The sequence below is a fragment of the Acomys russatus genome, chromosome 15, assembly GCF_903995435.1.
Source record: "Acomys russatus chromosome 15, mAcoRus1.1, whole genome shotgun sequence".
Taxonomy (NCBI): Eukaryota; Metazoa; Chordata; class Mammalia; order Rodentia; family Muridae; genus Acomys; species Acomys russatus.
Window position 1 is genome coordinate 39,153,502 of NC_067151.1, and position 144,179 is coordinate 39,297,680.

General features: G+C 40.5%; 1 protein-coding gene, 1 non-coding gene and 1 pseudogene across 2 annotated transcripts; all 3 read left to right on the forward strand.

Moving 5' to 3' along the window:
- Nucleotides 1-31,215: 31,215 nt before the first annotated feature.
- LOC127199012 (60S ribosomal protein L24-like) lies at nucleotides 31,216-34,384 on the forward strand (annotated as a pseudogene).
- Nucleotides 34,385-77,854: 43,470 nt separating this feature from the next.
- On the forward strand, nucleotides 77,855-77,986 carry LOC127199704 (small Cajal body-specific RNA 14). Its single transcript, XR_007831974.1, has one exon. It is a non-coding gene; the product is annotated as a small Cajal body-specific RNA 14 (non-coding RNA).
- A 53,939-nt stretch (nucleotides 77,987-131,925) lies between these two features.
- On the forward strand, nucleotides 131,926-134,242 carry LOC127199276 (ankyrin repeat domain-containing protein 6-like). Its single transcript, XM_051157242.1, is given in 2 exon segments — nucleotides 131,926-134,054; nucleotides 134,056-134,242. Coding segments are annotated over 2 exon segments (2,154 nt in total). The 5' UTR covers nucleotides 131,926-132,059; the 3' UTR covers nucleotides 134,215-134,242.
- The last annotated feature ends 9,937 nt before the right edge of the window (nucleotides 134,243-144,179 follow it).

Consider the following 144,179-nt stretch of genomic DNA (forward strand, 5'->3'; position numbering starts at 1 on the left):
ATACCCCTCCTGGGCATATACACAAAAATTGTTCCATCATATCACAAGGATCCTTGGTCAACTGTGTTCATAGCAGCCCTCAACTAAAGAATGGATAAAGATGTTGGACATTTACAGAATGGAATACTACTCAGCTTTTCTTTTTTAAAGGACAACTTGAAATTTTCAGGAAAATGGATGGGACTAGAAAAAAATCATCCTCAGTGAGGTAGCCTATACCCAAAAAAGTACTCACTTGTAAGTGGATATTAGCCGTAAAGTACATGACAGCCGTGCTGCAATCCACAGACCCAAGGAAGCTGTGATAAGGAGGGCCAAGGGAAGATGCTTGAATATCAGATTCAGAAAGGGAAATAAATAGGCATTGGAGGTGGAAGGGAGGAGGGAGCTGAATAGGAGAGGAGATAGAGAGGGGAGCAAGGGCGGGAAATAGGAGTAGGAAGGGTGGTGGAGAGAGGGCCAGGTAAGAGAATGGAAGTCTGATGTTGGGGGTCTCAGGAGTTTGCCAGAGATATGGGATAGGGGAGGCCCTGGAAAGTCTATGGTACTCACTTTAGGTGACACTTCTAACAGCAGGGTGTATGGAGCCTGAAGCAGCCACCTCCGGTAGCCAGGCAAGACTTCCAGTGGAGGGATAAGGACACCAACCCACCGACAGAACATTCAACCCAACATTTGTCCTGCCTACAAGATGTGCACGGACAAAGATGGATGAAAGATTGAGGGAACGGCTAACCAAAGATTGCAGAATGGACTTGAAATCCATTCCATGGGAGAGACCCAGTCCCTAATAGTATTAATGTTACTATGCTCAAAGCCTGGAACCTAGCACAACTCCTCTGAGAGGCTTCATCCAGCAGATGGAAACAAACCCAGAGATCCATAGCCAAGCCATAAACACAACTTGAGGAGTCCTGTAATGAAGTTGGGAGGAAGACTGAGGGAGCAGGAGGACTCAAGTACACTACAAGAAGATTTACAGAGTCAACTAACCCATGGGGACTCGTACAAACTGAGCCACCAGCCAAAAGGCATGCATGGACTGGTCCTAAGCCCCCTGCACATATGTAGCAGATGTGCAGCTTGTTTTTCATGTGGGTGCCCCAACTACCAGAAGGGGGCCCTCTCTGACTTTGATGCCTCACTTTGAATCCTGTTACCTTAACCAGGCTACCTTGTCTGGCCTCAGTGGGAGAGGATGAGCCGAGTTCTGCAGCAACTTAATGTGCCAGGGAGGGTTGGTACCCATGGGGAGAAAGAGAGGGAAGAATGGGGCAGGTATGTGCTAGGGAAGATGTCGGAGGAGAGGAGTGGGAGCTGTAATCAGGATGTAAAGTGAAAAAATAAATAAAATTTTAAAATAAATAGAAAGAAACCCACTACAGTATTCCCAAGGTGGGGAGCTTTCTTTATCCACAGCAACACTTCCTATACAATGCATAAGGCCAGAAATTACTTTCTATGAAAATACTATGAATTATTGAGGACTTATACATATAATCTAAGTAAATAAAATTGGATTATTAATAATCATGTAACTGGGTCCAAAATAGAAATATGCCACTTATTTTTCTTTTCCTGAAATACTGATTTTTTAAAATATCCTTTAGATATTACTTTTTACTTTCCATGCTTTACAACACCACATGTGTCTTTACATATGTAGTCAAGGGATAATGTACTACTTTGAACCGATTTAAGGAATAATGTTAACTGGTTTATAAAACTTAAATGAGATCTCCATGTCCAAATGAAATACAATGCACTGTACTTAGTCTCAAATTCATGTGTTTCTTCCACCAGTAAATACACTTCTTTGTTAAAAATAAATTGACCAAGAAATTTAAGTAAAGGATTCAGTCTAAGCCATTACGAACACTGAAAAAAATATCAGCATAAAATTTCAAGTATAATTCCTACAGACTTCAAACTAAGAGCGCTAGGATTCCAGGACAGTTGTCATATGCTGCAATGACAAATGGATTGTCACAGGGACTTTTGCCAGAACAATGTATAGGCTTAGCTAGGCTCATCATAACAGAGTAAGGCACTCTACTTTAGAAACAGTCTCTTATCAACTATGTTTGAGGATTAGGAACAGCACTGTATTCTTCTAACCTCACTATCTGGCTCAATGAAAAAATACTAAAAGCTCCAGTAAATCAGTTTGCAGAACCCATAGTTGTCAACAGCAATCATAAACAGAGGAAGAAAAGCATCCCCTACATGATTAAGCCAAGCAGAACTAAAGCATTGCAGTGATCCTTGGGATTCTTAGGGCAAAATAACAGCAGTATAGAGCATGTGCTGTCTTCCAGCAACAAAGAACTGGGAGTAAATGTCATTCACAGAGCAGGAGTAAGAGTGGGACTTCACTTCAGCCATGGAAGACAAGGAAATGCTATTTGCGTAGAAATATGACCAAGGACATATTCTAGGGATGTTTTACATTATACCCTGGGTTTCCCTTTGTGACATTTTCAGTTATTGAAAAATTAGGTCATGAAATGGGAGCTATACTAAGACTAAGCCTAGGACATAATAGATATGAGAAACGTTACTAATTTATATTTGAGTTTTAATTCTTAAGACTGTCACATACAGCAAGTTGCCAGTAACTGTGACTGCAGACTGATGATGAATCCTTTTTTGCAATTCTCAAGCTCAGGCTAGAGCAGTAGAAACAGTACCAGTGCTGTTAAAGCCATCACGAACACCTACGCAGTGCCTGGCATTGCTCTACACTCTCCACATGGATCCGCTCCCTTCATCCCTATTAATAATCCTATGAGGCTTCTTACTGTCCTAATCTTAGGAGGGATGCATAGAAAGAGATCCAATTATAAAACATGAGAGAGAAGGTCATGTTCACCCACACCTAACTCATATAAGGGAAGATCTGGCTGTTCTTTTACTGAGGCACATGAAGGGGGGATTCAGTGGCAGCCACCAGATAGGAAATTACAAGAGACCAAGACTAAAAAGTCTGGAATAAAAAGAGTTACCATTTCCAAACTTGTATAAGCGATCCTCCTGAGAGAGTGAGAAAATAACACAAGGCTGAGGGCCTGAGATGTCCCAGAGAAGCTGTGATGACACGACGGTGAAAATTTAGAAGTCTTGATTCTGTTTAGACTTAATCTTAAAGCCTTTGTTATATAACCTTTGAGACCCAAACACCACCTAAAGAAAAAGAAAAAAAAAGTGCTCAGTATCTTCTGCTGACTTTATTTCTGGGATTTGGTATCATAGCCACAGAAGAAAGATGAGTCAAACATTTCAAGGACAAAGCAGTCTAAACAAGAACTCACTGACTACTTAGTGCATTTAAATGTCTTCAAGTCATGTATGCAATCCAATTTGGAGTTCACAAGACTCGGACATTTATATATCAAAATCTCTGATATATTCAAATTCAGGCCAACACAGTTTGTTGCATTCAACATCCAATTTCCATGAACACCAGCTTGAGTCAATAAATCCCACCCTTCTGCCCCCTTTCCTTTTAGTTCGACCCCCCACTTTGGTTATTTAATAGTCTAGTCTGGCCTCTAATTCATGGCAATCTTCACGCCTCAGCTTGTGAGCACTAGGACCACAGGTGCGAGCCATTGTGGCTGGCTAGTAAATTTCTTTATATGGTGAAAAGACAGTAATTAAGAAAGCATCAGGCTTTCATGTTTCTAGTAATATATCTAGCAAAGAGTAGAGTACGTGGCTATGGGAGAAGGGCCTCTTTATTCTAATTAGCAAGAACAGCAAAAATTGTTTTAATTTAGTTAGTTTTCTAGGAACGTAATGGTATAGGAGGTAGGGAAAGGTTCAATGTAGTACATTACATGGAATCTGTGAATAGTCCAAATGGTTTGTGGTTTTTATCATGTAAATAACACATGTGACTTATTTTTTTTTTTTTTTTCATTCACAGAACTCTCAGGGACCCAGACAAGAATAAGGATACCAGGCTTTACAGCAATACATTAGAATTAAAGAAATTTCTGTGATTTCTTCCTCCTACTGAATATATAGTTACTATGATAGGCTCACGAGAGAGAGAGAGAGAGAGAGAGAGAGAGAGAGAGAGAGAGAGAGAGAGAGAGAGAGAGAGAGAACTTATTGTCTTGATTCATGCTTTTATCTAAATCTGTACCAAGAAGAAACGCAACATAGTCACTGGATGAGAGCCTCGAGTCCAAATTCTAGACCCACTTATTTCTAGATGCATAAGTGGTCAGGTCAGAAGTTACCCAGCATCCCTTGCTCAGTTTTATCAGCAGTAAGCACAGCATTCGCCTTCTGTTATAATGAAGACTATTAAAGTTCACTATTTACAGTGTCCTTATCAGAGCACTCAACAGACTGTAGGTGCTTGTGTAAGCCGTTGTGTTTATTATCGTATAATCATGAAGAATATTATGTTGTAAAATATATACTAACAAGTTTTTTTTTCCAGAGGTTCCTAGTAACTCAGCTGTCAATTACAAAGGCCTCACTCCAGCTTCGTTTGCTCATTGTCTTTTTGGCTGTGTTGTTAGAAACTCATGACCATATGTATTTTCCTAATTATGTTGCCCAGTTTTTACCAAGTTTTCTCAAATAGCAGTTATAATTTAATTTTAAGCAGAACTTGAAACTCTTGGCATCAACACTCTTAATACCTGGCAATATACAGCTTCCTATTCTTAAGACTCAAAGGGTGTCCTTAAGTTTCTAAAAGGCAACAGGGAACTGAATAAAAGGTCAGGTAATACAAAAGCATGTAATTGAATTTCTTTTAAAGCAAGCCATTCTTTCAGGTCTTTGCTTTTGAACAGAGGAGGAGAAGCAGTTTCTAAACACTGAACCAGTTCTTTGAACTTTTAAGGATAGGGTACCTTACGAAAAGAAACAGCTCTTTGAAAAATGGATTAAAATATTCACTCCAAATGTGATCCCTTTAAAAGTAAACTTCCATTTACCCTAGAGATTTATCTACAGAAAAAAGTGAAAGGATTTATCCATATCATAAGTTCATTCCTTCCTCATATCCTCATAAGCAGCTTCCCTTATAATTACTGCTCAGATATTGAGACAGAGAAAAGTCAGATAAAGATAGAGGTAGAGGGCAAAGTAGTAGCTCCGGGATAAGGTATTTGCCTAGTATTTATGAAGCCCTAGATTCAATCCCCATGATCACCAAAATGTGTGTGGTGGGGAGAGAAGAGGAACAAAGCTTTTTAAATTATTCTGATATTTTATTATATGTCTGCATGTTTTGCGTGCATGTATATCCATGCTTCGCATATACTTATACCTGGTGTCTGCAGAGTCCAGACGAGAACATTGGGCTCCCAGAACTGGATTTACAGGTGGTTGTGAGCCACCATGTAGTTTCTGGAGATTGAACCCCATGCTCTGGGAGAGTGGCAAGTGCTCTTAACTGTTGAGTCATCCCTCCAAGCCTATTGTTCGATTTTTGATGACTCATACTTATTTTGCTTGTCATTAACTAAGATTCACAAACACTTGGCACTTTTGTATCTTGCATCATGTTTCAAAAGTAAACTGAAGAGAAGTACATAAGAAGACACAATCATTGCACTATTGAGTCTTTTTCCTTTTCTTTAAGCCACTGACAGCATGTGAACAGTTAAATTTGTCTCATTAAGAGAGGTATTCAATGGAGAGAACAACAAATGCTCATGAAATCAAAATTAGCTCTATTCTACATACATAAAATAGCTTTAATTTCTGGGCATGGAAGTCTCCACATTGCTCCTTGATAAACCCCAGGTCCCCACAGGACTAGAGCCCATCACTATATGCAGTCTAGGCCACCACATGCTCTTAACCTGAAAACTTATACTAGGCATTAAACTTTATAAGTACTTTTAGGTATAATTTTTAGAGCCTTATTTAATAACATGTTGTAGAAAATTAAATAGACTGAAATAAACTACATTCCCCTTTTATCTTACCATCTGTTAAATGTGTTTATCATTTATTAACTATCTTTTTAAATGTTTTAGTCAATCATCTTAGTGTGTTCTCCAAGACTTTTCAATGCCCTCATCAAACTATTTATTGCTTTGAGTGAAATTGCCTCACTCATATAGACATATTTTCCACATCTAAATGATCGGTCATCTATCCTCTGATTAGATCCAAGTCCCCCGGAATGTGCGCCTCTAGCCTTAGACGGTCTATTTTTATTCCAAGAGAGGCCCAGAGGTCTGATCCCTGCTGGGCCTCTCATGGCTCTGTGCCCCCTGCTGTGTTTGTTCTGCTGCTGCTGTCCCTGACCCAAGCCAGGATAGGACAGAACAGGTCAGCAGGAAGCCCACGGCTGCCACCTCAGCTGTTCTTTCCTGGTGGCAGAGCCACTGCCCACCCTGCCCCACCACTCACAGCCTGCTACCATTTTAAAATTTGCCCGCTGTTCTCCGCACTTGCCACGTGGCTAGTCACTATCTTTGTTATGGGCGACCATATAGCTACCCTCTAAGGACAATTGTAATTAGCCACCATCTTTGTTAAGGGCAACCACATGCTCTGGCCCCACCCTCTTCCCAATACAGCTATGCTGACAATTCAGTAGATCACCTAGCCCACCCTGTGCTACACCTGGCTTTTGACCAAAAAAAAAAAAAAAAAAATCGTGTAATTGTTTATTGAGTATATAATTGTTCATTGTCTATGTTTTAATTTATGCTTCTAATTCCTAGACAAGTAAATAAATGCTTTTTCTCCTGTCACCAGCCAACCTGAATTCAACCACAGGCTTCCTGGCTAATGGGTTTGATACAGTTTTTTATGTTATTCTATAATGTTCTACTGCATTAACATTCACTTGTTTACAGTATTAGCTTTTCAATCATTGCCTTAAACCATGTTTAGCCAACAATTCTACATGTGATATTACTGGTCATACAAAAACTGTTCTGTTCTCTTTTATGGACTGTGTTTTTGGACTGTACTTGTGTTTTTAACATTCCAACTTGAGAGATAAACTATAAACAAAGTTGTCTATTTAAATATTCTTAAGATAGACAAGACTGTGGTCTCATTGCCATTTTAATTAAAAGGCTGAGTATGTGTCTTAAGGCCCAAATAAGAACTGGTAAAATCTTTAAAACCCAAAAGGAGCCTTCCCAACGGACTCTGTTATAACAAACTATACACCAGGCCTTAACCACCACCCCTGGGGGAAAAAAAAGAGGTCTGCAACACCCCTTCCCACCGGGTCCAGCAGGAGACCAAACTTTAACTATCAATTTCACCTATTGCTTAAAGCTTCCAATTAGGTGTTTTAAGAACGTGTTTTAAGTTGGTAAATATAAGTTATGAAGGTCAACATGTCTAAACAAATACTTTATTTCTTCCTCTTACTATACTATTGTATTAACTGTTCAAAGTATTGAGACTGATCAATGGAGCTCTGATTTATTAATCCAATTATGGTAAATCATTCCACTGTATGATCCTACCAGAGTTCCAAACTTTTAAATTTCCTTTTGTTACTGTTCCACAGAGGCCAAAAGGGCTCCTGCCTTCCCTAACCTCATCTCAGAGTATGTGTGCTCTTAACACAAAGTTCTTCGCCTAAGCCTGTACTATGCTATATATGTCTACTACCCTTTTCCTACAATGTGTTCATATCTAACAATGTGCATTTCACTACAGAGTTCAAACAGTGATGATGCTAAATTTATCTCCCTTTATAAACTTAGAAAGATTCTTGTAAACTATAGAAAATCCATCTCTCAGGTCAAATGAAGTCCAGATAAGTACTGTAATCCACAGCCTAAGTGTCTTACCTATCTCTATCTATAAGGGTGGGATTACTCTCCCTTTTCACTGGCTTGCTTTGGCACTCCCCTTTCCATAACTAACTGATTGCCACCTTTCTACACCCAACACCAGCTAAACTCTCCCTTAGTAGTCCCGCAAACGCACTTCCCTCTAGTTAGAGAGTTTGCTAGCCCTCTCTGATTGACTGGGCATGGAGGACACCCCGGTCCTCTTCACTGACCCTCAACTAGGCTCGTCCCCATTGGGTGAGTTTCCTGATGTGGCTTTCTCTGCTGTTCTGTGACAACCACTGAAAAATTCAAGTGCACTCATAGCTACATCCCTGTGGCTAACTCATCTATTGAGTTAGTCTGTGCCCAGCTCATCTGTTGAGCTAGGCTGTTGGTCCTTAGTTAGTGCTGATGAGCTACTAACTGGTCTACACCAGTCCTTTGGGTCACTAACCATTTTGGGGGACACCCTGATGGCTTACTGACCTCATCTCCCCATGGGAAATGACCAGTCATCCGTTCTTCCTGACACGCCTTTCTCCCCAAATTCTCAAAAAGTGTCAACATTGTGTTAAGCCTTTTTCTCTTTGCTCTCCCGACACTATGTTAAGCCTTTTTCTCTTTGCTCTCCCAAGAGTTTCAAAATACAGAAAAAATTTTTTCTCCCTGACCTACTAACTTTGTCTTCTGCCCACCTATATGTTCCAGTATCCTACCAGACTGCCTACATCTGGAACACCATCAATGAAGCTACCCACAAGTGCTCCTGTTCAACCTCAGAAATCATGCCAGCCGGATCTGCGTTGTTCCTCCTAGCTGGACCCACATTGCCCTTCCCAGCTGCAGATGTTCTCAGACCCTGGACAGCAAATGCAACAGCCTGTTCCTCCAGAATCTGACCAACATTTCAGCTTTTTAAATCCCCTATCGCTGCCCTACTGCCAGCAGGAAGTAGTTAAGATGATTACTTCGCCCCTTATCCATTTACAAAAGGTCGAAGTGGTGTGCTCCAGGTTCCCCCAGCACTCCTTGGTCCCTTATCTACTACAGGACATGACTGACATAACCTGCCCTCTACCTTAAATTTTCAGGACAGAACTTTTCCTTCTTCTTCATGGTATAATTTGGACATTTTATTGCTATTGCTTTTTTTTTCTATCTCTTTTCTTCATTACCTACATTTATATATTTTAACTTGTCTTATATAAAAACAATCCAAGGTTCCTCATTTTTAAATATAGGAAAAGGTAGGAATGTTAAGATTCTGCTGCAGCCTGCCTACCTGTGATGTCACTGTTTACCTGCCATGGGGGTGTGGCCATGCCCTGGGCCATATAGAAGAACAGACCCTAGTGAACTACATGTGCATATGGGGAAGTTCCAGATAGAGAGGAAAATAAGAGATGATAATAAGCAAAACACACGACATACGTGCATGAAATTCTCAAACAATTGTTGCAGAAAATTGGTTTTTAATACTTACTATTAATCTATATAATTATTATGGTAATTAGTATTCATCTCAATGTCAGTCAATAAAAGACACAGACACCTGTTATATTTTAATAAGCCTTATTTCACCTGGAGCTCAGCAGATATTAGCCCTCTAAGCTACCTACCTTGTTACCTACGAGCCCCATTTGCTTTATTCATTTCTATCTGGGCTACTTCCCAACCATAATTCTATAAATACTTGCGTATGCTTTCCACCTAGGCTGCTTCACTCCAGCAATGCTAATCCTCAGAGTTAATTCCTCCTGGCCACACAGTTCTCTGCTAACCCATTGAGGTCTCCTTTCCTTCTTCTCTTGTCCCTCTCTTGCCTTCCCATGATCCTTCTGTCCTCCGGACCTACAAACCTTGGCTATGTCTACCTTACATCTGCCCTGCCCAGGTGTGTAGGCATTTTATTGATCAAACAGAGATTATTTAGAGGCAAGGTTAGGCAGCAAGATTTGTAGGGCACATGGGGTCTGCTTGTAAAAGACAGCAAGCAGACCTTGGGGAGCAAAATAATTAACCATCAAATACAAAGCACTATTTGCTGTAGCAAACAATAAATAAATTTTACAAGTCTTTCTCAAATGTGTAATAAAATCAGTATTAATTAGCCGGCATCACAAAGAAGTGTGTGTGTGTGTGTGTGTGTGTGTGTGTGTGTGTGTGTGTGTAGTTCACAAGAATTTCCAACAAAGACTTCAGGTGTTGTGAGTATAAATGAAGACCAAAATATAAAATACTGAAATGTGGCTCAGTAGGACCAAAGCACAGAATGTTAGATGAATTATAACCATAAGAGGGAGGTGACTTTTTAAAGTCCTCTTGATTTTTTTGAACTCTTCAAATTGGAAAAAAAAACATGGCATTAAGAAAGTACCCCTTAACTGTATAGTATTTATATCTAGGCATTAAATCATATGTTAGCAATCAGTCATACATTCCTACTTTTAGTAATGAAGCAAAATCACAAAAGTTTAGCTTAGGCTTTGATTTTTACAAACCTACTTTATTTGGGGTTCTTTAATGCCTATACCTCCCTTCCAACCCACCTACCCTAGATAGGAGAGAAAAGAAAATGATGGGGACAGGAGAAGTAGGCCCTTTTAGGCTTGGTTCCGTGGACTGATTCCATTCTTCATCATCAGGATTTCAGCAGACTCCTTAAAAAACACAAACCAGTAATCCAACAAAGGTGACTGCAGCCAGAATCCAGAACAGCAGCCTGAACCTGGAACCTCAATATATTCTATGCAGCATTTCTCTCTAGGAGACAGTCAAAGTGATGAACAGCCAAGTGATGTGAAGTGATGCAAAAGCTAAAAAAAGAAAAATACCAAGGGTCTGGTTTGGGGCTCATATATATCTCCTCTTAGAGTCTGTACCAGGATTTTTATTAGCTGACAAAGACCATGACCCCACATGAGGTAGTTCCTCTTCTTGTGAACAAATATTACATGCCCTTACATAAGTCTGTTTTATATCCCACACTTGGAATCAAAACAAAAACATGTTTACATACACTGCAGTTTAGATTCAAATATCCCCATTCTGATAGACTTGCAGAAAATCCAAGTATTTGTTTTTAGATAGTATAAATGCATCTTTATTTTCCCATGTCTTGGTGTTTATTTTATTCAGTAATTTTAATCTTTTATTTCTCTTCTTGTACAAAATAAATTTTCCTGAAAATCATTGGACCCCTTTTTATTTCTGTGTCTATAGAACTCCTCAACCAGCAGTGCCATCCTGACATCTCTCTAGCATGACTATTCAAAAGGCTGATTGACTTGGATAGTCCAAGAACACTTCAAGCTCAATGAACACCAAGTTGAATGTGTGTGTATAAGTTTGGCTTGTGGTACCATGAAAATCAAAAACATTCAAATCATAGCATTGATAACATAAATTCTATAATGATCAGACTTAGATTAGAGACACTGCCCAACACCACTCTGATTATAACCAGGTCTTTATTCTTTATTCTTTATTTCTTCACTTTTCCTACTGTAGTAACCTCTTACTTCTTTTCCTCCTTTGACTATTTACCCCTTATTTGACACTTACACCTGCTTCTACCTTCCTAGCTCTACTTTCCTATAAATGTTTAATAAAAGACACTCTTATGAGATCATCTTACCTCAAACATGGGAGAAAAACACTTGATTTTCTTCTCTTCCTAAATTCTTCCAAAAACGTTCAGTCTGTGTTCTGATCATACAATGTGAATGAAACCTGCCCTATTCTCAAGGATTCTGTCCTTTCATCTCACTAGTATCCTAATTTACAGTTTGATTATGTCTCCTGTGCTTTTCAACCCCAAATACTTCTGTTCCACAACTTAATCTCCAGATACAATAACAGCAATTACATTACCTCAGCTCAGTGTCATCATATAGAGCACAATATCTAAAACTACCAGCTATAGGAAAGTAATCTGGTCAGAGATCACACTTTTTTATATCTTTCATAGCATTCTAATTCTTTTTAACTTGTATAATAATATTGGTATATGTGCATAAAAATTTATTTTTCTAAACAACAGAGTTGTAGCCATAAGAAAGTGTCCATCAATTTTTATTGAATAATAGAATGAATAAAGAGAATATTTCTGAAAAGGCCTCTGGAAGTCTTTTATATTTTTGATCCAGATGTTTGGCATCACAAAGACTTTTGAAAAGGAAGTAAATTAAAAAGTAGTAAGTGGCAGTAAGTGATATTTTCTTTTAGCTCCCATTCAAATTATTGTGAAGCAGCCACTGCATGTTTGTGCTTCCTCCATTTCCAAGCCAAACACCTGCAGCTCAGAAACCACACACCAAAATATTTTTAAGATGACTTAAATTGATTTGGGGAGTAGGCAACTTCTTACTATTCAGCTGGATGCTAAACTAAATGTCAGTATCTTCACAGACTATTAATAACACATGATTCTCCCTCCCCTTTCCCCTCTCAAGTTATGTACTGGCCTGAGAAACTTCTGCCCTAGCTCTTCAGTGGACAAATAACAGCATATCTATTGTAGATAAACAGAAAGTTCTAGAATGTTTTATTTTCAAATGTTGTACATTATGTGTTTTTAAAAAGTAGTTTCTTTTCTTATATATCTGGATTACAGTTTCCTCTCCCTCTACTTATCCCAATTCCTTCCCACCTCCCCACCCCTCAAGTTCCACTCCCTTTCTGTTTCTCAACAGAAAAGAACTGACTTCTATGAGATAACAACAAAACATGACAAAATAAAATATAATACTATGAAGCAAAACTATCATATCAAAGTTGGACAGGACAACTCAAGAAGAAAAAGGATCCAAAGAGAGGCACAAGAGTCAGAAATCCCATAAAAACACTAAGATAATAGTTATAATTTATATGTAGAGGACCTGGTTCAAACCCATGATGAGCCTATACTTGCTGTCTCAGTCTCTGTGAGCTCATTTGCACCTTAGTTAATTGATTCAATGGACCATGTCTTTCTGGTGTCATTCATCCCCTCTGACTCTTCAATCTTTTCACCCCCTCTTTTACAGGATTCCCTGAGCTCTAAGGGAGGGGTTAGATAGAGACCTACAAATTGGACTTTCCACATAATGTCTGGCTGTGGGTCTTTGTATCTATTCCCATAGGCTACTATAGAAAGCCTCTCTAATAATGACAGGATAAGTCATTGATCTACAAGTATAGTAAAATATCTTTAGGAATTATTTAATTGATTTATTTTTAGATCAGTAGTGTTTGACTTTACCATAGTTCTCTGAGGTATCTAATCTCTGGTTCTTGATTAACAAAAGCTACTTTGGGAGTGGGTTCCTTCACATGGCATAGGCCTTAGATCAAATCAGACATTGATTGGCTTTTCCCACCAGTTCTGCCTACCACTGCCCCAGCATATTTTGCCAGCAGGACAGATTATAGACCAAACATTTGATGAATGGGTTGGTGTCCACATTTCTCTTTCATTAGCCTACAGAGTACTTTCCTGAACTAAAGACCCTAGAAAATAGGGGTGGGGGCTCCATGTAAGCACCAGCTCCACTTCTCCATAATTAATGAGTTGTGTGAGTATTTTCCTCAGAAGTGAGGCCCCACTATCAGTTTGCTGAAGCAGACTTTTGTCTTAGCAACCATCTGGGTTGTTTGGGTATTTCCGTAGTACCCCCTTGGCCAACAACTCAACTGAATGTACCCTAGTCTCCTCACTGGAAGCCTCACCTGGCTGAAAGAGATGGTCAGTTGAAACTCCATATTCCCTATTATAAGGAGTCCTCGTTAGGATCATTTTCATAAATTCCAGGAAGTTTCCCTGCACTAGGTTTCCACATCATACCTCCAGCTCCCAGTTCCAGACATCTCTTCAATCTCTTTTTCCACCCCATCTCTCCGCACTTCTTTCCACACCAGCCCACAGTCTACCCATAAAATAAATTTTATATTGCTATCCCAGGGAGATACAATCATCCCCTCTAGACCCTTCTTCTTTACCTAACCTCTCTGGGTCTACAGATTGTAGCTTGCTTATCATTTACTTAATTGCTAGGTTAATATTTACTTTTAAGATACTATATACCATATGTAGTACCAGATGATTTTTTTCTAGTCAAACCATTTGCCTGCAAATTTCATGATATATTTTTTAATACCACATTAATTTTTACAGTGGCACTCACTCTTACTGTCTCAAGCCTGTGGACCAGATGTAACATCTCAGCTATTGCTCCAGCCTTTTCCCTGCCTGCCTCCTGCTCTGCTCCCCGTCATGATGAGCATGGACTCACCCTCTGAAATCATAAGCAAGCCCCCCCCCCCAATGAAATTCTTTCTTTTATAAGCTGTCTCGGTCATGCTGTCTCTTCAATGGCAGGAGAAAAGTAAGTAACTGTGTAAAAATAATGAGCATGTATTCTCCAAATGTTTTGTTGGTCACTTTTCCTTGGGATGTCCTTTAAAACCGAAGCAGTGCAAAATATAGAAGCATCCTCCCTTCTCTGGTCTAGGCATTATTTCCCTGGCCAGAATTTTTTTTTTAAGTTTCCTTTTGTAATTTCAAGTATTTGAGGCTGCTGCTTGTGTGGTATGTGTTCATGAAGCCTCGCATCTCTGCTCTAGGATCCATCAGTTCAAGATAAAAAAAAATTACCATCAATTTATGTTTAATTTGTGTGGTTTTTTGTATGTGTGTGTGAAAGAGAAGTGATATGTGTGAGAAAGAGATTGTGTCTGAGAGAGATTGATAATATGTGAAAGAGATTGTGTGTGTGTGTGTGTGTGTGTGTGTGTGTGTGTGCTCACACATGTGTGTGTGTGATATGTGGTGTGTGTGTGTGTGGTATGTGCAGGTGCCAACAGCGGAGAGAAGAGCATACCAGATCTAAAGCTGGAGACATAAGTGGCTGTGACCTGCCCAGCATGGTGTTGGGAACATAATCCAGGTCCTCTGGATGAATAGCACATGCCATCTCTCAAGCCCCCACTGCTATCATCTTTATTACTTTCTTAGGCTATGCTACTTTTGCTCCAAACTGAGACAAAAGGGGAAATTCCTAATAGCTCTGAGTTTATTTGAGATGATTTTCAAGCCTCTCAAATGATCCATTTCTTAGTTTTCACTTGTAGAAACTATATTTCTGAGTTTCCCTTAGTATATAAGGTTTCATTTTTATTTGACTTTTCAATTGAACTGCAAGGAAAAAAATGATATTATTTATTCTGCATAGGAATGGGATTCTAACGACTTTGAACCAATGTGAGAGGACAACGAGGTTACTTTGCCTAGAAATATTTTTGAACGCTGGGATTTCACCCAGGTTGACTCTCCCAAGACTCTACTCCTTCCAGTCACATTTCCTCATCCCAGCATGAAGCAGGCTGACCTTAGCCAGGCACATGAAAGTCATCTCTTAAATCTGAGTTTTTAAAAAGAAAAACAAAAAGATGGTACTCAGACAGACTGTTGCTATATTTCAGACTCATAATACCTAATTCAATCTGCACATATAAAAATGTGTGACACTCAGGCCATCTGAACACAGCCTCAAGGAATCCATTCCACCGTGAAAACAAGGCAGCATCTCAGAGGAACCAACGTGTCATGTGTATTCTTTTTGTCAATAGAAAAGAGTTAGGAAACCCACTTAACTTTGGTTTTGAAAGTTAGAAGAAATGTCTCCACAGGTTTTCATGGCCATGAGAAGAAATATAGAAGATAAAATCATGTTACAACAGTACACCTTTCATGTTATCAAAAGTAACAATTTTAGGGCTTTCACTATAGTCTTACTTGTTACATTTATTACTCTGTGCCATTGCTGTTACTTTTTACTGAGCAACTGGAAATAATATGGGTTTTGTTTCCTGTGTTGTTTTTCTTTGTTTTTTACCTTGTGAAAGTTGGAAACATGGAAAGACTAAAATGCATTTGGCCAGTTACCCAACAGCAGGCAGTGTACTAGGGATTACTGTGTATTTGTTGTTCTGGCTAGGAAATTGTGCAGGCTGGTATTGGCAGGAACCTAGAGAATGCTCTCATTCTTCCAGCTCCTCCCAAAGAAACGTCTTTGTCTCAGGCTAATTCCCAGAGCTTTAAGCCCACTCCTCTGGACACTCGCAGGTAAATGCTGATGAATTCTACAGTAAGGAGCTCAGGGATATTTACTGATTTTGATTATCTATGTTCCATGAAAACACATTAGAACACAAGGCTAAAGGAAAACACAAAGTGTAGTTCTTTATACATTTTACAATATATTCCTGCATAGCTTGAACAAAGTTGAAAAAAACTAATAAAATCTGGGGGGAAAAACAATGTATATACACATTGTCAACTCTTACAGACCCTCCTGGCACAGTTTAGAGGGCTGTGCTGGCTGAAAACCACAAGTTGATTAGAAACAACTGTTCACATTGCACAACAGTGAAAGGTCATAAAGCAAACAAGCAATAGCCTGGCTTTATTTGGGGATTTGTTGTTTGGTCGTCATGAATTTTAAGAATTAGTTGGTACTCTAAATTGCATTAGCATGTTATGAATTTTGAGGAAGCCCTTACATTTTTTCTGAGGTGAGTGATGCTAAGCCCAGCCCAGCCCTTACTATTTCTAAGCCTGAATTTAGTCTCGCTGCTTCTTTTCTGTGCAGCAGCTCAGTGAACCAAGCCTCTGATTCCCTTCTCTGGTACTGATGAGGTAAAGAGTGAGACAACGGACAAGACAGAAGTTTACAAAGTGAACACAGGCATTGCAACAGCAACAACAAAACCTTACAATGTAGCAACTGTTGGGAAGCTGAGTGCCGTTCCTGTAGAAGAAGGTTCCTTTTTAGTATTTTCAAATGTTTGAGTTTGTCTTCCACATTTGAAAAGTTGCTATTAGTGGCCATGGCATAACTCATATTTTCAGCACATTTTGTAGCCATCTTTCTGTTTAAAGCATATCGTATTTTAGATCGCTATTAAAGGTTTAGAAAATGAGACTAAAACAAAATTAAAGAGGGGTGGTTGTTAGAGCTCCTGCCCCAACTTCCTCTCATTTGTGTAGGCAGGGTTACTAGATCAGGGGACCTCTCTATCAAACCTGGAGAGGATTGTTAATATGTAAAATATATAGTATTGAACCTCTAGCCTTTGAGAGGTAAACCGCCATGGATTCCTGGTAGAGTGGGGCTTTCTGTCTGCCCTCTATCAGCCTACCCTTCGCCCTCCTCCCAGAGTTCTCATAACCCCTTGGTCTATTGCTGGAAGTTTGGTAGCCACTCTCCTTTACTCGGCTCTATGCCCTACCCTTGGAGTCTAGCCTTTCTTTCCTGGGCTTCTACTATTAATGGAGGTTCCCTTTCTCTCTTCACCCTGATAAATCTCTATCCCTAAGCACCTAAATTACAAGCTGAAAATTGCCAATCACTTGCTTATTAACTCTAAAGAACTGCTGGTAAAGAATGTCCTGTCCATTGGCTAGATCTGGGTAGGGGTTTGAAGTTTACGGCCTGTATTATCCTTGGCTGGTGCCATAGTTTGAGCAGAACCCCTGGGCCCAACTCTGCCTAGGACCCTCTGGATCCTTCTATTTCCCCATTCTCCCATGCTTCTCTCATCTAGAGTCCCAATAGGATGTCCTGCCCTCTGTCATTCTCCACAGTTGAGTGGAGAGTGGGGTATGACTTTCACACGAACTCTGGTGCCTCATATTTGACCACGACCCCTGGTGGCACTCAGAGGAAGGATAGCAGGCTACCAAGAAGAGACTTGATACCCTATGAGCATACAAAGGGGGAGGAAGTACCCCTCAGTCACAGTCATAGGGAAGGGGAGTAAGGGGAAAATGGGAGGGAGGGAGGAATGGGAGGATACAAGGGATGGGATAACCATTGAGATGTAATATGAATAAATTAATTAAAAAAAAACTGCTGGTGGTGACTCTTTCCTTGTGCGCAATAAACATTGGTGGCTTTTCCAGCCCATCTGCTAACATGGACATATTCAAAGGCATTTGGAAAAAAAGAGGCTAGCCAGCCATATCTCAAAAACTAGACAAGTATTAGAGTTGTGGCCAAACTTGGACCTGTTGTCATCCCCTAATTACCATTTGGTAATTGATTCAGGCCACACAAATTTACATGGATAGCAACCTCTCCAAGCACACTTCCTTTATACTGTGAAACTTGCAAAGGCGTAGAATCTGTCCAGATACTAAAGTTATGCACTATCCTTTGAGGTAATACAGTTGTTTGTCATATGTGCTCATGAATGTATTGTCCTACGTGTATGTAAAATGTCTCTATGTATCACAAGACCTACAGCCACTGTTAAGATACAGAATTGCTACTCATGATTTTCAAATGTGGGCATGTGTATAGATGCATATGCTGGGTGTGTGAGGTGTGTGCAAATGAACATTTTAAGGTGATTGATTTTTAAAGTGCACCTATAGTTCTCTTTTTTAGTTTATTTAAAATGATCTCCATGCTTTCCTTATACTCCTGATTACTAAATATTTGGAATATAACCTACATGTTTTCTGTGTTTCAAACAAAATTTGTTAATTTTTTACTTTAAATAAAAATCTCTTTGTTAATTAATTTATTTGTTTACTTTAATTCTGATCAGAGCTTCCCCTCCCTCCTCTCCTTCCATCCCTCTTTCTCACCTTCCCTCTGCCAATGCCCCCATCCTTTTCTTCTTAGAGAAGTGAGACCTCCCATGGATATCAATCAACACATAGCATATCAAGTTGGAAACAGATGCAGAATTTCACAAGCAAACATTAGGTAGAGCTCCAGAAATCTAGTGGAAGAGTGGGAGGAAGGATTGAAGGAACCAGGGAGGTCAAAGACATGGCAAGAAAACCTAAAACTCAAATAACCTGGCTCACAACCAACCAGCGAGCATGCATGGGATGGATCTAGCCCATCCCCACATATTAATAGATGTACAACTTGGTTCTCACGTGGGACCCCCCTAACAACAGGATGACAAAAGTAAAAAATTAAAATGTTTCAGACCCAAAGCCAAAATTATCTGGACTATCATAACCTTTTTAATAGCCAACCTTTTACCTTCCTGCGTATGTAACATTTTTTTGTGAACAAAACTCAAAATCTACTTCCCTAGATTGACTTTACAAGGATCCGAATGGGCCAATTGAGACCTATCTTTCCGCTCTGAGGCCTTCTCTACAACCTCCTCTAAGGTAAATTTAATTCAGATCCGAAGAACACTCACTTTTTCGTTAACTCTTCGTTTATCATCGACTCCCTCAGAGATGCTCAGGTCATACCTTTGCTCTAGCTAACCTCCTAGTCTGTTGGGAATCTTGTGGGCCTGCTGGACTTCTCGTTATTTGGGGGGTTCTGGTGGCCCCTCAGGGAGTTTGTTGTATGATCTGGATTCTGGTGGCCCTTCTTCTTTACTGGGATCTTTTCCCTTGTCTTAGTCACTGCTCTACTGCTGTGAAGAAACACCATGACCAAAGCAACTATTATAAGAGAAAGCATTTAACTGGGGCTTACGTAGAGTTTTAGAGGGTTAGTCCATTACCATCAAGATGGGAAGCAAGGCAACAGGCATGGCAGGCATGGTGGTGGCAAAGCAGCTGTGAGCTACATCCTGAACCATGGAGGGAGAAGGAGGGGGGAAGGAGGGAGAGAGGAACAGAGAGAGAGAGAGAGAGAGAGAGAGAGAGAGAGAGAGAGAGAGAGACTGAGCCTAGCATGTGCCCTTGAAACCTCAAAGCCCACCCACCAGTGACACAGTTTCTCCAATAAGACCACACCTCTTAATCCTGATCTTACTAGAATTTCCTCCCTGGTGACTATACATTCAAATGTTGGAGCCTACTCAGGCCATCTTACTCAAATCACCACACCCCTACTCCGGAATTCTGGCTTCTTCTTTTTGGAGTTTCTGCCATTATCAGAAATTCAGCTCCTCAGTCCGCTTATCCTGCTAAACTCCAGAGTCCCTTTGATTCTTGTTTATGTGTTTGAGTACACCTGTTTCTAAAACTGAGGCTCACGTAGACATTTGTAGCCTTTCTCTCCCTTCTGGACCAACTTGACTTACCAAACAAATGCTTTTTCTCCAGTAGGCACCACTCTATCTTGTTGCAGCATCCAAGGATTCCTCTCTGGGCTGTCAAATTCTACATGGATGTGAGATTTGTTTCAGGGCACCTTGTTTGAATTTTAAAAAGAAATAATTAATAATAAACCAATAGGCTAACTGAATTTTTCTAAACCCATTAGATAAAAGACCAAGCAGAAAACACATGTTATGTATTTGTTTCTCGTGACTCCTATAGATTCATAATTTGGGTCTGTTTTACTTTAAGTTTGAAACACTGCTTTTTAAGGTAAAAAGGTGCCAAGATTTTCTTTTGAATCAAGAGTGCTAAAACTTGACATTTTAACTTCCTTTTCTACTGCAAGCACTATTGCCGTTATAGGTTACCCCTTCCTGCTCCTCACTACCAAACAAGCCATTGGTTTTGGTTCTCCCTGGCATATATAATACAGCGTCAACTCTGTACCTCAGTACCATAATTAACATTTGGTTTTGCTCTCGTAAAGTTAGCTTTTTCCATTTTTCTAATTTTTTTCCCAAGAAGCCTAGGCTCCCTCTTCACCTTCACACACTTGGTGAGTCACTTTTAATACTGGCCATCCAAGAAAACATTTCAAGAATGTCTTTATTCCCTAGTGAATTACTGACAACTAGCATCAGAGCCAGACCTCATCTGAACTCCAAAGTCAACAAAAGGCCTAGTGACTCTAGCTCAGGAAACCACACCTCATCCCTGTCATCCTTTCTCAACAGCTTTAGGTTTAGCAGCGCTGATCTCAGAGTGGAATTGTGGGGACTGAAACAATAACACTGATCACATATGAACACTGACTGCCAAGAAAGGCAACCTATACAAAATGACAGAAATTAATCCAGAACTCCTGGTTTCCCACCTTTCTCCGGGAAAGGGACTAGCAGGAAGGGACCTTCGGAGCAATTGAGTTGCCCAGCAGAAATGCAGTGTCTCCTGCCGAGCCTATAGAACACCTGCAGGACATTCGCCTTTAAGTTTAGCCAACAGAAGCTGTTCTTCTGCTTTTATTGCCAGCTTCTGTTAGTGTGGGGAGAAAGGCAACTCAAAATTAGCTCTACTGTATATGGAAATTTCTTAGAGGAATATGAACTCATTCTTTTTTATCAGTGGCTTTTTTTCATTCTCTAAGTAGTAGTATTTGATGAAGTTTGCACTAATCCCCCCCACCCCCTTGGGACAACTCAATGTGAAATGTTAATATCTTTTTTTTTCATGTTTTTAAAAATTATTTTTAATTTCTTCATGTTACATCCAGATTGTAGCCCCCTCCATCCTCTCCACCCTGTCTTACCCTCCCATCCTTATCCTCTCTCCTCCCCTCCACTAGTCCTCAGAAAGGGGAACCCTCCTCCCCGATCATCTGACCCCAGCCTATCAAGTCTCATCTGAACTGGCTGCATCCTTTTCCTCTGGGGCCTGGCAAGGCTGCCCTATCAGGGAGAAATGATCAAGGAGTGGGCACCACAGTCCATGTCAGAAGTAGTCCCTACTTCCCATATTATGGGACCCACAAGGAGACTGTCCTGCCTATCGACTACATCTCAGCAGAGGGTCTAGGTCCTCACCATATACGGTCCTTGTCCATCACTCTTTGCGAAAGACACACACACACACACACACACACACACACACACACACACACACACACACACCAGCCCATATTTGTTGGCTCCGTTGGTCTACTTGTGGAGGCCAGGAACTCTCCGAGTTCTTCTATCCTTCAACTCTTCTGTAAGACTCCCTGAGCTCCACCCAAAGTTTAGTTGTGAGTCTTAGCATCTGCTTCAACCCCCCACTGGGTGGACTCTTTCAGAGGACCTCTATGGTAGGCTCCCATCCTGCTCCTTCTCTTCAACTGCTTCCTGTGTCTATTCTATTTGCCCTGCTAAATGGGAATTAAGCCTCCTCCCTTGGGTCATCCTTGTTACTTAGCTCCTTTAGGTTTGTGTGTTGTAGTGTGATTATTCTGTATTATGTGTGTAATATTCACTTATAAGTGAGTAATATACCAAGCATCCATTTTCGAAAAAAAAAAAAAAAACAAAAAAAAAACAAGACTAGACAATGGAAAAAAGATAGCATCTTCAACAAAGGGTGCAGGTCTAACTGGATGTCTACATGTAGAAAAATGCAAATAGATCCTTATTTGTCACCTTGCACAAAACTAAAATCCAAGTGGATTAAAGACCTCAACATAAAACCAGACATATTAAATCTTTCAGAAGAAAATGAGGGGAAGAGAAACTCATTGGCACAGGAGACAGCTTCCTGAACAAGAACACCAACAGCTCAGGCTCTAAGATCAGCAGTTAATAAATGGGACCTCATGAAACAGAAAAGCTTCTGTAAGGCAAAGAGCCTTGTCAACAGGAAAAAACAAAATTTCAATTTCTTAAGCAGTGAGTATTCTGTTAAGTGTCCATAACAAATTTTCATGACCCTTGATAAGAAAAGACATTTCAGAATAGACTGCAGAGACCAGAGGATGGTGTCACTTGCAAATGACAATATTTCTAAAAGGTAATTGACTAAAACACTGTCACATCACCAACTTTATCATGCCTAAGTTAACACTTCAAACAACATAGATATCTGGAAAAGTTTTATTTTTATTTCAGCTTCCACACAGCCTTTTTTTTTTTTTCCTGCAACAAAAACTGTCTTTCTTCTTCTTTACCTAGTCCCAGAAGAGCAAATCCCTACTCCGTTGCTGCAACCTTTCAGTTCTCAGCCTCAGGCAAAGCTCTGGTTGACATTAATGGGAGCTCTGAGTCCAGACCCCAAATGTAGAAAGAATATGTATGAATGAGAACGTAAACCAGGCCATGAAATTCAGTATCTTTAACCTGAAATTCACTGCCCATAATATTCAAGTAAAGGAAAAGAGATACCAACATTTCAGCAAAGTACTTACCATCCTTGTAAGATTTATTATTAATTTATTTAGAAAGACAGTTGGGAAGGATGGAGGAAAACAGACCATAGGAACTTGAACTAGGGTTACAGATCCATACCGGGTTTTGTTTCAATGATATTGCCTAACATTTTGCACATGTTTTATTTTCATGAATTGTTTTTCAATCCTTCATCAAGTTTCATTCTTGCATATGTCATGTCAGATCTCAAAGAATTATTTTAATACTCTGAAAATTGACCTTCTAAAGCATAGCAGAGCTGGCAGACTGCCGCTGAGATGAGTAAGCTATGTTAATTCTTATTACAAAACAAACAAACAAACCTTTAATCACAAGTAATCTGTTATTTAAGTCCCTATTCTTTTATGCCTGAAACTCAGAAATGATTGGTAATTATTACTATTTTAATTATCAAAATGTGTGTTCGTATTGGTTATATCTTGTTTAACTTTAATTGGACAAGATTTGTAGGATTATCCCTTTCAATATGTCACTAATAATTTTTCCTATGGCCTCTTAGAGGGGATTTCTAGCCACCCCAATATCAGCTATTATATTTGAATTAGAAGTGATGACTTTTCCCTCCTTTCTTTATGTATCTTTTTTCTCTGTGTTTTCTTAAGTTTACCTAATAAACATTATTAATTTAGAAATGTAAAGGTATTTTAATAAAAATAAAATAGAAACTAGATACTGTTTAGGATAATATTCTTCACAGTTTTATGAAATAGGTATTTGAACAAGATTCTGAATGAAGGCCATATTGTCAGTTGGAAAAAAAACTCAGAAAAGATTAATCTGAAAAACAAACCTAGATAACATGTTTGTCACAAGGAAGAGTTCTCAGGCCCAGCTTTGTGGCACACTAGAAAGTGTTTAGAACTGAGAGAAATCACATGCTCTGTAATTTAAAAGAAAGTTCATATAAAATCATGTTTTCATTTAGTTATAATTACATTAAAATTTGCACAAGCTAAATAGCTTATTGATATATATTCTGTTAAATTGAATGTTGATGACTGCTCTGCCAAGTTCCTTGGATCTCATATTACTTTGTCCATAATCTACAGTAAGAAATACAATTCATTAGGCAACTCAATACATACAAGCATAAACATGTGCACCCATACAAACACACATAAGCACTCACATCATTTATTAATACTTAGGTGTGCTGGCTACTTTTATAATAACTTGACACAATCTAGAGCAGGATAGATATTAATCTATTTGCAGTCTACTACATGCAGACATTCTTTTGACTAGCACAATTTGTTAAATATGCTGTCTTTTTTCTTCTTTCTTTCTTTTCTTTTCTTCTTAGATTTATTTATTATGTATACAATGTTCTGGCTGCATGTATGCCTGTCTACCAGAAGAGGGCAGCAGATCTCATCATAGATGATTATGAGCCACCATATGGTTGCTGGAAATTGAACTCAGGACCTATGGAAGAGCAGCCAGTGTTCTTAACCTTTGAGCCATCTATCCAGCTATCCTTTTTCCAGTGTGTATTTCTGACTTTAAACAAACAAACAAACAAACAAAAAAGCAAAGCAAAACAAAACAAAACAAAAGACAAAAACAAACAAACAAACAAAAAACCCACATGCCCATAAGTGTATGGTTGCTGATTCCTGTTATTTTGTTGTTGGTCATGGTGGTGGTGGTGGTGGTGGTGGTGGTAGTGGTGGTGGTGGTGGTAGTGGTAAGGTGTGTGTGTATGTGTGTGTGTGTGCCCAAATTCACAAGCATGTACACCTGTGTGTGTGTTCTTCCCTTCTTTTTAGTTTTGCTAGTGTGAAATTATTTATTGCATGTGTTTTCATGGGAGTAGTTAACCTCCTTAAGTTTGAGGTTTTTCTCCTAGCACCTCCTGTAGAGCTGAATTTGCAAAGATATGCTGTTTAGTTTTAACTTTATAGTGGAATACTTTATTTTTTCCATCTATGGTGATTAAAAGTTTTGGTATTGTAATCTGGGTTGGCATTTGTGGTCTCTTAGTGTCTTCAGTACATCTCTCACTGACCTTCTGGCTTTTAGAGTCTCCATTGAGAAGTCAGGTGTAATTCTAGTAGGTCGGCTATTATATGTTACGTGGTCTTTTTTTCCCTTGCAGTTTTTAATATTTTCTGTGTTCTGTACATTTACTGTTTTAATTTTTATGTCCCAAAGGGAATCTTTCCCCCTGGTCCAATTCATTCAGTGTCCTATATGCTTCTTGAACTTTTATAAGCATCTCCTTCTTTAGGTTAGAAAATCTTCCTTCTATGATTTTGTTGAAACATTTTCTGAGCCTTTGAGCTGGGTTTCTTCTCCTTCTTCTGTACCTATATTTTTGTTTGTTTGTTTGGGGTTTTTTTTGTTTTGTTTTGTTTTGTTTTGTTTTCGAGACAGGGTCTCTCTGTATTAGCCTTGGCTCTCCTAGACTTGCTTTGTAGACCAGGCTGGCCTCGAACTCACAGCGATCCACCTGCCTCTGCCTCCCAAGTGCTGGGATTAAAGGCATGCGCCACCATGCCCAGCTATGCCTATTATTTTTAAGTTTGTTCTTTTAATAGCCTCCCAGATTTTCTGGATGTTTTGTGTCAGAAGTTTTTTAGACTTAATATTTTCTTTAACATATGTATCCATTTCTTCCACCATGTCTTCAACATCCAAGATTCTCTATTCTCTCTCTCTCTCTCTCTCTCTCTCTCTCTCTCTCTCTCTCTCTCTCTCTCTCTCTCTCTGTTTTTTTGAGACAGCGTTTCTCTGTAGCCTTTGTTGGTCTGGACTCTCTTTGTAGACAAGGCTGGTCTTGAACTCACAGAGATCCCCCTACCCTTGCTGGGATTAAAGGTATGTGCCACCATGCCTGGCCCATCTCTTGTACTTTGTTGGTAAAACTTTCTTCTGAAGTTCCTGTTTTAATTTCTGATTTTTTTTATTTCAAGAATTTCCTTAGTTTGAGTTTTCTTTATTGATTGTATTTTCAGTTTCAGGTTTTTCTCAATTTTATTCATTTTGTTCCCTGTATTTTCCTGTATTTCTTTAAGGGCTTTATTGATTACCTATTTAAAGACCTCTATTCTATTTGTTAAGGGTGTTTTAAGGTCTTTTTCTTGTGCTTAAGCTATGTTGGACTATATAGAGTCTGTTGTGGTAGTATTGCTGGGCTCTAGTGGCTACATGTTGCCTTGGCTGTCATTAATTTGTTTTTACACTGCTCCGCAGGCATTTGGAATTGGGACGCTTGTCGGTCCAGGTGCAGATTTCTTAACTGGGTGGTTGTTTTGTTCCTTGGTTTATGTTTTCTGCTCTGATTTTCAGAGAATGTGATGCCTCTGTATTGCCTGGTAGGAAATTTTCTTTGCACCTGATAGTCATGGCCTCTAGGGGTTCCAGGGAAAAATGTGTTTCTGGGTATTGGAAGCTGACACTTAGAAATGTGGATAGGCTAGGAGTCTGAAGGGGTTCACAGTGGGGAGGAGAGCAGAGTGTTCCACCAGGATCTGCCTGTTTTTCTCCTTGGGATGGGAGGAAACAGAGAAAAATTGTTACCTCAGAGAGTCTGCCTTGGTGCTAGGGGATGAGGTTAGGATGTTACATCTGGGGGAACTGAAGGGAAGGGGAAGTGTGTTTCCAGGGAATACCTGATGATCTGGGAGGCTGGAATACTGGGATGGGTTACAGGAAGGAATGTTGGTAGAGAAGAGCTTTGTGATCCACTGGGGATGGAGTCATAGAAGAAAGGGTGATGGCAGCAGTTTTTCTGCTACAGAGCCAAGATGAGACTGGGGAAACTGGATCTGGAGGACCAGAAAGGAAGGGCGGATACAGTGTCTGTCTAGTTGTTTGGCCTGCTAGGAGTGGCCCTTGGGTTATCACGAGGTGCCTGCTGGCGTCGGGGGCTAGGACAAAGCAATGGGTTGATTGGAGGAGTGCGATTAGAAGGAGAAGGTCTGTGGAACCCAAAGGAGATAGCAGGGGTAGGGGGTGGGCAGGGAAGGATGCCACGTGTTTTCTGCTGTGGGACTGTAGTTTTGACTCGGCGACTTAGATCTTTGGGGAACAAAGGGAGAAGAGTCATGAACAGTTTTTAGATGGAGCAGAAACAAACATGAGATTAAAAATACAACACCATTTATTTCCACAGCCCCAAAATGAAATACATTCTTATAAATCTAATAAAATGTGTGCAAGAATTGTTATGAGGGATGCCTCAAGACTGACAACTTTTATAGGAGAAGAACTAAGTAAATGGAGAGGCGTTACAAGGTTCATAAATAGGACATCTCAATATTATTGTCATATCAATTCTTCCCAACTAGGTCTGTAGATTCAGTGCATACCCAACCAAAACGTTAACAGGCTATTTTGTGGATATTGTTAAGCACATTTTAAAGTTTATATTAGCAGGCTAATGAAGAAGAATGACAATGATAATATTGGAGTATTTGGTAAACAATACTCCCCGATGTTAAGACTTACATTATAGTCTCAGACATTAAGGCAATATAGTATTTATGGAAGAATAGAAAATTTATCTAGAGAATAGAATACAACTCAGAAATGGATCCATATAAGTCAAGCCACTTGACTGTTGACAAAAGCCATGCAATGACAAGCATTTCAACAAATGATGCAGCCTCAAGTATACATTCACACGCATGAAATAAATTTAAATAATTGAAAATCCCTCATACCTAAAGATAAAATTCAAATCTATGAAAGTTCCAGAGGATAACAGAGAAAAGCTAGATGGCTTCAGGTATGTCATTGCCTTTTGAAAACTCAGTTTACATTTTTCAGGGCTGATCATTTGGTTTTGGATAACCAGCTAGCGGGTTCTTCCCTGGAGAAGACTATTTCTTCTACTCCCAGCATTTCTTAGTTATCTGCACTTCTTTGCATAGGATAAGGTCTCCTGGGTTCCCTGTCATCTACTTTAGTGTGCTTATTGCTGTTGTCCTTGCTCAGCTTGTGTTTACATGGTTATGTTTGGAGAGACTTTATGAACATAGCTTCTGAGATACCGAAAAAACACAGTCTCGTACCAAATTTCCTGATCGTCTGGCCCTTTCAATCTTTCTTCTCTCTCTTCTGCAATGTTCGCTGAGCTTTAGGTATTGGAGTTGTAGTGCAGATGTATCTGTGGGACTAGGCTCCACAACTCGGTATTTTGACTGGTTGTTGTTGTTTTCTGTAATTGTCTCTATTGAAATGAATAGGTTGTACTTATTGTTTAGGAATATATGTATATGTATGTATGTATGTATGTATGCATACATGTATGTAACAACCATTGATCAAAAAATGGAGGCCATGGATTGAAAAGAGAGCAAGAAGGGGGTATGTGGGGGAGTTTTCATTATAATTTTATAGTTTCCTTATACTCTTTAAAAATCTTAAAACTTTAAAAATAAAATAAAGCTTAACTTTAATTCTAAATTGAATTGATTTGTTTTTATTTACTACCGATGTATAAATGCTCCTCCCTCAAATGCTGATGAAGAAGGTAGCAAGAGTAACAATACTGCAGTCTAGAAGTTTGTTAACACAAAGCATTGTTATAAAGTTACAATACCAGTTTTCAAAGTCTGGTACCTGATGGGGCAGCCTATGTAGAGCCACAAAGACACGTGAAAGTTATCTATTTTAGCTAATGCACAAATCAAGGTTCAGGTGATTTCTTATCAGTTCACCTCACCTGCTGAGACCAACAAGAAAAACTTAGACAATATCTTGATTTATACAAAGAAGAAAATTGAGTTTCCTCCTCAGCTTTAACAAAATCATTTATTCACTTTTCATCCTGATTTTAGCCCCCTCTTTCCTTTCTTCCCGGCCCCACTCTCTTTCCCTATTCCCCCTGCCCCCTTCCCCTTCTCCTCAGGAAAGGGGAACCCCCCCCAACCCTCCCCAGCACATCAAGTCACATCATGACAGAGTGTATCTTCTCCCTTGTGACCTGACAAGGCAGTCTTGCCAGGGGGGCACAATCAAATATCAGGCAATAGAGTCCTCAGCATTTCAGCCCACAAATTACAGTATAACTATAGGTAAGATATTCCTCCTGCTGTCTATATTCATGACGTGGGACTGAAACAAAATTAGGTCAATTTGAGTTTTATTTTGTTTTGTTTTGTTTTACATTAAAACCTTAAATTCAAAGAAGCACTCAAAGTTGATAGTCACTTCAGAAGCAACTCTCAACCGGTAACATTGGCCTTCCTTAGACAAAGAGACCAGGGCAGAACATCTAGACATAGCTCTAAGTCTTGTGAAAAGCAGTCCATGCCTTTAAGAATACACTGCTAAAATCAACATATGTTCTAGAAATTGATGATGAACTTCTTTAAAGTTTAAAAGTTGTGCACTGTGGAGAACGAAGATAAAGGATTAGACGACGAACCACAGACTTGGAGAAAGCGTTTGCATCTTTGTATTTCAGCCAAGACAGACAAAGAACTCTTACAACCAAATAATAAGAAAACTTATCATTTGCCTGAAGTATGGTAGACACCTCATTAAAAAGATATATAGATTTCAAATAAATAAATAAATAAATATTTTGCATCAGATGATATTGGGGAATTCCAAATTAAAGCAATAATGAAATAGCATCACACACCCATCAGAATGACTACTACAAAAAATTCAATGAATCATAAAAAACGGCATCCTGTTACACAGATATTTTATTTGTCTATGGATTTCCATGAATTAATGACATGCCACTTAGTCAGAAGTGGTCTGTACTAAAAAAAAATTTTTTTTTAAACTCTAGCTACCCTTTCTTAACAGCAAAAGTGGGCTACACTAGCACACTGACAAGGAGGCTAGTCCACAAAATTCTTTTTTTGGCTAGTTGAAAAGCAAATGGTATGAACACTGTAGGTTATAGTTTAGTGGTTTTTAACAAAGCTAAACACAGATTTTCATAGGATCTAATTCTTGATGTTCGCCCAAAGTACTTGACATTTGTGTCCATTCAAAAACCTATGCATGAATGTTCATAACAGTTTTGTGCATAATTGTCAAAAGTTCCAGTAACCAAGATGTTCTTCTGTTCTTAAATAGAATAATAAGTCTTAATACCTTCAGATGTTGGAATAGTATTTAATCCTAAAAAGGACAGAGCTATCATACACTGAAAAGAAATGGAAGAAACAAGCATATAACAGACTAAGGAGATGGCAGTCCAGAAAAGCTCTACGACATTTGAAAAACAGTAAAACTATGGAAACTAAAGCAGTTGCCTCCCTGTTCACCATGGGTTTCATCAAAAAAGAGATGGTTGGGAAAAGAATGGGGAGTTATATGGCAAAGAAAATAGTCTTTGTGGTACCATAGTGATTTGTGTTAAAGCTCTAAAATGTATAACACATGATCAAGATCTAATGTAACTATGTACAGTGGGTAATTATATTATGAAAATGTGGTCTCATTGATTATAATAAAAGTATTACTCTCTTGAGAATGATAAAAATAGAGAAACCTACTTATAGGACATGGGAATTTTTTACAGCCCACCTAATTTTTCTGCAACTTTAAATCTACTTCAAAAATATAGATGAGTTGATGTTAATCAATATTTTTAACATTTCTCCCAAGCCCAACCTAACTATTTATGATCATGAAGTTGGCATTGCTTACAGTCAGCCTCAATGTGTCAGAGCTTTACATTACTTAAAGGTGTTTAGTAGAGAAAGAAATTGCAAGGTGTTTTTAAACAAGTAATTGTTCAAACTTCTCTGATGTTAGATAAAGCTAGAAATATTGTCACAGCCACAATATATTGTGAAGTATCATCATTATTATAAGATACCAGTCTGGAAAAATCATACCTCTCCCAAGATTTCCAGAGCACACATGGGAAAATAATTCTCACTATAAGTATAAGACTCTTGGCATTACTTGGAGAAACCTAATGACTGGTCTAGGAGAAACACGACTTGTCAGGGATATTTTAAGAACAGGCTTGCCAGTCCTCCTCAAGACAAAGAAAAGGAATTTAAAAGGTCTAGGAACCAACAGGATACATTTAGCAATTTTTTAAAAGACATATTTTGAAGTATTTTGAGTTTACAAAAAAATTAAATGAATCAAAAAATTGGCATCCTGTTGCACAAACATTTGATATGTCTGTGGATTCCAATGAATTAGTGACGTGTCACTTAGTCAGAAGTGATCTGTACTACATAATCAAAAACAAACAAACAAACAAAGACTTTACCTACTCTTTATTAACAAAAGTGGGCTACTAAAAAAGTTTTGAGATGTTTTGATTGGCCAGCTATTATTGACAAAGTCATTTTTTAATGTTCAGATACAGATTGCCATCTTGGACTCCGGAAAGTATGGCTACATTTATAGTGAGCAGTTAAATAAAAATAAGGCAAAATATATATTATATGTAGTAACTCTAAACAAATCCTTTGCATGTCTAAATATGGCATTTGTAAAAGATTCTAAATTTGATGCTACCTTGAGAAGGGTTAACTTCCTCCCACTTCCTCCTTTGTTTCTAGCCTTCATTCCAGACAAACCTGGAGATAAAGGTCCACCACCCATTGCTGGTACGTTATGCTAATGCAAAACAAGGAAACAAAGAACATGTCATATTGTTACACTCAACTATTAACTATTAATCAGAGGGTATGGTGGTTTGAGTGAGAATGGTCCCTATAAGTGCATGTGTATGAATACTTGTTTCCCTGTTGGTGGAACTGTTTGGGAAGGATTATTAGGTGTGGCTTTCTTAGAGGAGGTGAGTCACTGGGAGGTAGGCTTTGAGGTTTCAAACAGCTGGTAAAATTCCAATGTGCCCTCCTACCTGCTGCCTGTGAATCCAGATGTGAGATCTCAGCTGATCCTGCTTCCATGCCATCAGAAACTGCATTAAACTTTAAATGCTTTCTTTTATGAGTTCTCTTTGCTGTGGTGTTTTGTAACAGCAGTAGAAAAGCAACTAAGTCACTTGTACTTTTTTTTCTTTTGATTTGATAAACATATTTTCAGTTTCTCATGTGAATTCCTACTGCCTCATAAAACTATATAGCTTCAATTGTCCAGTGCTGCTAGTTCAGTGGTTAGGCCTATGAATTATACCTTAAAGGACTTTAACTCTTGACTAAACGTGCAAAGACATAAAAATAAGTAGAAGTATTTAATTGTAAGTGTAGAGAGACTTTACCTAGCTCCTGCATTTTCCTGGTTCTATACTATTACCTTTTTATTCAGGAAAGCTATCCTGGTTCAGTCCATGATCAACCAGGTCATTTGTGGGCCTTAGGTGAGGCTTGAAACATCACGATACAAGGTCCTGACAGAGGAAAACTGCTTATTTCATGGTAGCCAGGAAGCAGAGAGCAAGAGAGAAAGTTATCCCATTCAAAGTAAGACCAATGACTCACTTCCTCCATCTAGGTCCCATCTAATAGCACACTCACCCATCTATCTACCCATGAATTTAGTATTGATAAAATTAGTGCTTTTACAATTGTATTACCCCTAACACATAGTCAGACCTCAATAAATGCACTCTTCTGGAAATACTTCATATCTAAGTTGTCACATTCCAACCCTAGTCCCCAACAGCTCTTCCATTTCAAAATGCAAAATGCATATAGTCCATCTCTGAAAGTCCTATTTAGTACCAAGATTTTTAAAAATTCAAGTTTCAGTCTCTGAGACTCTGACTGTGATTTCCCTTAAAGAATAAAATGTAAAAAGAAAACCAAGCAGAAAACAAATTACATGTTGGAAAGGCATGAGGAAAAGCACTCCACCTCAAAGGGGAGATATAGAAATTACTAGAAGATAATAGCACCAAATCAGGTAATAAAACCCAGAAGGTATCTCTGCATCTAGCATCTTGGGAACATGGGTGGATAATGTGAGCTCTGCATGCATTGGAAAGCTCCATGACCATTTCATCTGCAGCCAGCATAACCAGTCATTTGTACTGCTTCTCTTTTCTATCTGCAGATTTCCCTGGCACACATTCTACCTTTTTAGTGTCTCTCATTTTCTAGGTTCTCCTTTACGTCTTTGGTTTACCCTCATTGTTTCACGGGTGTCTCAGGAACTGTCTAGAGGGATCATGACTCTACGACACATAACACATGTCATGTCTAGCCTACCGGCATTCCTTTAAAATTTAAATCAAAGCCTATGTGGCCCTATGATGCTTAAGTTTGGTCTGCCTTGAAAATAAGTATCATATGGGTGATACCAAGATCTGTAGACAGTAGTTAGGCATGAGGAAGCAGAGCTATGATGGCCTCTCTAAGTGTCCTGATAATTAAAGTTGGAGAACAACTTTCTAGACAGCTTTGTGCAAGTAAGGCACCTGATGTCACTGTCCTTGAAAGAGAAAGTGTTTCAAATGAGTTTAAACATTTCTACCCTTTTGGTAGAATGGGTGAGATCATGTTGATTCCTAAAATGCCCTTTATTCACCTCACCTATTGACCCTTAGTACATCTTTTTAAATAGCACTAACCTCTTCAGTAACCAAAGTGCTGAACAACATCATTTCCTTGGAGACCAGAATACATGTTTTTCAAATATGTCTCCTCTGCCATTTGCTCCTAAATCTCAATGTAACTCCACCTAAAAACAGTTAGCTATACCCATGCCATAACCAATAGACTATGGTACCTTGAAATCTCCTCAACCTTTACTCAGCACATGACCTTTCAGTTTGACCTTACCTCAAAGTCTCAGAGTGGTACAAAATGTAAAGCATTTCTTTGACCTGGTGTTCCATAAACAGCCTCTAGTTCTATGCCCTCCAAAAGTATGTATTTCCATCTGAAACCTTAGCATCACTTTTCCTACCTAAATTTGTGTCATTATTCTTCTAAGCTTCTACCATAACTGAATATTACTGTAGTCTGCATCTTCAAACCTATTAAAAACTCTTTCTGCGAGCCAATTATAAGGCTTCTGACCTATATCATAAAGATTAATCACAACAACAGCTCCATTCCTGGACCCATTTATTCAGTACCAGCCCTCCCACCCCCGTCACTCTTTTTTTTTTTTTTTTTTTAAACTATGACAAAACACAACTTAAAAAGAGAACAATTTCCTCTTCGCCATCTTCCCTCCAGCAGGCAGGCAGTTATCACCACTGAAAGACAAGCTGTGCAGTTTCAGTGGGCCCGCAAGATCTACCCTAGACACAGGCGGCGCTGCGCCAGGACTGACAGGAAGGTTTTCTAGTTTCTTAATGCAAAATGTAAGTCGGCATTCCTTTCCAAAAGGAATCCTCGGCAGATAAACCGGACGGTCCTCTACAGATGAAAGCAAAAGAAGGAAGAGTCGGAAGAAATTGAAAAGAAAAGAACCCACCGTGCAGTGCAGTCAAATTACCGCAGGTCATTACAGGTGCGTCTCTAGCTGATATAATAATGGCCAAGAGGAATCAAAAACCACAAGTTAGGAAAGCTCAGCGAGAGCAGGCTATCAGGGCTGCCAAGGAAGCAAAAAAGGCGAAGCAGGCATCAAAGAAGACAGCAATGGCTGCTGCCAAGGTCCCCAGAAAGACAGCACCTAAACAAAAGACGGTGAAACCTGTGAAGGTCTCTGCTCCCCGTGTTGGAAACCGTTAACTTGGTAGATCAGAGTTTAAATATAAAGGTCTGTTTCTAATGAGAGGGAGAGGGCGAAGGGGATGGAGAGGGGAAGGGAGAACAATTTATCTAGGCTCATGATGTTGTGGTAAGCTTTTCTACAGTAAAGAAGAAAAAAATGTATGAATGCATTAAGTTCACTTTCCCCACAGTTATATAGTTCAGAATCTCTTACTGAAGGAATGGTATTACCAAGATGCCGGAACATGGTCCAAGAATGGAGTCATGTGATCATTCTGAGTGCTTCTGAGGAAACTCTAATTAAAACAAGGTAAAAGCCCTGTGACCTCAGTTTCTTCCAAACACAGAATTGTTCCTAGAATGTGTTTTTGTGCCTGACCCAGGTGTAGTGTTTAGGAATGCATTGACTCATATTGCTCATTATTACTTGCTTTAATTCAATTATGCCTTTATGAAGAAAAGCCATGTTTTTGCCACATGTGGCTTCTCTTTGTGATCATGTGCAGCTTGAACTCATAAGAACTTTACTCACGTGTTCCTTTTTAACCTTCAGAGTAGTAATTGTCTGATTCTCTGAGTAAAGTGAGCTATTGCTTGAGACTTTAGTCTGCCTCAATTTTTATGCTCACTTTTCCCAGATACCACTGCCTCTAAAGCAGTAAACACCAAGAGTAAGCAGGCCCTCCCAATTCAGGTAAGCTAATAAAGAGACTCCCCATAGACATACTCATAGGATCCATTTCCCATGAAGCTATTGGTTTTGTAAGTTGAGGATTGACACTGACCATCAGCAGAGCTGAAGTAAGAATGAAACATCATGACAAAGAACTTGGCAAAGAAAAGCTATTCCCCTCTCATAGGAAGTTGATAGAATAAGAGAGGAATGTCTAGGAACAAGATAATTTGTTCAAAGATGCCTGTGGCAATCCATTTTCCTACCACCAGATGCTGTCTTCTAGTAATCCCTTCAGCAAAAGCACTCTCAAGGACGAGATCAACTTGGATATAGCATTTATCAGATGAGTTCCCTTAAGAATATTTCAGATCTGAATCAGAATACGGTTTGGATAATATTAATTCATATATTTTCTGTTTAAATCTTAGTACTCAGGTTGCTTATGACTAAGTCAAGCATATGCATCTTAGGACCTAACCCATTGCCTGCCACATAGAAGCTTTTAATCAACGTATTTGAATGACGACATTAATCAAGTAGGTGTTGGTTATCATTAATGCCTGGGCAATGATCACCCGATATCATGGAAGGTCCTATGGAGACTGTCTGAAAGGATAACCAAGGAATTTGATTAACAAGTCATCTTCTCCCCTACTATAGTACTTTATACAGAACAGGTTCTTAATAACTTCTGAAGGAAAACATGATATCTTATCAAATATGTTTCCACTAGGGAAGTTTCATTAGTCCTTTTTTTGTGTACTCTCTATAGCTCCTGTATTTTTATCTCTCTCCCAAAAAATTCATGATTTGAAACATGATGTGTTAGTGTAAATGTGTAAGTGTTAAGATGTGAGTGTTTTCAGAACCTTGTTAAGTGATAAAGGCTCTATTTTCATTAATTATATAAGAATCCTTAGAAAAGAGGCCTGATTGAGTTTATTAGCAAAATGAGGACATAGAAACAAGGGACCATCTAGGTTCAGGATGTGCTTTCACCAGCCACTGTCTCTTTCCATGCCTTGATCTTGGCCTTCCTGCCTTCAGGAGCTGAAAAATAAATGTGTGTCCTTTAGAAAAATTAGTCTGAGTTTTTATAGCAACCCTAATGAAGTAAAATAAAAATTTAAGATTTGTTATACTACACAAGAAGAGTTCATGTGAAGGGAGATTTCAAATCCTGCCACAGTTGAGTGTCTCAGTCTCTCTTTTACTTTCGCTTTGCCATCGAGTACTATCACCATCCCCTGAGATTTGCAAGGCTAAGTTCCTCCTCAACTGGATCTGAAGGAAAAGGAAAAACACAGCTCTGTTTTCTTCTAGCACCAGGGCTAGGAACAGGAAACTCTGGCACAAATATCTATGAGGAAATGTTAATTTAACCCCTCTCCAAAGAGTGTTGACATTTGACAAGTTTGTGTTTTCCAAATCTGATACTAAGGGTAAACGATTTTTTTTTTTTTTTTTTTTTTTTTTTTTTAGTTAAAAACAAGGAATCTGGGGACTGGAAACATTTATTGGGGCTATGTAGATTTGGAATACATAGAACAACACATTTATATTTGTTTAGTCCATAAAATTCAAAGTTTTTGCTTCTGAGCCTAAAACAACACCTTTTTTCTTTTTTGATCTCAAAGTTGAAGGACTGAGAAAACTGTGCCTTTGTGGAAACTATAATAAAAAAAAGGCCAGAATGTTTTTATAGCTGCCTCTTTAGGACAGTGTAAATAGAAGAACTAGAGTCCTAACCTCAAACCCCAAATGCGTTTCATGAGTCTTCCTTTTCTACTGACACTTCTGGGTTTTAAAAGTATTAACAAATACCAAGTCGTCCAGAGAAGAGTTTTTAATTTTGAGATTCACATTAATGTAAATAAACTCAACTCCAATTTCTTGTCATTTGAGGCAAATCATATCCTAGAAAAATAGGCATTGCCCTGGTTTGGTTTCTCTGTTCTATTGCTGTGAAGAGACACCACGATGAAGAAAGCATTTAACTGGAAAGCCTGCTCTTCATTGCAGAAGGTGAGTCCTTGATCATCAGGAAAGGAAGCAAGGCAGCCGGCAGGCAGGGTGCTGGAGCAGTAGCTGTGATGTGATCTTACCTCCTGATCTGCAGGCAGAAGGCCGAAAGAACAAGACTGGGAATGGTGTGGCTTTTGCAACCTCCAACTGCACCCCACAGACATACTTCCCCCAACAAGGCCACACCTCTTAGCCTTTCTCAAACAGGTCCATCAACTCTGAATCAAGCTTTCAAATATATAAGCCTATAGAGGCTGTCCTCATTCAAACCACCACCCCAGGATAAAACACTAAATAAGGAGTATTTGGAAGAAGAAACCCTTTTTGCAGAGTCCATCATGAAGGAGAGCCAGGTTAGGAACTCTAGGCAGGATCCAAAGGCAGAAAATAAAACAGAAACCACCATGAAAATACTACTAATTATAGATTTGTTCCCAAGCATATGTTCACATCTTTTATGTTATGGTATAGCTCAGGCCCATCTTCCTAGAATAGGTATCACCTACAGTGGACTGGACTCCCCCACATTAATTAGCAATCAAGAAAATTGCCCATGGACATGACCATCGGACAATATGATAGAGGCAATTTCTCAACTTAGATTGTCTTTCCCTGTGTATTTCTAGGTTTATGTGAAGTTGACAAGAACTAACCAGCATAAATGCAGTTGCTGAGATGTCAGACTGTTTTAAGTTTAGGTCATTTATTCGACTGCTGTCTTGTGATCTTTGAACTTGGGTTCTCCAGTTGTAAATTTTAAAGGCTAATAGTGTTACAGTGGATTTTAACATTAGAATTTGAATGTTAGGGTTAAAACAGTGAGACTAAGAACAGAAAGGAAGGGGAATAAGAGGGCTTGCAGCTGGGTATAAGATGGTCCAAGCTGACCAATAAGAAACACAAGACTGTGGCACCAGCAAAATAGCCTCAGTAAGTTCTACTTGACTCTCAGGAAGCTCCAGGCCATCTCCCCAACACACACACACACACACACACACACACACACACACACACACACACACGGAGATGTTTCCTTTTCATATTCTCTTACCTATTACAACTAATTGCAATGATTACACTATGGATAAGGGTGGTGTTTTAGAAATCTCCCACCTGTTTCTGGAAGAAGGCTGTCTACACTACTCCATAGACCAGGAGCTAAAAATGAAGTAACCAAGAAAAACTGCAGCTACATCTGGGCAGCAATGATAAAATTCAGCTGCCTGTGGGCAGTAAAAAAAAAAAAAAAAAACAAGCAAACAAAAAAAAGATCTGCGGTACACTATAAACCAGCCAGGTAATTATGAGAACAAAGACATGATGCCTGGCTAGCAGAGCCAGTCAAGGTCAGTGACTAGAGGATTCCACCAAGGTCAAGGGCCAGAGACCTACCCAAGGCTAACAGCTGGTAAATCAAGCTAGCCAATACTGAGCAAGGTTACTGGAGTACATAACTGTTCTCAGTTCAATGAGTAGTACCTGATCACCTCCTAACCTTGGCTCAGAGAACAGGGGCCAATGGAGTAAGTCCCCTCCCCCAATTGGTTGAGCCCACAACACGCCCAGAGAATTAGCCATAGAATTCACACGAGCTTTTATTCACTTTTCTGCCATAAATCCTAGAAACATTCCTATGTAACACAGCTCTGTAACTTTCTCTCCCATTCTTGGGAGTTTCAGTTTTCTTTCCTTTTAAAGCTCAGAATTTTCTCTGTGTCTTTTTCTTTTTGGTAATTTATTCTTTGTTAATTAATTCCCTTTATATCTTGATTGTAGCCCCCCTGCTTCATCTCCTCTCAGTCCTACCCTCCTTTACTCTTCCCTCTAATCCCCCTCCCCTAGTCCTCAGCCCTTCTCACTTACTATTTAACACCCAGCCTATCAAGTGTCATCAGGACTGCCTGCATCCCCTTCCTCCCTGGCCTAGAAAGGCTTCCCCACCAGGAGGAAGTGATCAGCAAGCAAGTAACAGAGTCCACATCAGAGACAGGCTCTGTTCCCCATATTAGGTGACCCACTGGAAACTGAGCTACTGATTACATCTGAGCAGACAGTCTGGGTCCTCTACATGCATAGCCCTTAGTTGGTGTATCAGTCTCTGCAGCTACTGCTGGGCCCAGATTTACTGCCTCTGTTGGTCTTTTGGTAGAGCTCCTGCCCCTCCAGGCTCTTGTATTTCCCCATCCCAAGTCTTCCATAAGACTCCTTGCCTCTGCCCAAAGTTTGGCTATGAGTCTCAACATCTGCTTCTATCCCCTGCTGGGAGGACTCTTTCAGAGGACATGTTCCCTCTCTTTGATTAGTACTGAAAAAGACTTCTTCTCTCTCAAAAATGTGAATCGGTAGTCATTTTAAAATATACTTTTATAAAGATTAAATAGAAAAATGCACATGAATATATCTTGCCCAATGTTAGAAACTGTATGACAGTGATGATGACAACAAAGAGTGTCAGGAAAGATGATTACAGTGATAGTGATGACGAATCAAAAGCGTCAAAAGGAAAACCCCTTTTGAAGCTAAAATGCCTTTGCAAATACAGGAACTAAATTAGTCACACTAAGGTACTAAAAGAAGACCTACTAAGAGGACCTAGCATATTTGTTGGATATTTATATTGCACTTCTTGGTGTTGGAAGGACTTAACATATTTGAATTCCTACTCAAAGCTATGCAGATGTTGATAATGTGTGGGGAAAAAATGTCTACCATACCTTTATCAAACAAACAAAACAAAACAACAACAAATCAGAACCAAAACTTCTCCCTTTAGAATATTAACTTAGTTTTTATCAACTGCTTCTTTCCACTAAATAATCTCTTTGGGCCTCAGGGGAAGATGGTGCGATTAGTCCTGATGTGACTCGATATGTCTGGGTGGGTTGGTAGGTAAGGGGCTCCCCTTTTCAAGGGGCTCCCCTTTTCAGAAGAAAAGGAGAAAGAGGAAAGGGGAAAAGAGGGTGGGATGATAGCACCAAGAGAAGAGGAGGGAAGGGCTTCAAATGTAAAGTGAATAAATAAATAAATTTATTAATTAATTTAAAAATCTCAATTGATACCAATCTAACCTATGCTGTGGAATGGGGCTTTCTCAGAAAAGAAAATTTAATAAGGAAAAGAAAACAAGTTGTTACATGACAGACAGTCTTCAAGACCAGCTTTCTGATGGACCAATGAAAACCACCGTATATAAATAAGAACAGTAGAAGGTCAAAGAGACAGTGTTGTGTGTCTGCTTTCTCCAGATCGGGGCTGATTAATGCGAGAGTCAGAGAGTCTGTCACCAGTTACACAGGGCCCTCAGACTGGCTTTACTCACAGTTCATGAAGAGGCTGTGGGATGCTCACAAGGCCCCTTTCTCATTTGTAGTGCTTTGAAAAGAAATGCCTCTTATGGGCTCAAAATAAGCACTATTAGGAAATGTGGTCTTGTAGTAAGCAGACCTTTGATGGAGGAAGCATGTCTCTGGGGTGGTTTCTAAGGTCTCAGACGCTCAAGACAGGCCCATTTTTCCTGTGTCTGCCAGTCGGGATATAGAACTCTCACCTACCTCTCCAGCATTATGTCTGCCAGCGTGCTACCATGCTTCCTGCTATGACGTCAATGGACTAAACCTCTGTAATATGTCAGCCCCAATGAAATGCTTTGTAAGAGTTTCCAAGCTCATGCTGTCTCTTCCTAGCAACAGAAACCTGAACTAAGACAGCAACTGGTACCAGCAACTGGGGTATTGCTATGATAGGTGATAGGCTGAACATTGTTTCTGTTTGGAGGACTGTGGACTTTGGATTACAAAACAGTGGATGCTTTAAGTGGTGCTTAACCAACCAAACTAGTAGGAACACGGAAGGAAGACAGTGTTGCTGAGGGTGGTTTGAACAGAGTTCTAGTCTGTCACCTAGAGACTACTCTTGTGATATGTTGGTGAAGAATGTGGCTGCTTTCCACTCTTGTCCGATAAGATGTTTGATGCTAAGTTGAAGAGTTATTGATTAATTGCATTTACAGAGGAGATTTCAAACAGCCTGGTGTGGACTGTGTCCCGTGGTTATTGGTGGCCTTGCTTATTCACATCTGTAATAAACAGGAGCAAGCTGACAAGGAAATTACAAAATGTACAATTTGGGGAGAGAAGAAGGGGCACCTGAAGTGGGATGGAGCTAAGTCCTGTGTTCAAGGAGATAGACACACTAGAGAAAATCCCGATGTTAAGTGGAATAAAGGGAGTGGCAACCTAGGGCAACACCGCACCCAGCTAAGTTTCCAACTTGTGGAAAGGAATCAAAGAAAGCCTTCAAGTTTGGTGTGAGGGTACACACATTTAATCCCAGCACTTGTGGGGCAGAGGCAAGTGGCTCTTTGAGTTCAAGGACAGCCTGGTCTACAGAGTAAGTTTGAGGACAGCCATACCTAGGCAGTGAAAGAAAGAAACCCAAATCAGAAGGCTGGTGAAGATGTCCTTGAAAGAGCAGGCCACATTCCAGATACAGCAAGGAGCAGAGCTTGGCAGCGTCACTTTTCTTTAGAGTCGAGGATACAAGAAAGAGGTTAGGAAATCTCTCTGAGACTAAGGAAACTGCTGAGACCAGGCATGTGTCAGGGCTGTACCTGCGCAGAGGCCTAGAAAGGCCCTTGTGCGAAGCTGTGAAGGGGAAGCCTGGAGACCCCAAAATATTGGAGATGGCAAGAAAAACTACTAGCATGGAGGGGAACCACAGCAAGAGAAAAAAATGGATTGCAGCCAACAAAGTTGAAAGACGTTGGAGAGCTGAAGACCCCACTTTCACATCAGACATAGAGATCTAGAGTTTGGAATTTACCGGAGTGATATTCAGTCTTGCTTTGGTCCAGTATTTCACCACTACGCTTCCTTTCCTCCCTTTTGCACCATTATATTTTGGAAGTATGTGATCTGCTTTTTCATTCTGATTTAATAGGGGATTATACTTAAGAAATTACTCTGACTCTCAGAAGAGACTTTGGACTTTTACAGGGTTGAGACTGTTATAGACTATGGAGACTTTTAAAGTTGGACTTATTGCGTTTCTGTGCTATGAAATGTCTACCAGCCTATTGGGGCCATGGCTGAACAAGACAGCATACATGCCTTAAGTGTTTTCTAGACTAGGGCTGTCCCGAGGGTTATGGCTGACTGTAAACATCACCTGAGAGGCCTGAGACTGCCCAGATGGTGCATATGGCATGTTAATCCCAGTGAAATGGTTGATTTACCAAGATGGAGCAGGACTGAATCTTTCCTTTGGTTGGCTTTTTTTTTTTCTCTCTATCTAAGGTACATAGGACCCCAGAAAAGTCCCACAACAAATATGTTTGTAGCAGAAGACTTGCCCTGTAGGAAAAATGAATAAAAATTGAAAGAGTGCACATTAGAAGAAATGGGGTTTAAAGAAAAAAATGTTTTTCTATTTTAGAGATACAAGAGAAAATGTGCCAAAAATTCTATGTCTTTTAAAACTAAAGGCCAACAGAATCTTCTTCTATGACCTGGAATTCAATCTGGTTAGGGATGTTTTGCTTATGTGTATAAGTTAAGATACTTTAACCAAAAATATGTCAGTTAAATTTTTTTATTTAAAAAAAATTTTTTTAACACTTATGGGCTGGTGAAATGGCTGAAAAGGTAAGAGAACATAGTCATCAGAGGACCTTGCTCCTATTCCAGCACCCTTGTGGTGCCCAAAGCTGTCAATACCTCTAGCTCCAAAGGAACTGTCACCCTCTCCTGGCCTCTGTGGGCACTAAAAACACTCATGGTACACACATACATGTGCAAGCGAGACACCCATATATAGCTAATAAAATATTTCAATGTTTTGAGTAACTAGCATTAAAGTATGAAAGCTTGAAAGCAAGAATGACTTCTTTTCTTGGTCTTCATTCTGGCATTTATTCATATTTTATTTGTGTTCCTTGAATATATTTATAATTGCTATTTCCTGTTCCTTGTCTTATCCATGTTCTAAAGTTCTTTCTAGGGAACATTACTATGGGAGTGTTAATCTTGCAGGGTACACATTGTCTTTGTATTCTGTGTTGGCGTTTTGGTGATGTGACCTGGACACCTGGAATTAGGTCATTGGTTGTCTTGTGGAATGGATATCTATGTTACCTTTGTTGATGAGACATTTGGATTTCCATTTGCTGCTACCTAATCTTGGCAGGTTTGAGATCTGATTGATGTACTTCAGGTTCAGTCCTAGGTCCTCTCAACATTGACACAGAATTGGGGTATGAGAAGCAGTCGTAGCTGGTGAGGGCAAGAGTTCTGGAGGCAATCTTTGACAAAGTTCCAGTGCCCCAACAACCAGGTGTCCAGAAGGCACTGTTAGACAAATTTCCAGTGCTTGGACATCTTGAGTTGGCCCTTCACTCCCCTTGATAAAGATGTCTTACTGTTAAAGGCTCCCTCTGAAGGTTGAAGTGGGAATAATGTAACGAAAGCTGGTGTTAATAAAAAATAATAAAATAATGGAAGTTCCCTGGGAAAAACAGGTGTGCAGAAAATTGTCTTCCATAGAACCTATTTAGACTACTAATAAATTATATTAGTAAGCAGGAGATAGAGGATCTGAGAAAAATTTATTGAAAAGGAAATGTTTAGGGAAATTTTAAAAGCTGACAAATTGTAATCAAATCATTAAGCTTTCATGCTCTGCTTCAGAAATAAAAAACTAACATAGACAAGAAAAGATTTTGATCAGGCTGTTGTTGACAGACCCTGGTACCTTCCTGAAGGCAAAGTAAACAGCTTTAGGAACCTGATGTCTTTCTATCCTTTACAGGACGGTAATAAAGATGGAAATCGTATTGAAACAAGAGTTTATGACAAAGGCACAGAGGAAACCAGTGCACTGCTGCTTTCCTGAACAGACTTGTCAGACCAGGACTGTTCTGATATTTTAGGAAAACAAAGAGTAGACCATCTTTGCTTAAACAAGGGCTGCACAATACTTTAAGAATCAAAGAAAAAGAGTGCTGGCCTTATGTCAAATATAAAAGAAAAATAGAGGAAGGAGAGGAAGAATTAAACAAGGGTCAGAGAGATTGGACTTCTGTAGAAAGATAAATTTGATGCCACACGGAGTAGGAAATAACTTTTGATTCTATTAATTTGATGCCAAACCGAAAGAGGGTCAAGCCTGAAATGAGTAATCCTGTCTAGGATTTCTGTAACCTCAGGGCTTTATGACACCATTCTTAAGGAAGAAAACTTTGAGTTAAAAGAAAACTGATTTTTATCAGAATGTTAATTTTTAGTTTCCATGAAATTTGCTGTTTGTTTGCTTTATTTCTTTTGTCCCTATAGACTTAGGTAACCAAGGATGACTTAAAGCTTTGTAACCAATGATTAAACTTTCTGAGGAAATGATTGTGTGTATCAATAAAGCTTGCAAGAGACACAGGTTGCCAGAGTAGGTTAAGCCATTTTTAGATGTGCCTCCTCTCTGTCTCTCAAGAAATGAAATTGAATGGTGTCGACCATCTGATTCTTCCCTCATCGCTCTTTCATCCACCCTTCTTCAAGCCCTTCCCTCATCCCAGTACAAGACACGGGCACTTAGCCTAGCTAAGACAAGCTGTAGTTCTAGATCACACAAGTGAATCCTCTCTAGAATAAGCTGCATCTCACTGCGTATCCTCCTAAGTTAAGGTTGGAATGAAAGAGAGAGAGAGAGAGAGAGAGAGAGAGAGAGAGAGAGAGAGAGACAGACAGACAGACAGACAGACAGACAGACAGACAGACAGACAGAGAGACACAGAGAGAGAGAGAGAGAGAGAGACACACAGAGAGAGAGAGAGAGAGAGAGAGAGAGATATGAAGTTGAATCTTATGAATATGGCAAACAAATGATCATCACAAGTTTAGTTGACAGGGTTAGGGTCCCAGCGGTTAAGGGAAGGGGAGGGATTGCTTAGTCTGTGGCTCAGGTGAACATCTTCAGGTTGCAAGAGCTTGGGGTGTCAGGGGGCAAAGCAGTGTCACTAGCAGAAGGAAAATTAAGGTAGATGTCAAGGGAAGTACTTAGGGGGATAGCAGAATGCATGTGAAACGAAAAAAGGAGGAGACACTGGATGTTAATGTATTAAGTAGAAATAAAAAAGAGGTAACGGGGGAGAGGGAGTAAGGTAGGATGACCCAAAGGATGAAAAACACACTAGTTAGTAAGCTCTAATTCCAAAATATAACAAGGAAAGAACAGTTTGAGTCGAATTACCCTGTACAGGTATACAATGTCACTCCTAGATTACATGGGATATTAAATAAAATTCACAGTGCCGTGCAGAGAATACCTCTTTATGAGTTATTGTGCAGAGAGGCCGCAGACACCTCCAAAACAATGTCACTGCCGTCGGTTATGCTCCACAAGTACATGGTAAGATCTTATTGCTGAAGACACCTCATACTTTGCCTACAGGACATAGAGAAATCAATCTCAAACCTGTAAGTAAACCTCTCCACTGCTGTGAAGCTTTCAGTCTTAGAAAGCTGTATGTGAGCTTATGGGGAAGAAATTACACCAATGATCTTGCAGACAGATGAAACATGCATGCTATAATATTGACCTGCCAGAGTGGAGTGACTGCTATGGGGTATCTAACCACTGGCTGTATTTGAGGCCTGTTTCTTGAGGGGAAATTTTATGACTGATACCATAATCTTAATCAAAAGCCTATCTGGAGAAGTCATAGTCCATAAGATAGACCCTGCTTTTGTTATTTTTCTAAACACCCGTGCTGTCACAATGCATTCTAACTATTTATGTTGATACCCACAGACCTGAGCTGCCATTACCCTCAATTAGAGAAGCTTTGTTCATTCTGGGCAGCAGTCAAGGGAGAGAGCGTAATTGGTCAAAGTGCTGAGAAGAAGAGACTGGGTGTTCATCCCTCAGTGGGACGTCTATAGCGAACTCCTTACCCCACACCAAAGCTCAGGGACTATCTTAGAAAAGGGGGCAGAAAAATTGTAAGAGCCAGGGAACCGGGAAGGACGCCGTGAACCACTGTCCTGTGGACATAAAATGTTCATTCCTGCCATGAATTCACAGGTGCTTGGGCTAGCTGACACAGGACATGTACCAAATCAAGGCAGCCAAAATTCTTCCATAGATGGGGTAAAAGAACTCTTGACTCCGTTCCTTACTGAAGAGTAGTTCAGTTGTTGGAGAAGACAGACATTTAATCTTCAGCATGTAGCCAGCCACTGGTGGGGTCCCCTGCCTCAGTGAGTAGCCAGTGCCACACTCATATGCATGTGAACAATACTGACTGAACTTGTCAATTTATAAAACATAAAATATTCATTAAAAAGAAGATATGAAGTTGAATGAAGGATGAAATTCTGGATTCCTGTCCCCTTTCAGCCAGTTGCTGGCTATGTGACCTTGGCCTAAGTTAGTCAATCTGCAAAGTTCTTATTGAACAATAGGGGTAATTGTATCTACATAATAGGACTGCTATCAGTAATAAAGAGTATATATATATATATATATATATATATATATATATATATATATATATATATATATATATATATATATACACAGAACACTGTCTGGCACTTCATGAGCAACAAATAGTAGCTATTGCTGACCCTGGTTCAACTCTTTAGAGTTTACAAAATGGACCAGAACTATTACAAGAACAGGATTCCTCAGGAGATTCTGTAACTTCCTGACTAGGGGCAGGCCACAGTTTCCCTGGGAATTGTTGAATTATTTTCTTCCATATCTGGTGAATTCCAGGGCTTGCGAAAAACGCAGAAGAGAAAACCATTAAGTTGCATCTGCAGAAATCATCATGCAGAAGTGGTGAAAACTTGGCATTTGTTGTCTTTATATTGTAGCCATATTCCTGTTCTTAGCAAGAGGTTTCTATGTTGATCTTATGCTTCTGTTTCAAGGCTCACATCTTCTGTTGGCTCAATGGATTGCATGCCAACTCATGAGCAAACCTATTTGCCTAGGCTGTGCGTGTTGGATGAATACTTCATTGTAAAGTAGGAAGACAGTATCAATTAGAAAACAAATATTTGAGCCAGGATGTGGTGGCTCATGCAAGCAGGTCTCTGTGAGTTCGAGGCCAATGTATTCTACAGAGGAAAAAAAAACTTATTTGGTGTATACACTGTAAGGAAACGTGATTCCAAGGTAAGTTCATTTCTTCCCTTACTTCATTTCTCATTGAAGAATGGATAAAATTCTGTCTCTATTTTCCCCTTAAGCCAATGAATCAGTTTTTCAATGCTAAAATGAATGAAAGTGAAATTCAAAACATAAAACATGTTCCAGCAAGCCATCAATGCCCAGTGATATAAGTCCATGAAACCATTGAGAAGAGTTTGTGATTAAATTTCTCTACTTAATAAGATAAAAAGCAAATAGGGATAATTTGACTTCTTCCTTTCCCATTTGGATCCCCATGATCACCTTTTGATATCTTATTGCTCTGGCTAGAACTTCAAGAACTATATTGAAGAGATATGGGGACAGAGGGCAGCCTTGTCTGGTCCCCGATTTTAGAAGGATTTCCTTGAATATCTCTCCATTTAATTTAATGTTGGCTATTGGTTTGCTGTATATAGCCTTTATTGTGTTTAGATAAGTGCCTTGTATTCCTGATCTCTCCAGAACTTTACTTACCAGGAAAGTGGGTCAGAGGAAAGGACATCCCATTGAAACTTTAGGTGAGAGTAGCATGGAAGAATGGGGAAATAGAAGGACCCAGAGGGTCCTGGAAACCTACAAGAAGAACTTTATGACAGGCGGATCTGGGTCCTGGGGTCCTCCTGAAACTAAGGCACCAGCCAAGGAGAACATAGGCAGTAAACTTCAAACCCCTACCCAGACCTAGCCAATGAACAGGATATTCTCCACCGTTGAATGGAGAGTGAGATCTGACTCTCACACGAACTCTGGTGCCCCTTTTCTGACCACGTCCCCTGGATGGGGAGGGCTGGTGGCACTCAGAGGAAGGATAGCAAGTTACCAAGAAGAGACTTGATACTCTAAGAGCATATATAGGGGGAGGAGGTCTCCCTCAATCACAGACATAAGGGAGGGGAGAAGGGGGGGAAGTGGGAGGGAGGGAGGAATAGGAGGATACAAGGGAAGGGCTAACAACTAAGATTTAATATGAATAAATTAATAAAAAAAGATAAAAAGCAAAGCCTATGTGAATACAGATGTGACCCTTTGCAGCCTAACACTGCATTGAGTATTTTCCATATATGAAGTTCACAGTTTTACTACTGAATTTGTGTGTGTGTGTGTGTGTGTGTGTGTGTGTGTGTGTGTGTGTGTGTGTGTGTTTGCATGCTATTTTAAACTAGGCAGGAGAACCAGGAAGACATTTAAAAAAATCACCAACTCTCTTTCTTAGAGCACAAATTAACTTTGTGTTACTGGCTAAAATTCTTGCTCATGATTTTATCAGTTAGGATAATAAAATATTTTAAAGGGAATTATAAAGGGAAATAAAAAGCTGATAGCTTTTACAAAGTGAAATAATCTAAAAAAAAAAGGATTCTAAGACATAAAAAGTCAAGTAAAATACTATGTGAAAAATAAGAAGTTAAGGCAAAGTTATAAAAGAAAGAGAGCTACATCAATAGGAAAAATAGGCTGATGTACTTATTTTAACTGAAGTAAAGACAAAAGCTTGCTTTAATGATTAAACTGAAAGCTGAAAGATTTGATGAAATTAGTAATAATGTGGTAATCGAATCAGGAACTTGATGGAGCAAGAGGGGGTGCAGTGTGTGTGTGTGTGTGTGTGTGTATGTGTGTGTGTGTGTGTGTGTGGTGTTACCAAGGTGCTATGTATCCTAAAATATCATAGGGCTGAGATGCTGATTATTGTTCTGAGGATGAATAGCCACAAAGCCCAGCATTTTGCCCCATTTCTGCCCAACTGTACATGGTATTACTTCATGGATCATGCAAAGTGAAAACTGAGCTATTGTCAGAGGAGCCCAAGGTTCTCTATGTCTCTATTAGCAACTCCTGTTACAGGGCTGGAAAGATGGCTCAAAGGTTAAGAGCACTGATTGCTTTTTTCAGAGGTCCTGAGTTCAATTCCCAGCAACCACATGGTGGCTTACAACCATCTATAATGAGATCTGGCGCCCTCTTCTAGCACGCAGATGTACATGCAAGTGGAAAACTGTATGAGTAATAAATCATTTTTTAAAAAAGAAAGAAAAAGAAACTTGTGTTACTGTGTTAGCCAGTGAAACACATTGTGCCAAAGAAAATAACCTCTGAGAATTAGAGCCCTCTGCCTCAGCTGCATGCAGCAGGGATAGCCACATCCTCACATGTCGACAATCTATACATATATATAGATGATAAGGAAATAATAAACAGATAAGTGATCGATAATAGATAGACCATCTCTCTCTCTCTCTCTCTCTCTCTCTCTCTCTCTCTCTCTCTCTCTCTCTCTCTCTCTCTCTCTCTCTCTCTCACACACACACACACACACACACACACACACACACACCCTATACAAATAACTGTATTTCCTCTCAAACAAAGACTTTAAAAAATAGTTACTTATCTAACATTTACTGATGACAAGAATTTATATGTTAAAATTAGATTCAATATGACTTTCAAATACACTTTGAAGTAGAAATTACAAGGCTATCAAATAGCTTTTTTAATTAAACAGATATAAAGAGTGATACTGACAGTTTTACAGTCTGAGTGTAATAACTTAATTTCATCATAAAATTGACTCCACGGTCTTCATCTTGAAGTGTCTCATACATTATAAGTAATGATAGAACACTGTTTTGTTTTAGTCTTCTTGTCCTTTTATAATTTTGACTGTTCCTTATTTCTAACAAAGTTTTATTTTTGAGATTATAATGTAATTATATCATTTTTCTTTTTCCTTTTTTCTCCTCCAAACCCTCCCATAAACCCTCCTTACTCTTTCTCAAAATCATGGCCTCTTTTTCTTCTAATTGTTATTGCATGAATACATACATCATATATGTGTGTGTGTGTGCGTTGTATATGTATGTATTTACATATTACATATATATATCACTAAATATAACTTGCTCAGCCTATATAATGTCACATGTGTGTATGTTCTCAGGGCTGACCATTTGATACTGAACAACCAAAGGATGTACTCTCTTCCCATTCTCAGCATTCCTTAATTGACTGTCATTCAGAGACTCCGTAAGCCTCACCATCATGAGCCTAAACATGAGCTGCAGAAGGACAACAACGGTAGAGATATATTAGTTCTTAAAGAGTTAATTATACACCACTTAGTTATTGTGTTTTCTTTATCAGCTGCCTTAGATTCCTTCCACATCTAAAACGCTTCTAGTCAAACTGCCTGTCTGGACAGCTCTCAATCTCCTGTGCTGTGCAGTAGAATAAGGTATGACGGAGGATGCCTCCCTGATCTTTTATTTTATCCTAGATATTGCATTTTCAATATGCCTCCCTTATAAAAAATATGATAAAGTTTGATTTGGGCCAAAATTGTATCACTTGTAGCTCTCACTGGAAAGTTCGTCAGCACGTTGGCCGTTAGGCTTCTGGCTGTTACACATCCTCGCAGTGGCATGCCATTCAAAACAGAATTCAGTAATGGAATTGAGCCGGCTCCAAATATTTATTGCAAACTTATTTTTGTCCTCAGAACTTTCTTCTTTAGACATTGTCCTCTGTTCACAACTGATGTCCAGGGGTGCACAGAAAAGAGCCTCCACCTGCAAATGTTTTTTGAAAGAACTCACTAGCAAGCCCAATGCATTCCAGCATGTCACAGAGACCTGAATCAGCTGACATGTCACCGCTGCTGAAGCTATAGAAGTCACTGGAACTCGCAGTGTTGCAGCAAACTGCAGCCAGTTTATCTACAGTTCAGAGCTGACTCTATTCAGAGAAAAGGGAGGTAGAATCCATAACAACCACAAACATTGGGGGTTGGTTTGTGATTTTTCTTTTTTTGAACCTGCCTATGGTTTAATTAGAACTTAGCATGTCTAGAGAAATCTTGATACAGCTATCCAACTGAAGAAAGGAAATAACTCCAGGGCCATCTATCCACTCTGCCAATCTTAGGTGGTGAGGAGGACCTGAGGCAAACACGCAAAGTTCCTATCTGTGGCCCAGACCACTAAAAAGATCATTATGCCACTCAAGACTTTCCTCTAAAAGTGGATATTAACCACACTGTGACCAAAGAAAAGTGTGATTTCTATGGACTCGTTGGTAGACGGGACAAATGTAATTATGGATAGAAGTTTTCCCAACAAAAGCTCCTGTGTTGACAATTTGGTTCCTTGAGAAAGATGCTGTTGAGAGATGATTGACTCATGGAGGTACTAACTGCTTCAGTGACTACATCAGAGCTTAGTGAGCTTTTAGGAGGTGAAGCCTATTTGGAATTGTTCATTAGGCTATATTCCTTCCTTCTTTCCTTCCTTCCTTTCCTTTTTCATTCATTCTTTCTTTCTTCCTCTTTTTCTCTTTCTTGTTACCTTCTTTCAGACTCCCAGTCGCCATGAGGCAAGCAGCTCTCTGTGCCATTCCTTTGCACTGTATGATGTCTGCCTTTCCACCAGCCCATTGCTGTAGCCAACTGTAGACTGAAACCATGAGCCAAAATGTATTGTGTTAAATTGTTTCTAATTTAAGTTGGTTTCTTCCATATCTGTGTAAGTGATGAAAACCTGCCTGGCATAAGGATAGGAGCTTAAACTGTGCAGCCACTATGGAATCAGTGTGTGGGTTGCTCAAAAAGCTTTAGTACTATAGACTATAGTACTTACTCCTGGGCATATTCCTCAAAGACTATATCCTCCTACCAAGATATTTGTTCATTCATGTGTATTTGCTGTTCTATCCACAATGTCTAAGAAATGGAAACATCCTACAACTTCATTAATGGATGAATGCATGATAAAAAAAGTCATTGATATATACAATGGGATATTATTTAGTACTAAAAAATATAATTCACACATAAATTGATAAATTTGAAAATAATCATCTTGAGGTAAATAACCAAGTCCCAGAAAGACAAATGTCAGGTATTCTCTATTACATGTGGCTGTCAGCTCTGAATTGTGTGTGTGTGTGTGTGTGTGTGTGTGTGTGTGTGTGTGTGTGTGTATGTGTGTGTTTAAACTGGAGCACCTGTAGAAGGCAAGAAGTTAGTAAGGGAACACAGGGGAAGGACTAAAAGGGAGGTAGGACAGAATGCTAATGATATAAGAGGGAAAAGAAGAGTAACAGAACAGAAAGAGCCAAGTGGGGTAGAGGATGAGAGGGAAGGACAGACATTGGGGTATGCAAGAAGATAATTGACCCCAAAAAGCTTTGAAAATACTATATTTATGGGGAAAGACTAAAGACGTGGCTCAGCGATTAAGGCATTTGTTGCCCTTGCAGAGGACCCAGGTTTGATTTCTAGCACCAACATGATAGTTCACAACGATCTGTAACTCTGGTTCCAGGAGATCCTACTCTGTCCTCTGCAGGTACCAAGCATGCACATGGTACCCAGCCATACATTCTGGCAAAACATTCACATGTAAAATAAGATTAATAAATGTAATCTTTTAAAATAAGGAAATGGAAACGTACTACTATAGAATCTCCAAAATATATACATATGCATAGACATACATACACAAACATACATATATTAAAGTTAGTTTTCTTCAGGAATTTGGTGGCCCCTGAGAGCCTATCCATGCTTCAGTAGATCATCTCACGCATGCACATAGAGGCAGCATTAAGTTGACACCGTTAGTGACAGAAAGAAAATTATGTGAAGAGAGAAAAGCGGTGATGAGAGCAGGGTAGGGGAAGGAATAAAGGTAAGGGAGTGGGAGATAGACTTTATCAAAACACATTATGTGCTTGTATAAATATTAAATAAAATATCGTTTGAAAGTAATCAGATATAAACATGTTCATGTCTTTCCATAATGTTAGAATTTATTGGTTAACAATGTATTCAGAAGATGAATTGGCTGTGCTGGCTATAATTTCTTAAGCAGTCCTGATTTCTCCTAATAGCTGTCTGTTTGCAAACCACACCTCTCAGATTATATGTTATACATTGCATTGTAATCTCTTCTCCCACCCTCCCTTCCTCCCTCCTACCATCTCTCTCTCTCTCTCTCTCTCTCTCTCTCTCTCTCTCTCTCTCTCTTTCTCTCTCGTGTGTGTGTGTGTGTGTGTGTGTGTGTGTGTGTGTGTTACACAACGTCTGCTAAAAAGCTGATCAAAACCTGAAAAGAGGCCTTATTAAAGATCAAGCAGCCACATTGAAGGCAAAGGCCAGAACTGATAGAGAAGTTTAAAAAGGAGTCTCAGGTCTTAGCAGACTTGTTATAGAGCTCCTGAATATTTTATCACCACAGAGCCAAGAGCAGAGCTGGGGCTTGGGTTCAAGTCAAGCTGCAGAGAAATGCAAGTCAGTGGAGGCCACAAGTATGAGGTGCAAGACAGGGTCCATGTACATGAACAGGTACACCAATAGAGGTCAGTTCAACTAGGCCATGGCAGCAGTGGTGACCAAGCCAAGTGGAAGAAGGCGCCCTGTTAATTCAGGAGTGCACTGTTTGCCATTTCCTTGCCTTGGTGAGGGCTGTTGCTACTATGGTGACAGGTGCCTTCTTTATGAGGTTCTAATGATGGCATTTACTCTTTTCTTAGTCTGCTGTATTTGACAAGTTCTTTAGCCTGAATTTTCTGAATGCGTTTAAATGCCCATGTGCTTCTATGGTTCTCAGTCTACTCAGGGAAGTCTACGTGGTGGCTCCTTTTAAAATTTAGAATTAAGTTGTCAGTCTGTGCCGGTCCAGAGTCACCTGCCTCTTTACTGTCACTCAAAATAGTCAACTGCTGCTCATACAATAGAATCTCCCACACCAAAACAGTGGGGATTCTGCTTTCATATACGCATTATATACACATACAATTTTTGAGGTTTCATTGTATATATAAACTGCATATGCTACTGTCTTACATAATGACATTTTCCCATTGTATGTTGAGCATATCCCCTCCAAATCTCCTTAACGCACCCCTCTCCCTTTCTAGCTCTGTTAGTTCCCTTTGTTGTAGCTAGACAATCTTATTTCTACTTTCATGTCATATATGCAAGCACAATTTTTCTGCATCTGTATAAAATGTAGATCATAAATGACAAAAAAAAAAAAACCCCACTATATTTGTCTTTCTGAAACTGGTTTTATGTATTCAGTGTAATTGCCTACAATATATTCCTTTTTTCCTGCAAAAAACAAAAAACAAAAACAAAAAAACTACATTTTTCAACAAAGCAAAGTTCCATTCTATATTTACACCACATTGTCTTTACCCACCTATTGCTTTTGGGCACTTGGCTTGGTTCCATAATGTAGCTGTCATAAATAGAGCCGCAATAAACACTGACATGCCAAGTAGTAAGAAGCTTAGTTGTTAGCTTCTTACTGCATTACAATCAGTAATAAAAAGAAACTCATCAGGGAGAGCAATCTAGACTGACCAGAAGCCTGAATCTTCATAAAGGAGACAATCGAAGGATAAAGAGCTAAAAAGAAAATAAAAGAGCTTTTTCTCTTATTCTATATTGACCTAGAATGTAACATTTTGTTAAAAATAGTACTCTAGCACCACACACACACACACACACACACACACACACACACACACATATATATACATGTATATGTAAACCTATATATAAGAGGAGAGTTACAGTAGTGATTTAAGGTAAATACATTTAAGAGGAAAGACTTTGTTTGAAACATAAATAATAGCTGTGAAGTGAAATTGTTGTTTGACAGTGGACTTGGATTAATTGTGAGTGAATATTGTGACACTTTAATACAGTTCCTCATGTTGTGGTTATGTTGTTGCTAGTTCATAATTGTAATTTTTATAATGTTGTGAATTGTAATGTAAATATATGACATACAGGATTTCTGAAATGTGATTCCCTAAGGGGTTGTGGCGCCCATGTTGGGAACCACTGCCCTAGAGTAACAACTAAAGAGACAAATAAAGATTAGAATTGACATACTAATAATGAAAAGGAAATAGAATCATACAAAGGTCTCAGTACAAGTACCCTAAAACATGCGGCAGATAGTGAAGTGATGAGGATGAGGAGGATGAGGGGGTGATGCCCTCCCCCTTTACACCTGTGGTAGTCGGGAGAGCTGACCCTAGGGTCATGAAAGCAGGACAGCTACCTCTGCCCTTTCACAGGCAGTGCCACTCTGAAGACTGGGCCCTGATGATGAAGGCAAATGTGAGCCAGGACTACGGATGTGAGAGTGGGAGAGCTGGCCCAACCCCTCGCAGGATGCGGCACTTGGAAAAGTGGGCCTTATGCTTTCATTGGGCAGCACAGTGGAGCTGGCTCTTGTGGTGTTGGTGCATGTGAGCTGGCCCTGAGGGCATAAAAGCAGGAGAGCATTGGGTGACTTAACCAGAGCAGCTCTGGAGAGCTTGCCTTGGTGGTGCAGATAAGGGAGAGCTGGTATAATGACCAGCTAGCTCAGCTACCACCCAGGCCCAGAGCCAGGACTCTGAGTTGGCCCACCCTAAAATCTGTGTCATTTGAGAAAGGCTGGAAGACATGAAAAGGCTAGTCCTGCTGACACAAAGCTGCAGGACCCCCATGACACAGGGCAACTACAGGATAACCCAGCGAATTTTCATTGAAGATCCAATACTAATGGTGTCTCAGAAGCCAGAGACCTCAATCCAGACCAATGATTTGTTGCATTGAACATTTGCAAGTGAAGATGTATGGAGAAGGATATACTGTGGGACACGCTGTGACATACTATACCTTCTATGCTGAGGTGTTTTTATATGCTTTGTCGTGTGTGTGTGTGTGTGTGTGTGTGTGTGTGTGTGTGTGTGTGTTTATTTTGGAGAAGAGGTTGCAAAAGAAAGAAATGAGGGGATAGGGAAATGAGTGGAGTGGCATTCATGATGTCAAACTCACCAAGAATCAACAACAACAACAACAACAACAACAAAAAACTGTGGCAGATAAATATGAGGATAAAGATGAACATCTAATAGAAAACAGCAGCAAATAGGACAATTATAACAATAATTACATTAAATGTCAATAATGCACCAATTAAAAGACAGAAAGTATCAAATTGAATCAAAGTGAATACCTAACTATACGTTATCTATAAAAAACCAACATTAAGTTTAGAACCCATATAAATTGGAAGTCAACAGAATCATAAGAATAGAACAAGACACCTTATTAGAACCAGAGGGCTCAGGAGCCCCACAGGGAGACCATCAAGGCCAGTTGATCTAGACTCAGGGGGGCCTGCACACACTGATGCACCAACCAAGGACAATGCATAGAGAGAACCTAGACTCTCCAAATGCACAGTTCATTCTCCAAGGTTGTGGGGGGAGTGGGGACTGCCTCTGACATGAATTCTGTTGCCTGAGATTTGATCACTTCCTCTTGGCAGGGTGCAACACACAGAGGAAGGGGTTGCAGGCTATCCAGATAAGACCTGATAGGCTGTGGTCAGACAGTGGGGGAGGAGGGCACCTCCTGTCAGATGTCTAAGGAAGAGGAATTGGGCAGAAGAGGAAGGAGGGTGGGAATTAGACAATATAAGCAAGGGGATAACAATCAGGATGTAAGATTCCTCCAGAAAGAACCAACATATGAGTAAATAACATTTTCACTCAAGTATCTAAGAGTGGTGGTGTACAATAGGAAATGATGAACTCTGTGTAACATGGAATTTTAGGAGGGTAACATAACAGGATAGAATTACTGATCCTGTCTGGGTCATCCGAACTCTGGCCAAGGTCAGGAGGGGTTATTTCCAATGAGGAGAGTCTAGTGAAAAGGCTCCCAGTGCCATCACCACCTTTTTTTTAATGACCATGAACATGGTTAGTCTCTCCAGGTCCTAATCCAATATAGGAAGTTATCTCAAGTCACATGGCTCTATGAATCCAGGGAAGAGATTCTCATTATGTTTCACCCACCTATGACATAAGCTGTACCTACTGTACAATCTTGAAATCAGAGGTAACACTAGGGTCTCCTCTGTTCTAGGGGTCAGTAGGCACTAAGCTTTCCCTTCCCTGATGCTCTGTCACCACTATTACACGAGCTTATACATAGTGATGTACCATTCTTCAGCTGATGTGCTTCTTGTCTGTAACCCTGGGAAACTCTCACAACCCCACTTCCTAGCAGCTCTTGTGTGCCACTCCCATTTACTCATAGTTTATGTACAGTGGAATAGCTAAAATGGTGCATTCTTCCCTTCCTAATGCTACGACCCTTTATTATAGTTCCTCATGTTGTGGTGACCCCCAACAATAAAATTACTCTTGTTGCTACTTCATAACAGTAATTTTGCTACTGTTATGAACTATAATGTAAATATCTGTGTTTTTCTGGTGGACCAAGGTGACCCCTGTGAAAGGATCATTTGACAGCCCCCGCCCCCTGCAAGAAGGATCGCAACACAAAGGTTGAGAATGACTGGGCTAGTGCATCTATGTTCATAGGACATTTTCCTCCCACAAGATTAGTTGACCTAGACCAGTGAAAATTCTGACCCGATCCAGGGATCCAGGAAGGCAGTCATAGGCATCTTTTACCCTTTGCTCAAAGTAGACCTTCTGTCAGAGAAGCTACACCAGTGTCAGTAGAGCAGTCAAATATAAACTCATCACCCCATCCTTCTGGGTACTGGGGCATTGCATCTGGGGAGCAACTACAACCCTGGTGTCCCAGTCACATTCCAGACCCAACACAAAGATAGACCACTGTACCTGAGTCTCCGTACTCTATGGTGAAAAGACCAGCAAAAATTAAATGCAAAACTCAAATCATCCAGTCAATGAAAAAACAAAAGAAAAAGAAAGAACTTGCCTGGAATGGTGGTACATGCCTGTAATCCCAGTACTCAGGTGGGCAGAGACAGGCAGATCTCTGTGAATTCAAGGCCAGTGTGATCTACAAAAGGACAGTGCATAGAGAGAACCTAGGCCTTAGGTCCAGGTCAACTAAGGCTACACAACAAAACTTTGTTTTGAAAAAACAAAAACAAACAAACAAATAAATAAATCAAACAGAAAAAGAACAAGAAGAAGGATTTCTAAAAGGAGGATGAACAGTGTCAACTAACCTACCAGAAAATTCCAGATCCTACAAGGGGGATGGATGAGTTTCTCAAGAGCATCGTTTTGTATGTAAGGAGATGATAGAACGATGATACACTCAAAGGCCAGAAAAGGAAAGGAAAAAAGTTCTGCCAGGGGCCACACCCTTAGAGAAAACCCTCTCTCTCTTTCTCCCAGCAGTTATTAATTTTTAATAGCTCCAGGGGAAGGATAGATCTTAATGCCCATCTCTCCCCTCAATGCTGAGATGTATCTGGCTTGCAGGCTTTTACAACCCTCTATGAGTACATATTCACAACTGGCAAGTTGTATCTAGAAAATGCTGTTTAGTCATTGTCCTTTACTCCTATGTGAAAGGTGAATTACCTTGTCCTGAGCAGAAAAGAGTCAAACAAGAAACCAAAAGACAAATTGGTACACATTTTGAGATAAGCAAAAATGGAAACAAAGTATAAAAACCAATGAGATGCAGCCAAAGCTATACTGAGAGATGTTTACAGCAATAAACGCCTTTATTAAACAATATTTCAAAGAAAACAGCCGAATATTATGCCTCAAGAAGGTACAAAATAGAAGAAACAAAAAAGTTCTGCAAGTAAAAATAATAACAATAATTAGAATCACGTTGGAAATTAGTTTTAAAAGATAACAGAAGCACCAAAGGAAAGCAAAAGTAATCCAACAGTCTAACCTGAGTTAAGTTTTGAAAAAACATAAACAAAATAGACAAACTCAATGAAGAACAGAAAGAGAAGACTGAAATACACAAAATCATAAATGCAAGTGGGGACAGTGTGATTACTGTCTCGGAAACAGAAAGGGAACAAGGTATGACCCTGAACCCACAACAAGTATTACACAACTAGCCACACAGATCGCAAGGAATGTTGAGTCCTATAAACACATTGAATAAAATTAGAACAAATACGGAAAGATATGTTTAGCCATCTCAAATATTTGTAGATTAAATGTAAATTCTTAAATAACTCATAAGTAAAAAAAAAAAACAAAGCATGTAAAATATATTAACATATATTGAACTGGATAAAAGTAGGAAATACAGCTGGACTTAGTGCAAAGCTGTAATAATAATGACAATCCTGGGGGGAAAGGCCTTCAAATTAATCCTCAGCTTCTTTATTAAGAAAATAGAAAAAAATAAAATAAAAGCTCATTAAACTTGAACTGGGTGTTAATTCAGGCAAAGGTAAGGAAGAGCATTGAATGTGGATCATTCTGCATCCAGGAAGTAAGGTCACAGCAACAAGTTTGATTTTAAATCCCAACTCAAGTAAAAACACCTTCTACAGACAGAGTCAAACCCAAATAACTACTTTGTGGAAGTCCATGAATAATCTAAAGAAGGAATTTTCTGCACTGTAAACAAACGGAGAGAACTGAAAAGGAGGGATGCTCTCCCAATCTTCTGTGGTGCTGATGCTGGGCACACCGCAGGGCACCCTTCCTGCGCCTTCAGCTGAGCCTGCCTTATCCTCCTTACAAAGAAGGCACCCGCCCATCTGCTCTCTTTAGTCACAGTCTATTTATATGCCAATTAAGCCTTGTTTTTTTGTTTTCGGAATATAGACATGTGTTTTCTGCATTTGAAGCCACGTTCAGTTAACTTGTTAGTGAAGTTTCTTCAACGCGGGGAAAAGTTCGGTCTTGGAAGCCCTGGTGAAGAAGCTGTTTCTCAGGGCCACGCAGAATAATGGGAGCAAGACAGAGAACACTGACATCTCTGGCTGTCTGTGGACAACCCAAACCAAACTCTCCCACAGTTTCAAGGCAGCCCAGTCACCATCTTTGTCCCCGCCTCTCCATCCAACTTCCTTTCTGATATCAAAACCCCAAACGGAGGCCTGCAGGCAGAGCAGGCAGCTGCTATCACACTGCACATTCCTCTTCCAGTGTCCCTTACCTAGGAGTGGCCTGGGGAGCTTTTAAATACCTGCTTCATCCAGAACAACAGGAAAAATATCATATCCCACCCTATCCCTCCACGCTCTTTCGTAAGAGACTTTAAAGAACAAACTGCTGTTTCTGGGCAGGCCAAAGTCTTCCCTCCAAGCCCTCATACCCACTGCTCCATCCTGCTCTAAGAAACTCTGCTTGAAAGAGGATTAGTCTCTGGCTTTCTCTCAAACCCATTCCTCCCCCAGACCTAATACCTCCCTCTTTGATAACCATAGGTTTCACTTCCAAGTTATTAGCAACGGAATATAGTCTCATGTCTTATAATGTGCTAACCACTGTTGGGCTCCATGTATTGTGTTCCTTAGAACTGCCTTCAGAGAGCTAAGATTCTTTCACATCTGGCCAGCAGGCATTTCGTGCTCCGTGTTTCAGGTAAACAAGATTCTGACGTTTAAATTCTCTAAACTACATCTGTTTCAGGCAATTCAGTTTCACAGTTAGCAGGCTTCCATTCCAAAAACTAGCTGGCATCAGAACGGGCTTGGTGATTCAACCTCGTCCTTGTATATACAAGAGCAGAGAAACAGCCTGGCCCACAGCTTAAGTTTATGCTGCTCTCCTCGAGTTTCATTGTAATAGTTTTGCTTGGCATCTAATGTCTCTGTGAGTCCCAGTTTAGATTCCCCCCTCAGCAGGGTAATTACTACTCACCCCGTTTCCACCGCCCTTGCCAGCGCTTTTCTTTTTCTTTCTTTCTTTCTTTTTTTTTGTTTTTTTTTTTTTTGTTGTTTTTTTTTTTGTTTTTGTTTTTGGTTTTTTGGTTTTTTGTTGTTGTTGTTGTTATTTTATTAATTTACTCTTGTTACATCTCAATGGTTATCCCATCCCTTGTATCCTCCCATTCTTCCCTCCCTCCCATTTTTCCCTTATTCCCCTCCCCTATGACTGTTCCTGAGGGGGATTACCTCTCCCTGTATATGCTCATAGGGTATCAAGTCTTCTTGGTAACCTGCTGTCCTTCCTCTGAGTGCCACCAGGTCTCCCCCTCCAGGGGACATGGTCAAATGTGAGGCACCAGAGTACGTGAGAAAGTCATATCCCACTCTCCACTCAACTGTGGAAAATGTTCTGACCATTGGCTAGATCTGGGTAGGGGGTTAAAGTTTACCGCCTGTATTGTCCTTGGCTAGTGCCTTAGTTTGAGCGGGACCCCTGGGCCCAAATCTGCCTATCGTAATGTTCTACTTGTTGTGGGGAGAGAGGAACACTCCTTCATTGCTGGTGGGAATGCAAACTAGTACAGCCACTTTGGAAATCTATCTGGTGCTATCTCAGAAAAATGGGAATAGGGCTTCCTCAAGACCCAGATATTCCACTCCTTGGAATATACCCAGAAGATGCTCCAGCACACAACAAGAAAATTTGCTCAACCATGTTCATAGCAGCCTTATTCATAATAGCCAGAACATGGAAACAGCCTAAGTGTCCATCAGTAGAAGAATGGATAAAGAAACTGTGGTACATATACACTATGGAATACTACTCAGCTATTAAAAACAAGGAATTCCCAAAATTTGTGGATAAATGGATTGAGCTAGAAAGGGTCATAATCAGTGAGTTAAACCAGAAGCAGAAAGACTCAAGTGGTATATACTCACTTATATCTGCATACTAGCCCAAGGGGCATGTCCCATGAAAGCCTTCACTTACCAGGAAACTGGGACAGAAGGGAGGACATCCTATTGGGACTCTAGATGAGAGAAGCATGGGAGAATAGCAAAGTAGAAGGATCCAGAGGGTCCTAGAAGCCAGCACTTTTCTTTCAGCGGTCCTGGAAAGTAGTTCTTGTTCTGATGCTGTTTGCCTGCCAAGGGCATTTATTACAAAAAGTTGCTGAAGGTTCTGATGGGACCACATTTTCTGGTTCCACTCATGCCTAAGGACTTGACTAGCCCACTTGGCTTGTTTGTTTTAGTTCAGAGTTGTTGTTTTTTTCCCCCCTAGTATATGCTTTTATGACCCGGAAAGTTTTAGTGGATTGTTTTTCTAATTGACTATGAGATCTTCTGAAAACTATAAGTGTAGCCAAGATAGCATCACTTGCTGAGAAGCAACAAGGTATGTGTTAAAAGCCCAGGCTTGACATTATTGGGCTAGATACACAGAGTTGAGTCTCACAGGTTGCTATTCTCTCCGTGTTCTTGTATCCTGATCTTCCAAAAGAACAAATGGAAGACTTTAACCCAAAACCTTTCCCTAAGGAATGTCTGATATTCAACAAACTCCAAAAACAATTTGGCAGATTAAATAATTTAGATAATTAGTAAAGTCTTTGGTAGGGTAGTTGAATTACTCAATGGGCTGTTACAATTTCTCTATAGACAGATAATTCCTTTCAATTCAGTGGAATTAAGGGTAGATGTTTTAAGGAGGCGTGGTACTTCTCCCAGGAATGAACATTAATCTTTAGGCCAAAGTAGCTTGAATTACTCAAGTAAACTGCGAGCCCATTCCAACAGATTGATGTATTTCATTAATTTAAAAGTACTTTTTCTTTGTAATCTAAAATCTCTGATGCTGAGATACATTTTAGAATCTCCAGTTGCTGTCACAGTCATCCAGGCATTGCCAAAGCACTGGCAAACTTAGCCACAGTTTTCATATTTTTTTCTTTGGTTGAGTTAAATCCTCCATAATATTGTGTGTATTGAGTCACATTTTACTAAAAGAGAAAGTTTATTGTGCCAACAGGAAAGCATGGAAATAGAACCATCAGGAAGAAAATATTTGTCTTTGATGAAATAATCAGGATTCCATTTGTGTCTTTCAAAGCAACAGTCAGGTGCTCAATGCAATCTTAATACAGCCTAAAAGAAGATTTTAGTTATGCCATAAAGCTATATGGTATGGTGTGTTCTTGAAATATGTGGACACTTCCTACTAAGGCCTATAATGTGGGGAGGGGAGACAGATAATATTGGAGAAATGTTTAAAGAAATGTTGTATATATGACTCTTAATGCCTGGACTGGTATGCAGAAGAGATAATGCAACTGTAATCTGAGAAGTGAGACTAAAGCCTTAGACTCTGTTGTTTAAAAAAAAAAAAAGTCGATTGAAGTGTTAGCATTTGCCCTTTTTACTGATGCAAGAGAAATATATGATTTTTAAGATTATAGTCAGTCTACAAAAGCTCTCTCTCTCTCTCTCTCTCTCTCTCTCTCTCTCTCTCTATATATATATATATATATATATATATATATATATATATATATATATATATATATATATATATAATGTTGTGTAGGCATATACCTTAGTTGGTAGCATTATCTTCTTTGGAGAAAGAGAAAAAGCATAATTAAGGCAACAGCCATTTCTATGTCAAGGAACCCCATGGTTTGTTGGGGGGAGGGCCCGATCTCATTTACTGCAGGCTGAGCTCAAACTCATTAAATGCTGAGGATGACCTTGAGCCCTTGATTCCACCCCTACTCTACATCCTCGTGTTAGAGTTACGGGTTTGACTATATCACCAAACCCAGTCTTATGCCATAGTAGAGATTAAAAACAAGACTTGACACATGGCCCACAAACATTGTACCAAGCAAGTGATATTCCCAGTTTATAAAATCTTTTGTTAAAATTATAAAATTTTGTAAAGGTTTATAAAATATTTAATTCATCACAGATTATAATGTAAAGTATAGGAAAATAAAGTTTAATAGGCAAAACATTTGCTAATTTTTAAATAATTGCATACAAGTGTAAAATTGCTCTGTCAAATAGCCCCGTGTTTGAGCCTCCTTTGGTTTCTCTTACTTTATCTCCCCTCAGACCAATAAGGGTTCATGGATTTGCTTGTGTACCACTCTCTGATTGATGGTGACCTCTGCTACTACAGAAGTGACTCAATCACTGAATTGTCAGGGATGGCTGCAAGCTCAGAACAAGATCGATTTTAGATGTTTTTTTTCTCCTTATACACCAACATGATTTCTTACATTCATTGTTCCTTTGATTTTTTTTTTCTTCCATTTTATTTTATGACTTTGGGTGTTTTGCCTGAATGCATTTCTCTACATCATGTGCATGCACTATCTGCCGAGACCAGAAGAGACCATCAGATCATGTGGGGTAGAGTTATGGAAGGTTATGAGTCAGCATGTAGGTGCTAGGACTCAACCCCCACCCACTGCCCCATCCTCTGGAAGCACAGTCAGTACTCTTAACCAAAAGCCACTTCTTGAGCCCCAATTTTTACTGTTTTATTGCAGTTATATTAAAGACTGTAAAATACTTGTTCCAATAAAGCCTTCCAGTCAAGTTGGCTATATAAACTCAGGCTTTAATAGACACTCTCCACCTGAAGCACACAGAGAACATTTTAGAACTGCTTTTGAGAGAGCAAAAAGCACCATGCAACTCAGAAGCAAGATCACAATTTTTTTGGTTGTACAAAACCCACAAAACATAAAGAGAAGAAACAAACCACTGGCAGCCAATAACGTAGCCGGTGTTGGGTTAATGTAGCCGGTGTTGAAACAGAAAGTTCTCCACAGAACAAGGTAAACAGAAATGTTTATAAAAGCCCAGAATCTGGACTCAGGCTCCTGCCTTCATGACTCCAGGTATATGAGAAGCTGTGCATGTGAAAGGGTGAAAAACCATAAAGACAGCATGGTGTCTTGGGCAGATGCTAGCCTGTGCCTAGTCCTGCCATTAGCGGTTGATGAAATGCCAATCTCCTCAGTTATTAAGATGGCTCTAGATCTGTTTTTGGCTCCTGTGTACCTTTCCACTGCCTTTATGAGAAACTGCTGGTTTTATGCATGAGATAGTTCCCATTTTACTGGTGAGGATATCTATTGTTATGCAGCAGTCAATCATCAAAATCAGAACCGACACATAAACTGGTGCTGGACACAGCCTGATACGCCAACTCATAAATGTCATCTCAGCCATGCACTGCAGCTGGTGCTAATGCAAATACCAGGAAGATGCTTGATTTTTCTTTTTAAATTTATGTATTTAATTAAAAAGTGAGTAAGTATTGTAATCTGTGTTCCCATGATTGTTTTCCCTCTCATCCCAAAGAATGCTTATGGAAAAGTTTCAATAGTTATGGCATAGAAAATGGGCATGATTGACCAAATAATGTAGTCAAACCCAGTACCAAAGCTTTTCTAGAGAAGATAGATGGTTTTCATGATTGATTAGGTTGCAGAGATTACACCAACTGCCTTGCCTAAAGCTCCAACAGGAACTTCAAATGGTTGAGAAAACAGCTGAAGTTACCTATTGTCACATGTCCTATAATATTAGAACATTCCTTCCTCTCTCATTTAGATTTGTCCACTAGATTATGAAAAAATATTATGGCATTCCAAGAAACCAAGGCACAAAGCAGAAAAGTTAAATTTTTGTAAGGGCAGTCAGCTCCATCACCTTTAATTCCAAAACGTCCAAGCTGCATTTGAGATAGAACCCTTGAAATCAATATGAAACCAGTGGTCTGTAGGTCAGACATCAACAGACATAGAAACTGTTGCTGGAAGGACTGCAGAAATATTAACCCTAGTAATTCTAAAATCCTAGGCCATACTTCCTTTGTCTAAAACCCTAAGCCACTCACTCTGAACCATCTTCACTCCCAGCACCTTCCAATTTGTTTGTGGAAACTAATGTAGGTTCTAGCCTTCCAGCTGCCTTCTTATAGTCCTCTTTATCCATCTAAGAAAAAAATAATATAATAATTTGGGAGAGTATTTCAAAACTCTAGCGTCCTTGGAATTGTATGAGCGAATGTATTAGAACTTATAGAAACTCTGGCTGCTCTCCTTTAAGAGCAAATGTAGGCATGCTTTTATATCCATTCTTATGTTTCCATGACATTAAAAGCCACATCACACTCAGATTTAGATGCACTTACAGTCACACATTTCTCACAGTTACTTTTAACCAGCTGGTCTATAAGAAGCATATGCTTCCTGGTTTTGACTTGAAAGATAAGAAATGTTATAGGATCATTCCAACGCACACCGTGAAGTGCATTCTGACTTTCTGAACTGTGGATTGGGGATCATGCAAATACTTATGTCTTCTCCAAAAGCACTCTGAAGTCTGTCATCCCTGAGAGCCATTAGAGATATTCATTTACTTAGGAAGAGCATATGCTTTGGAACAGTCTATTTCTTTTAAGATTATAAGTGCACTAGTAACACAAGGAGTATTGAATTGTTGAGTTGACATCTTAGCAATTAAGAGAATTCAAAACAAACCCCAAGATACTTAGGATTTACATATTTGGCCAAACATGTATAAGCAGTCTTCAGCCTGTTTTTTGTTTTTTGTTTTTTTTTTTCTTAGTTTCCAAAAAACTAGAGGTAGGAAAATGTTTTTCTCTTTCAAAGAATCTTGCTATGCAAATTCTACTTAGCCGTTGTCATTCTGGACTACAGTCTTTAAACAGTTAAAAAAAAGCCCCAGTTAAATTACAAATATTATTAAAATAATAGCTGGAATTGATGCTCCTAACCAAGGGGATATTAATATCTGTAAAGAGGAAATTAACAGAACTCACTTGTGCTAGTTCTTTCCATATGTTTATATATTTACTACTTGCTGAAATGATCCACCTAAAAACACTTTATCACCTATGTGGCAAGCAAGTATAGGGAATAGGGTAGCAACCTGGGACCTCGCCTGGCTTGGGCTGTGGCATAATTCTGTTCTAGCATTGTAGAATCATTTTGCAGCCTAAGGCCCTCACCTGTACGTAGTATGTATATACACCTCTTTCCTACCAAGATTACTAATGACTGGGCACCATTCTCTACAAAGTTATGCACTGATCCCACCCTAAATAATGGAGTACATTTCTTGCACCATTCCCCCCACCCCATGACTTATTTTGGACTGTTTCTACCTAAGGTATGCTCAAAACTTCTGGGTATAAGAGTAGTAAAGCCAGTTCAGCCAGTATGTGCACAATAAGAGAAATGGTGACTCTGCATGAAGTTTAAAGAGAACCCCTATTTCTCATCTTATTGCTATCACAATTGGCCATGGATTTGATGAAAATTAAAACCAGATGAATCATGGGAAGCACATTTTCAGCGAACAAAGCCTTACATACTGTAAGCCTGTCACTCAAAACAGAGAACCATCTGTACTATGATCCTTAGCAACAAATTTCTACCTTTGAATCTCATAAAAGGAGTCATAAGCAATGATGAGATATTTGGGTGCCCCCACACATGTGGCCCAGGGTCACTTTTGATAGTGCATTTTCTTCTGATCTGTACCATATCACTTGGCTTTGGCTAAAATTACATTAAGATTGTTTGCAGTCCCAGTGAGCCTTTACTTCAATTACTCCAATATGAAGTCAAGAACCTGGAAACAGCAGTTCAGACACAGATCACATTTACATTACACAGATACTTAAAGTCTGGTGTTTGGATTACAGGCTGCTTTGAAAAGTATTTGACAGTGTCCACCAAAACTGACATCTGTAAAGATCTATTACTTCATTGATTTGAAAAGGAAGTTAAGGTGTCTTTGTCCAAGCTTTGTCTGATGCTTTCATCCAGAAACTATAAGTTATGGTAGAGGGAGAACTCAGAACCATAAGCAGGAGCTAAGCAACTAAGGCATGTATGTACCTAGTAAGTGCTATGTCATACTCTGATTTGTCAGTTGGTGATAAGGCTCATAAGAAATGATTCGTTCACACCCCCGAGGAGTACTTATGATTTGAAAAGATGACCACATGAGAACGTAGCTGTAATCAAGTTCCACAGGTAGAGTGAAGAGAATTCCTAAGGAGTGAACTGCTGACAAGTGAGTATGACCAAACAGAGTCTGTTGGTGGCTAATGAAAAAGGGGAAGTTTGGTGACTCTGCAAGAGTGCTGAGCCTCATCGAGAAGAGAAGGGAAGGTGATATAAGTCTACAGAGGAGAGTCCCTAAATAAAAGAACAGTATTGGGCAACTGCGATGGGTCACATTTGGAGAACTCTTGACATTTCCACAGTAGTTGGGATTTTGTATTCTAGCTTGAAAATGTATGTCTGTCAGTTTGATCTAAATGGGTAATGTGATGGTCAGCCTTGACTGTCAGATGAAGGAACTTTAGAATCACCATGGAAACAAGCCTCTGTGCTGGCCTGTGAGGGAGTTTCCAGGCTAAGTTAATTGAAGTGAGAAGACCCTTCCAACATTCAGCGCCATTCCATGGATTCCAGTCCTCAACTATAGAAAGAAATAAAAGGGGGAAAGTGAGCTGGGCAGCAGCAGTTGTTACTCTCTGCTTTGGGATGTGCATGCAATGACCAGCTACCTCTAGGTGTTGCCTCGGTGCCTTTCCTGTCATGGTGGCCTGTACTTTCAAACTCTGAGACAGATAACCACTTTCTTCCTTAAAGTTGCTTTTCTCAGTATTTTTGTCACAGCGTCAAGGCAAGTAATTGATACAGGCATCGGATTTAGGCCCTAAAGGTAAAGATCTGGAGTCAGTGTGAGAGCATGGGCTGAGGTTAGCCAAGGGGGAAAAAAGGACCATAGTAAGAGTCTAATTGAAAGATGGCAAAAACCCAGATCAAGGCAGTGATGGTGCATGTGCAGCAAGGTACACATAGGTGTTATATTAAAAAGGCAGAAGCCAGACAATGACCAATTAAATAAATTATTGGATTGATTGATTGAGGGCAGATGAATCAATGTTTTTTTTTTTTATCTATTCTTCCTAGTGTAGTATTATCACCAACTAAATGAATTTATAAAATATATGAATTTGAAAACCATGGAATAAGGAGGATAATGGCCCTACTACTAGTATCTGGTAACACAACACTATTTCTCAACACTGAGCCAGGATATGGTTGCTGCGTCAGGTGTTTCACAATCTTGGCTCATGGTGAGTGAGGCCTTGTGAGAGTGAAGGGATGGGCAGCTCAGGGCATTGTTTACTAAATCAATCAGAGGCTTTTAAACAACAGAGCAGCTAGAAACAAAACCCTGGATGCAGTAGAGAGCAAGAATAGAACACTTTGAAGTTACTCTATTTCCTTAAATAAGCCAATGCCCAAATAAAGTCACAGCATCACCAGGCTTTGCCTACCTGAGTTCCAAGAGCCAGGTGAAAAGCAAAAAAGTTAAGAGAAGAGCAATCCAAGTTACTTTAATTACATGCGTGAACTCAGAAAGATGTACACCACTTCTGAGCTTCATTATTTCCTTTGCAGAACAGAACTAATAGCATGTATCCTGCTACCTCCCAGGGACGAAGTGTGGGTCAAATAGCAGAACATGTACAAAGGAGCTCTGTATCTTGTGAAGCTGTCAGTAAAGGTTGGTTATTGTTATGGTGTTAATGCTGTAATTGGAGTTTCCCTAAGCGTCCGCAGGCTGTGGGCGATCTAATGACATAGGAATGACATTCATTTAAGTCGAAATAGACAGTCCTTGTTCCTGCTTGCTCCTTGGGATGACAGGCCCCAGCAGCATTCTTCTGAGCACTGACCGAAGCTCATAAAGCCGTTCTGACTTTGCCCTCTGCTTGGCATCTCTGGCACCATGTGGCACAGCTGTTGCCTTTCCTAAGTTTAAATAACACCTTCCCAGAGCCCTCCAGCCATCTCTGAACAAATAGATCTCTGCTTCCGGCGTTGATCCTACAGCAAGGGCAGCTGGCCCGGCCCTCAGCCACTTCCTACTGGGAATTTCTACCAGTGTTCAACCAAGGGTCTAGAAGATTGAGTGTGAGCCCCAACTAACAATGACTTGCCTTAGGGACATCTTTGAAAATACCGTTGCCTGGACCCTCGCCCCACCAGAATACTGATGCCAACCAAGGCCCTGTGTAGGGACCTGGCAGCAGTATGCCTTAAGTAAGACACAAGTGATTCTGCTAGGTAGCGAGGACTGAGGACTGCTGCGTGTGTGAGGGAGCTCTTGACTCTTCTCTGACAAGCATCTTCAGGTAGGCTTTAAGAACTGCACTGCATGAGCCCCTAACCTTGCAGACATTCTCCAGAATCTTGAAAAAGAAGAGAATCAAGAAAATGGCTACAGTGGATTTCTCTTGATTTTTCTGTGGTAATTATATGCACTTAAAAAAAATCTGAATGTGTTTCTCTTATGTAATTTTGTTATTATGTCTATATCTTATAATATGATACACAAAGGAATGAATAAGTGCATTCTAATTGTATTTGCTCAAGATATTCTACTCATAATGATATGAGGTCAAATGGCATAAAGGTGACTGTTATTCTTCTGGTAATAATGACATTTTATTCTTATTGTGGGTTTTTAAATTTTTACTATTAAACTTACAACCCCCAAAGGATATTTTCATTTTCAGATAAAGTCCTATTCTGAATCTAAGATTAAGAATATTTTAAAATCATACTTAGCTATCTTATATTTCTAAACATTCATATGTATAGAGAAAAGAATTTTGTCTGTGCAATAAAAATAACTTTAACATTATGGAATAGATTTTCTCAGATGTTTCCAATCTGATAGTAAAACTCAAATCTGTGTTTTAGCCAAGAAGTCCTCAGCCACAACACATTTTTCTTTTCAGAGTAATTTTGTAAACAGCATGCTCCTTAATTAAACAACATCAAAATGCACAATCTAAGTGACTCATCGCTACACTTCTTAGGGCTTAAAAAAACTGTAATTACTTCTAGGAGTTCCCTATGAATAAAAAGTACATGTGCACTCACATGCACACACACACAAACACTATACCACATACAAGCACAGTTTCCTGTTACATTGCGAATGATTTATCCTATGCACAAGATAATTTATGAATTCAAAGGAAAACCCTGAGTAGTCACAATACAAAATTTCTGAATTTATTTGAAAGGTGGGAAAACATTTCCTGTGATTCTCAAATCAAAACTCCCTTGGGCCTCGTCACCAAACATTTCAAATGCAGCCCTTGGCATTCAGGCAAGAAATTTTTGCCACATTTGAAGCTCTGTTCTGCTTTGTTTAGTAAAGTGAAGACTGACATTCAATTCATTGGCTCCCAAGGAAGTGCTGTGCCATCTTGGGTCTGCTCTGAGTTTCCTTAATAAGCTCCACAGGTTGAGTTCAAAGACGTGGAGACTTGGCAGCATTCTGAAAACATCTTACAAACTATATTAAGAACTTAAGGACCCTTCCTTTAAACTGTAAGAATCCAGGTTTTTCCCTTGAGTCTGCTTTTCTTCCAGCATATATTAAACCACAGAGAAAATAATTTCTAGTTAAATATACTCATTGATTTACATCTACCTAAAGAAACTCAATGCAAGTTCTGTAAACTCTTCAAGTAGTTATGTAAAACAGATTGTTAAGTTTCTATCTAGATTTAGATGATAGATCCTGAAGGTAAACTTTGTTTTGGTTGTAAACAATTACTCATTTTTCATGTGACCATTCCTCTCATTTGTTTTCCCTTGTCCTCTTCGGAGCTAGTCATGTCTTCACTTTCTTCTGTCACATGTAAGTGGTAATTTATCCCTCATTGTAATCTCCATGGCTAACAGTATCAGTCCAAGTCTCCCTGCTCTGTGTGCTTGCCTTGGCTGAAGCCTATGATGGAAGAACATCAAAGAGTCTTCCTTTAGTGAGAACTGAGGAAGTAAACACTGGTGAAGAGAAGAGTAAATGTTTTCAGTTATTTTCAGTGAATTGTTTTGGTCTGTCTCTGCTTCTAGGAGGAAGAAGCTTCTCAGGAGTCAGCCTGTAACTGAACAGGACAGGTCTAGGAAACACTAAATCTATTCACTGGCTCTATTTTGTTTTGATTTGGTTTGTTTTGGTTTTTGAAACAGGAACTCATATAATCCAGGTTGTACTTGAACTTGCATTGTAGTCAAGACTGGCTAATGGAGTCTGAGAAATAAATTCAAGGCCAGTCTTGACAGAACAAGGACATGCATGCATGGTTCATAGTCCCTTGTTCTCAAAACACACACACACACACACACACACACACACACACACACAAATAAAATAAATCTTTTAAAAATGTGAGCCTATTAGAAAGAAAACAAGGAACAGATAGGAGTTACATATATATTGTAAAGACACAAGTAAGCCAAATATTAAATCATGTTAAAAAAAGAAGGAGGAGGAGGAAGAGAGGAGGAGAAGGAAGAAGAGGGGGAGAAGGAGGAAGAGGAGGAGGAGGGGGAAGAAGAGGAGGAGGAAGGGGAGGAGGAGAAAAAAGGAAAAGAAAAACATCTTACATACTTTTCCAGATAATTTCCAGATGTTGAATATCATCTCTTATTACACATTGGGCTAAGTTGTATGCAGAACAATGCTTTTAGCTATTATTCATTGTTTTTACTGATTATTTGTCATATAAAGAACATGGGAACACATGGCATAATAATATATAACCTTGAAGTCTCATGGTACTGGTGTACACATGTTTTAAAACAATAACTCTAATCAAATATGGAATGTATTAGAAATACTAAGTGTGGGTCAGGAGAGGTGTCTCAGCAGTTAAGAGTACTGACTGCCCTTTTATAAAACCTAAGTTCAGCTATCAGTACCCACACAAGGTGGCTCACAACCATCCAGTTCCAAGGACCCAAGCCTGCCCCTGGCCTCCTCAGACACGAGGAACAAATATAGTGCACGTACACATACAGGCAGGGCCCAACACATGAACTGAAATAAAATGTAAAGAAAACAAATACCAAATGCGTTAAAAAATTGTCACAGGTGTACTGGAAACCCTTTATGATGTAGCAACTGAGAAAATTACAGCAGCCAACTTCAAAAGCTGAGACATGAGTTACTTCCATCAGGAACTGTTTTGACAAAGGTAAGATGGTACCATTAATGAGGACTTGGTGAACATGAAATACAGAAGATATTTAATATTTTGCTTCACTAAATCAATGAATATCAACATGAAAAAAATCATACACAAAGTCGTGGCATATTTGGAGCAACAATATAATGTAAAGAAAACTTCAAATTTGGTTGTGCTAGGCTTCATGGAGGAGAAAGCAACTTCTTGGCCTCTGCTCTGCGCCATGGAGGAGAGAACAACCTCTTGGTCTAGCCTCTGCTCTGCTCCATGAAGGAGAGAACAGCCTCTTGGTCTAGCCTCTGCTCTGCTCCATAAAGGAGAGAACAGTCTCTTGGTCTAGCCTCTGCTCTGCTTTATACAGGAGAGAACAGCCACTTGGTCTAACCTCTGCTCTGCTTTAAGCAGGAGAGACCGGCCTCTTGGCCAAGCTTCTGCTCTGCTCTCTTTGCCCAATTCAACATTACAGCCACTTTGCAAGATAATAGGAGATATCTTCATTTAATAATAAAGAAACTTAACACCACTCCTAGCTGAGGAGCTTAGCAACTGCCAGCTATTGAGAGAAGGCGAGGTATTTTTCCTTGTGGGTGTGGCTGCTAATGGGTTGCTCTTACCCAGGTTGATAGCCTCACTCCTATACCTACACAGTCATATTAATGGGGCTGGATAGGTTATTTATTTTTGTTTTTATACAGAAAAGTACATGAAGTTGGATGCAGCCAGGTTGGGAGCTCCTGAATGAAGCTGGGGTGGGGGGGGGGCGTGAAGAGGGAGTGAAGGGTGGGTAAGATCAAAGCTCATTATATATACATATGAAATTGCAAGGAATAAATAAGAATATTATTTTTAAAAGTTAATTTTAAAAGAAAAAAACCCAGGAGCTTAGATACAGCTCATCTAAGGTTACACAAGCAGGAAAAATGAAGGAAGTTTATAAGTCAAGATCCCACTGGCTTGGCTATTACTTCTAGCATGTTCTATTGCATCTGGGAAAAGCCTGTGTGCCATGAAAGGGTGCCAAAGCTCAAGATAAGAGTGTGTTAGAATTCAGACCCAGGACAAGCAGCTGAGCTGAGGTGCCTATTTAACCCAAACAAACCTGGTCTCCAAGCATCCTTCAGACCCTACCCCCTTTCTCTCTCTCAAACACTCTCTCTCTCTCTCTCTCTCTCTCTCTCTCTCTCTCTCTCTCTCTCTCTCTCTCCCCACTGCCCACTCCCAAACCCCTGCCCAAGTTTTTCTGTTTCCCTCTGTGTGGCAACTTCCTTACCCACTTCCTGTGCGGTCGATGAACCTACCCAAAAGCTGTCTCTGCCTTTATACTTCAATTTGACTTGAATGGGCTCATTTTGTTGATGGGAGAATACCTATCAGAGGGGGCTATGGAATTTGGTTTGGAAGCATTGTTCACTTTTTGACCAAAATAATTTCTCTTATTACTGCTTTTACATATGTATGAAATGTCAATAACCAAAAATAAATAAATAAATAAATAAACTTATGAAAAGCAAAAAATATCCAGTACAAATACTGCTGTCCACTTCAACATTCAGAAGTTCTAAGCTATAAATCTTATGTGAAATGAGAAGTCTAGTTGAGAAACTTTCTCTCAAAATAGTAAAGCAAAGAGGAAAAAAGTCTTTTGATAGGGGAGAATTCCCTTTCCTCTGTGAAGTACGTTAGAGCTTGGGTTGAGGTATATTCTACAATCTATAGGACATGGAGCATCCAGGGTCCTGGACATCAGACTATTCAGACATTACCTAGAAGTACAGAAGTCTTGGGAAATTTTTTCAGTACAATATTTCCAACATTTCAACCAATCAGAAAGAAACAAACTGTTCCACTATATTTATGTACTCTCCTTTTCCTTACCCTATAATCATAAAGGAAAGATTAGTATGCGCTTTTCCCCAGAATTAAAAAGAAACATTTAAATCCTTTCATCTTGTATTTTCAAAATCACTAAGTCACAGTGCTGTCCCTGTGGCCTGGGAAACCATCAAAGTGCAAAGTGTTTTAATATGATTCTTTCTTCATCTGCCACAGACCCAACACCCCACCCGGCTTCTTCAGTGCTAGATGCTTTCATTGGTCACTGTTGGGCCACTCAGCTCAAGTTAAATGAAAAAAAAAAAGTAGGAGAAAGAGACCTTCTTTAAATTCTTGTCTGGAATTTCAAAACTTACAGGCAAGAGCACTCCAGAAGTCATGAATGCAATTACAGTGTGCTATCACAAGGACCAGTCTTAAAAGGATTTTGTTAAAACTCAGGACACAATTTATGCTACAGGTAGAAAATGTTAGGGTCAAATATGAGTCACATCCTTCTCATTTCTGACCCCTGTTACTTCTGTCTTCTCCAGGAAAGGATGTTGGACATCAAAGTCAAAAAAACAGCTATTGCTTAGGAGTCGCTATAGAAAGGTAAAGGCTGAATGATAAAGCGTAGTCACTAAACCTAGGGGTCAAAATTCATCTTCTCCCTTCCTGGTACCAGAAGAAATAAAACAGGCTGAGATATTAAAAACATTTGTTGGGTGGGTGAAAGGAAAATATTTTAAATTTTAAAAAGAAATATGGTAGGTACCGCAGACAGGTTTTTGTTGTTGTTGGTTTTTTTTGTTTGTTTGTTTTTGTTTTTGTTTTTTACATTCTAATGTTTAGGAATGGAGTTTCAGGTGGTTAGAACTGTTGAAGACATTTTCAAGCCTTTGAATGTTTTTGTTTTATGTTTTTCAGGTAGGCAAAGAGGTAATAAGAAAGGCAGAACAATTATGTATATATTCAAGAAAGCCATAAGGGGACAAGTTGGAGATGTCATTAAGTCAGTAAGAGAGGCAAATGGGACCTCAAATAGTTGTTCATGCAGGTTCAGCATGGCAGCCCCTTGAAGGCTGCAGCCCTTGGGAGAATGCTCCCCCATTGACTGGACAGTACAGTGGAGCTGGCTCCGAAGGCATAGGTACAGGTGAGCCGCCCCAAGCACATCAGAGCAGTAGAGCTCTGCCTCCTGCCAATGGAAGCACTGGGTAGCATAGCTCAAGCAGTGCTGGGTAATTCACCCTAGATATGCAGATAAGGGACAACCAACATGCTGATTAGCTCAACTACCACCCAGGCCCATATCTAGGGTTCTTGGTTGGCCCACCCCAAAATCTGTGTCATCTCCAAATACTTGGGATGCACGAAAGGGCCAGTCCTACTGACCAGAAGCTGCAGGTGCTCCACAGCACAGGGAAACAACAGGATAACCAGGAGAAGTCCCAGTGAGCATCCAATATTGATGGTGTCACAGAGGCCAGAGATCTTGAACCAGACCAATGACTCATTGCAATGAAGATTTCCAAGTGAAGATGTGTGGACCGAGGGATATACTGTGGGACACACTGTGACACACCACAGCTCCTATGATCAGATGTTTTTCTATGATTCGTTGTTATTATTGTTGGTGGTGGTGGTGTGGTGGTGGTCGTGCTGGTGATGGTGTGTTATTTGGGAGACGGGGGTTTCACGAGCGAAGGGTGGACATGACGGGACTGGGAGATGAGCAGGACTGGGGTGCATCATGTGAAACTCATGAAGAATGAAAAAGATTAAAAAAAAAATAGAAGGGAAAATTAGATTCCAGGAGGACAGATAGCTCAGCAGAAATAGAGAAGTTATAAGAAAGAAAAGGAAACACTTTGCTGCATTAAAGACAATATCTTGTCTGGTGTGATGATGGCTCACATCTGCATGCTCAGCACTTGGGAGGCTAAGTCAGAAGCATGTCTGTGAGTTTGAGGCACCTGAGTAGTTAGTGAATGCTATGCCAGCCTATATTACAAAATGAGGCTCTGGCTCAACAACTCAAAACAAGCCTCCAAGTCATTTTTCTTTCAGTTTACATACACATATGCTTTGCTCATACTATCTCCTGAGGGGATATCTATAACCTCAAGGATTAAATTGAAAATGAAGGTAGTTCTGAAGATTTTATACTCACTATTAAATTATTGTTCTGGAAATAATGCATGTTGTATCTGCCTACAACTTCCTATTTAGAAACAGTCAGCTAGCCCATATACCGCATGAGCCTAGGTACCAGGAACCAGGTCAACAGATAGAGAAACACTACATCAACAGCATTGATAAATCTGTGAAGGGGAATCTCATTTCTCTCAGGAACCTATGGAGATCTAATAAAATCTCATAGTCGGAAAGAAAATCTCTAATATTGTCTCTGCTTGCGTATATGATTAAAAACTTGAAATGCCATCAAACATAACAATCTCTAAATTACCTAATGACTTAGCTTTGGCATAAATGGGTGACGTTTGATAGATCATAGAGTACCTAAGGAATTCTCTGTGTGTGTGTGTGCCCATGCACACATACACTAATAAAGTATATTAGTTAGTGTTCTGTTGTTTTGATAAAGTACAATGGCCCAAAGCAACTTACAAATGAAAGCATTTATTTTGGCTTATGCTACCAGAAGGAAAAGAGTCCATCATGGTGATGAGGCATAGCAGGAAGCAGCAGGCCTAGTGGCGGGAGCAGGAAGTTGAGAGATCATATTTCCAGCCACATGCATGCAGAAATCAGGACGGGAAGCAAAAAACTTCCAAAGCTTACCCTCAATAACATTCTTACTTTAGCAAGACTCTACCTTTTAAAGGTTCAATAGCCTCCCAGAACATCATCAACCAAAGACCCATTGTTCAAGTATCTGAGCCTATGGGGACATTTCTCATTCAAACCACCACACAAACAGACAAATGTATATATGTGTGTGTGTATACATATGATAAGAGAAACATGGTAACATATTGTATTTTCACATGATTTTCCTGATACTGATGGCATTTTTTGTTACAATATAATCATAGACAGTTACATATACCAAGACAGCTGGTTCCTGCTAACAGAGTCAGTATAGTTGTCAGATCTTCTGTGCAATGGCTCCATACATAAATAGAAATTTAAAAATAGTGTATATATATATATATACATAGAAAATATAATAAATTCTCATTTATATATGAGGTCTTCTAAGTGGTTTTGGAAAATACACAGTGATTTGGTCAATAGTAGATAAGAAATAGCTACACATTAATCTGAGTTCCTATTTTACAGTAAATATAAGAGGTAGTTTAATCAAATACACATTATTGGAAAAGCACTTTCAAGGAGCTTTCATAACTAGAGTAAATAAGGAGTTTCACAGTGGCAGATCCAGCTATTAAAATCATTAATAAGTTACTATTTCTTCTCAAAGGATCACAGAGAATATTTCAACTGCATTTTAAAAGTTGACCAGAAGAAGGTCTCTATCATTCCGAATGAATGCCCAGACTATCTCTCCAAGTTCTTCAGAAAATGATTAATAGTCCAAGGGACTATTCAAATGGAATATTCAAAGGGAAGTATCAGATCCAAAACACCAATAGTCATATTTGGTCCACATGCACTGACCTAAACAAGGACTGCAGTAAATGCCAAGCTCCTGCCTCATCATAGCCAAGACCTAGACATGCCGATGCTGGCATCTCCAAACTACTGATTTTGTGACTATCTGTCTTTTCTTTGGATCAGGAACAGATTTGAGTAAAGTCACATTTAGAGCATACCTCAGGAGCTAATTTAGACAGAAAGCTAACAGATGCTTTCTCAGTGTTCCTACTGCCATGAAGGGCACATCAGCTATTGTTAGCTATTATCATTTTATTCATGTTTTAATTTTGGTACAGTGGGAAGAATGATCTAGGCAGTAAGAACAATTAGGATTGTGTGCAAGGAGCAAAAGGAATTGTAAATAACATAAGTAAAAAAATCTATATAGGCTCACAGACACAGGCAGTGAGCCTGCACAAGTCTGGAAAAGGACAGAAAGCAGTGCCTCAGGGAGCAAGTAAGGTGCAGGAGCAAACCTGGCCAACTTAAGATGAAGAAGCTCTGCTCTTAAGGGTTTGTATTGTTTCGGTCCAGGAGGAGGAGGTCCTCCTTAGAGAAGATGCTGGGTAGCCTATGTAATCAACTTTCCATCCTAGAGCTAGGGAAGGTCAAGATGCACAATTCGTAGATCTATTCATCTTGCACATGGTGAAGAAGTGCTTATTTCCAAATAAGAATGTGCTTTTCAAACAAAACACTATACTGAATGCCCAGGAAAATGAGAGTCGTGGTGTTTTGGGCCCTGTGCCTATAACTTTTTACATTTCACAAAATGTCTTATGGAAACACACACAAACTTCCTCAGCAGGCTTGTGGTGGGACCTAGATAATGAGAGGAGCGCTTAGGAGGGCAGCTTGGAATCTTGCAGAGTAAGCAATGAGACGCCACTGGTGTGTACTTAACATGAGATTATAAAATCAGATTTGCGGTTTTGTATTTATTTGTTTAACCACTGATGGAAGTGTGTGGGGTGGGCTAAAGTGGCCACAGGAAGTAGGAAACTTAGCAAAACAGTTGGCAGCAAGTTAGTTTAGGAAAAGTTATAAAGCCTAAGACACCAGGAATAAAATTGGGTAAAACAAGAAACTGCACAATTAGACTTTCCTACCTCAAGCATAGACAGCTTGAAGTTTAAACAACTCCCATGAATTGAAGTCATTTATCTTCAGCCATTGGTGGGAAATGCAGCATTTCACAATGCCTGAAGACAATTTAGTTGTCACAACTTGTAGGTAATAGTGCAGCAAGCATCATGTCATTAAATCCAGAGATGATTCTAAATATCCCAAAGTACCAAAGACAGTGGTCCAAAAATTATTCTGTCCAAACAGCAATTATATTAAGGTAAAGAAAGTCCAATTACTTTAAGATTCGGTGGGCATCACTGTGGTTGGGACTTTTACTGGGTTTGTGCTGACCTGACCCAGTCTCAATTGAATTCAACCTACTGGTTCATATATTTGTAGCCAGCTGGCTCTCTAATCTAAGGTGACTAAGTTGGCACAACACTGTGCCAATCCAGGAATTATTAATATGGTAGAGATAGAGCTGTAAGAAAACAACATGAAATGTGCAAGGCAGCTCTAGCCTACCTTACATTGCCATAGCAATATCATTGTGTGAGCCAAATTAAGTCCTAAAGTCATCCCAGATTTAAAAAGAGTAGAGAAATGGATTAAACTTCTTGATCCAAGACTAATCAAATGGTGGTCATTTTGGTGATCTACCACAGAAACAGACTCTCAAAGTACGAAGATACAGAATCAAATACTGGATGGGAGCTGAGAGGGAGAGGGACAGGGAGAGGGACAGGGACAGGGAGAGAGAGAGAGAGAATATGATGCCAAACCAGTATTGAACAAGCCAACATTTATAATCAATTCATATGTGCATTGATGAAGAAAAATCTAGTATGTATGTAGAATGGGCTATGAAAAACAAGGGAATTCCTGACATTTACAGCGTTATTGAAAGGCCTAGGTGATATTATGTAGTTCGGACTCCCTAGGGGAAAAAAGAGTCGGCTTCATCTGATACTTCCAAGTCACAGTCGATCATTGAGAGACATCAAGACAGGAAGGAACTCAAGACAGAACTGCTTGCTATTCCACACAGCATTACCTCTAACCACAGATCTCATTCTTAGCCAAAAATATAGCAAAAACCATGTCGAATGCTCTAGGATCACTAATCCAGAAAAATGGAAGAACCTATAGTGAGCCAGGCACTTCTATAGCAATTAAGGCAAGCACATAATGACTCCTAAACATATCCATAGCCCAATCTGATAGACTCAGTTTAGGGTAATTTAGGCTGTGTCAAGATAGTATTAACTTGGCCATATATTAAATAAATTGAATATATTAAGCACCAAAAAACAGGTATTACATATTTTCACCTCTAAGAGGAAGTTAAAACATGGACATTTGTGATGATGAGGTTAACAGTAAAGACCTGGGCCCCTTCTCGGATTTAGGGAACAAGTCTCTTTGATCGTGGTGTCAAGGACTTGAAGATTTATGAAGCATGTATATAAGTTAGGATCTTCAGTCTTAAGGACTTTTGGCTTAAACTTGAATCAGTGCAGGTGGGAGACTTTGTCACATTTCTTCCGTCTGAAATTTTGACAAGTGGTGAGGGTTATGCAAATGTGTTCCTATTTATTAATCTCATGCTGAATGTATAAGGAAATGTGGCTAACACACATGGTTGGGAGTCTAAATGGCATTTGTAATCATTCAACACATTTACTGAGTCACTTTTCTGAGAAAGCATTGGGCTAGACTATGGAGAAACACAGATGAGCAAGAGAGGCCTTACTGGCAAGGGATTTACAGAGTACTGAGAAGACAAAGTTTCCACAGAGCATCATGGCAGAAATGTTGGCACCTGCACACAGAACTGAGATGAGAGCTCTAAGTTTCACTAGCTATCTTCTGAGCATTCAGCTCAACATGCATGGCAGGATACACGGATCTGAGACTGAGCTTGGTGAGTTTCCCTACATGGGCACATCTCTTCCAGTCATTATGTGATCACTTAGAATACACTCTCAGCACTGTGGCTCTGACCTCTATCACTGTAGATTATTTGGGCTGATTTTTTTTTAAACTGCATGTAAATTTAATTATTCAGTATACATTCCTTTAAACTGGGTTCTCAGTCTGTATTATACTGTAAGATTTTATCAGCTTTATCCCATGTTGTGGTTCCTTCTTTATTGTTTCTGAAGCCTTCCACTGTGCGGCAGTGTAAGCTCTGATGTCCCATGAGATAAGAACAGAGGGTTAGACACTTGTCCAATTTCCATCTTGGGTCTTTGTATCCTAGAAGCTGGAGGGCACACCTCACTGGACATCCTTTTAGAATTTCCCACCTACAAAATCTTCTTAGGTCTCCTGAATTTGTTTTGATGCAAAAAAGACATAGCCCAGGACAAAAACAAAAAACAAAAAAACCCTATGTGAATCCTATGACTTGGATTTTATGGAGGTGGTATTGTTTTATTTCGTTCCATTTGTTTCTTATGATTAAGGAGGCCCATAGAATCTAAGGGAATAGTTGTCAGTGCTGGGAATTTGGTTTTGAATCAATGTACTGTGAGGCTTTGCAAGATTAAATAAAAGATTATATTTAAAAAATAATAATTTCAGAGAAACTTCTTGTCAATTCCTTTAGACAGGGATATTTTTTTCCCAAGCCAAACTATATCCAGCTTTATTGACAATACTTTTCATAAACTGTCATGGTAGTTCAGACAAGATTTGGGCAATCAATCCTTAATAGTGTACAAGAACTTCCAAACTTTCCTTTCAAATGGACCAATAAGATCAGAAAACTGAAAAACAAAATAAAACTCTATCCTTTAAAAAAAAAATCAGAATACCATTTTAAAGTCCAGTGAAGTCTGTCTTTGCTACTTTGATGCAGGGGAGTTCAGGATGAGGGATGACATTTCACATTAAGGGTGTTAACAGCTTTTCATAAGCAGAACCTGACTTTCAGTGAATAAAATGGAAATGGCAGAATTATCAACCTGAAAATTTGGTCTTTTAAAAAAGGAACTGATGCTTTTTGGGGGGACACTCACTAATGTCACTGCAAAGTCTTGATTGCTCAATAGACTGGTAAAACCAAATTTAAGAGGGAAGGTTCCAACAGGTCTCTAGTTTTAAAGGAGTCAAGTCTATGGTAAAGGTGGGAAAGAATATAAAAATGAACTTAGAGTTTTCCCATACCCCAAGGAATTTTGTGCCATGGTTGTTAGGGTTCTGCTTCAGTCTGCCTACCTGTGATGTCATTTCCTACCTGCCACAGGGGTGTGGCCCTGTCCAGTATATAAACAGACAGACCTACCTGGCCCCTCCCTCTCTTACCTTTTCCTTCTCACCTCTCACTCTCTCTCTCTCTTCCCTCTTTCTCTCTATCTCTGTCTCTCTCTTCTCTCTGGGGTGCCCCTTCTTTCCCCTTTCCTTCTCTCCCCATGCTCATTTAATAAACCTCATATGATCTAATATCTGCTGCCTGACATCTTATAATATTATCTCTTATTTTATATTAATCATAAAAACGGTGGCCACATATGTCAACACCAGACCTTCTCTCCAGGCAGCTAAGAGGAGTCTTTCACAATCAGCAGGGAAAGGTGTTTTCCCCTCATCAACTCAGTTTGGAAGAGATTTTGTTTGTGACATATGATCCTACCCCTCCTCCACCCCAAACTACGAAGTGTTCTCTGTGCTAACAAAGCTTTTTTAAAAGTAAAGCAGACAAGGTGTTGGTCGCTCATGCCTATGATTCTACCACTCTGGGAGGTAGAGGCCAGTAGATCTCTGTTAGTTTGAAGCCAGTCTGATCTACAAAGGTAGTCCAGGACAGACAAGGCTATGCAGAGAAACCTTGTCTCAAAAACAAACAAACAAACAAAAAAAAAAAAAAAAAAAAAAACCCAAAAAAACAAAAAGAAAAAGAACAAAGAAAAAAATCTGCATTTAAAAAAACTTGATAAAAAATAGTATCTCAATATGTAATGTCATGAGAAGACGCAGTTATCAGTAAGGCAGGCACTCTCCTTGGCCTCTCCCACACCTTCAGCTTTCTGCATCTGCTCTGTTTTGGCATCTGCATATTCTGCAGGATTATTCACATCCTTCCAGTATCAGATTTCCCCTTCTTCACCTTTAGGCACTGCCTCTATCTTCTTTGAAGAGGCCTTCTTTGGTCTGGGCTCTGGCTTTCGGAAGAGCCAGTTTAGCAGACAGCCTTGAAGACAAAATTCTCTGTGACTCATCCTTCCCCTTAGTTTTATCTCCCGTATCCGTATCCTCTTTTTCAGCTCTTTTACTCATGGCCCCTGGAGGTGTGGACACCCTGGGTGACAAAAAGCTGAACACCCAATCAAGACTGGAATCATATCCTCAATTTCCTCCAGGAAGTGAGGAGTACACTGTCAGAGTAGACTCTTTCTTTATGGAAATTATTTCTATCACAAATGTGTTTTGTTCTTAGGGAGAAAATATTGTGAATCAAAAATTGAGGGTTGAAGTTGGTCATATAGACAAAAAGAAAGATGGTTTATTAGTTACTTTCTTCATTGGTGGGACAAAACACACATTCAGAACAGAAACATTGGGCTAGAGAGATGCTCAGCAATTAAAAGCACTTGATTGCCTGCCTTGACAAGATGAAATATACTTTAGGAGCCATGAGTCAACATAAACCCTTTCTTCTCTAGTTTTTATCTGTCATTCAATCAGAGAGCTAAGTAGCATAGTAGGATAACTATGGTTAAGAAAAATCAATTTATACTTCCCAAAGCAAGTAGAAGCTAGGCATGATGGCATATGCTTCTAATCCCAGCACTTGAGATACAGAGGCAGCTAAGATCTCTCCAAGTTCCAGGCCAGGCTGGTCACCACAGCTGACTCCAGACAAGCCAAGGCTACTTAGTGAGACTCTGTCTAAAACAAACCAATAAAAACAAAAAACAAAACTAAACCAAGAAGAGAGAGACCTGAATGTTCTCAACAAAAAGAATATTTAAGATAATACATCTACCAGTTTCTATGATTTGATTATTAGACACAGTACACACACACATATCATATATATTGAAATATCACAGTATATCAAATAAATATGTACATTTATTAAATGTCAATTAAAAGTAAACAAAAGGTAGAGGCTAGAGGACGGCTCAGGGGATGACACATTCCTGTCATCTATGTTACCCAGAGTTGGGCAGGGTTCTGCATCCTGGAAATAAGAGACCATTCAGGCTTTCTACCAAACAATCCAGCCAAATGGGCAAGTTCCAATTCCAGGGAGAGATCCTTTCTCAAGAAAATTAAAAATAAATAACACATATATACATAGGTAGAGAGTAGTTGAAGAAGATACCCAAAGTTAATCTCTGGCTTTTACATGTACATATCTACATGCATCTACACACACTCACACACACACACACACACACACAGAGACACACACAGAGGCATATACACACCAAATAAGTAAACAAATTAATTTAATTTAAATTTACTTAAAGATTATGTTGAGCAGGGAGCCACAGTTAATTGAATATGGTTTTTATCCACTTATCTTCTCACGTAACTCCAAGAGCAAAGAGCATAAGCAGAAACCACATCAAGATAGAAATATCCCTTCCCATTCCTGGTCAGGATATCTTACAAAATATCTGTTTTCAAGAAAAGTTTTCTTAAATAAGCAAATTAGGTATTCAAAATCTTGTGAACTGTTTGGAGGGTCAAGCAGGAGAGGAAAGCTAGCCTTATACTCTCGTCTGAAGAACGGTTCTTGTCTAACAGGGAAGGTTGTTCTCCTCACCAGAGTGAAGCAGAGGCTTTGGAAAGGATGCACACGGAGCAGTTGGGGAGGCCAGGGACCCTGGCTTAGCCACCCACTTCAGACAATTCAAATGTGGGAATCTGTGGGGTGACAGATCTTTGCAGCGAGATCACACTTACTTCTGAGCCTTCCAATTTTGAGGCAGGTAGAATGATAGTCTACCCGAAATATAATGTTGTCCTCCAAATATGGAAATGTCCCACCAGTGTGCTGGGATTGAGGATAAGAGGAGGAAGCAAGAAAGAGGTGGCAGGGGGGTGGGGTGTAATACAGGAATAGAAAAGAAAGAAGCACATGGCTGACTTGTGGGAAGACTGAGAGCCTCCAGTGGCTCCTGGGGAAAAGGACACATTCTGGAGAGAAAGGATCTCACCACTGTCCTGTGAGTTCTCTATGCTTCTGAGCCTAAGTCTCCCATAAAGAAGTACACATAGGCCTTCTCTTCAGCCTGTCCATTTCTCTGTGAGTGCCAGTTAGTTCCGATATACCAGGTGTGAGAGACAGTTGGGGAATTCACAAATTTCCAACTGAACACCTGGGAAGTCAAGTTTTCTTTTTCTTTCTTTCTTTTTTTTTCTTTCTTTTTCTTTTTTTTTTTTTTTTTTTTTCCTAAATTTGATACTTGGGAATCTTTCTGAATTCTTGGTAGCTGATGCTGTATATATGATGGAAAATAACTAAGGAGAGTGGGTGAAGTGAGAAGAAAAGCAAGCCAAAGGCAGAGTCAACAACAACAAAAACATTGACATTCACTCAGCAAGTGGAAGAAAGGGCTCTTGGATATACTGGCTAGAGATTTAAAATAAATCTAGAAAATAAAGTATTACGGATAGCCAAATAGAAGTGATATAAGAATGTTCAAATACATATATAGGAGAAAAGCCAGGGACAGAAGAACAAAACTACAATACATATGCTGTGCCTGTGTTGAAAATCCATGCCAGATTTTAAGAAGAATAAAGGGTGGTAAGGCTTTGGTATTGAGGAGGTCATGGTAAGAGAATCTAGCCATAATAGCAATAGGAGTGAGGGAGCACTTAACTAATCAAAAAATGGAGGGCAGGAACCAAAGCCAGAAGAGGAGGTTAGAAATACTGAACACTTTAGCTGAGGCTTAAAAAGCAGAAACAAAAATCCTGAAAGTGAGATCTGGCCAGAAAGGTCCTCCTGAGAAATGGAACAAAAGGGCTGTAGAGGGTTTGGGAAAGAGTCTATCCACCCAGGAAAATCAATAGCCCTGATCCTTCTATCACTGCCTTAAACAAGAATGTCTGTTTCTAATTAATGTTGTAGGATATTCGCCAGAGGAGAGATGCCCTACATGGGTTTCAGCCAATTGAGTCTTTATTAGCCAGCTGTGGACTGCACTGGGTGTTTTGGATCCCGGTGTTGCACCGAGCCTTTCTCAGGGTGAGCTTTTAAGCACAAAAGCCACTTCTTGGGTTGACATACTTCAGTTCACAACAACAGTGAGCAAGAAGCAAGGTTAGTACATTTAAAGACTGTCCCAGAACTATGGGCTTTGATGGATTAGGCTTTGTTTTAGTTTTGGCAAGCGATGCTGAGTTTTACAGCCCGAGTGGTACTCCATTGTGTTTAAGATAGTTTAAGATGCAGGGTCCCACTGTTAATCCAATCAGAATGAGAACTAAAGGCTCAGTCAGTGGGGAGAGCAGAATAGTTAGTTATCCAAGGGGACCAAGAGAACAGAGGCCTGGTATCAATTACCCGATTTATGTCTTTGTCCCTTTCTCTTTATGAGCTTTTTTTTTTTTTTTTTCCCAAAACAATGTGTAATTTTTTAAATCATTCCTGATCAAGTAGCATAGAAACAATAGATTCTTTCTGAAGCCAGGCCTGGTTCTCCTCAGCTCAGGAATAGTAAGTCTAAGCCTTTTCGGTTTCGTAGGATTATTTCTGCGAGGGAACCTAACTGCTGTTTAAATGCCTCTGGGTCCTGATCAATCTGTCTACCTGGTTTGGAAAGCATCCGAAGAGTTGTGTTTAGTCAAACCATTGGTGCACACCCACCAGTTAGTCTCAGGGGCTCAGTAGTATCGCTGTTAGCCAGATGAACCAACCCATTGTAGCAGGATTCAGGATAAGGGGAAGTCCCTAGGTTAAAGGGTTTGGATGCTAGATAAGTTTTAGCCCCTTGTAAATCTGCTAATGTTAATTCGGGCTGCCTAGAGTCACAGGGAGTTTTCTCAGTCCGTGGTCTGACAGTCTGGTTAGATTCTATCCCTTTGTAGTATAGGGCGCTGGGGAGGTTATGCTGGGTGTCTAAGCAGAACCAGCAATCCTGGCTGGTTTATGGTGAGGAATAATTAACTCTATCCCCCGGGTCCCTTCCTGTGACATAGAATCTTATCCCCAAGGTTTTTTCCTGTTTCCCAAGGGACAGAATCTTTTTAAAGGAATTTTTCCAGGAAGCTTCAATTTTATAATCCCAATTTTTGCAATGGAAACTCCCTTGTTTCTAGACACAAGGGGGCCCAGCAGCAGGCCATGTATAAAATTATAAACTCTGCCTTCCTATCTCAAAAGAGAAATCCTTTCCTCCACACAACCAGACACTTGATGTGGACATCAGCAAGTAAAGGTTGGGATGGAATATGTGTTGCTGGTGTGTAGTCACACTAGCTAACACATTCTCTGTTGTATCTACTGTCCTAAGATTCTAGTTCAGCACTGAGGCAATGGGGGTTGGCCCACAGTGCAAAACACAAGACTCTGGAGGACACAGAAGGGCAGAGAGTAGAAGGGCCTGGGGCTCAGTGAAACCTTAACGTCAATAGGTCTATAGAACAGAGACAGTCCATTTGACGGCAGTGTCTATGGCTTCCATTTTCCTGGCCTAGGTGTGGTCGATCTATGGTGTAATGCCAGCAGCCTTCACAGCCATAAGAGTGGAGAGAATCTTCTCATAGGATCCTTTCTAGGTTCGCTCTAGTGCCCCTTTGGCTATTTGCTAGGCTCAGATGGTATCACTGGACTCAAAAAAGCAGAAACTGGTCGTGAACACAAAGGTCAGCTGGGTCTTTCAAAAAGTTCAGTGAGGGGCTGGAGAGATGGCTCAGTGGTTAAGAGCACCACTTGCTCTTCCAAAGGTCCTGAGTTCAATTCCCAGCAACTACATGGTGGCTCACAACCATCTATAATGTAACCTGGTGCCCTCTTCTGGCCTGCAGGTAAACAAGCCGACAACACTGTATACATAATAATAAAATAAATCTTAAAAAAAAAAAAAAGAAAGTTCAATGAATAGCCTACATAGAGAATTGAAGGGCCTGTAGTGACTTGAGAAAGAAATGGTTAGAGAGTTCTGCCAACTGAAGGTCTCTCTGATCCTAGGAAGCAGTGTGTGTGTGTGTGTGTGTGTGTGTGTGTGTGTGTGTGTGTGTGTGTGTGCTCATAGGGTATCAAGTCTCTGAATGAGTTAACCCAGAAGCAGAAAGAGTCAAATGGTATATACTCACTTATATCTGCACACTAGCCCAAGGGGCATGTCCCATGAAAGTCTTCACTTACCAGGAAACTGGGACAGAGGGGAGGACATCCTATTGGGACTCTAGATGAGAGAAGCATGGGAGAATAGCAAAGTAGAAGGATCCAGAGGGTCCTAGAAACCTATTAGAAGGACATTATGATAGGCAGATTTGGGCCCAGGGGTCCTGCTTGGTTCTTTATCATGCAGTCTTAGGCAGCACTGGTTCATGGTATGTCATCAGAGTATCAATAGACCCCACTGGCTTTAAGGTTGTTTGTCTGGCAGCCCAGACAGCATCCAAGCAGTAGAGGACAGCAATTTGTAGGGGGAAACCAAATAGCCTCTAGGAGAGTCTTGATTTTTTTCAATGTCCTTTTTTTTTTTTTTTTAACAGCAGTTTGAAGCCCTCTTTCTCTATATATTGTACAGTGAACATGCCCAGTAGTAAAGCATACTGACCAACTGAATGTGTATATGGTGGTGGACTTTCCTTTTTCCTATCTATCTGAAAGCCTGGATCAAATCAATAAGTTCTGCTTTTTGGACTGAGGTGCCTTGTCGCAACCACCAAGTTCTTCTCCAAGCAGTTTACTCAAGCTCTTCGTGTAAGCAACTCCCCCGAATCACACCCGTTACGCACTAATAAGGTATACTGTCATCCAATCAACTCACACTATGTCTCGCATCCTCATTGGTCCATGAAGGCGGAACTACCGCAGGCAATGGGCTATGTCCAAATAAGGACTTGTTTGTATTCTACAGAGGCGGCTCTGGCGGCGTGCCAGGCGCCATCTTAGGGTGCGGTCCTCGGGGGCTCTCCACAGTGCCTGGAATGTGCCCAGCTGAATCAATTCAATTCAAATCAATATTAAAGTAAATATTTCAGCTCCTATGTACTTCATTTCATCTTTTATGCCATGACATTGTAGGTATGTGCCTGCACTATCAAGCAAAAGGATAGCCTAATTGATGGGGGGTGATTTCTCAAACCAGACTCAAAGATGATCCAGGAATAGGGCCTGGTACTGAGTCACAGAGTCATTAGACAGACAGGTGCTCCTCAGAAAAGGGCCTCAACTGTGTCCTGGTGTGTTGTGAGTGTAAGACTTTGACCCAGACTTGACTTGTTTGCTTTCCTTTATTATACTAGCAGTAACCACTGAAGCTCTTACCTAGGTGGGACATTCTGTAGCTTCAGGGCCCAATTTTTGGGATAGGTATGTCACAGGGTATCTCCATGGCTCCAAAGTTTAAATCAAAACACCTTTTGTCTTTTGTTTCATGGACAAAGAGATGAAAAGGTTTTGAAACGCCTGGAAGTTCTAGGGCTGGAGCTGAATTCAGAACTATTTTTAAAGCCTCAAATGCCTTTTGTTTAGTCTTACTCAGGACTATGGGCTTAGTGCACATCCCCCATTTGTGGCAGTATATAGTGAGGTGTTGCTATTTCCACAAACTCTGGTATCCAGAGGCAGTAGTATTCATCTGCACCTGGGAATTCTTGACTGACTCTTAGTCTTTGGAGTTGGGATCTGAAGGACAGCAGCAATCCTACTCTGAGACAGGCTTCTTTTCCCTCCCTTCATCTGGGAGCCAAGATGGTAACCTTCTACAGAATTGAGCATTCCTATCTGGAATTCTATAGCCAAGGTCTATAACTCTTGCAGCAGTCTTTTGAAGGCCCTTTTTAGATCTACTTTCCCAGGAAACCTCTGATGAAAGCACAGGAAGTCTGCATTTAGTGTCTTTAAAGGCTGGGATAATCTGGTCCAGGTGTATTGACCTCCCACTGGGTCTGTATTTAAAAGCAAAGATGAGTTGACTCACCTTTGCCACTTTCCGGTCCAAGACTGTAGACACCTGTCTCTGGAAGAATTAGTTATTGAGAATCAGAGGTGCCATGTTTCTTCATAGAAAGGAGAGGCATATTTCAGGGTGACTGACGGGACACCAGAATGCCTGTCTCTTTAAGCCAAGAAACGTGGACTACAATTTCCCCTTCTGTTTCCAGGGTCTTTTGGGTATTGTTTAATCTAGGCAGAAGTAGCTGAACAAGTTAGTTGAGCAATTGCTTGATGTTGGGCCAGTCCTAAAGGGAGGTTTCTTCTGATAAAGGGTAAGACTCCAAGATATTCTGGGTATCTATGTAAGTCTGTGTCTCATCATCAGAGAAGGCGATGATGGCTTTCAATTTACGTAAAAACTCTTGTCCTAATCAGATCTCTGTTGTTAAAGATTTGAGCTACCTCCAGAAACTGGGACTTACTTATACCTTTAAAGTTTTCTAACTTTTATAACGTTTTTCTAGTATCTGGGGTCAAAAGAGCAACTGGATGACAACGGAAATTTTTTTAGCATCTGTCTTTAATCTTTAAAGAAAAATTATCTAGTGAAAATTGTTTAAACTCTCTTTGGTCAGTGTTGGACAGAAGGGAAATCCGTTTTGTCTGACAGCAATCCCACTGTTTGACCCAGGGGTGGGTTTTTCACCTTTTTTTCAGAGAATGGTGGGTTTTACAGACAACTGGATGAAAAGAACATATAAACCATGAAAGAGAAATGTAATTTTCTCTTCTCCTTTAGGCTCAGCCTAGGGCAACTTTTTCTCTTCCTCTGGGGCTGCTTAGAGCAAGCAGGGAACAGAAGAAATGCTCGTTTGGGAACTATTTCCCCTTTCTGTATGCATTCCATTTAGATGGCAGGGGTCTCTTGATGAGAGGCCCAGCCTCTCCCAACTTCAGGTACCAAACCTGACCATAAGGAGAAGCCAAGCAATCAAACACCCAAGTGCTCCAGCTTTTGAAGTGGGACAGGTGGAGGGGTTGTTTATTCATTTGCTTGTTTTGTTGTTGTTGTTTGTTCTAGGTTTTTTGTTGTTGTTGTTGTTCATTTATTTTGTTGTTGTTGTTTGTTTTGTTTTGCTTTGTTGCTTTCTATGGGCAGCCTGGCAGAGCCAAAAGGATTTGTGTCCCAAACAGGAAAGGGCACAGGTCTTAAACCAGAGGGGCTTCTTATATCAGAGAAAGCCACTGGTCAGTACAAGGAAACAGAAGTGACACAAATACATAGGAAGACACATTGAGACAGAGAGAGTAGACAATTGGGGGTGGCCACCACACATTCATACACCTGAACAGACACAGGTATCTGATGACATCTTCCATGGATACTGGATCAGCAGCCGCATCCAACCTCTCCTTTGTGTCCAACAAAAAGGTGCCTTAACCTGACTTACCTCTGGAGGTGACAGACCAGATGACTTTCTAATTTGTCTCCTTTTGGGGTGGAGGTATCACACCCCTTTGAAGCAAGGCAGCAATTGATCAAAGGGAGCCCTGGAGCCTTGGAACATCTCAGGTTGTATACCTGCTAGGAGTCACCTGACCACCGTACTCTTCCTCACTCCAAGTAGCTCTGATATCCCCAGTGTCTTGAGGTTTGGTCTCTAGGGATCTCAGTGGGACCTCCAAAAATGTTGTAGAGTATTTACCAGAGAAGACTCCTTGGGCATGAGTTTAAGGTAATTGGAAGTCTTTATTAGCAGGCTGGCGACTACACTGGGTGTTCAGGTTACCAGCCTTTTCTCAGGATGAGCTTTTAAGCACAAATACCATGTCCTGGATTGACATAGTTCAGTTAACAAGGACAAGTATCCCGAAGCAGGACTAAAAAAGCTCAAAAGCAAAGTTAGTGCGCTTAGAGACTTTCTCAGAACCATAAACTTTGAAGGATTAGATCTTTGTTTTCATTTTGCCAGGTGCCACTGTCTTTGTACTGACTTTTACAGACTGAATGGTACTTTAATCACGGAGTCTGTTGTGCTAAGACCTGGGGCCCTCTTTCTCCTATGGATCTAGCCTCTATCGCCATTTAAAGCGCCACAGTCCTTCATGCATACTCTGAACAAGGTAACTAAGGCAAGGAGAACAGGAATTTTCCTCCTGCACTATTTACATAAATACTTGGCAATATTTCCCACTTCTCTCACATTCTTGCTAGGTAAAGGAAGCACCATCTTCAAGAAGAGCCATCAATGAACTATTGCTTTGCAGTCAGTCTCTTACTCAGGAATTTGTATTCTAGTCTCAAGCTTCTTGACTCAAAGCCTTTCTAATAGAGAAATTTTAGGCCCCAGGAAAAAAGAAAAGGAAAGGTAAATGGATAGGAGTGGCTCTCAGCATCTCTCCGCCATAATATGTAACATTACTTAGTGTAGTTATATGTTAATGCTTGCCCCAAATAACTGAATAGGTTGCATTATGCCTTGGATTTTAAAAAGTAATATAATATACAAACTTCCTACCATGTCAATTCAGGTGTAACCTTGGACAAATTGCTTTCAACAATTGTAGTTACTAAGCAGGATAAATGTGGAAAATGTTTCATTCTGCATGAGGGAAGCCTGTGGGAAACAGTGAATTTGGAATGTTAAAAGTGACTCAGTTATGTATAGAAAAGACAGAACAAATAACATTTTTTTTAAAATATTGATGTGAAGTGTTATCTGAATGCAAGTTAATGTACTATTATTCTAATCTTTCTATTAAATGATAAAACATGAAAGAAAATATTACATATTTTTCTCACCTTTGCTTACAATCAAGGATGCAATTTATTTTCTAAAGAGCATAAATACTACTGGAATCCTTGAAAATGCTGAGCTTTAAAATTCTTTTACTTAAAAATAAGTTTATTTTGTCAAGGAGAAAGACCTAGAACAAAGAAACATAGACCACTGGAAATGATTACTAAGTTTATTCATTGTGTCCCCACCACTGCTTGTCTAGGGCAGCAGAGGACAATAGCCTCATTATTAGTTCTACTTAGAATGTCAAGGTCCAACTCAGGTGGGATTTTAAAACCTAGAATTATGTTTTTCTTAGAAAATGAAGGAATTTCAGGTGTTTTAGCCAGTTTCCATTCACTGGTACTAAATAGGTTCCTTTCGATTTCCACGTTACCCTCAAAGATCCAGATGTGCAGGGCGTGTAAAACCAAGATCAAGCTCTGTGAGACAACGCGCAGGCACACTCAGACCACTTGTGCCTTTAAAATGTAGTAGTGTCTCTCTGAGTTGCCATCTCTCTGTTTATCAGCATCATTCTCTCTCTTATCACACACACACACACACACACACATTTTTAAGTCCACTGTTTACCAATTTCCTTTTTTATTTTGAGTGTTAATTTTTTATTAATTTATTCATATTACATCTCGATTGTTAGCCCTTCCCCTGTTTCCTCCCATTCTTCCCTCCCTCCCACTTCTCCCCTTCTTCCCTCCCCTATGTCTGTGATTGAGGGAGACCTCCTCCCCCTATATATGCTTGAGTGTTAATTTTATCAAATTATTTCCACCCACAAATTGATGTCTCTGAAGTACCCTTTGCCATATCAGGAAAACAATGTAGTTCAAAATTGTTATTATTATTATTTTCTTTTTTTGCTAAACATTTTCATTAAAAAGAAAAAGCATATAGTACACATAAATTCAAATGTTGTGATATGACAGGAAGGAACAAAGATGGGCCTGATAAAGAAAAAGCATGACTTCATGAAATCTCAATGAGCTTGGACATGACAAAATTTGGATCTGTGACTGCTCAGCAAAGGTCGTCAAGAGCTACATGTGTAAAAATGATTAAGAAGCTATTTCTCTAAATATAAGCATTTCTTTTGAACATTATCATCTATGGGAATGTATACAATAGTATGGAACCTTTCACCACCACCCCCCCCACGCAGGTCTGCTTATTTCCTTCTGCCTTCTGCAAGAGTCTTAGCAGCACCTCCTGTGAAAGGTTTGGGTTTCCTGCAAAAGCCTCTCCGGGAAGCCGCACCCTCGGCCTCACCTTTGCCCGGGCCACACATGTGCTCATGCTCACGGACTTGAAGAGTAGCATTTTCTTATCTTCTGTTGTTTATCTCTTCTCCTTTTAAGGCTCAGGCGACAGGACATTCTATCCCTGGGATACGTGATGTTTCCTCCGAACTTAGCACCTTCCCACCAGCAATTCTGTCACCTGTTCCTTAGTACAGAGTCCTTAGGATTCTGTCCCACTGCTCTTACTTTTACAGCATTTCGACCGATGCTGTCTCTTTGTGTGTCTTTTTGAGACTGTAATTTAATTAAAACATTTCTCCCTACCCTTTCCTCACTGCAAACACTCCCTTATGCACTTTCCCACTCTCCTTCAAATACATGGTCTCTTTTTTCACTAGCTGTTATCGAATGTGTGTGTGTGTGTTTGTATATATAACTATAACTTAAATACAACCTATGTCTATCTCTCCTCTCCAATTCCACTACTACCTTCCACCCATTACTACTTAATATGATCTCCTCAGGGATTACAACAATGGATGGGACGTGATAGCAACTCAATGCAGTGACCTTGTCATGAATGACTGGACAATGGTGACCACCCTACGAGACAATGAACCCATGCAAGGCAAAACTGCCCTGGACTTTAAGCCACACGGATCCAGGACTTAATCTATGCTAATACCAATATTAGTATATTTTATTCTTAACATTAGCATATGGATGGCCTTAGTGACCAAAAGCATTCTATGATCAATGTCTGTTTCTTCACATCACACTAGGTCTCAGCAAGTTATGTGACAGAGAATACAGGTCTAACTGATTAAGTCTTCAGGCCTAAAGAACCACAAACCACAGTTTATACAGAAGGCCTCTCATAGGAACTAGGGGGGTGTAAACATTTGTGAAGTCCCCAGGTTGATCTCCAGTTGCAGCAAAACAGGAGCAGAAGTAAGCAAACTGAACTAAATTTTAATCACCTTCATGTTCTCACTAGGCAGCTCTCAAATATCACCCATTCTAAAACACACTCTACATTCATGCAAACTTGGTACTCAATGAAGTTCTCACCCTGGTGGTATCCCTCATGAGAGGCTAGAGAGTTGGCTCAGCTGTTAGCTAACTGCTCTCGCAGAGGACCCAGGTTTGGTTCCCAGTATCACAATGCAACAAACAACTGGTTGTAACCCCAACTCCAAAGGAGCCAGCATTCTCTTTCTGGCCTCCCTGCATTCTGCACAGACGTCCTCAGGCAAAATACTCCTACACATTAACAAAAAAAATTTAAAGATTGTCCATTAGCTGGGCAAAGTGCAGAATCGTGAGTGTCGCCCTCAACCTATAGGCCTGAGTCTTCTTTTTTAAAGAAGCTCCCTGTGCTGTCAGAACACAGTCTGAGAATGGAGCTGTGTGAGGAAAATTTCAAGATTGTCCATTAGCTGGGCTTTTTGATAACTACCCCCTGGCAGGGCTGCCTTTCCAGGCCACAGGGGACGATGACATGCTCAGTCCTGATACAACTTGATGAGTGGGGGTGGGTGAGTAGGGGGGTTTCTCCTTTTCTGAGGAATGAGGAAACGGGATGGGGGAAGATAAGAGGGGTGGAATTGGGAGGAGAGGTGGGAAGGGCTACCATTGGGATATAAAGTGAATTAATTAGTTAAAAAAGAAAAGAAAGATACAAGCTAAAAAAAAAAAGCGTGCATGGTCTGTATGTAGACGTCCTACACATATGTAACTGATGGGCAGTTTGATCTTCATGTGGGTCCCCTAGTAAGTCGAGTGGGTGCTGTCTATGATGTCGATTCTGTTGCCTGCTTGTGAGTACTTGACCCTAACTGGGCTGCCTTGCCTGGCCTCAGTGAAAGAGAAGTTCAGTCCTAATGTGACTTGATGTACTAAAGTGAGTTGGTGGTGGTGTCTCCTCTTCTCTAAGGAGGGAGAAGAAGGGGAGGGTGAGAGGGAGGGACCAGAAGGAGAGTAGGGAAGGGGCTACAGATATAAAGTGAATATATAAATTTTAAAAAATGCTAACAGGCCTGGTTTCTTCTGAGACCTCTTTTTTTTTTTTTTAACTTATGGACAGTGTATCCTTTTTGTATCCTTAGATGTCCTTTTTTCCTTGGTGTGGCCTCACTAATCATTGCTTTTTATAAAGATACCAGTTATCTTACGTTAGGGCATCACCCTGATGACCTCTTTTAATTTAATTAACTATTAAAAATTCTTAATCTCCAAATACGATCACAGTTGGAAATCCCAGGGATGAGAATTTCAACATATAAATTCCACGGACACAGTTTAACCCACACTAACCAATATTTCTTACAGAATGGCCATAGTTCACAGGAATGCTTGGCAGGTCAGCTGAGAAGGATCTAATATTTGCAAGACTGGTGTGATGTGCCAGTGTGCAGTAGCAGATTGTTGCACGAGGCTTAGCTTATGTAAGGAGCATAGTGCTATAACTCTTTAAAGGATCTAAAAAACAAACAAATAAATAAACCCTTTCAACAGCTGCATGGTTAACACCAAGATTCAGGAAGTGGTACCTGAGATGATTTTTGAAACTGTCAGAATGATATGCCCCGGTTTCAAACGCAGGATTTAGAATCAGAGTTTGTAGTTCTCTTTCTCATCTAAATATGAAAGCAATAAGATAATTATGTCAAGTGCTCTAGATACTCCCAGTAAGAGCTCTCAGGTGGCCTATATGTGCACACAATTCTAAACAACTTTTTTAACTACTCCGTCAGTTGATATGAGGTGATTCCAAAGCAGAGGAGTGATACATTTAGATTTCTTACTGTCAATAAAGCACAGATCATACTTCCTAGCTCCATGGGAATTCTGTCTTGTCCAGTTACTAAACTAGATATGTTAAATAACATTTCCATATTCATCAGAAAAACATTGGAACTGCTATTTGATTGTTTTATCCTAGTTTTATCATATTACTAAACTTGCCAATTGCATGATAAAATTAGAAGTGATATGTAATCATTAAAATAAAGTAATGAAACACAGATTTAATGTAGCAGCATAGAATAAATTTGATTATTCACCATTTATTTATTATTCGGTAATAATATCAAAGTGTACGGAGATACTCATAATCTGCTTCCAAATGTTAAAATATTTGTTATTTACATTTTTACCAACTATATGCCTTAATTTTAGAAAAAATAGATTTCATTTTTTAATTTTATTTAAGTAATTTGTTCAGATTACATCTCAATTGTTATCACCTCACTTGTATCTTCCCACTCCCCTCTCCCTCTCTCATTCACGCTATTCCCCTGCCCAAGTTTTGTGACAGAAGGGGACCTCCTCCCACCACCATATGATCATAGTATATTAGGCGTCATCCTAGTAGCCTGTTTACCCTTCCTCTGAGTGCCTCTAGGCCTCTCCACCAAGGGGAAGTGGTCAAATGGGGGCACCAGAGTTCATGTCAGAGTCAGTGTCCACTCTCAACACATCTGTGCTGTCCATTGGCTGGATCTGAATAGGGGTTCTAAGTTTACTGCATGCATTGTCTTTGGTTGATATAGTAGTTTTAGCAGACCCCCGCTGGGTCAAGATCTGTCCATCATGATGTTCTTCTTGTAGGTTTCTGGAACCCTCTGGATCCTTTTATTTCCCCACTTTCCCATACCTCTCTCATCTGGAGTTCTAATAGGAAGTCCAAACATCTATCCCAATCTGCTGATAGGTGAAGACTTTCAGGGGACATCCCTATTGGGCTAAGGACCAATTATAAGTTAGTATATACCATGTATATCTTTCTGAGTCTGGCTTAACTCACTCAAGATGATTGTTTCTAGATCTCATTTTTCTTTTCTTTTCTTTTTTATGTTGTAGAGGAGTTTATTAAATGAGCATGGGGAGAGAAGGAAAGGGGGAGGGGTACCAGAGAGAGAGAGACAGAGACAGAGACAGAGACAGAGACAGAGACAGAGAGACAGAGACAGAGACAGACAGAGACAGAGACAGAGACAGAGACAGACAGAGACAGGAAGAGTGAGAAGAAGAGAGAGCTAAATTTCATTTTTCATTATAACACTTAACAAGGTAGAATAGATGCCCTGAATTTCATTTTCAAGCAGAAATCTCAATCAACAACACCACCAGCAGCAACTGTTTATCTTTATAAGAGAAAAGTAACAAATAAAAATGAAAAATAAAGCAAATGAAAGACAGCTACAAGGACCAAACTCCATGTGACTCTTAACCCAGCAGCATTCCTGTAACTTCCAGAATAGTTTCTTCATATTAAGAACTGGGACTTAGTAGAAATACTTAGCCAGGTTGTATTTCTAGTCCTCCCACCATCTAGCTGTGAAAACACAGACGGACAATATGAGTTTTTGAAGCACATTTTTACCACCACTACATGTGACTCAGCATCTACAAAGGAGTGCTCTTGGTGCTTCCATGGAATTGCATGTGCACAAGCACAAGACAGCCAAGGTAGACCATGTGTGATCATCTCTCACCTCCTTCTATAGCTCGCTCTGAGCAAGTCTTGTGGGAGACACACAAGCATCATTGATTTAGTTAACGATGACAGTGTACTCTTCCAAACACTGAACCTAAAATAGGGGGTAGAACAGATGCATCTTTTGTCCTCGTGAAGCATAGATTCTGGAAGAGAATTGAAGGAAGATTAAACATAAACCAATCCATGGCGGGGGAAAAAAATATGTGTACTGAAGAGCACTGTGGGGTATGAGGGTATGAATTTGGAGGGAGTCATTACCAAGATCAGGTCTGATGGAAACTTATAGAGTGATATCCACTGGATGGGCTGACTCTTGGAAGATGAAATGTGTCTGGTGACCAGTATGAGTCCAGAGCTCACAGAGCAGAATCCCCTTCAGTTAGTGTGTCACATCCGATCGTTACCATTCCTCTGGTGAATGAAGACATGAGAAACAGATAAACTGTGTAAAAACTACAGCATACAGAAAAGAGGTCTGTGTCTGCGCAGGATCACGTAGGCACTGAGGTAGCAAACAATACTCTAAAGCCCTTTATCCCTGACATTTTTCTAAAATACTAATGGAATGTTTTATTGTTACTTTGGATTTTTTTTCCTATCACTACACATGTCATAGAATTTGTCTCATAATATTGAAAGTCTAACTTAGACCTGATCAAAGATTGGATCTTGGGTACGTATAACACTTAAGAAAAGTGCCTATGACAACATAAGTCTTCAATAAATAAATTGGAGCAAATTGGTAAATCCCAAGCTTAAAAGACAATCTTCTGTTTTTGTTGTTTTGTTGTTGTTTAGTAATCTGAGTTAATTAAAGTCCCAGTCCTTGAAATGAAATTAAGACAAATTAGAGGCCTTGAGAACTTCAGAATCCAAGGTACTTTGAAACTAGGTTTGGTTCCCTTTCCACAAAGTGCTAGGAGGCATGCAGCATGTAGAAGTAGCTCCGCTACCAGGCATATGCAGTCTCTGAGCTCTCTGAAAAGAGTCATCTCACAACAATATCACAGAGAACTAGGGAACTAGACCAAAGAATCAGAAACACATGTGAGGACTAGGAACTGAACTTGGAATGCAGCTCCCTAGTGTGATGCCAGTTCACTGGAGCTGTCGGTAATGTGAGATGATTTTTTTTAAAGAAAATTACCAGGTTTTCCTCTCATGGGTACATCTGATTTTTATACTCAACAAACTCAACAATGTAATGTTGTCAAGCCTGCTCCTGGACATGTGAAATACAATCCGCATCAATTCTCCTTCTTCTTCTTTACCTGATGTCAATGTGTAAAGTTCTGGGCAAACTAAAGTTTTAGCTTATTCAACAAACGTTGGCACTTCCTGAGAAACTCAGGTCTGTTACTATGTAGCTTTTAAACACTTGGCATCATAATTGCTCTGTTTTCATTTGGAGTAATCTAATTCTGGGAGGTAAATTAGACCCTATTCGTGGTCTATTAACTTTCTCTCACCCCAAGGGGACATGTGTTCAATTTTCTTTATGTGTTCCAAGAAAGAAAATGTGGAACAGGCCAGCAAACTTCTAAGACCCTAATGGTGACCAAGGAAGTTTTTCCCATTTTTTTTAATGTTGGTATAATTCATTCCAAATGCAGTTCTCTCTGCAAATGTAGGAGCATTCTCTAGTCTCTCTCTCTTTCTCCCCCCCAACCCCCCTCCTCTTTTTGGCTTCCTTTACACAAACAGAAGCTTGCACTTCTTTACTCTCCTTCAGTACACAAACAAGCTTGGGCGACTTCCTTTCATTCTCAAAACCACCTTCCTTTCAGAACTTCTTCCATCCCATTTTTTTTTCAGTGTACTTTCCTTGCAGTTGCTGCCTTGTCCATCTTCACATTAGTCTGCAGACAATGTGACAGCATGGACTATATCTCCAGTTGGCCTCTATATCACACCTGGCAATGTACCTGGTGTGCAGTAGCTTCTCAATATATTCTTTTTAAATACATAAATGAATGAGTTGAACACATAATTCTCAGGGCTACCCTCAGCAACCATGGGAAGCATACTGTTTCAGTTAGAGTTTCTATTGATATGAAGAGACACTAGGACCATGGCAACTCTGAGAAAAGAACACATTTCTTCGGAGGCCAGCTTACAGTTCAGAGTTTTAGTGCAGTCCATTACCATCATGGCAGGAAGCATGGCAGCATGCAGGCAGACACAGTACAGGAAAAGGAGCTGAGAGTTCTACATACAGATCTGAAAGCAGCAGGAGGAAACAGTGACACTGGGCCTGGCTTGAGAATCTGAGACCTCCCCCAATGACACACTTCCTCCAATAAGGCCACACCTCCTAATAGCCTATGGAGGACAATTTTATTCAAACAATCATATTTCACTTTCTGGCTCCCATAGGCTGGTGGCCATCTCATAATGTAAAACTACATTCAGTCTAACCTCAAAAGTTCCCGTAGTCTCTCACAATCTCAACAATATTTAAAAGTCAAGTCTCTTCTGAGATTCATGCAATCCCTTAACTGTAATCCCCTGTAAAATGACAATGAAAAGCAGATCAAATACTTTCAACACATAATGGCACAGACGATACATTACCCAAATGGAGGAAAGGGAATGTAGTGAGGAAATACTGAACCAAAGTAAGACTGAAAACCAGCTAAGCAAACTCCAAACTCTCCATCTTCATATGTTATGTCAAAGTGTTGCTCAGATTTCCAAATCCTTTCAGCTTTGTTGACTGCAACACATTTCTTTGTATTGGGCTGGTTCCACTTCCTGTGACAACTCTCCTTGGCAGGAACCTAAACAGTTTAGGGTCTCCAAGACAATGTCGGCTTCTCCTTCACAGATTCACACAGTGACCTCTCTAGTCCTCCATGCATGGAAACCCCTGCCATACACGTGGCTTCAGCAGCTTTCCTTATCTGTGAAGGGAGAATCCATAAGCCCTTTCTTATCTCCTGGACTCTAAAGACAGAACCATGTGCCCCAAGCTGCCAAACTCAGCTGCTTGTTGTGTCTGGAATATGGCCCCTCGTTCTATTGTATCTTCGTCAGCTTTCTGATTATGATGGTTTGCCCCACTGCCTAAGCTTGGCTGTCCTGAAATTCATTCTGTAGACCAGACTGGTCATGAACTCTACTGTGAGCTCAGAGTTCCAGTAGAACACCAGCCTGCCTTCAGAGGCAGGATTAAAGGTGTGCACCACCAGCCCTGGCCTTAATCCCCTTTCCCTGTTCTTTAATTACTTTTCCCAAATTGGAAGCCTAGCTGGGTAGAGGTTTTTTTTTTTTTTTTTTTTTTTTTTTTTTGTTGTTGTTGTTTTTGTTTGTTTGTTTGTTTGTTTGTTTTATTAATTTATTCTTGTTACATCTCAATGTTTATCCCATCCCTTGTATCCTCCCATTCCTCCCCCCCCCCATTTTCTCATTATTTCCCTCCCCTATGACTGTTCCTGAGGGGGATTACGTCCCCCTATATATTCTCATAGGGTATCAAGTCTCTTCTTGGTTACTTGCTGTCCTTCCTCTGAGTGCCACCAGGTCTCCCCCTCCAGGGGACATGGTCAAATGTGAGGCACCATAGTACGTGATAAAGTCGTATCACACTCTCCACTCAACTGTGGAGAATATTCTGACCATTGGCTAGATCTGGGAAGGGGTTTAAAGTTTACCTCCTGTATTGTCCTTGGCTGGTGCCTTAGTTTGAGCGGGACCCCTGGGCCCAAATCTGCCTATCATATTGTTCTACTTGTAGATTTCTAGGACCCTCTGGATCCTTTTATTTTGCTGTTCTCCCATGCGTCTCTCATTTAGAGTCCCAATAGGATGCCTTCCCCTCTGTCCCAATTTCCTGGTAAGTGAAGGCTTTTGTGGGACATGCCCCTTGGGCTAGTATGCAGATATAAGTGAGTATATACCATTTGATTCTTTCTGCTTCTGGGTTAACTCACTCATTATGATCATTTCTAGCTCAATCCATTTATCCACAAATTTAGGGAATTCCTTGTTTTTAATAGCTGAGTAGTATTCCATAGTGTATATGTACCACAGTTTCTTTATCCACTCTTCTACTGAGGGACACTTGGGCTGTTTCCATGTTCTGGCTATTATGAATAAGGCTGCTATGAACATGGTTGAGCAAATTTTCTTGTTGTGTGCTGGAGCATCTTCTGGGTATATTCCAAGGAGTGGAATAGCTGGGTCTTGAGGAAGCCCTATTCCCATTTTTCTGAGATAGCACCAGATAGATTTCCAAAGTGGCTGTACTAGTTTGCATTCCCACCAGCAATGAAGGAGTGTTCCTCTCTCCCCACATCCTCGCCAGCATGTGGTGTCACTTGAATTTTTGATCTTAGCCATTCTGATGGGTGTAAGATTGAATCTCAGAGTTGTTTTGATTTGCATTTCCCTGATGACTAAGGAGGTTGAGCATTCTTTAAGTGTTTCTCAGCCATTTGATACTCCTCTGTTGAGAATCCTCTGTTTAGCTCCAAGCCCCATTTCTCAATTGGGTTATTCGGTTTGGTGGTGTTTAATTTCTTGAGTTCTTTATATATTTTGGATATTAGACCTTTGTCAGATGTAGGGTTGGTGAAGATTTTTTCCCAGTCTGTAGGCTGTCGCTTTGTTCTCTTGACAGTGTCTCCTGCCTTACAGAAGCTTCTCAGCCTCATGAGGTCCCATTTATTAATGGTTGACATTAAGGCCTGGGCCGTTGGTGTTCTGTTCAGGAAGTTGTCTCCTGTGCCAATATGTTCCAGGCTCTTTCCCACTTTTTCTTCTAAGTGGCTTAGTGTCTCTGGTTTTATGTTGAGGTCTTTAATCCACTTGGATTGAGTTTTGTGCAAGGTGACAAATAAGGGTCCAGTTTCATTTTTTTACACATAGACCTCCAGTTAGACCAGCACCATTTGTTGAAGATGCTATCCTTTTTCCATTGAATGGATTTGGCTTCTTTGTCAAAAATCAAGTGACCATATGTGTGTGGATTCATATCTGGATCTTCGATTCGATTCCACTGATCAACCAGCCTGTTGCTGTGCCAGTACCATGCTGTTTTAAGTACTATTGCTTTATAGTACAGTTTGAGATCAGGTATGGAGATTCCTCCGGAGCACCTTTTATTGTACAAGATTGTTTTAGCTATTCTGGGTTTTTTGTTTTTCCATATGAAGTTCAGAATTGAACTTTCAATGTCTTTAAAAAATTGTGTAGTTATTTTAATAGGGATTGCATTGAATCTGTAGATTGCTTTTGGTAGGATGGCCATTTTTACTATGTTAATTCTCCCGATCCATGAGCAAGGAAGATCACGCCATCTTCTCAGGTCATCTTCAATCTCTTTCTTCAGAGTTTTGAAATTTTTTTCATACAAGTCCTTCACTTGCTTAGTTAGGGTAACTCCTAGATATTTTATATTGCTTGTGGCTAATGTGAAGGGTGTGGTTTTTCTAATTTCTTCCTCTGCAAGCTTGTCATTTGTGTATAGGAAGGCTACAGACTTTTTTGAGTTAATTTGTATCCAGCCAATTTACTGAAGGTGTTTATCAGCTTTAGGAGTTCTCTGGTGGAGTTTTGAGGGTCACTTATGTACACTACCATATCATCTGCAAAGAGGGATAATTTGACTTCCTCCTTTCCCATTTGGATACCCTTGATCTCCTTTTGTTGTCTTATTGCTCTGGCTAGAACTTCGAGTACTATATTGAAGAGATATGGAGAGAGTGGGCAGCCTTGCCTTGTTCCCGATTTTAGAGGAATTTCCTTGAGTATCTCACCATTTACTTTGATTTTGGCTATTGGCTTGCTGTATATAGCCTTTATTATGTTGAGGAAAGTGCCTTGTATTCCCGATCTCTCTAAAACTTTAAACATGAATGGGTGTTGAATTTTATCAAATGCTTTCTCTGCATCCAAGGAGATGATCATGTGGTTTTTTACTTTCAGTTTGTTTATATGGTGGATTACATTGATGGATTTCCGTATATTAAACCATCCCTGCATGCCTGGAATGAAGCCTACTTGGTCATGATGAATGATATCTTTGATGTGCTCCTGTATTCGTTTTGCAAGTATTTTATTTAGTATTTTTGCATCTATGTTCATAAGAGAAATTGGTCTGAAATTCTCTTTCTTTGTTGAGTCTTTGTGAGGTTTAGGTATCAATGAGACTATGGCCTCATAGAATGAATTTGGTAATGTTCCATCCATTTCTATCTTTTGGAGTAGCTTGAAGAGTATCGGTATTAGCTCGCCCTTAAAGGTCTGGTAGAATTCTGCACTGAAACCATCTGGCCCTGGGCTTTTTTTTGGTTGGGAGACCATCGATGATTGCTTCTATTTCTGTAGGGGAAATGGGACTATTTAGCTTGTTTATCTGTTCTTCATTCAACTTTGGCAAGTGAAATTGTTCAAGAAAATCGTCCATTTGCTGGGTAGAGTCTTACTCAGGGATCATCATTGCTTTATTATACTTGGCTTCAGGCTTTTCTTCAATCTGTTTACACCTCGTGCTGCTCCTTTTCATTATGAATCTGCAAAAGACCAACCACCAACAGCCACACAACACAGTCAATGCAAATGTTCTTTGCCAAAGCTGTTAAACGACAATTCTTTAATTTAGCCTCAAGCAGATTCTTTGGACAAGGGCAGAAAACGCCACATTCTTCAAAATATCATAAGAATGATCTCTAGGCTACATATTAATAGTATTCTTCTCCTCTGAAAGCTCTTGAACGGGGACCCTCACAATTCAAATCACTATCATCCATGGTCCTACTAGGAAGGCCTACCAAGACCCTCTTAGAGTATCCAGATGCTTTTCTAGTCCAAAGTCCCAAATTGTCCCGTATTCCTCAGCCCAGCCTGTGACAGCAACACTCCTCTTCTGGTATCAGTTTCTCTCTTAGAGTCTCTATTGCGGTGAAGAGAGGTTATGACTGTGACAACTCCTACAAAGGAAGTCATGTAATAAGGGATTGCTTACAGTTTTAGAGGTTTACTACATCATCATCCTGGCGACATGCAGCACCTGTGGTGCTGGAGGAGCTGTGAGGTCTATGTATTGATCCACAGGCAGCAGGGAGAAACAGTGGCACAATGGCCAGAGTCGAGCATCTGAGACCTCAAAGCCTGCCCCTCCAGTGATGTACTTCTTCCGACAACACCACACTTACTCCAACAAGGCCACACCTCCTGCTAGAGCCACTCTCTCTGGGCCTATGGGGCCATTTATATTCAAACCAGCAGACATTCTTCCATCAATTTCTTGGGTGTCACCTATCAAGAAAGAAGTCATTAATTTTCCCAATTTAAAAAAATTCTCTGTTAGAACGTGAGTGTTCTTCTTAAAATCTCTGTAATGAACAATTTTAGACACACACACAAACACACACACACAAATTACACACACGCATATTTAAGCTAACTATACTTCATAGTGTGCTCTTTAAAGTATTGATAAATAATCTGTAAGCAGTATAATTAACTATTATGTGAAATAGTAGAGGACAACATTATCATTATTTCTCTGCAATTGCATACTACATATAATATTCATTTCACAGATTTTAAAGGGAGATACATATTTTAAAATCCCAGTTGAGACAGATCTGCAATAATGTATGTAACTAACCAAAGGCTATAAAAACTTAAAGAACATTCAAAACTTGGAGTCAGCACTCAAAGACTCTCTTTGTTACAACTGCACTGCACTAAGACATAACCAGGGAAATGACACATGATGATTCAAACCTTAGTACCAGTGTGGAAAACCAAGCTTCTCCTAATACTGCTGTATTTCCGCCATGAGGCCATCAGCTGTTGGGAACTAAGTCAGCCTGTGGTTTACCTCCCAAGGTCTCTCCCTAGTTTCTGTTATCGCTGGCTACAGAAGGCCACTGTGAAATCAAGAATTCACATACTCTGAAACTGCTTGGGTCAGGCTTTTCTTCAGGGTGAAAATAATATTCAATGACTTTCAGCATGTGTTTACCACATCTGCACCCATTTTGGGTCAATCATGAAAAAAAATTAAAAAAAAAAAAGGCTGCTGGAATGAAATGTGCTATCCATTCAAAAGTAAAACAGGGAAAGCCAGCTGCGTGCCAACCTTGCGAATTGCACTGATGAGCTCTGAGCATGGCAGAAAGATCTGCTTCAGGAAAAGACGCTCAAAGTTCTGAAAAGGAAAAGGCTGAGAATGGGGGTGGGACCAAAGTGCCCGTCCACCATCAAAGGCAGTTTCCAGGAGTCCAACAAGGGCATTTTCCTTCTGGTCCCAAAATATTCACAAAGCAGCATTTCTTTCCCATGAGTATGTGTCAGTGGGTTGATGTCACTGCTTCCACTTCTTTATTTGTATTATCGAAGGAAATACGAGTATTTGAAGAGAAAATCATTCACTTCTGTTCTGTTTCCATTGATGGTGAAAACCCCATCTCTAACTCCTGACTTTCTACCAAAGAAATAATGCCAATTTTTTCTGTAATAAAATAGTTGTTAAACACACTGAAAACTAGGCTTGATGAAGCAAGACAAGACCCAAGAGGGAATCTAAAATATTGCATAGCTTCTTCCATTTGTCTAATGGCTTATGTTTTCTCTATTTGCACAAGTGGACCGAGGCATGATTATTCCAGAAAAGATCAGGTCTCATTGCCTGAATGGGTCTAAGAATACCCATTGCTCAGAGCTGTCAAGTAGACAGGTGAGTCACAAGATTCATGGGCAAAAATGATGAACAAGTGTGGGTCTGCAGTGGACTGCCTTCTCTGCTCTTTGCTCATGAGGTCAGAATTCCAGGTTTGATCTAACATGGGCCAATTATTTTTTCCCCCCCAGAGGCCACAAAGAGCACAACTTCCCAATTGATTGCCTTGAGTTGTGCCCTATTAACGAGGAGAATGAGAAGGCTAGGTAGATGGATAGTAAAGGAAAATGACAGAAAGATGATCATTGGTGCTTTCCTGTCAGGCACCTTAAATCTATGTATGCATGCAGTCCTAAAAATAACTCTATAGTGTAATTGTCATAGTTAGATGAGAAGATGATATGGAAGATTAATAACTAACCCAGGGTTATATTGTTAACTGTATGACAAAAATTAGGTTTCAACCCCCTAAATCTATGTGTTTCTAATGTTTTGTTTGAAAGAATAAGCCTTAAATATGTCTCTTTGATAAAGAAAATTATATTCGCCTATAAATGCATATGGCTAAAATAACTATACATAATTATGCATGTATGTGGATATATACATATAAACCTGTATATGTATATATGCCCATGGGTATCTTTATATAAATGTATATGCATTACGGTGTCTCCAAAATTATTAAGGCATTATAATAAAAAGTAGTAAAAATTCCTGGATAAATTGTAGTCAAGTATATAAATTTGTTTTCTGTATGTCTCTACATGAAATTAACAACATCATCTACTCATAAAGTTTTAGTGAACATTGAATGATAAATACGGTTATGATTTATAAAGGATCAAGCACTGTGAATATAGGGAATATTATTTTCTGAAGAGTCAGTCCTTAAAGACAGAGTTTCACATAGAGCTTGACAAACACGCATTGAGAATGAGATTCAAAAGCATGTATAATTCTTCTGAACAATGTAATGCAGGCCTCTTCCAAATAGTCTTTGTTACTCAAAATACAACTAGTTACTAACCCTAATGCCTTGTGACCGTGAGTCTGGAAAGATACCTGGCCCTGAGCTTATCTGTGGTAATCAGTTTCTTGTCTCTAAGCCATTTCTCTCCCTCTGCCTGGTAATAGAGGTGGACGTGCCCTGCAGCCCGAGCTGTTCCTGGTGAGTATATGTGGTCTGGCTCTACTCACACAAACTCTGCACTGGCCAAGGGCAAGAATGCTTCCAGAATTCTCCTTTCCACATTTCTGGTTTTGTAGAGGGAGGGCAGATGTGCACGGCCTGTCAACAAGTCTGTCTCCTTAGCCAGCAGAATGACAAATAGGTTGAACGTTGGCCCTACCTGATTCCTACCGGTGATGCCAATGAAGCTTGTAGTTTAACACCTTATCTCTAAAGGGCTCTGCTTTGTAAGGCCTAATTGGCATTTTCTTAAAAATCTAATATGTACTAACCCTGTGAAACTGTTGGAAAAACGACACGAAATTAACTTGGTTGCATAGCTTTGAAAAAATTACTTCTTATTAAGAAAAAATAGGAATGAAGAGTCTAGGAAGGTAGTTCAGTCAGTAAAATGTTTCTATATAAGCGTGAGGACCTTAGTTCAATACTCAGAACCCACATTTTAAAAGCCAAACATAAGCCAGGGAATGGCTCAGGAGGTAAGGGTGCTTACTGTCAAGCGTGATGACCTGACTGGTTTTTGGAATACACATGGTAGAAGAAGAAAAAAAAAAAGACTCCTAAAAGTTGTCCTCTGACCACCCCCAACACCCTGCCCCATCTCCCATGTCAGTTGTACACACTCTGGTCCTCACTGACAAATTAACTAGGCAACTACTGTTGTGTAACAGTGAGACTGCAACAGTCCATCTTGCAGGAAAACTCCTTAAACAGGAAAGCAAAGAACTCTAAATAACTTCAGGAAGTTGCTGAAACTGACCAGATTCTCTAGGCCCATCCCTGGCCGAGGAAGCAATAAAAGCTCAGAGTCACTCTCTGAGGACCAAAGCTAAGTTGCAAAGAAGATGCCAAGACCAAACCTGCTGCCTGAGAGAAGCAGAAACCAGATGCCCAGAAGAGGTTGGACCAGAATAACTCAGAAAGGGCACTCTCTAACTTGATGAGCTGGTTTAGGCTGTGTAGGATGCTCCAGGTCCCTAGCTGTCACCTATGCTGGGATGAACTTAATGATGCAGCTATCTTTGAATCATTTCTGAACGTGTAAGTAACCCCTCACCCATGTTCCTGTAAGTACCCTCATTTAAAACTTGTGGTTCACCAAGTAAGACTTTGGTATTATCCATACTACAATGGGATCCTCATTCAGGGTTAGTAGATGTGTATTTTGTGTCTCATATAACAAAACAAAACAAAAACAAAAACAGGAAAAAATCTTTGTATGGCAATTACCCAGACATGGGTGGCATGGGTGGCATGGGTGGCATAAACTTGTAATCCAGCATTGGGGAGGTAAACAGTCAGTTCTCTCAGGTTTCCTAGCCAGCCACCTTAGCCTACCTCTCAAGGATATTTCTTGTGAAGTGTTAGTGGGTATCTTTAGGGAGATAGGAGTGGATCCCATGGAAAATTCTGGATCTATTCTAACAGCATAGGCCAGAAAATGTGGCCTGAGAACTATGGCTACATCATGGAAACCCAAGTTAGAGCTGAGTTCATTTTAGCAGCGGGTTATAAGGAAATCTGTATCTAGAAGCATGGAGTATGGTAAGCAGGTTAGGATATGCTCCTTTAGCTGGATGCCTGTCTTACTTGTTATACTGCTAAACACATTTCTTGTTTATTGGAATCGAAGCTCTGATATGGGCACACAGGTTTTTAAAAATATTTTATTAATTTATTCATATTATATTTAAATTGTTAGCCCATTCCTTGTATCCTCCCATTCCTCCCTCCCTCCCATTTTCCCCTTACTCTCCTCCCCTATGACTGTGACTGAGGGGGGCCTTCTCCCCCTGTATATGCTCATAGGGTATCAAGTCTCTTCTTGGTAGCCTGCCATCCTTCCTCTGAGTGCCACCAGGCCTCCCCATCAAGGGGACATGGTCAAAAATGGGGCACCAGAGTGTGCATGAAAGTCAGAACCCATTCTCCACTCAACAGTGGAGAATATCTTGTCCATCAGCTAGATCTGGGTAAGAATTCAAAGTTTACTGCCTATATTTTCCTTGGATGGTGCCACAGTTTGAGCAGGACCCCTGGACCCAGATCCGTGCGTCATAATGTTCTTCTTATAGATTTCTAGGACCCTCTGGATGCTTCTATTTCATATTCTCCCATGCTTCTCTCACCTAAAGTCCCAATAGGATGTCCTCCCCTCTGACCCACTTTCCTGGTAAGTGAAGATTTTCATGGGACATGCCCCTTGGGCTAGTATCTCAATATAAGTAAATATATACCATTTGACTCTTTTTGCTTCTGGGTGAACTCACTCATTATGATAATTTCTAGTTCAACCCATTTGTCCACAAATTTCGGGAATTACTTGTTTTTAATAGCTGAGTAGTATTCCATAGTGTAAATGTACCACAGTTTCTTTATCCATTCTTCTACTGAGGGACACGTAGGCTGTTTCCATGTTCTGGCTATTATGAATAAGGCAGCTATGAACATGGTTGAGCAAATGTCCTTGTTGTGTTGTGGAACATTTTCTGGGTATATTCCAAGGAGTGGAATAGCTGGGTCTTGAGGAAGCCCTATTCCAATTTTTCTGAGGGCACACAGTTTTATAGTCAGATTGTCAGTAAAAGAAATAAAAAGTTATTTGCCCTCTGCTTTTGGCTTTTAAACCTTTGTTTTACAATAGATGTCCTTTTACTTAACCACATAATATTCATGACTTTGAGGGTTACCTTTGACAAATACTCACTTGACACATAAGACTATTCACCTAGACAACCAGTTAAGTCACCAGATTACATTCCCAGAAGACAGGCCCCATGCCAGCCCCCATGCCAAAGACACTGGGGACTGACCCCAGACATCTGTATTGTCTTCAGGGGCATTTTATTTGCTTATAAACTTAAAAGTATGCATTAATGTACAGAATTTCCCAACTTTGAAAATCTTTCTGACTGTCACAGAGCAAGAACCAAAGTATGGCAAGCTGAGAGAAAGCCTTCCACAATTTCAATTTTGGAAAACTGCTGTAGTTCTGGATGTCTTCAAGACACTCTGAATAAAGGAAAATTCCCAAGTATGAGCCTTCCTCTGATGTTCCTTTTTCCTTTGGTGTAGTTTTTAATAAAACTGAAAGCCAAGACAGGCTGCTGAGAAATGAGTTGACTTGTTTTGCAAAAGGCAGAGAAAAAGACTTTAGATAGAGTTAGCACAAGAACGCTTCGTGGATCCCAAGGTCCTACGGATACTTCTGACAAAGACACCATCTTCAACACCCTTGGTAACCGGAATGCTTGGGGCCCAGAATCCTCAAGTCCAATCCTTAAGACTGTAGTATACCTGGGTCATATGTTCATATACACATAAATCTATGCACCTAGACAATCAGTTAAGTCAACAGTGTAAATTTCCAGAAGCCCCATTCCAAAGTCACTGGGGACTGCCGTTGAATATCTTGTATTGTCTCCAGTGGCATTTTTTATTTGCTTGAAAAATTAAAGGCATACTCTAATGTGCATGAGTTTCTAACTTTAAAAAGCTATATGATTGTCATATATTATATATATATATATATATACACACACACATGCAATGAAAAATAAATGGTTAGCCCTTATTTGCCCCATCCAATTCTCCTCATATTTCCCCAACTTCTTCCCCTCCTGGTTACATGTATTTTTCTTTAATCATTTACTAACTCCAGTTAGTGTAACCCGCATGTGCGTGAATGTAGAGCTATCTATTGGTACATGGGATACCTATTGGTGGCCACAACTCCCCCCCCCCAAAAAAAAGAATGATTTGATTAACTACCATTGGCTCCTTATAGATGTGATCATCAACCCCATATATGCTAGACTTCTAGCTAGCTTGATCATGTGCAAGTAATCATGGCTGCTTTAAGTTCATGAGTGTAGTAGACATGTCAGCCAAAGACAGTAATTTAGCCTACTCTTTGTCATTTTCTTGCTCTTATGACCTTTCTTCATCTTCTTCCACAGTGATGCTCCCTGAACTTTCAGGCAGGGCTTTTGATATAGCTGCCCACTGAAGCCTGAGTACTCAGTCTCTGACTCACAGCACCTTGTCTAGTTCTGCATCGCTCCATTGTCTATTTCCCACTGTAAAAAGAAGCTTTGTTTTTTAAAACCAAGGCTGGGAATACACCAGGCATACAGGTATAAACAGAAATATTCAAAGGTCAATTTGACAACATGACCATATAGCAAAATAACAAGAAGAGGTTCTATTACAGGGCGTATGACCTCCCCAGCTATGGGCTTTTGGCGGAAATTGCTTACTAGGCATAGAGTCCCTCTGGTGAAACAGACCTAGCTTCAAATCCTCTGTTTTATGTGTTTAACCTGGATCACAAGTAGAAGCCAGGACAGTAGAAAGGAACATTTGGCTGATTATAGGTAAAGCGAAGCTAGGGATGTAGGAGACTAGAGGCAGGAAGGCATATGAGGGAGATGTATGGGAGTACACATTGAATCAGGGGATGAAAGGAGAGCCAACCCACAGGAACGCTGTATGAAAAGACACATAGAAACCTACCACCTCACAGCCCAATTAAAAAGCATTTGCAGGGATGGGAGAACACACATGAAGTGAAAGAAGGGGACTTAAGGTTCTAGGCAGGGAAGAGAGCAGAAAGATGGAGAAGAGGACTGAGTTAAAGGAAAACTAAGGATCCATGAAAAGGTTTCATGGAAGCCCAGTAGTTCATAAGCTCACTTCACAATGCAACTGAAAACAAAGCTTAAATGGACTTCCCTTGCATGGGTGAGCAGTGCCTCTCTTACATGGAATGGGCTATGATATAAAAATCACAGCGGAACACACGGGATGCTGCCTGGAGAGATACTGGTCGGGAAGGCCATGGAAGTATACCAAACAACATGGGTTATTTTCATTGCTGGTGGTTATCCCACTATAACTACATGGTAAAGACACTATTGCTAAAGATACCGCACATGTTGACTAGGGCCTGTAGATGCATCAGTCTCAAATAGACAAGGAAATGTATTCCCTGTTGGTAGTTTTCGCAGTGCCAGGCAGGGCAATGAAGGCTGCTGGGAGAGAGAAGCCATCAGTGGACTCACCCAGCGCTGACTGACCTTTATGTTGCAGTACTAACTGGTCCCACCTGCAAACAAGCAGCATGACTGTTAATGGGGAACTGACAACTTTCTGATTAGATCATTCAGTTTCTCATACAAGCTTATGAATAAAAATGAGAGGTGCAGTGTTTAGACGGACAGGTTTTAAGATGTCTAGACAAATCTTCAGCGTAAAATCCTCACCAACATCCCTTATTCTTTTGGCCTTCAACAAACTTCATAACTTATCTAAACAATTTGTTCTCTTGACAGTGGACTTGACTTAGCATTCTCAGTAATTTTCCTCCAGAATTTCTTTGAAAGATGCATTTTTAGGTTATTGACCTTAACTTCACTGCATTCCCCCCCCCAAAAGCAACAGAATCCTCTGAAGATGGGCTCATCAATATTTTTAGAGCAAAACTAAACAGTAGTAAAACTTCCACAGGAACAGTGTATATAACCCATCACAGAGATGGAGTCATATTACTTGAAAGTATGTGGTTATCCGTTGGGCTGCCAGCTTCATCTCCCTGTCCATGTATTAAAACATAACACTATATAGACGCATCCTTTCACAGATCTAATAATTTCAGGATTAAACAAACATCTTTGAAAAATCAGGCTCTGGCTATTAATTCCTTCTAGGTCATTTCTTGACTGAAAAACAGATGAGTTAAAAGGAAACTATTTTGTTAGGCTCACTTACCATTGCAATCTAATATTCCTAACAGAGGGTGAAAGATGGGCTTAAAGTAGCACTCCCCTTAGGCAAGTCCCAGGAAATATGGCCAGCAGGAGTCCTAAGAAAGTCCACACACTAGAGCGAAATGACTGACGCTAAACGGAGCATCCCACCTTCCCAGAACCTCTGACAGAAAGAGTCTGCAGACAGGAGCAGTGTGACCTATTTACAAAGAGACAGACGCCTCTGCTCTTCCATGGGAGATGTTTTGGGATGCTTCTCAAGAAAAATCACACTTCATCGGTTCCTAAAACGCCGACTTGTGTGCCCATTTGTTTCTCAGTCTCTCTCTCTCTCTCTCTCTCTCTCTCTCTCTCTCTCTCTCTCTCTCTCTCTCTCTCTCTCTCTCTCTCTCTCCCTCCCTCCCTCCCTCCCTCTCTCTCTCTCCCCCCTCCCTCCCTCCCTCTCTCTTCCCCCCTCTCTCCCCCTCTCTCCCTCTCTCCCTTCTCTTTCTCTCTTTCTTTTCAGACAAGGTTTCTTTATGTGGCCCTGGCTGTCCTGAACTTGCTTTGTCAACCGGGCTCGTCTTAAACTCGCAGAGATCCGCCTGTCTCTTCCTCTCTGAGTGCTGGGACTACTGGCATGAGCCACCACACCCGGCTCATTAGTTTCTTTTCGTCCACAGCTAAGTATCAGTTGAGGGTAGTTACTTCATTGGTCAATTTGCAGCTGTCCCTCACCACTGCTATGATTAAGTTTGAGCAAACAGGTAAATGCAGCCACAGTTCGCAGGGTGTGTTTGTGGGTTTCCCTGGCTCCCCGGCCGCTTTCGTTCTAAGGACTGGAGCCTCTTTGGCATCCCACTCTACTCTCTTCTGTTACCATATGCCTCTTTCTTTTTTACAACATATTGGAAAGGAATTGTAGCCAATCTGTGTGTTTCCTTTCTGGGCAGTTGGGAAGCAGGCCAGGTTTTCTCCTAGTTAGACAAGACTATGAAAAATAAAACTTGACAGAATTATGGCGATAAATCGTCAAATGAAACTCAGCTAAAAGCGCTGGAACACTCAGTAACAATAGCATTTTAAGAGAAGAGCAGACCATTTAAGAGTATCCAATGAAGTTTTGAGGATCAATCATTCAAAGCAATTTGTAAAGATGGAAATGTAGGAACATTATCTTCCCGAGAATGACTTTTCTGAAAAAGACATAATTTAAACATGAATTTCTCTTTGATAAGTGGCTAAGTTATCTCACTCAGCTTTGGAGCATTACAATAACGTTGCATATGTCATTTGACACAATTTCTATACCTGAAAGGACCTCACAAGATCGCTTACCAGCGAGTTTATTGATTTTCCACAGTCCCCCCAGAATGATAAGCACTTTCACTTTGACCAACTCGTGGTTATAATTATTGCACTATGTGTTTCAGAAACAGAAGAAAAATGGTAAAAAATATAAAACGAAATAGAGGAAGAAGGGAAAAAAAGAGAGGAAAAGGAACCTCAGATATCACAGTCACTCTAGTGGTGTTTAGAAAAAAAAATCTCATATTTAAATCCTGAAATGGAAAATAATTATATTCTTATTTGTTTCTAGAAAAGTATGTAATTTTGTCATGAAGGCCTCAGACTTTAAATTAAATTGCTCCATATTTAAATCCTAGCTCTCACATGGAATATTGTGGTAGTCAGTGAATTTCCAAAGTTCTTTGTGTCTCATCTAAATTTACTGATAGTAACTCAACTATGAGCCTATGTGAATGTTTAATGAAGAAGTCTTGGGAATATGCCCTAGAACTTTATAAATATCATTCTTGATATTTAGTACACATAAATTTTTTAGCCTAAATGGATTCCAGTAAAGGCAATAGAAATGAGTAAGAATTATAAATTCTTTAGTCTCCTGGTCCTTCAAAACATAGCGCATCTACTTTAAATAATACATTGTATGTAGAGTTAGGATCAAGCATCTATGAGCTTTCATATTATCATTCACTTTTCTATGCTTTCCCCCCCTTCCTTTTATGAGACAGAACTTTTGAAAAAATAAAAATAAAGCAGTGCCTGTTCCCATTAAAAGAAGTGTAATGATGCTAGGCTGTGGTGGTGCACACCTTTAATCCCAGCACTTGGGAGGCAGAGGCAGTCAGATTGCTGTGAGTTTGAGGCCAGCCTGGTCTACAAAGCTAGTCCAGGACAGTCAAGGCTACACAGAGAAACCCTGTCTCAAAAAAACCAAAAAAAAAAAAAAAAAGTATAATGTGAACAGAAGGCCAAACAACATGGTATTAAACATGACCAGCAGCATTTTCGAGAATCAGCTCTTTTACCGCCTCGTTGCCATGACCTTCCATGCAAAACTGCCATTGCTATAAGACCTTGTGCTGGTGCATTAGGATGCTAGGGCTGACATTACCCAAGTAGTATGGAGAACAGAAACTAATTTTCTCAGGATTCTGGAGATCTACTGTCAAAGACCAAAGTATCACCAGGATTGGATTCTAGAGCGGGTCTCTCCCTGTCTTGTGGAGAGCTAGTCACCTTCTCACAGCATCTCTCATGGCTTTCCTACTGGGAGTGTTGTAAAGGAGTGGAGGGACCGTAATCAGATGTCATCACTTCCCCATCCTACCCGCTCTGCAGATGAAAACCTACCCCTTGTGTCACACACACCACAAACGTTAATTTTTTTTTACAGATCTGAAGGCTGGATGACTCTGCTTCTGGGTTGCAGACTGTCAGCTTGTTGCTTCAACCATCTCTCTGGCCTCTTCTTTAAAGGGCCCTCGACTCTACTTCAGGGCTCCATTCTCATAACCGAATAAGAGGCAGTTCTTCATATTCATGAGCTCTATGCATCAAAAACACAAAGCAAGCACATTTCCCCAAACACTGCAAATAAACACCTATTTGCACAACTGTGGCATTGTATTAGGTGGTACAGGTCGCCTTAGATGGTTTAAAGTATGTAGGAGAGTTACATAAATTATATGTAAATGCTTTGGTGTTTTTATAAAGAACTTGGTTTTATATGCAGATTTTGGTACCCATCAGGGTTCCTTGAATCAGTTCCCCCAAAGATATTAAGAAGCAACTGTATTTCCAGCATGACCTTACCTTTGAATACCATCACCCTGGGATGAGGTTCTTAACATGTGCGTTTTGAGGGGACAAAAGTTGAGTCTGTGCCACCTCCTACTGAGCTATAGAGCCTCTCTGCTGCACTCAGGGCTTTTTCAATCTCTTTCTCTGCTTATTTGGTGGTTTACAAATCTCATTATTCTCTCCAAGCAGTTTTTCCAGTGGGTCTTAAGTGAGGTGTGTGAGCTGTTATTTCATTCCTGGAAGGAATTGACTACATTGTCTTTGGAAAGTACCCTTCTATTGACTTAGTGTAGTCAAGTCAGTACCTGCTATGTGGTTGTCCATTAGACATTTCTACTATGTTTTACTATTAATAGCACTTACTAGCAGAAATCACATAGATTTCTAGTAAATAAACCTAGTAACCAACTCATGAAGTAATTAAAACTGTTGGAAAAATAAAAATTACAGTACTGTTCTGACCCAAAATTTTAGATATTTGTAAAGTATATTTAAAATTCATTATCCCTCCTGCCATGCATATCAGCATATATATTACCCAGAAATACCCAGAAATAAACATAGAAAGTTTCTGATGTAAAATTCCTCAATATTATTTTTCATGATGACAGAAGATTTAACTTCAAATTGCCTAGCACCAAGCCTTTTCCAAAATACAATTACTAAAACATTTTGAATTTGTAAGTAGCTGGCATTATATCCTTACTGTACAGGGCAGGTGATGACTCCTCATGGGTACAGGTTAGGTAATTTTGCCTGGAACTGCAGTGCACTAACACCCAGTCATTATAATCGGCTGAAGTTCTTTTAAGCTTTATTTCACAGGCACACGTGGCTTCTTAAAAGCTTATTTGCAGAAAATAAAGAATGCAAATATCTGATACAGCTTGAATATCATGCTTATGTTTTAACATTGATTTAAAAATAAGTTAGGAAATCTTGAGCTCCAGAATATAACAGAGTGGCCCAGCGTTATCACATGAATTCTTAACAGTTAGGTCCTTAAACAGTTCACAACTGTGGTCAGAAAAATACAAATTATTGTAGGTTTTTAAGTTTCCATGTACTGCACACAAGTTAGAAATTGGGGCAGAGAAGATTGCTTGGGTTGGTAAATTGCCTGCTATGCAAGCAAACATGTGAACCCAAGTTTGGATCTCTAGAACCCCACAAAAATCCCAGCATAGCAGCTTCTGACTTTAAGGCCAGTGCTGGGAGGCAGAGTGGGCCTGGGAAGTACAATGGCCAGTCAACCACACTGAGTCCATGAGTTTCACATTCAAGAGACCCTTTCCCAAAAACTAGTACACACACACACACACACACACACACACCAGAGGGGAGGTTTTGTATTATTGTTGTTGTTGTTTTAGCAAACTTAATACATCATATCTAAGTCATAGACTAGATCTTTTGTAATAATCTTCTGTAAAGAAAATACGGCTTGGGGTCTTGTAGCAACAACATCTTTTAGGAATAAAAATATGCAGGTAGGACGATGACTTTGTGGAGAAAGAGTTTCTGAATGTTCAAGCCCAAGAATTGGAATTTGTAACCCTAGCACTGTAAACACCATGTGCGTCAGTGCGTATCTGTATCCCTCTTTCTTCACAGAAGACCATGCAGGAGGACTCGGGAGGCTAGCTTGCCCACCAGCCTATACTAAGTAATGAGTGTGAGGCTCTGCGAGAGCCCATGTCTCAAAAAAGCTGAAAGTACAGATGTAGATGAAGATGCTGGTGACATGGCTCAGCAATTATGAGCACTTCCTGCTCTTTCAAAGTTCTGGAGTTCAGTTGCCAGAACCTACATCAAGCAGCCTGCCATTCCAGGTCCAGGGGATCCGATACCCTCTTCTGGACACTTCGGGAATTTGCACTCTTATATGCACATAACTACAGACTGCCACACACGTATACACATAACAAAAATAAACCTTACCACCTGGCAGTGAAGCCCAGCATGGTGGCGCAAGCTTTTAATCCCAGCACTCAGGATGCAGAGAGGCAGGTGGATCTCCATGAGTTCCAAGTCCAGCTTGCTCTGCAAAGTGAGTCCAGGACAGCCAGGGCTACACAGAGAAAGCCTGTCTCAAAAAACCTAAAAAAAAAAAAAAAAAAAAAAAAGACACCTGGCATTGAACATACACACACACACACACACACACACACGCACACACATGCACACACACACACACACACACACACACACTGGTGAAATCGCAAGGGATGTCACTTCAATAAGCTGAGAGCTCTATTCATGACAGCTTAAGATTGGTATAAGCACTTCCATGTTTGTTCAGTAGAGATTGTGACCTAAATACGTTACTAAATACGTTTTTCTATATGATATAGCATTCCTTTAAATTCCTGATAGCTAGTCTCTGAAAAACAACTGGCGTCACTTAACCTCAATCATGAGATAAGTAGCTTACATTAAGCAGGTCACAGCACATTTCCATGTTAAAGTCAGAAATCACTTTTGTTCTCCCATCACTGCAAATTCCAATTAAATGCCATGATGGAGGGACATTTCCAAAGAGTAGGGAATTGTGTCTGTGATGATTTCTCTCTCTTGCTCTGTCTCTTTGTCTCTGTCTCTGTCTCTCTGTCTCTGTCTCTGTCTGTCTGTCTGTCTCTCTCTCTCATACACACATGTGCACACACACACACACACACACACACACACACACACACACACACACACACACACACACCTGAAAAGGTCTGAATAAGGAGATACCTTGTGAGGTTTAAAATAGAAGTTTAATATGAGAGGCGTGTGAAGATAAAGATTCTACTGAGGCATGAGGCATTTCAAAGTGGAGGGATCATCAGAAGCACAGAAGAAATGGAGGCACATTTGTTACCTTAAAAGCGGAAAGAGGAAGCATCTACTTGCAGAAATGAACCCTTTAACCCCAGTCAGCTCTGAGCCATTTGTCCACTGTTCTAAAGTATAGAAGTATCGACCCTGAGTGTCCGCCCCATAGAGTGGGCTTCCATGAAGCTGAATATAAAGGCATGTTTCTATCTCAAGAACATTCTGGTTGTTTTGGTCCCCAGGAAATCTAAACAGCAGAAAGGCAGTTCTTACAAACTCAACAGACTAATAAGCATGCAAGGTGGCTGAAAAAAGACTGGGGAAAAAACCCAAGAGTATTTGCATAGCATGGTAGAAATCCCATGCCTATATGGCATAGTCCTGAGTCTTAGGCCCACCACTTAATGTGTTCCCTTAGAAGGTTCATTTGACTTCCATGACTTGAGTATCTCATAAGTAATGAAAGTGGCATATCTGGTCCCTTTCCAGCTTCTGGGGCATAATGGGCCTTAGTGTATACTATTTCTCCACAAAGAAGGATAAACCATCACAATAAATAGATTTATTAACTTGGACCGCAAGGATTTTGTTATTGTCTCGCTCTTATAATCTTTGTGTCATTTGCACTGACGGGAAAATATGAAAACATAGAGGCTTTCTGGGATCCTACTTTGTACCCGTGTTCCCTTCAAGTCAATCAAGCAGGACCCAGGGTTGACAAAGTAGCCAGGAGTGGCCATGTGGTCCCTTCCACCATGTGCCTTGCTTGGTCTGCAGTCTCACTTTGTGTTCATCCTGGAGTTCTGGGTCTCACTGTATAGTCAACTACAGTGACAAAGGAACTATTGACCCACTTTCCCTCATCTCTTCTTCTTCTCTGAGTAGCTGAACACTCTGTGCTCATGGAGAATTCTTCACATGATCTCACACCCGGTCAGTAACAAGAGACTCGAGAGCAGAATGTCGATTCAGGTAATGTCTCTGTCTCTCAAATGCCAAACTCTACCTATTCCTTACCTCTGCTGTCAGTTCTTCTATGCCAGGGCCCACACTTACTCTTGACTCAATGCTACTGAGAACAGCCAGCCTCAGAAAGGAAGCTCCAAAATACATACTACGCTTTGTACTTCATCTTTCATACAATTCCAAGCTTGAGGATGACTGGATCTTGTGAAATTGGAGTGTTATTAAAAAAAAAAATTTACGGACTCTGCAAAAGAAATGAATAAGGCGACAATAGGATTATATTTGATGTATTTAGTAAAGGCAACTGAAAAGCTTATTTGGGGTGAATATGTATGCTGGCTGGTCTTATGTCAACTAGACACAAGCTAGAGCTAGCTGAAAGGAGGAAACCTGTATTGAGAAAATAGCTTCATAAGATCCAGCTGACCCCAAGGTCAAGAGAGCAGATTAGCTGGCCCCACCCCTCCTGTAAAGCATTCTCTTAATTAGTAACTGATGGGGGCACCCAACCCATTGTGGGTGGCGCCATCTCTGGGCTGGTGATCCTGGGTTCTATAAGAAAGCAGTTTGAGCAAGCCATTGGAAGCAAGCCAGTAAGCAGCACTCCCCACAGCCTCTGCATTAGTTCCTACCTGCAGATTCCTGCCCTGCTTGAATTCATGTCCTGACTTCCTTCAGTAATGAACAGCAATATAAAAGTGCAAGCCAAATAAATAGTGATATAAAGACGTAAGCCTTTTCTCCCCAACTTGCTTTTTGATCATGGTATCTCATCAGTGCAATAGAAACACTAACTAAGACAATAAACAGAGAATTATTTCTCACTCTTGTTCCTACGCCTCACTTCTAACTGCACTCAGCTCCCTCTTTGAGTCCATTTGTATCATGGACTTGGAATGTTTCCATGTGATGTAAGGCCCAATGGTGGGGGTTCATCCTTTTGAGTGTAGAAATAGAAACAAAAAGTATCTTCCTTTTATAAGTCTAGGTTGCATGGCTAATGAATTTTCCAGTGGTGAATAATGAGTTTGTGAATAAGTTCCAAAGATACATATCTAACAGGATCTAGCGACATAGTACAAAAGCATGATTGTTGTTAATTTATGAATTCAATATCTTTTCTCCTTTTGGCCAGAAGAAACAGCCTCACCATATTATGAACTTTCCCCATTCAGACATAATTCTCTTGATCCTCCTTTGAAAATGTCAGCCGAACACAGTAAACTCTTTGCTACACAGAATTTTACAGAACATGGATATTCTCATTAACTAAAATTCAATTGGCATTTTGACATAGATATTACATATGTGCATATATATATATATATATAGTGTGTGTGTGTGTGTGTGTGTGTGTGAGAGAGAGAGAGAGAGAGAGAGAGAGAGAGAGAGAGAGAGAGAGAGAGAGAGAGAGAGAGAAGTTGAAGGCAAGCTATTTTGAAGTAAACTTTATGTGACTGTAGCAGCCCCAAAGATCCATAGTTGGGATTAATGGCTCCATTATCATTATCCTATTGATAGATGAGTGTGTCTGTGGATAGAGCTCTCACATCGCCAGGATGCCAAACCTTCTGTCCTTTACCAGCCCTCCTCATCTTCCCCTGGTTGTCAGCTGCTGAGACATTATCTCCCAGCCTCAGAAACACTCTAAGGAAAACTTCTCAGCTCCTTCCAGCTCTTCATCTTCGTACCTGAGAGGATCTAGCCTTTCTTTCCTCCCATTCTGCCCTTGTGGACGGCTACCCTGCTCAGAACCAGAAGTTGATCTCCCCTGTTTTCTTGAGAATACTGGTCCTCCATGTCCCCCTGCCTGCTAACTATTATACTTCATTCAGCCTAGGGCCACATACCACTGCCTCCCTGGAAAACTCAAAGCCTACAGAACCTCTTCACCTGGCTTCAGAACCGCCTCATTCCTATCTTCCTCACATCTGACAATGAGAACTCATGCATTCTGCCTCATCCTTTCTCTCCTCTTTTAGTTCCCTCTTTTTATTTCCTTCATTCTATATGACCTAATTACCTCACAGATCCCAGACAGCTTATACAGGTTTCCTTACAGCCTGTACAAAGATAGCTATCACAGAATACATGACTGATTTTATTTGCTCATTACTGACCTGGCCACTCAAGCACAAAGAACTTCCTGTTCTTTCTTCTTGTTGTTTTGGGCTTTGTAAGTTACTTAAATCAACATTGTATTATTATTTCTTATGCACAAATTCTGAAGATCATGGGACATTCTTGTTCAATAGGCCTTACAACCTGTGACTAGAGACACCTAAAGGTCTAGTGCATGGACCAAAAAGTGAGAGAGGGTTGGGGCTAATATATCTTTCTTCTTCTTTGTCCTCTCTGTCATGTTTTCTTTCTCTTTTTCTCCCTATTATTTCCCTATCACTGACCTTCTTCATATGACTAACTTAGACTTTCTCATATTTCTTTCCACTTGAGGATAATAAACCTTCTTCCATGGTAATTGATTCAACAAGGAAACTTTCAAAGGTACCTGAATGAAAACTAGCTTCCAAAGCCTCAGAATGTAAATCAGTTGCATTCTATTGGGCATGCTGGTCCTTGGGCCAATAGAAGGGAAATTAGACCTCAGTTTCTAATGAGAAGAGTCTTAATATGGCGGGAGTCTCATGCCTGCTACCTCCTCAGTGATGCTCTGCTCTCCTCTGAATATCAGCAGCTTTCTCCTCCTCCTCCTCCATCTCCTCATTCTCCTCTTCTTTTTCTCCTCCTCTTCCTCATCCCTCCTTTTTCCTTCTCCTTCAATACTGTTTATCCTATGCACATTGCTTATTATTGGCTCCTGCTTTGTTCATGTACTCAGGAACTTTTGTTCGCAATAATTTTGAGACACTTGATAGTGTTCATGCCACACTGCAGCCGTGAGATTATGTTTGTTGAACAAAATATAGCAGACAATGTATCTAAATATGCTGTGTGAACTGTGTGAATAAAGTCTTAATACCCTCATAAAAGGCTTACTGAGGCTACAACAGTGGTAGCTATCTACATTGAAAATGGAGCCTGAGAGAGACATGGATGTCTGTTTGTTTTGTTTTTAAGGACAAAGATAGAATTCAAACCCAAGCAGATGAGTGTAAAACTGCAAGTTCTTTCCCACTTCAAAAATGTGTCCAATATCCAAGGGACCCAGCTGACTCTGTCTTTCTTGCCTATCAACAGCAATGGATACCATTTTCCACACTTCTCAAAACAACATAGCTCCTCAAAACAACCTCCCTCTAGGCCTTGCCTCGTGACCTCTCTGTGTCTCTATCCTGCTTTCTTGTTGAGCCCACTAGTTCCTGCAAGCCTATTGACAAGCCCTACTTTTTATTTTCCACAGCGACATCTCCTGGGCCTCATGGTTCTTATATACCTAACCACCTGACTGAAATCGCCACACAAGTCTGCAGAAACATATTCCTTAATCTCATTCACCTCAATAAATAGCTCACCTACCTGGCCTCTTTCCATCCCCTGAGGATCAGATAAGTCCAGTTCCTCTTCATTATATGACCACATGACTACACAATGCTCAATTCTATTGCATATGTCTTTGTGTGTGTGTGTGTGTGTGTGTGTGTGTGTGTGTGTGTGTGTAAGTGCGCGCGCGTGTGTGTGCATGTGTGCCCACATGCGTGTTCCTGGCAGGGGTGAGGTTGTAGCCGTACCTGTGTATGAATTCATAGACAACCAAAGGGTTATGCCAAGATTGTTCCTGCATTGCCTTCATCTTGTTTTTTGTTGGTTGGTTGGCTTTATTTTGAGACAAATCTTCACACTAAACCTGGAGACTGATGATTAAGCTAAGCAAATGGACCAGAAAGCCCAAAGGATGCTCCTGTCTCTGTATTCCCAGCTCTAGAATTACAGACACATGTTGCCACATCCAGCTCTAATATCAGTACTAGAGAGCAAGCTCAGATCTCCGTGATTACTCAACAAGCAATGTTACATACTAATCCATGTCTCCGTGTCCTCTAGGTGTCTTGTTCTAATCTATAAGTCATTTATATTACAGTAAAAAGCAAGTAGAAAAAAAGGTTTCTTATGTAACATGGTGATCTTTAGCATGGAAGTTTTCCATGACACCAGGATTGGTGATACCCATCTGTAATATCTGCAATGGGGGATGGAGTGTTCAAGGCCAGCCTAGAATACGTGAAGATAGCTTACCTTAAGCAAAAGAAAGAAATACTAGCCTTCCATGGGGCATAAATTCTAAACCGTACACCATCAGTTCTTGCTTCACAGTGATTATTAAACATTGCAACTTATTGATTTTGGTTTTCCTTGTCTTTGTTTTCTTAGAATTCAACAATAATGTAGGCATAAAAGAGAACCAAAAACAAAGCAAAACAAGATGCCTTCTTATCCTCTCCTAGCCCCTGTTTTTAGTGGGAGATCAATGAATACATAGCGAAGGAATTCAAAGATTGAGAGTACTATAATGAGATAGAAAGCAGATCCTGTGCATTTGAATTCAAAAGCTATTATTGAATTTTTGGTTTACTGTAACCACTGTTGGTATGGTTAAACTAGAATACACAGAGTATATGGGGACTAGGGCAGCTGGGATAGTCAGTGTGAGATGTGGACTGTGATACTTTTGTCTGCCCAAATCAAAAACATTTATTTTTATGATATAATGATATATGCATTTTGATTTTCAAGCATAGCTTCTGGCTCATAACTTTTTCCTAAAGATAGAAGACAGAAATTAAACTTCCCCTTCCCTACCATTTGTCACAGATGCTCTAATCTTCCCTGCCTCTCTGTCCTCAACTGACCATATGGAAACTGTCTTAGAATAAGCTATAATACCCTCCCCATTCCAGAGAGGTCTGCCCCATACCCTGGAGGAGCGAGTATTTCAAAAAGGCTACAGAGAATTAAAACTGACAATACTTCATGTATTTCACAATGACATCACCATAAAACTGCAAAAGGCATATGTCAGAACGTGAGGACAGCTGGACACACTCTGGAGAGTGGTGTGTCTGCAAAGGACTTGGAAGGTCTTCAGTCCTTCTCCCATAGCCTATCTTATGAATCCTGTCACTTCACTGTATCCTCAGCTGTATCCTTTATATTAAGCAAGTAAAGAGTAGTGCTTCCCTGACTTCAGTATACCACTTGAGCAAGTTAAGGGACTACCAGAGAGGGGGTGACCTGATTTTTAACCAGGCAGAACAACCTGAGGCTTATGATTGGCATCCAAAGTAAGAGGAGGGGTAATGTCAGCTGTGGAGTCATTTTCTTGCTGGGCCGATACTATCTCCATAAAGCTAATATAAGAACTCAGTTAAATCCATGGTTACCTTGATGGTAAATTTTTTGCTTAAGAAATTCCTACACACCTTTTGAGGTTATAGATATAGTGTTTAAAAACATAAAGTAGAATCAGAGCATGGTGGTGTGTGCCTTTAATCCTAGCACTTGGGAGGTAGAGGCAGGCAGATCTCTGTGAGTTCAAGACCAGCCTGATCTACAAAGTGAGATCTAAGACAGCCAGAGCTGTTACACAAAGAAACCCTGTCTCAAAACAAAAACAAAACAAAAAACAAAAATCAACAACCATAAAGAAAAAAAATGAATTTGTTTTTTTCTGTATACCTTATTTTTCAACCAAGCAAATACTAACTAGCAGTCTTATGAAATTTTTAACCACCACAATGATATGTTTTCCTTATATATTTCATACCATGTCTGCTAAACTTCAAATTAAATACAAGTATTCATACAAATAGCAAAATATGAAGAAGTGTGGATACCCACCTGTAGTATATGCTTAACTGTGCACACACAATTAAGGAAAGCTTTATCTGAGCTACACTTAAAAGGCTGTGTGATAGAATAGAGTTTAGACAGGATCTGGGAATTCTGAGGGAAACATATGGTTACCAATAGCAGTATGACTCTCAAATTCCCACTATCCAGAAAAGTTAAGTACGCAAGCAGGTGGCTTGCACAGTACAGTTTTCTTGTATACTCCTTGCATGGCAGTGTGAGAAAGAACCTCCTTGGACACAAAGACAGTGGAATCTCCATTTATTTACAGGTGACTGTGATTGGATCCCTTGTTATATATTCAACTCTTGTTTCTTGATGATGATCCAACGTCCTTGAAGCTTGATTAGTTCACATTGTTTTCATTTTAAAGCCCACACAATGAAGATTAAATAGAACAGAACTCCCTTTTTTTTTTTTTTTTTTTTTTTTTTTTTTTTTTTTTTTTTTTCCTTAGCAGTGATTTCTGTTCCCTGAACCAGTTTGAACTGACATAGAGTGGCCACAGTCTGAAAACAGCCTGACAAGAGCAGGCATTATGTCCCTGTTCTCTGTCCCGTGGCGGCTTCTCATTCTTATTCTCTATTTGCTTACAAGTTACTTCTGACAAAAGCTATATTTAGCTGGACTATGTGATTATATTTGCAAATCCCTCACCCCCACATACATATATTTAAGAAATTGTCTCAAACAAAGGTTCACATTCATCCCTTTGTAAGGAAGGAAGAAAAGAATAAGGGAAGGAGAGGGGCTGTGTTTGCTTCCGCAATAAGCTTTTACTTTTCAAAGTCTGATAGTAACACCAGTTCAGTAAATTCCAGCAGGAAAATAAGTGTTATTATCATCTGGCCCACATGCTAGACTATCTGGCAATCCAAGTAGACAAAATGCTTCAGAAAACCACCTGCCCAAGAAGACGCTTTGCTAGAGTTTGATACACCTTTTGCTGTTGTTTCAGGGGAAAGTGACTCCAGATAACTAGCCAAGAAAAATACAACCTTGAGGATCAGTTTAGACTAGAAGGAAGCTGCTTGTCACACAAGTGCTGAACCTTAGTCAGGAGATAGAACTAGAGGTAAGGTGTGAGAGGGTTGGCCCTAGTTTTTTCCTTTGATTCCTGAAAGGCGCTCTCTCTCTCTCTCTCTCTCTCTCTCTCTCTCTCACACACACACACACACACACACACACACACACACACACACACATGATCCTAGATTGGTGCTGCTCTCAGCCTTCAATCCTCAAAGCTTCTTATTGCAGCAGTTAATTCAGAGGCTTAAGTGGCCAAAATGCCTTGAATAAGGGACAGTACAGTGCTTGGACATAATTGAGCTATCTATATTATTACTTTCAAAGCTCAGGGAATACCATAGAAGAAAAGAATGTAAAAAGAATGTAAAAGCCAGAGAATGGAAAGGTGTGCAACAAGATTTCTTCTCAGCACGACATGGCGCTTACACTCACTAACTAATTACAAGTGTGGTTACTTGCACATGACCTGTATAAGACGGAGACCATCGAAATCTCCTTATGGATGCTAAAGGATTCATGAGCCTCCGTGTAAAAGTAACTTTTATTTGTCTGATGCAATTGTTGTCTCTAACGTTTACTGCCTCTGTCTGCTAAACTAGTCCTAGTCCTGGAAGCTTCTAGCATCAGTAAAATCCAACTTAGGTCTAGAATGTTTTCAGCCTCTGAGACTTAATTCTGAATATACTTACCCTTTCTTGCTCTTTCTGAGCTCTAACTGGCTGGTACAACTCAGATGCTCTAGCCCAAAGTCCTCTCCTAGCTGACTGATTCAAACTGGATTCTTTTTTCTTGGCCTCTGAACTGTTCTTCTTGGCCTCTCTAACTCTAGCAATCTATTATAATCTTCTGGCTCCTTCTCATTCTCTGGCTTGTTCTCTCTTTACCTCTCTCTGTAAATCTCCTCCTCTCTCATTCTCCATGCTGCTCCCTTTCCTCTCTCTTCTCCTGAGAGCTGGTATATCCTCTTCTGTCAAATCTTTCTCTGATTTGTCACTTTTTCTGCCACTCAATTAGACATCACTTTCAAACAGTTTCCTTCTACAAACTAACTTTACCTTCTTTGTTTGGGATTAAAGCTGTACAACACTGCCAGGCATAGTGGTGCATGCCTTTAATCCCAGCACTCGGGAGGCAGAAAAAGGTAGATAGCTGTGAGTTTGAGGCCAGCCTGGTCTTCAAAGTGAGTCCAGGACAGCCAAGGCTACACAGAAAGACCCTCTCTTGAAAAACCAAAACCAAAACCAAACCAAACCAAAACAAAACAAAAGATGGGTACCACTATACCTGGACCTAAGCTTTTTTTTTTTTTTTTTTTTTTTTAACCTGAATTTAACTTGTTCTATCAGAAATCTGCTTGCCTCTGTCTGCTGGGATTAAAGGCATGTGCTATCACCACCCAGGGAGTCTGCATTCCAGCCAGATCACACAGACCTAGATGGTCTTAAATATGATCCTTGCCAGAACAGTCATGTTCTGAATTGAAATTTCTCTCTAACTCCATAAAGGACTATTGGCAGTTAATGGCTACTGAAGGAGGCATTGTCACTTTCATCAGTGGTGTAACCACTAAGTTGTCTGTGCTCCAATAAATAACCCCCCACCTCATACTCATGCAAACAACCCTAATTAAAATCAATGACAGACACACACACACACACACACACACACACACACACACACACACACACACCCCAAGTAACAGGACTTGTTGAGAAGAAGGTTTTAGAAGGAGACAGTAAGTTATAAATGAGGGTAATGAGGAATGAAAGTGACTAAACTTTATTACATACATGTAGGAAACTGTCAAAGAATTTAAGAGTCATTTAAAATACATGTTAGTTTTTCTCTTTACCTATCAATTTGCTATTAAACACTGTATTTTAAGACAGATATATTTTCACTTATCAGAATAAGCAAATATGCATAGATTGTGTGTGTGTGGTTTTTTTCACTTTAGTCTCATATAAATTGACAGGCATTCAATGTCCTTCAAATGCCTGTTTGCTTCATTTAAATATATTGTCTGGGTTTGGTAGGGAAGCCACAACAAGTGCCACAGGTTTCTGGATGGCTTAACCATCAGGAACTGATTTCCTTTCAGCTCTGGAGGCTGTAAATTCAAGGTCAAGGTGGACCGAAGTTTACAGATCATTGCCTCCTCACTGTGCCTTCCCATGACTTTTCCTCTGCTGCTTTCAACCCTGGTGTCTCTTTTTGGAAGGGTTCCAGCAACACTGCATTAGTGGCCATCCGTATAACCTCTTCTTACCTTAGTTACTTCTTTCACGGCCTCACCTCTAAGTACAGTCCCTATTTATGATATTTGAGTTGGGTCTCCAATGTATGCGTTTTGAGCAAGTACAACCAGCACATATAGCTGGCAATCCCTCTTAAACATTAGCACTACTCAGATCAACTCTCGAAGGAAATCAATAGCTCTCCTGGAGGCCTAGTAAAGTCTTATCAGATTCATTGATTAGATATTAAATTATTTTTATATAGGAAAGAAACTGCGGCAAAATTTCCAGAGATGGAGGAGAACTAGGAATCAAGCTGCAATTTGTGGCAGGAGGCACAGCAACACTTCTCAGAAGCCCACAGATGTGTGGGGCCTGTGGCTGGTACCTGCCCTTCTCATCTACAAAACATGATGAAGAACTTCACTGCCTTGGTGTGGACTTTCCCCTGCCCATATACACCATGTTTCCATCAGGGCAAATTACGATGGTGAGGACAGAACCGTGACGGCTGCTTTGAGAATCTCTATGGAATCTACTACCAGGCCTGGGTTCTCTCTTTTGAGCTGTTCTGGCCTTTCAGAGATTTGAGCAATCTGGAAGTGTCTAGCCTACCTCCGTAAGGACTCACTCACACTTGTCACTAGCTGTCTCAGTTAGAGTTACTGTTGCTATAATAAAACACCACGGCAGAAGCAAATCGAGGATTAAAGGGTTTATTTGGCTAACACTTCCACATTGGTGTTCATTATCCCAGGAAGTCAGGGCAGGAACTCAAGCAGGGCAAGAAGGTAGAGGAGGAATTGATGTAAAGGTCATGGAGACACGCTGCTTACCAGCTTGCTCTCCATGGCTTCTCAGCCTGCTTGCCTTATAAAACCCATGGCCACCAGTCCAGGGATGGCACCACCCACCAAGGGCTTGGCCTTCCTCCAACAATCATCAATTAAGAAAATGCCCTTCAAGCTCACTATAGCCCAATCTTATGGAAGTAATTTCTCAATTGAGAAATCTCCTCTGATGACTCTACATTGTGCCAAGTTGACATAAAACTATCCAGCACACCAGCAAAGTCTGATAAGCCCACTTACTAGTGTTGTAATCAAATGGGGAGACATTCTATAGAGTTCTATACATAAGAGGACATAAAAAGGGAGTGCGAGGCGAGCGGCTGCGGGCAGGGAGCGCAGCGGCCAGCGAGCTCCGTGCGGAGCGCCCGGCCGGCGCGGGAGAAAAAGGACCTGAAGATGGAGAAGTGACAAAGCATCCATCCCTCATGGTCCTCAGCCCCGGCCAGAGGCTGCACGTGGAGTGGAGGGAACTGATCTTCTGCTTCCCTGAGACCCCTTTCTCTCCTAATTCATGAGCCAGCAAGATGCGGTCGCTGCGCTTTCGGAACGCCTGCTCATAGCTGCGTACAAAGGCCAAGCAGAGAATGTGGTTCAGCTCATCAACAAGGGCGCCAAGGTAGCGGTTACCAAGCATGGCCGGACCCCCTTGCACCTTGCTGCCAATAAGGGTCATCTCTCTGTGGTCCAGATCTTGCTGAAGGCTGGCTGTGACCTCGATGTGCAGGATGATGGGGACCAGACAGCCTTACACCGGGCCACGGTGGTGGGGAACACCGAGATCATCACAGCACTTATCCGGGAGGGATGTGCCCTGGACAGACAGGACAAGGATGGGAATACAGCCCTGCATGAAGCCGCCTGGCACGGGTTCAGCCAGTCAGCCAAGCTGCTCGTTAAAGCGGGAGCCAATGTGCTTGCCAGGAACAAGGCAGGGAACACGGCTCTGCACCTGGCCTGCCAGAACAGTCACTCCCAGAGCACACGCGTCCTCCTGCTGGGCGGCTCCCGGGCTGACCTCAAAAATAATGCGGGAGACACGTGTTTGCACGTGGCTGCACGGTATAACCACCTGTCCATCATTAGAGTCCTGCTCGGCGCATTCTGTTCTGTTCATGAGAAGAACCAGGCTGGAGACACGGCCCTCCATGTGGCCGCTGCCCTAAATCACAAGAAGGTAGTTCGAATCCTGCTGGAAGCTGGCGCTGACACGACCATTGTGAACAACGCAGGCCAGACCCCACTGGAGAGCGCCCGCTACCACAACAATCCCGAAGTCGCTCTACTCCTGACCAAGGCTCCCCAGATCTTGCGCTTTAGCCGTGGGCGAAGCCTGAGGAAAAGGAGAGAGAGACTCAAGGAAGAGAGGAGGGCCCAGTCTGTGCCCAGAGATGAGGTGGCACAGAGCAAGGGAAGTGTCTCTGCAGGAGACACCCCCAGCAGTGAAAAAGCTGTTCCTCAAAAAGAGGAAGCTGGAAGAGACTGCCCACCGGCTTCCCAGGAGCCCAGAAGGGATGACAAGAGGAGGAAGTCAAGGCCAGAGGTGTCAGCACTCTCTGACCCCACCCCAGCAGCAGACCAACAGCCTGGACACCAAAGGAATCTGCACAGTCATCACCACCCCAAAAAGAAGAGCAGACATCGATGTTGGTCCCCACCTCCGCCCCATGGGTTCAGGGCGTACCAGCTATACACACTGTACAGGGGCGAGGATGGAAAAGTGATGCAGGCACCAATAAAGGGCTGCCGCTGTGAACCCCTAATCAACAAGCTGGAGAATCAGCTGGAGGCTACTGTGGAGGAGATCAAAGCTGAGCTGGGATCGGTGCAGGATAAAGTGAACGCCAAGCTCGGACAGATGGAGAGTAAGGCCCAGCACCAAATGTGTGTTTTGGATAAACTGATGGTGGAGCGACTGTCAGCAGAGAGAACGGAATGCCTGCACCGCCTGCAGCAGCATACAGCTGCGGAGAGGCAGGAGGGAGAGAGACGTCAGATGTCTTTGGTGGAGGAATTAAAAGCCTGGTGTATGCTGAAGATCCAGAACCTGGAGCTGAGGCTTTCTGGAGAGTCTCGGGCCTTTAGAGCTAAGAATGCATCATCTCCTTGTGACTCCTCTTCAGATCCACCGGTGATAGCTACAGGGCCAGCAGCAGCTTCCGACAGCTCCTCTCAGGTCGTGAGACCCAAGGACAAGGGACCCGGTGCCACTGCTGCCGACAGACAACAGCAGGAGCTGCTTCCGTCCGAATGTACAGGCTCCCGGATCAGGAAGGCCAAGGCCCAGGCAGCCTCCTGCCCCTTGAATGGGGCTCCCAGGTGTGAGCAGCAGCCTGGGTCCTTCGTCAACAGAGGCACTCAAACCAAAAAGTCTGGGAGAAGTGGGCAGGCCAAGCATCGAGGCCAACAGCCCACAGCCAGCAGCCCCTGTGGGCAGCAGCCGTCAGCAGCAGGCAGCGATGCTCGAGATGCCTCGCAAGCCCTGGAGCTAACCCAGTATTTTTTTGAGGGCCGTTTCCACACAGATGGAAAAATGGTATGAACGGAAAATCGAGGAAGCACGCAGCCAGGCCAGTCAGAAAGCCCAGCAAGATGAGGCCATCCTGAAGGAGCACATCAGAAGTCTGGAAGAGGAGCTCACCAAGCTGCGGACAAAGGCGCAGAAGTAGGACCCGACCCTGAGGGGAACCCAACAGGGTTTCTTTCTGGCTTGGTAACAGCAACATAACTGTGTCCCAGGAGTTTGGTTATCATGCCTAAGATGGACTTGCCTTTAGAAGTCACTGATCTGTTGTGGGCACATACTTCCTGTGCCCTGAAGTTACAAGGATGTGCTGGTTACACTGACTCCCAGGAAGATGTCCTTAAAAAGTAAGCTGCACCAAGAAGAGACGGTGTGCGCCTAAGGCTATGGGTCAGTGATGTGACACATGTCAGAACTCCAGGAGTCATTCCTGCCCATGTCAACACACCTGCTGTGCCTCGATGGGTCTTCTAGCAGAGCCAGGACTGATGAGGGGAGCCCCTTTCTCCCTGTCACTCTCAAAAGGCTCCTCTTCTAACTGGGTAACAACCTTTCAAATTTTGAGAGGAGGAGATAAACTTTAATGATCTCAGTGTCCAGTGTGTCTTAAAGTACATTTAAAGGTCATGTAAAGAAAGAGTAATTGCTCAGTGAAAATGTTTGTGAAATGAGGAAGGTTTAAACCATCGATCAGCCACCGTGTGCTTAGCCAAAATAACTGAGATTACCAGGAAGACATTCACCCACCAACGCCAGCCAGTTACTGTAGACTACCTTTCTGAACTCAAGGCTTTTGTTCTATATTTTGGAAAGAACTAAGGCGATTCCACAAACGTTCCATTGTGAATCGGCTTCTCTCCCTGAAGAAGATCAAGCTTTACTTGTTCACTGAGTGAAATGTGCCAGACTGAGGTGGCGAAGACATCCTGGCCACGACCTTGGCTTTGTCTTCTAACCCTTTGGAACATGGATTATATCCGTCTCCACGTGATCCACATATGCATAGAAACTTCTGTTTTCTCTAAGCCTAAGACCCTAACAAGCACTGTCCATGGATCGTGACTAAAATGCTGTTCATTGAACCAAAGAGAAGTGACGATCTTCCCACAGTGGTATGCATTTATCCCTCTGTCAAGCAGGCCCTTGCTTTTTCTTACAGAGACACTCCACGGATATAGGTATTCCTGTAAAAGCTGTAAGTACAGAATCCAGGGAGTCGTTACTCCATGACTGACCTGTCTCTATCCTCAGCATCTTGGGAGGTGCAGCCCTTTCCCCGTCTCCTTCGCTGGAGTCCTCCTGTCTTCAGCTCACTTGCCTGAGCCCTGCTGTGACACTACCTGCAACAGAATGTCACTCACTCCTGTATGATCTTTCCTCAGTATACACCAAATTGGAAACTGCCTGATACTAAGTAAGAGATGAAAACTCTAAGTTCAGCAAGTTATGCTCCAAGCAGGGGTCAGTCTCACTATCAGAACACGTATTACCTCAAGCTATCCTTGGTGAGACATGCAGAGATCAACTGTCACTGAACATCAAGTCTAGACCACAGAGTCCCTCAGTGGCAGTACTTTGATGATATACCTCCTATCAGAAGCAGGCAGCTTATCACTGTGAACGGATATTTTTGTCAAGTCATTAAAGCATAAAGACTAGGCTATTGAATAAGGCCAGCCAACCCCTTACCCAAAGGGTTGACTTCCTAAGTGGTGGTGGTTTTGCTGTTTCGGAAGGGTTTACTCTGTACCCTAGACTGGTTTTGAACTCATGATCTTCCTGTCTCGGCCTCCTGAGTTCTGGGATTAAAGGAGTGAGCCCCATGGCCAATCATGTTCTGTCTGTAACACCAGTGTTGGGTTTGTCGCATTGTGAAGCACCGCAGAGCTGGTGTGTATCTTCCCTTTGTGCTATGTGCAAAAACAAGCAAATAAACCAGCCGTACCTTTACAAACAAACAAACAAAAAAAAAAAAAAAAAAAAAAAAAAAAAAAAGAGGACATAAAAAAAAAAAAACTGCGAGTGGCCAGGTTTGATGGTGGCTCATGTCTGTAACCATAACACTTTGCAGACTGAGGCAGGGCATTGCCATGAGTTCCAACCTAGCCTATGTTAAAGAGTGAATCCTTGCTTGGAAAGGTGGAAAAGGGAAAAGACAGAGGAGACAAGTCTTTATGTTATCTTAAAGGGGTGTTTGTGGAGCTAACCCTCTTCAAGCACGCTTCTAAAGATGTCTCATCCTGCCGGACTACTCTAATGGTCTACTGAAGGTGGCATGGCTTAAACCGGTTACAATTCTTCCTTGTGATTCTGAAAACTGAAAAAAAAAAAAAATCCAGACCAAGAGACCAGTGGCTCTTGGGTTGTTGATTGCCATCTTCTCTGTGTATGTCCACATGGAAGACAGAAGAAAGAGGGAAAGAACATGGTAGTCAATGCTGATTATTAGCGTGACAGGATCTAGACTCAGGAGAGAAATCTTTGGGCATACACATAAGAGAATTTCTAGATTTGGTTCACTGAAGTGTAAAGACTGAAATGTGGTCTCCATGTGCCAAGGTCCTGGACAGTAAAAAGAGAAGGGGAACTTACGTATCCATCTCTCTGCGTTTCCCGACTGTTGATGCAATGTGACCAACTGTCTTCAGGCCCTGTTACAGTGACCTCTGCACTCTGACGGATTGTGCTTCAAACTCAGAACCAAAACAAAGCCTTCTTTCCTAAAGTTGCGTTTGTGAATCTAATGACTTATTCTAATTGTCAACCAGATGGGACCTAGAAACACTTAGGAAACAAACAGGTTAGGGAGTATCCAGACTAGTTTATCTTCTGCGCATGCCTGTGAGGGATTGCCAGGGTTGGATTAAATGAGGAGGAGGAGGAAGAGGAGGAGGAAGAGGATGAGGAGGAGGAGGAGGAGGAGGAGGAGGAGGAGGAGGAGGAGGAGGAAATCTACCCTAAATCTGGAAAGGACCCTTCCACAGGTTGGGTTTCTGGACTGAATAGGAAGGAGACAAGTAGCTGATCTTAAGCATGGGGAATGACCATCCACCTCAAGCTTCTGTCACCCCAACCTCGGTGTTATGACAGGCTATAAACTGTTTCTTCCCTAGGTTGCAGTTGCCAGATATTTTGTCCTAGTGTTAAGGACAAGTAACTAATTTGGTTGGGTATTTTGTCATAGAAACAAGAAAATTAACTAACCCAGGAACTCCTTTGGATTTCTTCTTGTAAGGGCACTGTCCATCCATTTGGGCTGCTATCACAGAATACGTCATTCCTCAGAATCCACAGGGGCCAGTTCCAGCACTGGGTACCCCCCAGTAGAAATCTCAGTTATGTAAAATAGTGTAGAATTCACTTCTATCTATCTACCTCCTCCTGTGTGTGCACTTTAAGCCATCTCTAGCTTGTAATACATAACCTGATAAAATATTATGCAAATAGTTGATTCTATCATTTAGATAATGATAGCAAAGAATCTGTGTTCAGAACACAATCCATAATGCTTTCAAATGTTTTTCAATCTACATTTGGTTTAATCTAGAAATGTAGAACCTGAGAATGAGGTAAGCCGGCCATACTTTAAGCTGGGTAATCTGTGACGAACAACATTGTTGTCTGTATTTGCAGAAGTCAAGAAGCTTGTCATCTGGCAGTGTAGTAACGAACAACTTCGAGGTCCATATGCATTGCCTGGACCAGTTTTCTAGGACCTTCCTTGATAGGGCACTAATTCGATAAATGCCTAAGCTCTCCTGGTCCAATCGCTTCTTGAAGGCTCCTTTCTGGTCAGCTTGAAGGCTAGCACTTCGTGAGATGAATTTGATATTAGAAACAAACATCCAGACCACAGCAGACACTAATAATTCTCATGATGTCTCCACCGTGAACTAACTAGTGACTTCCTAAAGATCCCATATCCTGATGTCTGCATTTTGAAGGGACGCTAATTTTCAGCACAGAGCACAATGTCTGTTTTACAGAATGTTAGAGATCATGGGAGAAACTAAACAGAGACTTCAGTTCTCACGATCCACATGTGCTTCTTAGCTTTTATCAAGTCAACATTTTGTGTTTATGGGATAGCTTTGTTTTAAAATCTTCAAAACTTATCATGAAGTGAAACAGTGGCTAAAAACTATTTAATTACAGCGGGCACCTTTTGAGAGATGTGTGTTGGGGAGCGCTGGCCCAGAAGGTAGGGTTCTGAAAGAGAACAGTCTGTGCCGTCTCAGAGCAGCCAGGCAGAGAAGACTGGAGCGAAGGCAAAGAAAAGAACACATCGGTCTTCAAGGAAACGTATAAATGACCTTAGCGTTAAGGCAGCCTAGAGGACAGACAGGGACAGGGAGTCCCAACAAAGTAAAAACATCTCCTCCAAAGACATGCCAGCCTTTTATTCGTGGGAGTGAAAAGGCTGGGCAGGGAATTTACAACTTCAGAAATCGCTGAAATGAGAACACAGAGGCGCTCTTGGAGATTGGACTCAGAAGACCAGAGGTTGGGACTATGTGGAATGTAGCTGTGATACAAAAGCTTGTGGGTTTCAGCCTTGGAACAATGGTGTGGCCCCCTCACCACGAATGAATGCTAACTGTTGATAGTCATTGCTTGAGGTTGAAAAGTGGGATTTCCTTGCTCAACAGGAGTTTTTGTCTGCAGTGGTCAGAGTTTACACTGGGGTGGATTTGTGACTTGCTGCTGGGAAAGTCTGTCACACGTCCATAGAGTCTCAATTTGGGGCGTCCATTGAACACCAACTTTTGACTGTAAGTAGTTCAGTTTCATTTTTAAAAATAACAGTGACTGCTTAAATTTGCTTGAAAACTGAGAATCTGATCTTTGTTGATAGATCCTGTGTTTTCATCCATTCTCTCATCTACTTTCACAGTTAGTTTTCTATGTGCAATGATTTATGTTGTTTTCACTAGAATAACTAAGATTAGACATCTGAGAAGTGAGCAATACGTTGTAAACAAAGACATAAATATTGTTGAGTTCACTTTCATGCATAAATATCATTTCACTCTTTCTCGGTTATGGGATTACTCATATTGTTGATATGTGGCTATGTTATTGGTATTGCCTTGATAGTATTTTGGTTAAGCAATTTAGAAATTTGAGCATGACACAGAGAAGGTTATATATTTTATTACCTATTTTAATTTAGCTTCTTATGCTTCTTCCTCCCTTTTCCACCCCTTATTCCTCCTATCACTCCAACACCAGACAGGAGGGAAAGGTTAGTGAGGAGAGGGAGCGAAGTTTTCCTTAGGTGCTTCCTGCTGTGGTTCCAAGGGGCAAGTCCAATCCTCCGTTTAGGACAGCTCCAACTTCTTCTCATCAAAGGGCATAAACAGCAACCAGGAGCAGCAGGTAGGGGAGCAGCAGCATTCATCTTCCTTCTCTGAGCCCCCAGTCTCTCTCTAGCTCTGGTATTTATTCTCTCTCCAGAATTCTCAGAATTAAACTATCTGCAGCTGGCAAAGAGCCCCTCTCAAAGCCAGCAGGAGGCAAGTAGTTTGCTGCTGTGGACAATCTGAATCAGTCCCATATCCCTGCCACACCTGGAATTAACACAAAAACATGTTTATATAATGTAAAGAAACCGAAACTTCCATTATAGCATAGAAAAAGGAATATTTGTAAAAAGGATATATTCCTTACAGAGGTGCACATTGATATGTGTATATACTGTAAACGCAGAGAATGTTATATAATGATGGATAAAATGGTCTTATTTGTGGTACAATTACTATTGGGAGAAGTTGGGAATTGCAACATATATCTTTGAAAGCATAGGAAAGACCATTAAACAGCCCCAAACCATGCAATGTAAAAAACAGCCATAAAAGTGGAAGTCTTCAGCTGGCAGAATATAGATCTACTGAATATGAGGGCTGTATCCAAATATTTAAGTTGTCTTACCAGAGGAGGCTTGGGTTATCAGATAGGACTTGGGGAAAGGACAAAGAAAAATTCAGCTTTCTGAAAGATGGAGCAGTATATCAGTGGCATGTACATGCCAGACAGTGAAAATGCCATTCAGTGTAGTACCCACTATGGCTACCATACACCATGGAGATGCCGTGTGATGTGTCGCATAGTCCAACTGTGCTTCTATGTTGGTCAAACATAAATTTTAATGGGTTTATGATTTGATTTTCTTCTTTTATTTTTTTATCCCTACCCCACATCTACAGAATCTTACTATTGGGCCCAACTGGTTTCCAAAGTGATGGGATTACAAGAGTGTGACACCATACCCAACACTCTGGGTTATATGTTTTAAACTTGATGCCACAGAGTATGACAATTGAATTCTGGAGAACTGGTGAAACTGTATATAAAAAAAAAAAAGAATCCGAGTAAATTTCAAGAGGATCAATTTTTTTTGGTAGAGACTAATAGCAGGTATTAAGGCTGGAGCTGAGTTCACCAGTAGAGAGCTAGTCCAGTATGTACAAGGCTTTGGATTCAACCCCAGGAAAGAAAGAGAGAGAGAGAGAGAGAGAGAGAGAGAGAGAGAGAGAGAGAGAGAGAGAGACAGAGAGAGAGACAGAGAGACAGAGAAGAGAAACAGACAGAGACAGAGAGAGAAACAGAGAAAGAGGGAAGGAAGGAGGGGGAGGGAGAAGGAGGACAGGAGAGAGTGAGGGAAGAAGGGGGAGGGAGAAGGAGATGGAAGGAACAATGAAGGAATTATGGAGCCAGATGGTATGGTTTCAGTCTGATCTTTACCCATGGGTGACTATGAGATTTGTGCAACAGATCTGACAGCAACAGCACCTATTTTGTATAATGAGGCCTAAATAGTTAATTCACTGGCCAGAGTGTCCCAGTGTGTGGTCACAATCAACAATTAAAAAGTCATTAATTATTTGAGTATCAAATTATTTTGTCAACATTGGCCCTAAAAGTCTAAAAGCTTTTTAGTGAGAAAAAAAATGAACCTCTTAAGATTAGCTAGCCTAATCTAGTCATCTTGGTATCTGGATGTGATTTTCAGTAAATAGAGCTAGGGACACACAAAATTCCAGGGGCCTGTTGCTGATATTTCCTCCCTCACTCTTTGTGCAGAACTGCAAATGCAGCAAATATTTACAACAGATTCACTTCACATCCACTAGGATAATACATATGTATTTTAACAGCATTGTCTCAAAGATTAAAGTACCAGAAGATTAACTAACCTGGGCCAGTGAGCTAGCTCAGCAGATAAAGGTGCTAGCTGCCAAGCCTGACCACCTGAGTTCAATGCCGGGGATTCACGTGGCGGAAGGAGAGAGCCAATGCCTGCAAGTTTTCCCTCTGACCTCCACTAGTGCATCTACACACACACACACGCACACACACACAATTGATCAGTCTGGATGTTTTGCAAGCTCAGTGCGTTGACCATTCTCTCCTTGTATTCCTAACTGTGAATGTTCTTAGCCATTTCTAGAATCATCTTTTGGGTCTGCAATGCTACCTGAACTTAATTCCCACCCAATCCATCTTTTCTTCTTGGTTCTGGGCTGGATTGCTGTGCTGCTCTCAAGGCTTCAGTATCTCCCCTCTCTTCTACACAGCCATGAAGAAGGCATTTCTACACTGTAGAGTTAATCCATCTACACCCGATGTTGCCTACAGCTGAAGGCCCTAAGATCTGGGCAAGACATTAGCAGGGCTTTATGGTTCCAGTTTACCTTGCCAGCCTCTGCAACTTCTCATATGCTTGTTTAGCCTTGAAGGCTCTTGGTGCTTCTGCTCCCCATCTCTTCTCTCCCTGGACACACAGAGTAGCAGGACTTCCGGGCTCTGTTCACATGAGTTGTCTTCCCTGCATGCCGTTCTTTGTCAGGTCTGAAAGCCTCAATTCGATGGTTATGGCTGAACTCTAATACCTTCATCATCAAGTTCTTTGCCTTAAGCTTCCCTCCACAGAATCCTTTAACACTGGACCTATGCAGCATTTTAATAGCCATTAAAGTTAGAGCTGACTTAAAGCAGCAGGGTAAATGCATAATTGCCTTCCTGTGCTGGTGCCATCAGCTAAGTTGTAAAAACAGATGAACTCTACTTTTCTGCATCTTAACTTCAACTACTAGCTGAATCCTTAGCAGAGTACTCAAAGAGATTGTGATATATATATATATATATATATATATATATATATATATATATATATATATATATATATATGTGTGTGTGTCTGTCTGTCTGTCTGTCTGTCTAAATTATCATATATATATATATATATATATATATATATATATATATATATATATATATATATATATATTCCTTTCTAACAGCATACAAACACAGGAGATACACTTCTCTGTCTTGTTAGAAGTTAGCTACTATGATTACTGATTTATGTGTAAATATATTTGTGCATGCAGATGCCTATCTGGAAAGCTTATTTTTCATTCTTCTTGAGATGTCAATGAATGCAGCTAAAGGAGGTGAGGTCCACCGTCTAGTCATTCATTTGATCCTATCTAAGGTCAGCCTCTGGAATTTTCCATTCCAAAAATATACATCAAGAAAAATACCCACAATGAAAAAGACACAACAGGTAGTTGTGTCCAGGAATACCAGCTAAGAAGACTGGAAGATGTTCTGATGCAGGACACTGTGCCTGGTGAAGGCTTACACCATCTCTTTAGCTGGGTGGCTACCTCTGTGGTGAGATGAGAACCGAATGGCAAAAGGAAATGGCCATGCAAAGATCTGGAGTCGGGCAAGCAGTGAGGTCAGGCGGAGAAAACAGGCTGAGGAATGAAGGGGATGCTACATAGAAAACAGTTTTACCTTTGGAAGAAGGCTAGCCACATTTTAGAGACAAGGATACTGATCACCAAGCCATGAAAGCATTTCCCAGAGTCATATTTTTGGAAGCTAAAGGGTTAATTATTCAATGTGAATTCTGACTGCCACAAGAGTTCAGGTTCCAAGTGCCAGGCCAAAGTGCAATGATTTAAGATAACGTTACATCTGTATTGCATACTAGCACACTGTTATAAATAGGATAAGAAAATACACTAAAGCCCTTAATCCACTGGTGTTGTTTGAGTGAATATTCAACCCATTGTTTTCAACTTATATTTTGAAAGGGGGTTCACACGCCATGATAGGCATGTGGAGGTTACAAGACAGCTTAGCACCATGTACATCCTCAAGGATCATTCCTTCAAGTTGTCAAGCTTGGTGGTAAGCATCTCCACCACTGAGACATTTTGCTGCCCTTTCAACCATCTTCAAGGCTAAATCTGTTATACTGTTTCCTCCTACTTACAAATTATATACCTCAAAACTTTTTTGTCCACTCAGAACTAGGATAGAATTACATAACACAATTCATCATGATGAAATTTTAATGGGTCACTGTGTCTATATTAATTTAAGTGGAATTAAAACACGAACTTAGGAATTTAAACTTTTAAAATATTTTTGAAAGTTTACCAATCCAAACAAGTGACAGACACTCGAGGGTTCTGAGACAACATTTGTCAATTGAGCATTGTTTCCTGCTGGGTGCTGACACACTCCATCAATTCTTCAAGGCTTCAGTAGAAGATTAAACAAATCAAAAACTGTAACTGTGAAGCCGTTGAAAATCCTTTAAAAAGAGTAGGGCAATCACGGTGAACAATGAACAGATACACCCGTGTTCCGTCTCACAAATGATTCCATCAGGGGTCAGCAACCACCAAAAGACTAATTAAAATGTTAATGGGTATCCCATTAACTTTCTCCCTTATGCCAGAGTAAACTTGAGGTGATATGGAATTTAATTACAGCTGTACTAGGAGGCAGCTTTCTTCTTCTTTTTTAAAAAATTATTCTTCTCTTGTACAATACATTCCAAGCATAGCTTCCCCTCCCTCCATTCCTCCAATTTTCTCCCCACACCTCGCCTTTCCCCCAGAACCACGGCTCCTCCATTTTCCTTCAGAAGAGTTAGGCTTCCCAGGGATATCAATGGAACTCAGCATAAGAAGATGCAAAAAGATTAAGCACAAACCCTCATATGAGGGCTGGATAAGGCAACCTGGTAGGAGGAAAAGGGTTCCAAGTGCAGGCAAAAGAGTCAGAGACGCCCCCACCCCCACTGTT